Raw genomic sequence first — 144,179 nt, forward strand, 5'->3', positions numbered from 1 at the left:
TCAGGAGCAGCTGCATTATTCTTTTGAGAGAGGATTCATTTTAAGATTCTTGTAGGAGGTCTTGTGCTTGCTCTGGGGTTATTTTATGTGGGGATTGTGCTTTTTAAGTGGTTCACATCTGGCAACGCAGCCGGAAACATGAACTAGAGAGAGAGACTGGTAGTATCTGGGCCACAGATGAAGGGACATAAGGCAATTGGTGCTAGGGAGACAACATGCTTTGTGGTACGTAAAAGAGGTAAATTGGTTGAAGAGATAGTATTTGGGCTTCTAAGGACCCAGGGAAGGGATAGAGGGGACATGTAAGCAAAGATTAGGGGTGCATTTCAAGGGGACTGTCTATTCAGTCAGCTGCCAGCTCAATAAACACACTTATTCACATTATTCATCCAATAGGGTACGTTTAAAAAATAGATGCTTAGTGATCCCCATTCATGAGTTGCCCTTTAGCCACACTGGAATTTTCGTGACCTCCCCAGTGTGTCTTGTGAATGCTGTTTACTTTTTAGAATTCTAAGCAGTGTTATAAGTGGGATCGGTCCTGTCTCTGCTTGGCCCGAATTTTTGTCCTTGACAGCTTTGCTGGAGCAAAAGAACAGTGGAAGCCAAATAAAAACAAATACAAGTCTGAGTGACAGGCTTGGAGACTGTACCCAACTAAAGTCATTGTAGAGGAGACCTGAGGTAGGAAAGAAGAGGGATAGTAGGAGGAGGATCATAACAAGAAGGAAGGTAAAGTGTAGGACTTCAACCTCTAGGCGGGCTAGGACAACCAGAGCCAGGTGGACCAGGACAGGAAGGACCAGGGAGATCTACTCCACAAGTACGAGGGGGACCAAGGCCAGAGGGGGCCAGAAACAAACAGACTTGGAGGCACAGGTCCAAGAAAGGAATCAATATTTGTTCTGGGACTCAGGTGAGAATGACCAGGAGGCTCACAATTATGTGGATCAGGGGCAATCAGGACTCACAAGACCAGGGCCAGAAGGAACATGGGTAAGAGGAACATGAGGCACTGGACCAGTAAGACAATGAGAGCTGGGGGAGTTTGAAAGCCCTGAATAGGACTAGGGGAGGACGAGTATGACCTGGGCCAGAAGTAAGAGACCCATGTGTGCCAACCCTAAAGAACCATTGCTAGCAGAACAAGGAAAAGCAGAACCAGGGATAACAGAACCAGCAGCACAGAGATAATATCAAGGTGGACAAGGGTGCAGGAGCACAAGGGCTGGAACGACCACAAATGGGAAGGAGAAGTGCAAGAAGGACAAGGAGGTCCTAGATCAGCAGAGCTAGAAAGAATAGTAAGGACTCAGAAGACAAGGTTTAGCAGGACCAGGATTAGAAGATCCATGAAGGTCAGACTCTGGGTGACTCTAAACCAGAATGAAAAGAACTACATAGACCAGGGTGCTCACACCACTAACTAGGAGGGCCAGGGCCATGGGGACAAGGGCAAGAAAGACTAGACTCAGGAGGAGGGCGCAAAGCTTCCAGCTGGAAGATGGCCGCCTTGATCTAGTGCTCTGCCACACACCGCTACTAGCCATCAGAAATCCAACCTCCATCTAGCCCAGTCCGTCGCAGTGGTGACTGATCTGTATTCCTGAGATCTCGGTGTTTCGTAGGCTATGCCTGTTTTCAATGGATTCCTGCTGGGGACTTCAATCTGCGAGTGAGCGGTTGCAGCGTGGTGCGGCCTACTGCCTGTGCGGCTGTGGGAGGAGCCTGCCGTGTTTCCTGCTCTCTGGGCCGGGGCCACTGTGTCGGAGCCGGTGGGTGCCCTGGCTGCGACTGCTGCTGATGTCCTGGGCTGACTGGTGATCCCCGAGTGGAGCCTCCATGCTATGGCTGTTGCGGTGCCCCTGTTGCTGAGGCGCGGTCTCGGTCCGCGCAGGGGAATGCTGGATCTGTGCCTGTGAGGCGGTGTGGCTGACTTGAACATGGCGCGGTCAGAGGTGGCACTGCGGGCCCTGGACCTGATCACATATACCTCAGCCTGAGGACGACTTGAGCTGCTGCCTTGCAGGATTCCCTGAGGAGGTGAGACATTCCTAGACCGGGCTGCGGGGTTACCCTGGGCGCTGGGCGGGTTCCCTTGTGGCCGTCTTACATTTTTGCTCCTTGCTCTGTGCCCGGCCCGAGGTGTTCCCTGAGGTGCTATCTGTGTCCCCCGGGGGCGCAGCCCTGCAATGTGCTGGAAGTTGCCCGGTGTTATAAAACCTTGTGCACCGTAGGGGGCTCCTGATTTGGACTTTGGACTCGCGGCGCAGGCTGCTGGTCCTGGCTTGGGGTTCACTGCTGTATGGTGCTGCCTGGCCTATTCCAGAGGCTATCATTGCCTTTGTGCTGGCGCACATTCTGCGAGGCCCCCTCTCTCCTCGCTGGATCTACGGGCGGGTGTGTGGTGGCCATCTCCCCATTGCTATTGTGTCTGCCTCATACTTTTGTACTGTCTCTGTCAACTTAGCCCCTCCCTCATTCCCGGTGACAACCTTGCAGCCAGATCTGGCAAATTTGCTTCTGGGCTGCCTGCTGTGTGAAGGATTTGGCGATGGAGAAGCCCGACAAGTCCCAACCCAAGCTCAACTTTGAGCAGCACAAGTCTCGGCGCTGCAAAGAGGTGGCGGACAATGCCCTCTCCGAGTCGATCAAGTTGGCAACATCAAACAGATCATTGCATCCATGCAGAAGGGCCTCACTGCCATTGATTCGAAAATAGACATGCTGACAAACAGGATGGACAGGATGTCTGAGAGGGTCGATAAGCACTCAGAGCGCATAGACATGGCAGAGCACTGCATCACAGAAATAGAGGAGGCCCAATCTGACGCTGGTGGCACACAGAAGCGCTTTGAGCGCACATTGACCGCCTTACAGGATAGAGCTGAGTATCTGGAGGCCCGGTCAAGATGCAGTAACCTCCGTATCACGGGCCTGGCGGAGTCCACAGTGACGGGCAATATGTTGACATTTATGGAACAATTGCTGATTTCTCTTCTAGGTGCAGACACTTTTTCTCACGTATTTGTTGTAGAGAGGGTGCACCGCTTGCTTCGCCCTCGCCCCCAGCCTTGAGCCCCATCTTGGCCTATAATAGCGAAACACAAACTACTGGGACAGAGATGCTGCGCTGCGCAAGGCAAGAGAACTAGGAACTTTGCACTATGAGGGCGCTTCCATCTCTCTGTTCCTGGATTTCACCCTGAAGGTACGGGAGGCCAGATGGCAGTTCATTCCCCTAAAACGTAAACTGTGTGATCAGCAAATAGAGTACGCTATGTTATATCGGGCACGTCTCAAGGTCGTATTTGACGGTAAGCCCAGGATATACTCAGAGCCCCTGTCCCTACAGAAAGCATTCCTGGATTGGGAGAATGCTGTCTGGAAAAGGTCAGAATGACGCTCCTGGTCTGAATGATGTTCCCGGTAGCCACTATGAGAATGACTGAGAAGATGAAAAATTACCATCAGTGTAGTGCTGCTTCGTTGCAATTTTTTTAATGATACTGCAAAGTTATAAAGTTATATGTGCCTTGCTAGCCTGATTAGCGGGCCGGGTAACCTGTTTAGATGTTTAAGGTGTAGTGTGCTTGCACTGGGCCCGCTTCTCCTTCACTACACTACTCCGCCCTCTAGTTCTTCTTTAGATTGAGGTGGTACGGTTCTACATGACTCCTTATGGTGATAGACCCCTGGTGCTTTACTGGTATCAACATGGCACATATTTACTTGCTGTTTGTCACTGCTTTATCACTGCATGTCACTTCTAATGGAGCTTTATCATTAGCATGTGGTGTTGTGGCGATGGGTTGGATAAGTTCGTACTGCTGGGTAACATCTGCCCCCCTGCGTTAACCGCTGTATTACTTCTTGTTTCTGTTTTTTTTTTATTATTCATGATGTGATTGCATCATGGCTGTGTTTTTTGTGTGGTATGATGGTGGGTTGATGCTCACCTTTGCAAAGTTGGTTTGTGCAAGGAGTGGGGGGATGCCTATTTGGGTTGATTTTCGTTTTTTTTTTCTTTTATAGATCACATGTTCACCATTTTTATTCATGGTGGGAGGTTTGGAAGGGGGGGCCTTGAAGTGGGGATCAAATTTTGTGCATTTGTGGACTCCATGACAGAGTCTCAGGCTAGGGCTAGTCTGCTAAAACGATTGACATTCATGACATGGAATGTTCAAGGGTCAAACGACCACCGCAAGGTGTGGAAAATCATTGCATATCTGAAACGTAAAGAGATTGACGTGGCATTGCTTCAGGAGACGCATCTGCAGCCGGGGTGTGTGCTTATTGCAGGTAGCAGATTGGCGGGTGCATCTCATGCGGCTTGTTTCACTTCCCATTCGAGAGGTGTGTTAATGTGGCTCAACCCCAAGGCAGGTCTCAAGTTAGAACAATTGGCGACGGACCAGACAGGCAGATATGTTGTGTCTAGATGCTATAACCCGGAGTTGGAATTTTTGATTGTCAACTCCTACGGTCCGAACTATGACGATCCGGGATTCTATCGTTCCCTTTTTGTATTACTCAAGGAATTGCTGTTCACTTCCGGTATTATGGGGGGGATTTTAATTGTATAATGGATACAACTCTTGATCGCTCGAAGGGTCCCATGGGTCCACTTTCTGCTTCAGCGAAGGCAGTGGCGGATATTGCTTTACAACTACAGCTGGCTGATGTATGGAGAGCTCGTTCAAGCACCCGTGGAGGTTACACCCATTATTCGACGCAACACGATATACATATGTGCATTGACTTTTGGTTTATTTCACATCCTCTGATGCATAAGGTACTGGATTGCTCTATCCTGGCCCATTCCTTCTCGGACCATTCACCAGTCACGATCACTATTGGGATGCCCCCTCGCACCCCCTCTTTTTTGTGGCGCTTTCCTCCTTATTCATTATTAGATTCTGTTTTTCACTCCGACCTGAGCGACGCGATCTCTGAATTCTTCGATATCAATGTGGGCTTGGTTGGCTCATTCACTATTGTTTGGGAGGCTTTTAAGGTTTTTATTAGAGGTGTTGCCATTAGTAAGCATGCAGGTATTCTCTGGGCCATTCGCGGTCGCATTGCTTTGCTGGTGTCCCGTCTGTCAGACCTTGAGGCACGTCTGTTTCTCACTAATGATCCCGATCTGCGTGAGCAACGCAGGGCCCCACTGGCTGAATTCCATGAGGAGGCTGACAGAGAGGTCAAACATATGGGCAAGTATGCATCACCCAGAGCCTATGGTAAGTCTGATTGTCCGGGCTCAGTGCTGGCGGCAATAGCCCGCCACCATCTAGATTCTGGGGCATTGTTGAACTGGAGGGCAATGATGGGTCGATCCTGACGGAACACACTAAAATCAATGATCATTCCGCTCCTATTACCAGGAGCTCTATTGTTCTAAACTTACCCCTAGCGATGATGACATTTATCACTATTTAGAAAATACAGCTCCCTTGGCTACAGAACTGGCAGCATGAGTTTTTGATGCTCCCCATTGAGGCGGTTGAAGCCAGATAAAGACCCTCATAGGAGCCCCTCTTATCGTCCGCTCACACTACTTAACATGGACACCAAACTGTACACGAAAATTTTAGCTAATCGTCTGTCACTGCTACTCCCCCAGCTGATTGGCCCTGAACAGGCCGGGTTCATTCTGGGATGCATGCTATCACATAATCTCCGCACCGTTTCTGGGGCACTGCAGCAGGTTTGCCCCAAGTCAAGGCTGCTGCAGTCTTTTTAGATGCCAAAAAGGCGATGCCGAAAAGGCTTTTGATTCAAGTGAAGTTTATGCATGCTGTGTTGTAGCGATTGCGGGTCGGGGAGGTCTATCTGCAATTGGTCTCAGTAGTATATAATTCCCCAGTGGCTCGTGTGCGCACGGGCAATGTGGTCTCTGCCCCTTTTCGAATTTTGAAGGGTACGCAACAAGGGTGCCCGCTGTCAACGTTGTTATACCAGTTGCTGCTGAACCCCTGCTGCAGGCATTGCATGAATATCACAGGCACAGGGGGCTTTCTTTTTCCTCATTACAATATCATCACTTCTGCCTACGTCGTTGATACGCTCTTATATGTCCGCAATCCTGAGATCCATCTATCCCCTGTGATACGCGAGGTGCTGCACTTTGGTGATATCTCCGGCTCAAAGATTAATTGGGGGAAATCTATATTTTTCCCACTGACGCCTTCCACAGTGCAATTTCCGCTCGAATTCCCACTACAATGGACCACTGACCCGGTGCGCTATTTGGGCATTCAAGTTCATTCTGAAGCAGATGTGGTAATAAAAGCTAAAAACGGTAAAATGATTGATAAGCTCGGTGATGACATAGACAGATGGATATGCCTTCCGTTGTCTCTGGATGGCAGAGTCTCTTTGATGAAGATGGTTGTGCTTCCTCGCCTGCTCTTTCTCTTTGTTAATATTCCAAAAGTGGTGCCCCAGCATCTGTTTCCAGGACTCCGGTCTCTGATAACCAAATTAGCATGGGCTGGTAAGTCCCCTTGGACACTCTCATGCTTCTGTAATCAGCTGGGGGACTGAGTGTTCCGAATTTTGAACTGTATTAAAGGGCCGCGCAGGCCTCTCATGCATACAGTTGGGTGCACGGGCCCCATGATTTACCTCACCTTCAGATCAAGAGGTTTGCTGCTGCCCCGCACTCCCTGCCTTGCTTCCTAACACAGGCTCCAAGGAGACGCTGCGGTATACTGGACTCAATCAATTCTGTTGTTCATGCATGGAATGCTTTGCTTAGAATGTATGATGAGGCACAATTATATTCGCCCTAGATGCGTGTGGAGTAGTGCGAATGGTTTGTGCTCAGCTCAGAGAAGGGGACCCTGGACTCCCTCAACCAATTACACATACAGACCGTGGGCGATTTCTTTAACCATGGGCAGTTAGGTGCTTGGGAAGACTTAGCGGGCACTGATAATCCGCATTCGGTACTGACGAGATTCCACTTTTCCAGAACACGGCATGCCTTGCGGGCGATACTTGGGGAAGAGTTACTGGAACCCTTGGACATCCCTCCTTTGACTGCACTCTTGAGCGTGTAGACCCGCGCAAGTTAATCTCAAACTATATGCCTCGGCCTTGGCCATGAAGACTTCCTCTCTCAGCAGGGTCAGACAGGTCTGGCAGTTAGAAATTGGCATCCCTATTATGAATGAAGTATGGTCCTACTGTTGTGAAGTCACCTGAAAGATTTCTATTAATGGTCGTCATAGGCTTGCCCATTTTACATTTTTAAACAGAGTCAATCACTCCCCTTTGCGCCTTTTTGGGTATGGTTTGTGCGATACCGATAACTGTGAGCCCTGTCGTTTGCCACAAGCTGGGTTTTTTCATCTGGCCTGGCAGTGCCCACAGGTGGAACATTATTGGGGAAAGGATTTTCAGAAGCTGAATGACATAATTGGGCTCTCCCTTGCTCCGAATCCCTTGTTGGTGCTCTTAAGCTATACTAAACCCCTTAATAAAAATGTGTGTAAATTGGTGGCAATGGGTCTTTTCCTGGACAAGCGAAGGCTAGCGATGCGTTGGATGAGGGTCCATGTGCCCTCTGTGACAGAGTGGGAAAACAATATGGTTTATTGCAACATCCAATCAGATGTCTCTAACAAAATGCTTCCTGCTTGTAATCGCCTGAAGAGGTTTTGGGGTCTGTTCGCTCAATATCGTGATGCTCAGAGGGCCAAAGCAGATGCACCTGATGTCTAGAATATGATTGTGGTCATTCTATGTAAACTTTTTTTAAATTTTTTTTTATTTTATTGATATTCTCGAAAAAGTAAAACAGCCTACATTTACAGCACAACAAGCCAGCATGGTGTTACAGCAGCACAAGTAATATAGCAGTCATGGTCAATATATTTAAAAAAATATAGTTACTGACATTGAGCGACCCACTTATGCATCACTGCAAAAAATGTACTTCAGGCATCAATCTTTGACATTTAACACAACGTTACCGTACTTTCCATAGAGGGTGCATAACCTAAACGGTGCAAACAGGCCTAGCGTGTGGACATTGGAAGTGCAAGACAGTATAAATAACGAAGAAGAGCACGGGAAATACAACGGCTCATTCCACAACTGATGCCTCCTCCGTGTGTGCAAGCGTGGAAGACTCAAGCTGACCTTGAGCCCAGGTCAAAAGAAATTTCCCATATGTTATGGGGCCTCGAGATTGGGGGCATAAGTTCCAAAAATGTACTCAGTTGTGTATTATCCAACCCTTGATTGAAGGCACCTTCTTCCTTCCCCAGTGAATTGCAACCTGCCTTTTGGCAAAAAGTAGGAGAAGTGCATGTAATTTACGCTGCTTAGGCGGTGTGTCTTTAACATACCCTAGGAGGCCTAGGGCTGGGGACGGAACATCAGATCTTTCAATGATTTGGTTCACTGCTACAAAAATTGTGGACCAGAATTCCGCTATCTGTGGGCAGTCACATGCCACATGTAAAAATGAAGAGTGTATCCCTGAGCTTCATGCGACACAGACCCACCGGCATCCTATAGTATCTATGCAAATATTTAAAGTAGATCAAATGTAGCCTGTAGTTTGGGGAGCATTCAGTGAGTTGCCTGCAACAGAAATCCCACTGGGCTTCAGTCAGTGGAGTGGGGAGCTTGCCGTTTTCAGCACTGGAGGGACTTAGGTTTCACCAACGGGTCTGTGTTTTGCATTTGAGTATACATGCGTGTTATAAGTTTGCGGGGAGAAGTAGATTTCAACACATTCTCCAGTGCAGGCAACAATGGAGGAGCCACAAGGAAGCCGTCCCAGCAGAGGGCGCGGCATGCTGCACGCAGTTTGTGATATAAGAAGAGCTCAGCAAAGGGTACTGTCTGACCTACACCCGCCTTGGGAGTGGGCCTGAATATGTGTCCAGGATACAAGTCTGCAAATGTGTGTAGGTTCATGCTGTGAGCCAGAGTCTTACTGACCCCATCCTGAATACAAGGCAGCATGGGATTCTGTGCCAGTGGGATGGAAGGAGCGTACAACAACGGGATGTCAGCTCTTTTCCGCAGCTCTCCCTATGCCCACCCCAGAGTCCTGAATGTATCTATGTCTCCGTGGGGGCGCCGTGAAGCCTGGTAAAGCTCTACCTTAATTGGAACAGGGGCTACCACATCAATCTCGACCGCCACATGGGGTTGATAGGGCGTCGGATAGACCCAGTAGTGTAGGAATTGGGCCTGAGTGCATAGTGCATATAGATGCATATCTGGAGGCCCCAAACCCCCCGTCGTAATGTGAGAGTCAATAGGTCCCAGGAAACCTTGGCCTGACCACCCGCCCAGACCAGGGAAATCGGCTGCGACTTGAGGGTGTTAAAAAAATGTTGCGTACGAGGGATTGGAATATTAACAAATAGATATAAAAACTTTGGTAGGATAACCATTTTAGCTAATGCTATCTTCCCGGCCATTGCCAGTGGCATTTTGGACCCTATTTTAACCTTCTCCTCCAACCAAGTGACAGCCCTCCCAAAATTCAGATTTTACACCTCTTGTGTGTCCCGACTTAACCACACACCCAAATATTTAACTGCCTCGGCTTCCAATCTCAAAGGGAACTCAGATGTCACCTGGGGCGTGCCATCCGTCAGGGGAAACACCACAGACTTGGCCCAATTAACTGAGATACCAGCAAGGCCCCCAAAGCGAATAAATTCTTTAAGGACCAGGTCTAAATTTTCCTCTGGGTTAATGATGCATAAAGCGAAATGAGTAGGCTTCTGGTGCTAAAGCGAATGCCCCAAGCCATGTGATGTTGTCTGATGTGGACAGCCAGGGGTTCTATTACAATGGTAAAAAGCAAGGGAGAAAGTGGACACCCCTGCCTAGTACCACAAACTATTGGGAATGGATCTGAGAGTAGGCCGTTCACCCTAATTCGGGCAGCCGGCAAAGTGTATAATAGCCGGATGCGGTTTATGAAAAGCGGGCTGAACCCCATATGACTCAGTATGGCAAACAAACAAGGCTACTCAAGCGTATTAAACGCCTTTGTGGCGTCTAGAAAGATAGCGGCAGGATGCACCTCTGGGTGAAGGTAATGCAGCGCTGAGAAAATGGTTCTCAAATTAAGAGCTGTCGACCTCCCACGGATGAACACCTTTTGGTCGGGGAGCGCAACCATGGGAAGCAGAGGTTGCAGTCTATTTGCAATCAGCTTTGCGAGATTTTTAACATCCACTTTTATCTGTGATAGTGGCCTATAGGAATCTATCTCTGTTTCTGGCTTTCCGGGTTTCAGTAGTGTGATAATTATTGCTTCTCTCATGGACTGATCTAGGACACCTTCTAGACCTATAAAGCAAAAATGCACGTGCAGGACAACAAACACCAGTCAGCATGGGCTTTCTTGACGCCTCCGTTTTCCATATTACTCATAACCCAAGATGCATGACATCAGGGTGCAATGTAAGGATGAGGTGACCAATCTATATTGTGAAACTATCTAGATACTAATATCATACCTTCCAGACCTACAGAAGAAATCATGCACAGGCAGGTCAACATACACCAGTTAGCAAGGGCTTTCTTGACCCCTCGGTTTTCCATAATAATTATAACCCAAGAGGCACGACATCAGGGTGCAAATTAAGGATGAGGTGATCCATCTATATTTTTGAACAGTCAATTCACTTATAACCAACTTCTTTCCTCTATTGAACGGGTTATTCACACATACACAATCCTATGGCTGCATAACTCCTTCCGAATACACGATTAATTAAAATCATTTTCAGAAAAATTGTTGTTGGAAAACGCCCTGGATATTATGATAATTTAATTTATTGTGATTACATTTGGGGTGACCACACACTCGATCATACAGATTTTTTAAATGACTGAATCAGCGGAACCCACCCGCGTGTCCTTCCAACATGGCCGTCACTTTTGCCATCAATGGCGGCTATTTTCTAACGAACTTGTGCGGTCTAGCTCACAAACCACACTGTGCGAACGCAGAGGCATCAAAACTGGCTCCCCGCCGGAGACACGCTAAGATGTGGTTCGGCGGGGGAGAGTTCTGGTGCGATTTTGCGACGCTCCTTAAAATGAAGTAAGTGCCCGTTTTGCCTCCACAGGTATAGCTGATAATAGGCGGAGCCCTTCATGACCTTTGGTTATGAAAAGATCAACGGACATAATTCCTCTGACTATTAATTTATATGCTAAAGTTCCTCACCTCTAATTTTATCAGGTTTGGCTGTGACAACAACATGCCGGGCAAAAACGATAACGTCTCTAAAAAAAACCTTATCTCTCAGCCTTGCATACATGTTAACGTTCATTACTTTTAATTTTTGGCAGGATTGTTTCATAGGGAGACACCGCCCCCGAGTCCATGGAGCAAGAATTCTCAGCTCAAAAAGTAATGATTTGCACAACCTTGCTTATTTAGAAAGTGTGTTTTCTATGTGGCATGACTAAAGTTGTGAATGAATGTTTGTACCCGTGTATGAATACTCACGCTACGGGTCAGACAAGCATGCCTTTAAACCCTTCTACGCACAATCATGATTGCCTGGGACATCTATCAAGCATGTTTTTTGTAAATATTTTTAAACATTTCCAGGCACAGTCATGATGGCCTGGGAAGACTGCACGCACCATTATGGAGCAACTCACCCTTAAGGCGCACTGCAACATTGGAAGTAGATAAGTGTGTACCCCCACTCGAGTGCGAAGGGGGCTTTGTTTTCTCAGATATACAACGTCACTTAGGGAACGTATGTATCAATTGCGCATTCACACTATTTTCTTTCTTTTCTTTACTTAACTATTCTCTTATTTCCTATTTAGGTACATTAGGAGTGGCAAACACAGGGCTGGTCCCTGTGTGGTCCTGAAGAAGAGCTAGGGGAAGCTCAAAACATGCTGATCTTACACTGTGGTCCGACTCATTATAGTTAAGTTCCCCAGCGCACACCCCCTTTTTAGACATACCAACCTAGGAGCAAGAATAAAAGTTGTTTAAGCCCACTAGCAAGGTTTTTTTAATCACATTCCATCCACTCCCCCACAAACTGCACTACACATAGTCTTCCAAAAAGTGCTCCTACGTAACTCCGCAAGTCATAGCACGACCCAGTTCTTAGAGGACTGGGATGACCCCAATGATGAAGCATGTCACCGTGGGGGAACCCTTGTGAGTGAGGGGACTCAAGAAAGAAAAACACATTTTTCTTTCTTCAAGGCTTTTCCTTACCACATGAGCCATGATTCTCTGGACTAGGTCTCTAAACCCAATACTTTGTGTTTTTTGGATTCTATATGCTAGGAGGACCACCTAGTCCTTACTCCTCCACCTCCCCCCCACCTTGTGTTATGTCTAGGACACCCACCTCCAGAGCCTCATCATAAACCGCCAATAGCCTAGGCACCAACTCTTCCGCGTAAGTCTTGAAGAATGAAGTGGTCAGGCCATCTGGCCCCGGGGCTTTATCTAGCACAGGCTTTTTATAACCTGAGCAACGTCCTCCACTGTAATGGGGAGATCCATATACGTTCTATGGGTATGATTAAACCAGACTAGTGCAATGGAATCTGAAACTTCTTGCATCCCCTTGGGGCATGCTTGTTGGGTAGCAGTAAAGAGGTGAGAATAGAACGCAGAGAAGGCATCCAAGATTTCCGCCTGCCCCCTGGTGGCGCCACCTTGTGTGGTATGAAGTTTGTAAATGAACATGTCGGACCTAGAGGGGCGAATACTACCAGCCAGCATACGGCCCGGTCTTTCACCCTCGCCATATCTTCGTGCCTCTGCGTATTTACCTAGTAACTTGACCTCGCGTTGGGCCTCCTCAGCACAATCCAACAGTTTCGATTTCAGGAGGGCACGGTTTCAGGCTTGTTGGTGGAATAAAACTGGCTTTTAAGATCTTTTATCTGCGCTTCTAATGAAACAATCGTGCCTCTAATGGCCTTCAGTACTCCCGCCTGTCTGGCAATGCATTGACCCCTTCTAACAACCATAAAGGCCTCCCAGGCCTCAGTGTCTTCCGAACCCTCATTAAGGGTGAAATAATCAGTAATGTATTTCTTCTTTGAAAGCCTCATCAAGCAGGGCATGTGGAGGAAGACGCCAAGTGAAAGCACGGGGAGATGCACCTGAGATTTGAAACCTCAACAGGCAGGGGGCATGGTCCGATTAGGAGCGTGCCAGTTTTAAGACCTCCGAGGTCCAGGCACCTATATCTCGTGAAACCAACCAGCAAGTTCAACAGAGAGCAGGCACTATGGTGGCTAGAAATACACGTACCCTCCCTAATTAAGGGATGTTGCCTCCACCATATATCAATTAAATCACCGTCAGATATTATAGCATGTAGAGCGGCACTAGCAGTCTGCATTGGGGCCATATACTGCTACTATAAGTAGTGAAACGCCACCCAGAATCCCATGTATAAGAAGAAATCTACCTACGGGATCTACATAGATATTTCCGTCTCGCCAGTCCACTCCCCGCCTAATCAACACCGCCACCCCATGGGCGTAGTTGGAATAAATAGAGGAGTACACATTACTCCACCTGTTATGTTGAAGCCTCTGTGATGGTGTGACATTTAAATGTGTTTCCTGCAATAGACATACATCTATTTTGTGCCTGGATGTTAGAAATGGGATTTCTGGTTGGGTAAGGCTTGCGCCAAAGCCAGGCAGAAACCACCATTCTAAGTAAGGGCAAGTAAGTAACCCGCCAAGTTAACCCCTGCTCACCCTCTTGGTAGCTTGGCACGAGCAGTCAGGCTTATCTCAGAGGCGATGTGTAAAGCATTTGCGCACACACCCACCAGCAACAACCACCCTGGCCCCCCACAAAAGGAACTCCACACAAGGTTACATAAAAATAGCCTTTGTATTATCTGAACACATCAGAATCAGAATCACAGGATGTACCTTGTGCCATAGGCACGGGCAGATTTTACAGGGGATTAAGTACATATAGGACAGGGCCACATGGACCACTGTCAGGAATAAGCACTTTTAGAACTAGCCCTTAGAACATAGCAATTGTAGCACACAACCAGTAACCACTGGTAAAAGGTAAGTACCACCTGTGCAACCCTAACCACCTTAGGAAAATATCACGCAGGGAACCATGAACTCACTAGCATAAGTATACTAGGAAAAACAACAAATTCAGCATAAACATACATTTAGGGGTATGGGCCCGAAACTTCACACATGATGCATAAAAACACATTCAGAGGTTTCAGAACACAGGGTGCGCAAAACATACTACACACAGTACATTTCCTAAACCCCAAAAAGCAATAGCGCATGAATTCTAATAGCGCAAACATCACATTTAGCGCAGAATCACATTTAGTACATAAATAGAACTGAGGTTCAGGTTGCACCACTGCGCCAGAACCTAAACGTAACAGCTGCCCACTACTTGCTGGGCAGCTGGGGAACAATAGCAAGGGGCCTAAATGCTGCAGCTGGCACTAAGTGCTGCGCAGCTGGCGAAGGCCAAGGTAGGGCAGGGGGTAACGGAGTGTGTCTCACTCCTGGATTCCAAGTACATGTCTACCTAAAAGAGAAACCTAAACGGTGCAGCTGCCCACTACTTGCTGGGCAGCTGGTAATCAGCAAAACTGCGACAGGGCCCCCACTGGCCCTCGGATAAAACTGCTCCAACTGTGGGAGCCCTCTTGGCTCTGGACATCCATAGTGCGCAAAAACGTGGGAGCCCTGTAGGCCCTGGGGATACTGGGACTCGTGGGAGCCTCATGGGCTCTAATTACAACATCTGCGGGCCTTCGTTGGAGTCCCAATCGGGGGACTCGAAATACGCCAATGCCCCCGGAGCCTTTTGGGCTCTCAAGTAAAATATGCCCCTTGTTGGAGCCCCGCAGGCTCAGTAACAACGTTCGGGCGGCCCACTGCCATCCGGGGCCACCCTATACTGGGAATGGCACCGGCAATGTCCCCTGGGGTCAGAGCGGCCCTCTACCATCGGGGCCACTCTGGGGAACTTAGCCAGGGAGGTGGGCATTGGCCATGCGCCTCGCTATGGGCCCCCCTCCCTATCCGCATCACTCATCGGATGGCTCCTTCTCTGGACTGCTGCGGGGCTCTGTCTACGGGGGCTCCCTTCACTCCTGGGAGCCCCACTCTACCAGGTACACGGGCACGTCTTCACCCGGTCCCCCATCTCGGGACCGGGACTTGGGAGGCAGAGCCCTTACCGCTCCGGGCTGACTCCTCCTTTTGGCTGGCGGCCCGGGGCTCTCCCCACTTCCCGGGAGCCCCGGGCCGCAGGAGGACATTCCTGGTGCTCGAGGAGGCGGGGTGGGCTCTCGACCTCCTCGCTCTTTTTTTAACCCACTTCCGGCGGCATTCTTCGTCCAGCTTCTGTCCCACTGGCCCCGCCCACAACCAGGCGGGCTCCCTCGTAATTAAGAAATTAAAATGCGGGGTGGGCACCTGCGATTATAGAACAATGAGCAGTGTGGCACCCGCGATAACTCAATTCTCAATAAGGGCATAAGGCAGGGTGGGCTCCTGCATGGAAATAGCCCAAAATAAGCGGCATGAAAGCGCCGTCGCCGCTCACGGGCCGGCGGCGGGGATTAGGGCACGAGTCTCCCCAGTCTCTTCATGGCCACGAGTTGGGAGGCAGTCAGACAGTCCATTAACACTTCGCTTGCTGCAAACACCAGTGGGAGAAATAAAAAGAAAGGTAGCACAGCACTGTCAGGCTGTAAAAGGAACCAGGTGCTTTTAAAGCGAGGCAGCCTTCCCAGGGCCAAAGTAAATAAAATCCAAGGTTTTCTAGGGCTAGGAAAAGTCCATCAGGTGTCCAGGGGCTGGGCAGGACCCAGGGAGGCAAGCCTTCCCCTGGGGCCCAGCAGCAGCAGCACGCCTCTGGTAGATTCAAGTTGGAGAACAAGAACATTTGACAAGAGGTCACAGCCTCTATTTATACAGAGAAATCCTTTGTCTGTGTGCAGGGTGGGGGGAAAACAGTCACAGCTGGTTTTGGAGCACTTTGATATGCTCGGCCACCCTTCCTATTCACTAGTCAGGCTAGGGTTATCAGTCGCACCACAGGGGGTGGAGCCAGCATTGTGTGGGGAAAGCCCAGCCCTATTCAGGTCCCAGGTGCACTCCTCCCCAGCCATCACACATGCAGATCTCCTATTCACCACTGGGGAAGACCCATCCTGACTCCTGGAGCCTGGCACACCAGCCAGCCCCAGCCAATCACAAGCCAGCACATTCACTGCACAGACAGGCCAACTTCTAGAAGTGGCACTTCCACACTAGACACAATAACGCCGCACACATCATCGCGCAGCATTTAATCACACGAGTCGGCACATACCAAACTCGTATCTGCACTCCCCAGGCATCAGGAACTACCAGGGACATACACATTCCCCATGCATTCCTATGGGAGGGCAGGCCAATCTCACACAAACACTCATAGAGTGCACACACTTTACACTGCACCACAGTGCAAAAGTGAGCAAAGACCAGAAATCATTATAATTATGTAACACTAAAAGGCAAAAAGTTCAGGTGTGAACCTGCCAGAAGGGCCAAGTGCAACACTGGATAGATAGGCATGAACTAACCTAGCCTTCCTATTGTCATTCAGCCCTCTAATGTTCCATGTGAGAAAATGTATTGTATTACCGTGTAATCTTGCACAATAAGCTCACAGATATGACATGAGCAGTGACAACGTGACGTCCCCCAAATACTTGACCCACAATTTGCAAGCATACTGGCTATGAACAATAGAACTTCCCATACCCACCACTCACCTCCCACTCCACCCGCCCAATCAGGTTGCAGAGTATCCACCCCAAACTGTAAAAGCAAAGAACCACAAATCAATAAAGGGATATTTCCCATGAGGCAAACATCCCTGTTAGCACAGTGTGGCTGGGAGTACTGCAGAGAAACTGTCAGCCAGTCAGTCAGTCAGTCAAATTTTTTTATTTCGGTTAATAAAAACCATAAAAGCAATGCAAAATTCATTATTACACATGTTAAAATTATAAAATTATACACATGATTACAATTCAATGTTTACGAAATAAAACAAATAACATTTTTGATACAAGGACAAAGTAAAATCAGTATCATAAAACCATAGACTCACCACAATTTCAGACAGTCCACAGCGCATTATTAGATAAATAAGTTTGGTTTTTGGGCAATTTCACCCTACAAATGAATTTAGCTGGGGGAGTCTCGTTTTGTCAGGCGCGCTGCCGCTACCAGAAAGCTGGCTGCGCTATAGGTGACCAGGACAGAATCAAGCATTTGTAAGTGTAGAAGGGCAGGCCTCACCTGAACAAAGCTTAATTCCTTCAGGATTGGGTTTAAAAAAATGTTGCGGGCCGCCGAGTAATGCTCACAGAACATCACTAGATGGAGCGTGTCCTGTGTGGAAAAACTATCACAGATACATGGTGGGGTATCTTCTGGGGTTCCCCACTTTGGATAAAAGCCCAACGTAAGGTGAATGAGACTAAACCTAAATCTGACCAGAAGGAAGCGATGGTAGGGCTTAGTCACATACTTCAGGTACGGTTCCATAGCTGGGGAGGTTGCCAGACCATAAATGGATCTCACAGTGGGTTTCCTAAGTTCAACCTCCTCCCTCTCTAACTTCAACAAGTTGCGAAAGTTATGCTTAATCCACCCTACATCCTCATGCCTTAGGCCCTGTGGTGATAGATACATTTCCGGGCGCCCTAGCCTATCGCATGCCGCTCGAACATACGAGAGCCAGGGTATTCTATCCGCTCTGTCTAGGGCCACACAGTCCTTGAGTATTAGATGGTTTAATGTGATCTCCTCGTTCAACCAGGTTTTAACCCATCGTAGCAAAGGGGCCATTTTCTGGTGGTCAGAGACATGCCCCAAGCCCACTTCACAATGAATCGAAAATGTGGGGGATGATTGTGGGAGTGACAAGAGTGATCTGATGAACTTATTTTCTATGATTTGGATCCCGGGTGATGGCACATAGCCCCAGATATCAGACCCATATGAGGCAATTGCCATACACTTTGACTTATAGATCCTAATCATAGCCTCCATGGGTCTTGCTCCCAATCTCTTTGAGAAGTTCAAGAGAGCTGTGGTAGATCTGGCAACCACATTGCTCTTGAGCTTCAACTGGGGACCCCAGTTCTCCCTTTCATCAAATACAACTCCCAGGTAGCAAATAAAAGGCACCCTTGAAATTGCTGAACCTTTACATGTAAAGGTTTTAATCTTCATGTTCTTTCTGTGTATTCCGGTCACCATTACATGGGATTTTAAGGTATTAATTTTTAAGTCCAGGGCTTCCATAAAAGTACCAAAGTGATCTAACAATCTCTGCAGCCCCATGCCTGTACGTGCAAGTAGGACGTCATCGTCCGCGTACTGGAGGACCGGAATGCCCGACCCGCCCATACGCGGAACGTCCAGGGTGGCCAGGTCCAGGGATTTGCCCAAGGAATTGATATAGATCGTAAATAGAAGAGGGGCCAGAATGCAACCTTGTCTAACCCCCCTTCCCGATCTGAATTGCCCAGTACACCTGCCATCCCTTGTTACCATAGCAGAAGCCGACAGTTTCTGATGGAGATCACTTAAAAAATTAACCAAGGAGGCGTCTAGACCCATATCCCGCAAAATAAACCAAAGTTTTGAATGATTGACTAAATCAAATGCAGAAGATAGGTCCATAAAACCCAAACACAAAAGCCCCTCCTTCACCACTGTGTATTTACTAACAATAAAGTGCAGATTTAAGCATTGGTCCATAGTCCCCCTGTGAGTTCTAAAACCGTACTGGAGATTAGAGAGAACCCCACTCCCCTCAAGCCAATCCCCCATTCTCTGTAGGATGACTCTGCCTAGGATCTTGACGGCAGAGTTCAACACGGAGATCGGCCTATAGCAAGCGGGTCCCCTCTATTCCCCTTCTTAAAAATGGGAACAATAATGGAGAATGACCAGGAATATGGAAAACCTGCGGTGGGTATTGCATTAAAAACATTAGTTACAATTTTGGACCAAAATTGTGGGTACAGGATATACAAATCTGTGGAGACCCCATCAGGGCCTTATGTTTACTTGTGTCTTTTATCACCTTTTCCACCTCAGAGGTATTAAACTTAATGGGCATAATGTTTCGGACCACAACAGTGTCAGGGGGAGTTAGTACCCCAAACTCTGTGTCATAGATGTTTTTAAAGTGCTCAAGCCAGCTCTCATCAGCGATTACACAGTCCAAATCCGATTTCCCATCCTCTGTGAAAAACGACTGATTAATAATGGCCTAGAATTTATTGCTATCCCTCCACACATCTGTGGATTGCAGACGATCACAGGCCTCTTCCTAAATTTGGTGCTTGCGTGTAGCAAGCCCTACAAGAAAACTCAGGCTATGGAACTCCAGGACACACTACATCAAAAAGAGAAAAACTGTGTTGTCCCCCAGCTAGCGCCACAGCAGCACATTTTTACAATGAACAGTCACTCAGAAATCAAGGTCAGTCATTATCACTAAGACTGTCCACTAGAGATCTCTCTGCTGCACAGGTGTCTTTTACTTTTTTCCCACCGACATGCCTGGTGAACTTCAAGGCGGATATTGCACCAGTGAAATAATGGGCAGTATCAGGATATGAATCCATTAACTTGGCAGGATAGAGCAGGGAGTAAGGGCTCTGTGCCTGCATAAGAATACGCTTGACGGGAAGGAATTCCCGGCACGCCGCTTGATCAGCAGGAGTGAAGTCGGGATAAAATGAAATGATGTTGCCTTTATGCGAAATTTTGCCTTTTTCCCTGGCCAAGCGCAAAAGGAGATCCCTGTCGTGATAGTTCAACAACTTTGCCAGAATTGGTCTGGGCGACGCGCCAACAGGAGTTTCGGCCCCAGAGATCTATATGCCCTCTCCACCACGAAGACTGATGACAAATGAGGATCAAAGAGTTCATGCAGTAGGTCCGTCACAAAAGTCTCCATCTTAGATATGGCGGTAGTTTCAGGATTCCGATAATGCAAAGGTTATTTCTCCTTGACCTTGCCTCCAAATCGTCATTCTTAGCTCTGATGATTCCCAGCAATTTATCCATATGCAACATTTGCTCTATAGTGTCCACCTGGAATTCATGGATCTCCGTTTGCTGATTCTTTGGACATCTAGTCAGGTCTCATGTGTTGGCCACTTGTGTCTTGACAGAGTCTAGTTGTGTGTTCAGAGTATCCAACTTTGTGTCTATATTACGCAGGCTGGAGCGCATCTCCAGCATGAGGGTCCGCAGATCTTCCCCATGATTGTCCGCCAGCAGCTCATGTTGACCATCCCCCTGCGCATCTGAATCAGGCTCTGTATGTCGCGTGGCAGATTTAATCTCAAAAGTCAATTTCAGCTGCTTGGCATCCCGCTTGCCCATTTTGACAGCAGCTAGGGAGACGTGCAAATCACGATGGCGTCCACACCGCTGGTAGACCAGCACCGTGACTCACAACCTGACATTGAGCGATGAGTCTGACCCAGGAACCGGCACCCCCCCGGGCCACCAACGTATCTCCACACCTCACACCGCTCCCCAGTCTGGCGGGGTCCTCCAAGGCCAGGGTAGTACAAGTGCCCCTAATGGACCCGATCCAAGCCAAGCTTCACCACAGCCAGCAGAGGGGCAGCGCGGTATATGCAGCGATGAGGGCAGGGATCAAAGCTCCTAAGTGCGCAATGGTCTGGGAGCGCCGCTTCCCGGCATCTACAGAGCTCAGCAAAGTCAAGTTAGCCAAGCAGTAGCCTTTCCAGCACGTGCGTCGCCAGTCCCTCCAACCGCCCAGCTGTTAGCAGGGGTGATCTTCCGTATGGGCAGTGGGCAATCAAGGCTGCTGACAAAATGGAGGACTCACCGCTTTGGGCTCTTCCCGCCTCTCCAAGTGCCCCACACTGGTGCGCTCACCCACAGAGAATTTGCAGCGCCTGTGTAGTCAGCAGCGGTGGCAAGCGCGTCTCAAATGACCGGGCAGTCACAGCCGCATCCGAACTCTGGCTACAAGTATCGTGGCTCCAAAACGGCGGATGAACACAATAGTAGGGACAGCGGGTGCTCAGGGCCACTGTCAAAATGGCAGATTCCCCGCGTTTGGCTCTTCCCGCCTCTCCAAGCGCCCGGACTGGTGCACTCTCCCCCTGCGGGTCTGCAGTGCCTGTGTAATCAGCAGTGGGAGCCAGCGCATCTCAAATGACCCAGCAGTCCCAGCTGCATCTGATCTCTGGCTTCAAGTATCGCAGCCCCAAGATGGCGGCCACGGCCTCCAGGACAGCGCGTCTCAGGTCCCTGCACACACAGCCCACAGCGTCCAGGCACACCTCAGCTCTCCGCACCCCAGTAGGCTCCGGCTATACCTTAACCCCTTCCATGCTCATGACGGAACGGTTCCGTCATGAGCGTCGGTTGGCCTGTGCTTATGACAGAACCGTTCCGTCATGGTTCCATTGGTTCTTTAGAACCTTCAGCACCGCAGCGGAATTCGCGCAGCGCTGAAGGGGTTAAAGCCGCTGGTGCGATGCAGTCAGGGCTACCACAGCTTTATCTCAGGATTATGGTCCCAGGCCCAGTAGCAGCTGCGGGCTCGAGTTCCAGGACAGCCCAGCTGCGGCAGGTGGTTAGGATCATTAGACCTCCATTGGTACAGAAGCCGGCTGCACAGCTCAGTCCTGGACCACGCTTGTGCCGCCGGAGCACCAGGGTCCTCAGATGCTCCAACACCAGAGGAGCGTTAACAGGCATCTCAGCAGCTCTCCATTTAAAGGATTAGTAAAGCATTACATCCCGGCCGGCGGAGCTCACTCACAGAGTGGCCATTCTGCAGCATGGCAGACCACGCCCCCTTCTCTGTAAACTTAATGTCTTAGAGTACTATTGCAGAAAAATTAGCATTAACCTGTGTTGTACTTATGTCTATTTGCACTATCCATAATAGTATTATGCCTGCCATATAATTTAATTATGGATCTTTCTTATCTTGCTGTGATGTCACCCACACCTCATCTGCCCTCCTCCCGACTCGCCACCAGCTTCATATTTGCATTTGAATTATGTGATCTACATTTGTATCATTTCATTTTCCTTTGCATTATTGTACGCGTTTTTTTTGTTGATCTTAAATACAAAAAAATACAATAAGAAAAAAAAAAGACTAGACCCAGGAGGCCCAATATTAGAAGTACCAGGACAGAGAGGACCAGGGTCAGATGGCCAAGAACAAGGGCAACGAGGTAAACCACGGTCCCCCGGAGGACCAGTAGCATAAGATGATACAGGAGGCTGAGTTAATAGCAGACAAAATTCACTATTTACCAGGTAGCCAGTTAAATAGCCACAGCTTTTCAAAAAGTGTATGAAGCTTGTTGATGTGTCATTTTTATTTTTCTGCTGTAACTGCCTTATGTTCCTGCATGCACAGATCTTGAATTCCATGTACGTGGTTCCTTTCATTGAAGCATGTGAGAACAATATGCAAAACATGCAATTTTGATGTACAGCCAGCACCTTGACCTCAAGAAAGTTATCTATCTATCCGCATGGACCATGTTTTTGGACATCAAAACAGAATGCATTTTCTGGATTGTGCTTTGTGTGTCTGACTATGGTGTACCCCATCACACACCATGCATTCTGAGACTTGTGCAGCAACTAATAATACAACAGCATATTTTACATATCGGTTATTGCAGTGTTCTTCAGTGGCAATAGTTGTATCTCATAATATCTACCCATTAAATATCATCCTATAGATATTTCATTACCATAACATCAACTCCAAAAATATGGTCATGGTAAATGTCTGTAAATTATCATTGAATCTGCACTGAAAATATTTCAGGAGTCAATGGTATCCTCATGGAGGTTGATTCACCAAAATGCCAGGGGTAGTGGAAATGATATCACACAACTTTTGTCTTTAAAGACGGATCACTGACACAAAATCGACTCCTATAATATCGAGCTACAAAATGATCAAGTCACTAATATTGTATACAAAAATGTTGACACCCAATACAGAAAACTAAAATAATACAAACATTGATAGAAAAAATATATTAAGAAAAAATTTCGATGACAAAAATATCAACAACAAAAAAAGAACACAAAAATATTGATACATTTAAAATAACATATATCGCAACAAAAACTTTGATATGCATAATATCTACAACACAAACATCGATAAAATACATATAAAACGCACCAAAGATAACATTTAAACATCAAAATAAACTATTTTCAATAATATAAACAAATAACATATATCAAACATTTAAAACAAACATTAAAAAAACCACAAAATTAATACAACTAAAACACTAACAAATAAATGTAAAAATCCTATTCTAAAAAGCTTTATTCGACAATTCATGTCATAAAAGCAGATCACTATAAAACAAAGTAACTTCCAGCCATTATACGATAGTTAGAAAAATGTGTACAGCAAACATGATCTCAATTAAAACACATTATCAAATAAAAAAATAAAATGCATATTGTGATAGAGCTAAGGACAATAGTGCCTAAAAGTATCTATGGAAGCTTATTTACAGACATAACTTCAAAAGTTTCACTAGGGCTCTAAGTCAATTGGAGTTTAGAGGTATTTTCAAGTGACGAAGTAATGCGGGATCCAATTATCCACATCAAGCTCAGGAACTTGGCTACTGCTGTTGTAATACACAGCAATGTGTCAGTACACAATATTACCAGTGCAATGCTACTCATTCTAGTGCCCAGATTCCTGCAAATTGGCATCAGTCATGCTTTGCAGGGGCCAGCGTAGGCAGGGCAAACAAACAGGACGTGGGCATAGGACTCTTCCTGTACCTCACGAAAGGGGCATTTGCTGTTGCCGGATTTGATCCATTTTGCTGTGTATGTTCTTAAAGGCAAAGTTCCCAATTGGAAGTACATCTTCCGACCACAATGTTTGGATTTAGTATCCCAATACCGCTCCAGGCTTGGCCAAGGTTTGACTGTTAAAAAGGGCCCCGTTAGCCTGGAACTGTCACTATTTCTATGTCTATTGTGGTACACCAGTTCCCAGTATCTATCTTTTATGGTCTCTTTGGAGGGAAATTGGCAGCATGCTCGTTGGTCTTGTGGAAGCGATCTGCCGTGATTATGTCCTTAAGGCCTGCAGTGTATTTTGAGAATGTTGATGTGCAGTAGATTCTACGCCAGTACAAGATGGGGCCAAGCCTGGCAAGACCAGCCAAAGCTTTCATACCTAGATCTTGTAGCATTTGTAGGACCGGGGTACTTTGGGGGAGAATAGTGATGTTTTGCAGGAACCTATTTTCAGCGATCGTTAACTTACACAGGTTCTCAACCCCCCAGAGTTTAGCCCTGTATAACACAGAGCTCACTACTTTCATCTTATAGATTTGCAGGACCAGGCTGACTGGCTTGGTCAGGGAGGCATTAAACTCACTATATAAAGCACTTGATAATTACCGATGTTTCAGAGTGGCAGTATCAATCTGGCACCTCAATCTCATATCTTTTTAAAGGATAACCCCTAGGTAGATATATGCGCTGACTTGTTCTAGTGGCCGCCTGTCCAAGAGTATGCCTTCTTTGAAAGTTTTGTGTTGATTGAAGGTCATGAATTTTGCTTTTGCCACGTTAATTTCCAGGCCCGGTAGGGAGCAAATGTTTTCAAAAAGTATTAAAGCTCGCTGTAGTCCACTAGGGGTTTTGGAAATAATTAATGTCTCATTAGCAAACATTAAAATGGGGATTATGGAGCCTGCAAGACCAGGGCATCTGTAGGGGCGAATGTTAAAAACTTGGCAATCCCATTAAGAAAAAGGGAGACTAAAGTAGGGAGCCAGGACGCAGCCTTGGCACACACCCTTCTCTACAGTAATGGGACTAGTGACATTTCCACACCTACCCATCGTATTTGGGCAAAACAATCTTTATGTAAATGTGTGTGTCTTGTAAAGCGCACTGCAACCCGGAGGCATCCTGGCGCTATAGACCGCTGGGGAACCCGTCCTGGCTTTCCCTGTGAGATGTTCCCTCCTGGGTATCTCCAAGGTGAAACCATGCATCCCGGGCGTTTGTGGGGGCCGTTGTGGAGATGAGGCAAGCTAATGCCCAGAGTTGCCGAGTTTGATCCCTGGTTAGAGTAAGCACCGAGGCGAGAATTATCGAGTCCGCTGAACCTGGTTCATGACCCTGCTGCGTCGGGAATTGAACCCTGGTCTCGGGCCGTCCTCTACTTCCGGGGTCTGCCGCCTCTAACGAGTGAGCCACACCACTCCACCTTATGAAGGCTTGCTGTAAGGGAGAGTAATTCAGGAGGTATCCCTAGCGATTACAACACGATCCAAAGTTTGCTATGCAAGACCAGGTCAAATGCTGACTTACGGTCGACAAAGGCAGCTAAGTGCTACTCATGTCCAAGACCACGGTCCACCAGTGTATTAACCTAAACTGAAACACCTCGTTGACCGTGCTAATGTGATCTCAAAAACCCGCCTGTAATGGAGTGAGAATTTCCTATTCCTCTATCCAGTCTTGGACCTTGTCTAGCACCAATCGAGCTACCCTCTTTTGGATAAAGTCGATTCGGCTAATGGGCCTATAATTACCTGGGAGGACTTATCACCCTTTTTGTACACTAGAATAATCTCAGCCCCTCTCCAGGAATTGGGGACTAGGGCTCCACAAGCAATTGCATTTGCCAGTAACAGGATATACCTATTCCACTTAGTCTTGTCATGAAGAAAGATATCGGCCGGGATGCCATCTGTCTCCGGCACTCTACCCCCAGTAATTGCACTGAAAGCTGCGTTAACATCAGCTGTGACAAAGACATCATCAGAATAGTGTGTGTGAGGGAGCGCTTTAACATTAACTTAACCTCTTCAGCACCATTTGCATATTTGGATTCAAAATGGTTAGCGCTTTGATCCTGGACTACATGATTCTGTGGCTGTGGTTAGTGTCCGCCCCTACCCCATTTTCCAGGTTCCAGAATCATTGGGAATTATTTTTGGCACATGCCAATCTGAGGACCTGCCATCTATTGTTATCCCATTCCTATTTTGTTTTCGCCTAGGCCCTCCTATATTCTGTCATTGCAGTGCGTACACTACTTGGCTCTTTCAATCAAATCGCTTCTCCAAGATGTCAGCGGCCCATTTTACATGTGTCATTGAACCAATAAAACAGGTTCTTTTGTGGGGTGCTCTTGGTCCTACATTCTTTGATAAAATAGGAGTGTAATTTAACATAAAAATAATTATGCAGTGAAGTAATGGCTGAAAGAGAGTCAAGGCTAGTAGAGCGGACCTCTAGTTCGGCTAATATATACTTGGTTTACCTAGCAATGAATCTAGGATTTCTGGTTTCTCTAGGACCATTTCCCATTTGAGACTCCTTTAGTCATTAGTAGTAGCCAGGTCACGAAGGGATAAACTGATTATCAGCCTGTAAGGGTTCATATTAGGCCAATAGTTTAAATGTGGAACATAGTGGGTTGTGATGGCTTGCCAAGTGATCCCTCACCACCATGTCCAAAAGAGCGTGATATAGCTTTAGATTAATTAACTAATAGTCAATGCAACTCGCATTACGGCCATTGTTAAAGGTGTTTGCCCCGTGACTATCAGAGGGAGTTCAGCCATTAGCAACCCACAGGCCTTTTTCTAGGCAGATGGCTGTTATTTGGATTGCAACATCTGTCCACCGTTTGACGGTGCTAGTTCGAGGCTTGGAATTCCCCACTGAGCATCTTCCTTCCTTGCCAGTTCCTAGTCCTCACTACCAAGGGGCTCAAAGGTTGAGTTAAAGTTCCCTGCAACTATCACTAGAGAGTCCCAAGACAATTGGTCTAAAAGTTAATCAAGTGTTGTTAAAACTTCTGATCTCTTCCCCCCACTATGCCCCCTAACACAGACATTGTAGATGTCGATGTTTCCAAGGGGTCCCCCTAGCAGCCGAACGTCGAGAATGTAATTACACTGGTTCAGGAGCTCCTGGATCTTATACCTGATAGCCTACCTAACTCAGATTGTTAGCCCCCCTGATGGACGACCTATGCCCCTCTTATAGCCGGAATCTGATAGTCTAAATACCCTAGTTGATAAAAAAGGGTCTACCAGCCATGATTCTTGAAAAAGGTAAATTTTGTGCTGTTCTATAAAGATTTGCCACTCTGAGGATTTGACCCTGGACCTTAAGCCAGCTATGTTCCAATACATTAAATCTAATCTAGGCATTGTATGGTGCCACACAGTTTGCTCGTTACCCCTTGGGGCTGAGTTTTGTACAATATCCAGAGGGAAAGTTGTAGATATTTTAATCCATGCTGAATTTGGTAAAACTGGCACAGCTGAGGTAACACACTCACTGGTGGATAGCCTGGGATATTTGCCAGGGACACCAGTGAGTGAGGGCAACCTTCAATCTATCTCCCTAAGTGGAGATGAACTTGAGTGTGTAGTTAGTTCAGGGGGATTAAATTTGAATCGGATATTGAAACAAGTGAATTTTTGAGTTAAAATGTCGAAATGTACAAGATTCTTGGCCAAGTGGTGATGTGGAAGTGTCAGGCCAATATAATCATGGGGGACTTCAGGGGATGTATATCATTTGGCTCTGAGAATGTTATCCCAAATTAGGGACTGACAGCCCCTTACATGACAAATCCATTGGGTGCAGGCTTCAGTGTATTGGTCGCCCTCTCGTTTTGGGACATTTATCATGTACACAACGTTACATGTGCCTGATGTACAAGGGGCCCCATGTGACACTGGCGGTTCAGTATATCTAATATAACCAGGGGTAGTAGAATGGGGAGGTACCAGAGAGGGGTCCATTGGTTTCCAATTAGTAGTCAGGCTCTCTATCAGATTGGATACAACCCATACTTGTGCTAATTATTGATGGATTTGAAACTGAACTGCTTGTTCCATATGGGGCCTCAACGTTGCTATTGAGAGGGGGCAGTCTAACTTGACCCGTGCCCTGTGATGTACAAGAACTAATTATGGGAACGGCTCTTTGCGAGGATTTAACCTGCTGGACAACTGAGTGTACCTTACTTAGGGAATCAGTTAGATTGCGAACATAAGCTTTAAGGACATGGATTTCACTCTAGGCCGGCTCATTTCTAGTATGTTTATCTTTGTCAATATGTTTAGCCTCTCGTGTTATAGCTTGCTACTAAGCGGTGAAGTTAGAATTGCTCACTGCACTCACACTATGTTCCTGGGTCCCTGTACTTGTGGACCTGGCCGCAGGCACTAAGTGCTCTGACAGGGTAGCATATCTATTGCTGCAAGAGAAAAGAGCTAGGGCATTTTGGGAGTTATGTGAAGGGGCTGCTTCCTCTGCAGCAAAGCTCACTGGGGTACCTGGGGATTCAGGGTGTGGGACCCGACTGACTTTCTGGAATGCGCTTTTAAGAGTATTACTTTCTACAGCTTGCTTAGGGCTATTACTAATAATTAATGCAGTATCAGTGAGGTTAGGGTTGAGAAGACTCTTGCATTAATTAGATTATCTATTCTAGCCAGTACACCACCCCCTGCATCTTGATTTGTATATAGGCCTTTTCTTTTACCCTTCATTGCCTTATTTTTATGCCCATCACCCATACTTCCCTCACGAGCATTCCTCTTGCCCAATTGGTCCCAAACGACAATAAAAAACACTAAAAGAAGTGAATTAACAATTAGTCCACAGGACTTACACGAGTGCCAGATAGTCTGAGGTGCTTATACTACAAGTTCGAGACCTCTGAATCAAATCTTCGCTGTTCGCCTAGAAATGCAAAACAGTCCCAAATAATGTTGACCTGGGAAAGCACATGAATGTTCGTATGAGCAGAATGTCAGAGGGGATTCCCAGCCCGATCTCCTACGGTCTCTGACATTCACAGTCGGGCCTGCCCTTGGCCCAGACACACCGAGCGTGTCCCGCACTATGGGAGCCCGGCTCTGAATTTGAGCGCCTCCTACAAAGGGAAAGTGCGTTTGAGCCCCCTGGCGCTTTGGATTCTGGGGGGTGGAGTCCCCAGTGCATCAGGCAAAGGCAGCAAGCAGCAGGCAGCGGTAACAGTCTCCTGCGCTGCCGCAGCACAGCTCTGAATTTGAGCACCTCCTGGCGTGGTAACAGTCTCCTTGAAAATCAAAAACAAATAAATAAACAAACACTACAACATAAAAAAATCACAACTATAAAAAATAAAGACATATATAAATAACATATATAAAAAAAAGATATAATTAACATTAAACTAGATAAAATATAACTGCCCAAAAATATAAAAAGCTATCTCAACCAATACATTTAAACTACACCAACACAAACAAAAAAGAAAATTCTAACTAATTAAATAAAAACTAAAAAAGTGAAATGGACAAAAACTACAGAAGCACAAAACTTTACGAGACAAAAAAATTAACAAAAAATAACTGCACAAACAACTGATTATGAAAACTTTCATTAAAGGTAAGAACAAAACGTTTTAAATAAATAAATATAATTGCTTAAAATAACGAAAAATAAAAACAAATTAACTAAAACTATAATATGTTTTCTTTTATAATTCACAGATTAAACTTCACTCAAACTCCACCTAAATAATTCAAAACAACCATTTACTTCCAAAAAAACTACAAAATCAACATAAACGAAAAATATAAAACAAAGTATATATCTTAACAAACTAATAGAGTTAACTGAGGAAAACTAAAACAATTATTAAAAAAGCAAAACATAGCTAACAAATACTTTTATTTTAATAGCTTCTACAGACTTCATCAAAACAACATCCACAAAATGAACTACATCAACAAAAATAGTACGTTTTTTTAACAATTAAATCAAAATAGAGAACTAAATAAATGAAATAAACAAACTAAATGTAACACTTCAATAAAAAATTACATTTTTATTTAACCAACAGAAAAAAAGAAACCAGTGAATAAACCACGAACTTCTAAAAAGTATCCAACAGGAAAAGCAAAAGAAGATATATGTAAGTATATTTTGAAATGTAATAACTATATGAACATGTTTACTCTTTAATACTTAGGGGCCGATTAGGATGGCGGACGGATCGCCACCGCCATGCAGGCGGTGGCGATCCGTTCGCCATCCGTCACCATCCGCCATCAATTTACCCCCGCCATATTACAATGGCGGGGGGGACCGCGGTGGACATAAAGACCGTCCGCTGCTTTTCCGCCGCGGTCACCTTGCGACCGTGGCTGAAAAATTCTAATATGGTGGCGGTGTCTATCAGACACCGCCAGCCATATTAGGATGGGCTTGGGTGTATGCCTTTTCCATGGCGGCAATGCCGCGACGGAAAGGCATTTGGTCTTTGCTTTGGGGACCCGTTGCAGGCCCCCAGGGTGAAGGGGGTGTGGGGGGTGCACATGGGGGGTACCTATGGTACCCCCCAGCATTTCAATGTACAACATAACAGGCACCGCGCGGTGCCTGTCATGTTGTGCATTGAAATGTACAACGTGCATCTTTAGCATTGCGGCGGGCAGTGCTGAGAACACCACCCACCACAATGTTAAAAATGCTGGATGCGCCCGCCACTGTGGCGGGCGCATCATAATTGCTATGGCGGGACTGCCGCACACATGGCGGGCAGTCCATTTTCACCGGGATGGCGGACGGACAAAGTCCATCCGCCATCCTAATGGACCGCCATATAATTAATAAAAACATATATATGTATATATAGATATATTCACAGTAATACAAAGAAAATGAGGGGCAAAGTTCCTCTCCTCACAAAAGACTACTACTGAGCTACAGGGGCTATACTTACTCGCAAGAGAAAATAACAGGAAATAAAACCGTTTGGAAATGTAGTACATACTACTCCAACACTTGCTATGGGACAGTAGAAACAAATGTTAATAATGTCAGGGAATACAACCATCTCCTCAATGTCACAGAAATCGAGGTGAGAGATGCTTTAGAAACCATCAAAAAAGCAAGCACCAGCTCCTAACAATCCAGTACCAAATTTTAAAAAAACGTACTAACAAGGGTTCCTGAACAGGTAGCAGGACAATTCCCCACTCTAAAACGCCTTATAACCAGAACTAAAAGATCTACTGCTCAAACACCACCCCCAAACCTTTGCAGTAATCAATATTTTACAAGAATACACAGTCACACACAAAGAGGAAAAATTCATTCTTTATGACAGTGATAAAAAAGAATAAACATCTTTGCCACCAACACCATCATTCAAAGGTTAAAGCAATATGAAACATGAATGATAGATCGGACATTTAAAGTTTGCCCCTAGTTCTTTTATCAACTCTATATCAGAATTGGAGAATATGAAAAAACACACTTCATATACACACTACCCCATAACAAACAAATACTACCTACATAGAACTCCTTACAGTAATAAAACAACAGACAGAAAACTACTTCCCACAGAAAATAATAATAGATTTTGATTAAGCAATGATTCAGTCAATTTTAAAAATATGTCCACATACTGCAATACAAAGTTGCTATTATCATTTCAACCAAAGTATCTGGAGACATCTGCAAAAATTTACCTTAAGTATAGATTATGCCACAAACGGCAACTTTGTCTATCAAATCAGAAGTAGCCAACCACTATAATTTACTTATTGAAAGTCCTTTCTACCAAGCCAACCAAGCAAAACTAACACAATTCCTTGATTACTTTGAAGACACCTGGGTAGGAAGACTGCATTGGTCAGGGCACCGAAGATCGCCAAAGTTCCAAATCTACTGGTGGAACGTCTATGAAAGAACCCTAGCATAAAAAGCTAAAACAAATAATGCAGTGGAAGGATGGCATAATTCCTTGGAAGCCACAATAGCATGAGGACAACCAACTTTATGCAAACTAATAGAAGCCATAAAAAAACTACGTTTTCAAGAACTAAGGCTAGAACAATCAGTCACTAAAATAGGTCCTAAACTTAGTAAGCAAACAAAAACAATGTACGAATACTTATAACACAAAACTAGACTCTACCCAAACACCAAAGAACTAGAATACCTTGAGACAATAGCCAAATCTATACTTTAAACAAAAGACAACAGCAAGCAACATTTAAAAATTACAAAACATTTAAACAACATATTTCTACTCTTTTTTAAATTAATAATTATAATTATGCCATTTAAAAATTAAAAGCGTACATAAAAATATATGACATAATATAATTATTAAAATATAAAGAAACAAGCAAACAAAATGTTACCAAAAACATTTGCCACACATAATAATAAAAAAGAACTTGCAGATGGTCCTCAAAAATTAACAAATCCATACTAGATAAATTGAAACATGAATCAATTGAGAAAGAAATGCCCCCTCCAAAAAAAATGCAAAACTACAACTGTATAAAAAAGGCTTCCACCACACAATCCTCTTAATAACAAAATCCTTAAAAACCCATAAATTAGATTAAAAAAATGCTCCAACAAACGTGAAAAATAAAAGGAAATGTAAAAAAGTAATTTGTTTCAAAGAAACAAAATATATTTTCCTTTTTCTTTAAAAACACAGCTTTAGCACCATCCCTTAACAAAACAGGAAACCTGCAAAAAAAACAACACCTTCCCTAAATAACATATACAAACCAACACACATTAATTAAAACATTAAATGCAACATAATATAATTAAACATCCCATTACTAACACTATATAACACTCTAATACTACATCAAACACATGAAACACTGAACTACCAAAACAACACCAAACTAGACAAACAAATGAACATTTAACAAGTCTAACTACACTACTACTACCGCCCCTACCCTAAAATTACCTCAAAAGTAAATTATATCAAACTTACCTTATCCGAAGAAACACAGCTCCCAACCGCAAGATTCCGTGTTCTACAATAACCTAAAACCGAAACAGAGAAAAAAGTGAGCAAAGAGAAAAAAAATTGGCTGTGTAATAAAAATAAAAAAAACACTACCTACCCATAGACAAGAATAGAGAATTGACAAAAAATCCCAAAAATCTGATATGTATTTTTATATTTTGAAAAAATAATATACAAATATAGAATAAATGTACAAAATGTTTAAAATATATTAAACATATGATTGTTAAACATAAAATATAATATTTAATATATATTACAATGTATATGTCTTTAATGTGCTTACTTTCAACATATACAATTACAAGAAGACTATTGTAAATGTGCAAACAATATAACAATATTTAAGTAAAAAAATTATGATACAAAAATATATTTTCAAATATGTAATATATTAAATAATATTATATTTAAATAAGAATATTTAATATACTAAATAATGAAAAACAAAATATACAAACTATAAGTGTAAAATACATATATTATAATTTTATGACAAAAAATAAAATGAGCTAAAATGCATTAAAAACGTAAAAACAAATGTACTGAAATGTTTACTTTTCTTTAAAAGAAATTATAAATAACACAAATCAAAAAGTCTATAATCAAAGTACTGAAAATATACATACTTTACTACTACATGACTATGCTTGCATAAAAATTTACCAAAACGGTTTAATAAATACGTATGTAATAATATATTTCTAATGTTGGAAATATACATTAAAAATATGTTTAAATGATTCATGCTTTATAATGAATAAGATCAACATTTGTTAATTTTCCTCTTCAATATTTTTGAAAATTTTAAACAAAACTGAATAAAAAAATGTAATTGTGAATAACTAAAATAAATACATTTTTTGTGAATACAAACGTTAACAATAAAAACTGACATACTTCTCCTATCCTATTTTTAATTTACATATAAATTCTAAGAAAATACTATATATTAAACCATGAAAAATTACTATTTCATCTCCACTCCAACTAAACTTAAGGAAAGTGCTGGATAATAAACTATAACAAATTACTATTCCTACTCCAAATTCAACTAAACACAGAGAAAGTACTGGATAACATACAATAAAAAATTACTATTCCAACACCAAACCAACTAAACTCAAGGAAGGTGCTGGATAACAAACCATAAAAAATTACTATTCCAAACCAACTAAACTCAGGGAAATTGCTGAATAATAAACCATAAAACATTACTATTCCAACTCCAAAACCAACTAAACTCAGGGAAAGTGATGGATAATAAACCATAAAAAAAACACTATTTCTGACTCCACACTAACTAAACTCAGGGAAAGTGCTGGATAGTAAACCATAAAAATTACTAGTCCAGCCCCAAAACTAACTAAACTCAGGGAAAGTGCTGGATCATAAACCATACAAAATTACTATCCCAACTCCAATCCAACTAAACTCAGGGAAAGCACTGGATAATAAACCATGAAAAATTACTATCCCAACTCCAAACCAACTAAACTCTGGGGAAATGCTGGATAATAAACCATAAAAAATTACTATTCCAACTTCAAACCACCTAAACTCAGGGAAAGTGCTGGATAATAAAACTAAAATAAATTACTATTCAAATTTCAAAACAAATAAACTAAGGGAAAGGCTAAATAGTTCCCAAACTATAAATAAACATACATTTATAGAAACAATACAAAAAATTGAAATTTTAAAATTTAACACAAACATTTACAAAAAATGGTAAAAGCATTAAAAAAACAAACCACTTTTGTAAAAACTGGGCCCACGATGGTGTGCTGGGTGATGGCGGAGTACCACGCCTCCGCGTAGTCACCAGTGATCTCCCGCCCCGCACCGTGATGGCAGATTGCTTCCGGCGTGCAGGTCCGCTCACGTTCCTGCTCACACTCGCGTTCCTGCTTTGAGGCAACGAGTGACCCTGCTTTTCTGCTGGGCTATTGGGCATGAGAGTTAAGGGATTTTGAGGCACTTTTACGCGGCCGCAGCAGCGGCGGTTTTCCTACGCTCCGAGGCGCGAGCGTTTCTATCTCCAGTGTCCAGCATCCAGCGTCTGTGCTCGTTGGAAGCTCTCCCGGCGGGATAGGAGCCCGCAACAGGTGAGAGGGGAGGAACGGAGGGAGAGGCAGCACGAAGATTTCAAGCTGAGTCATTTTGTGACCATATGCTGGTGAATTAAAACGGAGGTGATAAATCCCTATATATATTTTACTGCACAGTATGCTGCATAGTATGCTGCTTCAAAGGAAAAATGAGGAGACCTGCTGACTAAACGGAATTTTGTGCACAGTGTTCTGCGTTTGGGACTGCAGACTGTTATGTGTTCTGGTGGCTTTTGCGAATTGGCCATAAGTCTGAGGCAGTTTCTAGAAGTCGTGGAGCGTCTCTGGAATGGACAGTATTTTTCATTTCTGAATAGGTTGGCTTTGAGCCGGAGCTTAAACTTGAGTTGGGGCAGCTCTGGAACAAAAACCTACTTACAGTTTGTCTAATTGGGGGGGGGAAAATAACTCTGGCACCCAGCGCTGAGGTTTATAAGGACATTCCCCCTGGTGGCACCTGTAGAACGAAGTCAGGATACCTGGCCGGGCCTGTTAAAGCAGGAATTAAGTTGAGTAGAGTACAGGGGCATAGGACAATATGGGCAAATTATTGAATGCACGAATTAAAGCAAGAACCTGCTGGCTTCAGGCAAAAGAACTAAAGGAGGCAGCTAAAATGATGGGCAAGGAATTCCCTGAGAAGCCGCCCAAGCTCAACTCTACATTCGAGAGCTCAGATGAACAAGAGTCACCTGTCATGAAATCTTTGAATCAAACTAGTCTCCCAGCAAATGTGACACTAGATGGTACAAATGGGATAATTGCTAGTCCATAAATAGCTCAGTTGGATAATACTGGCTCCAATGGCCCTAAAAAGGAAAACACTGCTGCTGTCAAGATGTCCAAGCAATTTCCTCTTTTTGTTAAAAAAATCAATGTGCAAACTCCTGTAAGCCCTGTTCGAACACTACAGGCAACAAGTAAAAACTTAGGGGCTGGTCAATCTGGGACTATTCCATCACAAGTAAAGCCGGTTATAATTGGCCGTGCTATGGTTGGCTCTGGGTTAAATACCGTACCATTGCTGTGCCCGATACTTCACCAAGACGAGAAGTCATCGCTGCTGATTGTGCAAAAGGACTCTGGTTCAGTGAACATTGAATCAACACAAGGATATAACCAGTCTAAGGGTAGCTTGAACATCTTCGATATTTCGAAATCAAAACCTCCGTTTGCTGAAACTAAGACACAACCTCAATCTGCATCACAGAAGGCTGACTCATCACCATTTAGGGAGGTTCATATAAATATTCAGCCATCTTGCACAATCGATCTTTTCAGTCCTACTCTCAGCCTGGACACTGAAGCAGTAAGCGAGGTCCAGAGGATTAAGTTCTGCTTATTACGCTCAAAGTTAAACTGCTTTTGAACAGTATTGTCAGAAGACATATGAGGAAAGCAATTTCACGGGCAGTCTCCTGGCGTGGCAGGCCAAGGAGAAGGCAGCGGCACATCAAATTAAAGCATTTACTTGCCCCTTGACCACCTCGTGTACAGAGGACCTGGTGAAAATAGGGGAAAAATGCTCAATCACTGTGAGTCTATTTATGGTAAGCTGCAGACGGTGGATGGGCCACTACTGGAAATATTTCTCTATGATAATCAACCATCAATGCTCTCGGAAATAAAGAAATTATCCATGGCCAATCCCTTTTCAATGAAAGAGTTGGAGGATGTCGTTAAGAATTTGTGGTCCGGATGGGCTCCCATCAGAATTTTATAAAGTTTTTTTTTGCTCATTTTCAGATTTTTTTCTTCAAATGGTAAATTCTATGTTAGAGGAAGGAGCAGTTCCAGAATCTTTTAGACAGGGGAACATAGTGAGCTTTGTGAAGAAGGGCAAGAACAGTAGGGATCCTAACTCATATCGCTCAATAACGCTACTAAATTCTGATTACAAAATTGTCACTAAGCTATTGTCACTCAGGTTTAATCAGCATGCGGCAAAATTGATCCATTCGGATCAAAATAGTTTTATCACTGGCAGACAATTAGTTACGAATACTCATTTTTTGATAGAGGCATTGGATTATTTTGACATGCAGAAGATACCAGCGTTAGTGCTATTGTTAGATGCAGAGAAGGCTTTTGACCTCGTGGTATGGGAGACATTGTTTACAATCTTGCAGCATTTTGGTATTCCAGGGCAGATTATATCCTTGATCCGTAATCTTTATGCTGATGCTGTAGCTAATGTAGTTATCAATACGTCTGTGGCAGGGATGCTTAAAATTAAATGAGGCACAAGGCAAGGGTGCCCGTTATCACCAGTTCTATTTGCCTTTTTTATCGAGCCCTTGGCGATAGCAATTGGGAACTGTGCTGATATTTGTCCCCCAATTCCATCAATGCCAAAATTGAAATTGTAGGCGGATGACATCATGCTTACATTAAACCAAAAATAGAGGTCCAAGCCAAAGTCTTCTAACTTTTTGTAGACTTTGAGGACTTAGGTGGCTATCGCATTAATAAAAGGAAGACCGAAGTTTTGCAATGTGGGAGGGTAGCTTTAGATCTGCACCCGGATATTCTTTCCTCGGTCAATACTAATCCAAAGAGACACCTTGGGGTTATCTTTACTGAGTCTGTTAGCGATCTATACCAATCGAATTTTGCTCCTCTTCTTAGGAAAGTTCAGGGTTTGTTCTCTCGGTGGTGCTTGCTGCCTCTTTCTATTTTGGGGCGAGTGGCCCTAATTAAAATGTCTGTGCTTCCGTTGTTTAATTTTCTTTTTTCTACTATTCCATGCACTTTAACTGGTTCTTTTTTTACTCAGGTAGAGTCTATGTTTTCCGCCTTCCTTTGGGCAAAATAAACCACCTCGTATAGCACTCAGCACTTGATATGGAGATCTGTATAAGGGAGGGTTAGCTCTCCCAAACCTTAGGGATTACTATTACTCTCAATCTGGGTTTCGCTCCAGTTACTGTATGGAGTCAGCCCTTATTAAATGGCTGACTCAATACGATGGGCTTAGACTTGTCTGCAGCATTCAACACTGTCTCCCATCCCATCCTCCTGAACCTCCTGAAGTCCATCGGAGTGCAGGGCACAGTATTGACTTGGTTATCTTCCTTCCTCTCAGACCGGAAACAGCATGTTCGAACCCATCCCTACACGTCCACTGTGAGACCCCTTAAATGGGGCGTCCCGCAGGGTTCAGCATTAAGTCCGCTTCTTTTTAATGTATACCTAATCCCGTTGGCCGAAATGATCTCGAAATCGGGGATCAAAATAACATCCTACGCTGATGATACACAGCTTTTATTCACCTATAATGATGTATCCGCTGCCACCTTTGACCCTCTCAAAAAATGTCTCAGGAATATTGCGGCCTGGATTGACTGCAATTTTCTAAAACTCAATGCGGACAAGACCGAGGTCTTATTCTTTCCCCAACCATCTCCCCTTGCCTCCAACTTATGGTGGCCGGAAGAATTGAGTGTTGCCCCTCTTCCCAAAGAGTCGCTCAGGAACTTGGGCGTCAGGTGGGACAACTGTCTGTCCTTTGCCACTCAGGTTCAGACCGTCTCTGCCGCCTGCTTTAGCAAAATTAAAATGATTAAAAAATTCATTGACTACCTGCCCAGCGATACTCACAAAACTGTGGTCCATGCACCTATTACATCGCACCTAGACTATGTGAATGGACTTTACCTGGGTCTGTCAGAGGGCCTGCGCCACAGACTCCAGACAGTCCAAAATGCTGCAGGCCGCCTGGTCTGTGGCGTCTCGCTCAGACAACATATATCCACCTTCCTGCGGAAGCTGCACTGGCTCCCCATAACCAAAAGAATCGAGTTCAAAGCACTGACATTGACCTTTCGGGTAGCTAAAGGTCTAGGACCAGCCTACCTTAGACAGAGACTCCGTCCCTACAATCACTCTAGAGCTTTACGATCTAACACCAAGCATCTGCTTGTCATCCCCAGATTTTAAAAAACTAGATCAGGAGGTAAATCTTTCCAGGTGGTTGCCACACAACGATGGAACAAACTTCTGCTTCACCTCCGCCTGATCCAGTCTGAACTTGAGTTTCATAAATCTCTCAAGACCTGGCTATTCTGTCGCCAGGAATAGGTGTGCCCTTGTCCTGCGCCAATTGCTGTCTGTCTACTAGCGCTGGGACACTCCGTTGGGATAGCTGCTCGCTTTATAAATACCGAAATAAAATAAATAAAATATTATTATGCATATTTTGCTCAATATTTGTCTAGATATAAACATTTTACCGCAACCCAACATATTTTGCAATAGTTTTATGAATTTAATGTGTAAAGACAGTCAAATTCATTCCCCCTTCTTGATTTTTAGATCCCCGAAACTTGTTCGGTATAAGTGCCTTCACTGTTTTTTTCAAAAACGGCAGGCTATGTTCAAAATATATTAAATGCCTGTAATTAATTCAGCTACATCGTTAGAAGGGATCCTGCCTTTGGATGGGATTAAAAAATCATTATATCTTGCGTCAAAATGGGCAGTGGCCAGATTTGCTAAAGTTCTGGATTTCTTGAGAAATGGGAAATGGGTCACTGTAGCGGAAATGTCGCAATTGATTCCCAAAGATTTTATTCTGTTAACAGCGTACTGTATACATTTTTTGCAGAAATAGATGTTTCCCTTTTGGTTGAACGGAACCAGCTGGTTGATGACCTACTAGTGAGGGCATTGAATAAAAAGCCAGGCACTTGGAAGAAATACCTAGCCTCAGTCAAGGGAGTGGATCTTGAGTTAAAGGCAATCAAAAAATGGTCAGATCATGAAAATTTAGAGATGTCATCTCATGTTTGGTCAACTAATAAACTCAATTTTACTACATTGAGAGGGACGAATTGGCAAAGGATGATGTTTTTTAGCAAATGGCTACTGTATCGAACTCCTTGCTCTCTATCAGAAATGTACGCCAACCAATATTCTCAATGTTTTCATTGTATGAATCATCCATTAGCTAATTTGCCTCATATTATGTTGAGTTGTCCCAAAATTCACAAGTTTTGGGTAGATTTATTTAGTTATTTGGAGTATGAATGTAATATCTAATTGTCTGTGAATGACAAATTAATTATTTTTGGATATGATCCTGATCTTTCGCTCATAGATTCAATGATAAGAATCTTACATATAGCAATGGCAGTAGCTAGGTCGTTTTTATTGCAAAAATGGCGAACAGATTTGATTCCCTCTGTTTTGGAATGGGGTCAAAAGATGAAATTTGTTAAGAAAAGTTAACGTATTTTTGCATTACGGGTGGGAGTTACTAAGAAATTCAACAAGGTATGGGGTATTTATTTCGATTAAAACAGGTTAAGAGACTGTCTTTTATATGCTTAAGTAGGTAGGGTTGTGGCTTTGGATTTTGTTATTGTGTAAATACATGTATTAATCCTTGCTTTGTCTATTACTAATGTATTATATACTTTTTATAAGCCCTAAGAGAGATGTATTAATGTTTTAATGATGCATATGTGTATGTTAAAAAAATGATGTTTTTTTGGCTTCAATAAAATAAAATGAATAGTAAAAGTTTTTGTAAAAACTATGTGTTAGAAATTACAATATTTAAAAAAATTTAAATTGTAATTACAATTTGGGGTTTTCTCTTCTCACAAAAAATGAATAAATTAAACTTTTGAAGTCAAAATTTCCCCAGATTGTTTTATAAAAAATGTAATTTCTAAATGTTTCCAAATTTAAAAAATATCTTCAGTAATATTTATGTAATTTACATGAAAATATTCACACCTCAAAAAAACCTTCACATTTTTTATTAATTTTTATTGTAGAATGTCAGGACCCTAGAGCCACAGGTGTCCCTGGTTCAGCACCAAGAGTATCCTTGCAGGGCATTCAAGTCCGTTTGGGGTTCCTGGTCTGAAAGAATTCGACAAAGGCACGCTAAGATGGCCGCCGCTGTAATTTCAGAGTCAACGGTCTAGTTTTTCGGGGCTCCAGGTGTGGCTGGGTCATGATGAGGCGCGCTCGAGAGAGAGACTGCGCACTTCACCAAGATTCGAACCGCAGAAGGTCTGTTTCTGAAAACCGGAGTATCATAGGAAAAAACAAATTCTTGTTGCGCAAGTTACTAAACTATAAGTCGCATGTTACGGGAGTTCAGTATGCCCAGAGAGAGCCCGTAATCCCCAGTTCCCCCGTAGACTCGTGGTAGCAGTCTTTAGGAGTACAAAGAAAGCAGAGAACTCACCGCGGCTGACAGGAGAGACTCCGTCATAGGAGTCGTCTCGCTTCTCACCTGTCAGCTAGAAGTCAGGTTCGGAGACCAACAGGAGAATGCCAAACACATGAAAAGAGAAGACGACAAGAGCTAAGTGGCACAAAGGAAAAAAGTAAGTGAATTATATTTTGAACCATAGGATGTACAGTAATGCATACTTACTGCATAAACGTGAAGAAGCCGTTTCCAGATAAGAGCTAATGATATATGTGCATAAAGCAATCTGTAGAGAAACGAAGAGAGAGGGAGAGCTGAATAGACAATAAACGACCAGTGGAGAAATATAAACAAAACAGTCTACCAGAAGAGTAGACGACATTATTAGAACACAGAGTAACCAATCAGTAAGTTGAGGAGCAAAGACAAATAATATTAGTAAGTTCCTTTAGAGAAAAAAGAACACCTTAATAATTAAATTGTACAATTAATTTATAGGAATAATTGGCAGCAGGAAAGATGAGAGACAAGAAGAATAAAGACAACAGGAGAGTGAAGCAAAGTGAGAAAAAACAGAATAGATTATAAAAGCGAGTTTAGGAGTTAGGAACTAATCACAGATAACCTTTATAATTGCAGGTGCACGCTGGAAATAATAAAATCTGGTACAGCGTCACACTCCTGAAAAGAATAGAAGAGAACGCCACACTCTTGGAAGTTTATGGTAGGTCAGAGAGTGGGCGAGAGTTTAGAGATAGAGTAGAGAGTCATAGGATTGTCTAATCATATATTTTCCCTTTAGGTTTCCAACAATCGTCAGTGGTCTGCAGGTCAGATAGACGGAAGGAGCCAGCCAAGAAAGTCTATTCTTGTTGTTTGTTATTTTATCTAATTTCCCCCTTCCCCTCTAGGTAGCAATCTAGAGACTTGTTTAAAATCGAGCTCTGGGTTGATGCTGGGGTGGATTTGGGAATAAGCATCTCTGTTCCTGTGCAGCTACAGTTGGAGTTTTCTCCGAGGTCCTGACAGAGTGAAGTGCCCAAGTTGCACCTTGCACCCGAACAGAGATGGCTGAAGGTCTAGACTTGCAAGGGTTAGGGTCGATATTAGATTCCATCCAAAAAGAGTTGAGTGCAGTTAGAGAGGAAAACCAACATCTCAAATTAGAAATAGTAAATTCAAGGAAAGAAACTGCGGAATTGGCACAAAGACTTAGGCAACCTTTTAGTTCTGGGCAGGAAGCTTCCAGTTCCTTACCAGAAAGCTCAAACCTAATAACCACACAAGCTATCCATTCCTTGTCCCCAGTTATACATTTAGCGGCCGCAGAGAGGTTCAGTGGGGATCCACAAAAGGCACAGATATTTATCACACAATGCTCACTTCATTACATGTGTCGCCCTTCCATTGTCTCGGATGCACAATCTAAGGTCGCATTTGCATTGTCGTATTTGAGTGGAGACGCTGCCTCCTGGTCCTTGCCTTTGATAACCAGATATGATCCGATTCTGAGAAATTATGAAGAGTTCAAGCGGGAATTTCTTCGAAAATTCAACCGTAGAAGAAATTCTCAAGTAGTGGATAACGAGTTACTTGATTTGAAGCAAGGAAATCGAGACCTAGTATCTTACTTGGTGCAATTTAATAAACTTGTGGTGGAAACCGATTGGCCAGAAAGCAAGCGGGCTGAAGTCTTCTATGGTGGGCTCAAGGATGAGTTAAAGGATGCGTTGGCTGGAATCCCTAACAGACCTACTGAGATCTCCGCCCTAGTGGATCGGGTCTTAGAAATCGATTTTCGCCAAGGAGAAAGGAAAGGTAAAAAAAGAAGAGAATTCAGGTCGCCGGTGCCAAGGTTTGATCGAGTAAGGTCAGAAACCAACCGAAGTAACGAAGGACAGTCAGGTGTTGAACCAATGCAAATAGGAACAATCCGCGGACCTTTGTCGAAAGAAGAAAAAGAGAAAAGGCGGACAAGTAACCTATGTATGTAATGTGGAGCTGGAGGACATTTTGTTAGAAATTGTCCCAAAAAACTCTAGACAAGTTTCAAGCCGAAGGAAAACTAATAGCACCATCTGTTGAGGGAGTTGAACAGATGGGTGCGAAATTAGAATAAACTCCAGAAGAGCACAGAGTTGCAAACACCTTACAGTCTGCGGCTCCTCACTTGGTCTTATCAATGGAAGTCAGATTCAGACATTTAACGCTGACCGAAGTCACAGTAATGATCGATTCAGGAGCCACAGGCAATTTCTGTGATTTGAAATTTGCTGACAAGGTTGGAATTCAAGCCATCAAGAAAAGTAGAAGCGAGCCTGTTAGAGCTGTAGACGGAACACATTTATCATCCGGTCCAATAACCAGTCATACTGAGGTAATTTCGTTAATTTCAAGCAATGGACATGAAGAAAAGATCCAATTTAATTTGATTGACGCACCCCAGTTTGAATTAATTCTTGGTCTTCCTTGGCTCACAGAGCACAATCCAATGATTGACTGGAGTAGCGGAACTATCAGTATGAATTCCAATTACTGTATGGAAAATTGCTTTGGAAGAAAGGAATACTTACCAGATTGCAATCCGGCTCACCCCCTGTGTCAAACTGGAGGCACCATTTGTGTGATCAATGCACAGGAAATACCAGAAGAAATCCAGGAATTCCAGGATGTATTTAACGAAGTGGAAGCCGAGCAGCTTCCTCCGCATAGAATTTATGACTGTAAAATCGAAATAGAACCAGGTTCCAACTTGCCCTGCAGGCGTGTGTATACGCCCTTACCGAAAAAGAACATCATCATCTAAAAGAATATTTGGATAAGTACCTTGCAAATGGATTCATACGACCTTCTCAATCTCCGGTCTCATCGCCCTTGTTTTTCGTGCCAAAGAAGGAAGGGGATTTGAGGTCTGTATCGACTATAGAGCAATCAACAGGAGCACAAAGAAAAACCTGTACCCGTTACCGTTGATATCGGTTTTAATTGATCAAGTAAAAGGAGCTCAAATATACACGAAACTTGACCTGCGTGGAGCCTACCATCTAGTCAGAATGCGAGAAGGCGACGGATGGAAGACGGCATTCAGGACCCGATTTGGGCTATTTGAATATCAGGTTATGCCCTATGGTCTTTGCAACGCCCCAGCGGCCTTTCAACACTTCATCAACGATGTGCTCAAAGAGTATTCAGACCAATGTGCCATTGTATACATTGATGACATTTTGATTTACTCTGCAGACTCCAGAAAACATCAGGAGCAGGTCTGGGGCGTCCTCCAAAAATTAAGAGAGAAAAATTGTTTCTGAAGTTAGAAAAATGTGCCTTCAATGTATCCCAAGGGGAGTTCCTAGGCTTTGTTATTTCCCCGAATGGAATACTTATGGACCAGAGGAAGATCGAAGCAGTGGTGAATTGGAAATCCCCGGTGAGTGTTAAGGAGGTACAAAGCTTCATAGGATTTGCTAACTTCTATCGAAGATTTATCAGCGAGTTCTCACAAAAGATCTTGCCCCTTAGTAAACTACTAAAGAAGGGTATTTAGTTCGAGTGGACAAAAGAAGCGGAAGAAGCTTTCAATTCGTTGAAGCAGGATTTTACCTCAGCCCCAATCCTTCAACATGCGGACCTAGCTGAACCCTTTTATGTTTATGTTGAGACCGATGCTTCAGATCAAGCGGTTGGAGGAGTGTTATCACAACAGAACAAACTCACGGGACAATTGCATCCAGTTGCCTACAGATCTAGGAAGTTGTCCCCGGCATAAATTAATTATACCATCACTGAGAAAGAACTGCTGGTGATAAAGGACGCTTTCAAGGAATGGCGTCGCCATCTCATGGGGACACGGCACCAGGTAACAGTATTTACTGACCATCGAAATCTGAAGTTCTTGAAAACAGCCAGAACCTTGACTCCAAGACAGTTACGATGGTCACTATACTTCGCCGATTATGATTTTGTAATCACCTACCGGCCTGGAACTCAAAATGGAAAAGCTGACGCCTTGTCCAGAATTGGCACTGAAAATCAAAAGACTCCTTTGAATGGTCAATCAATTATTCCGACGGAGAAGATAATCGGAGTAACGAGTTCAGTCAATCTAGAAACTAACATATCAGAAGTGATGAGCCCAGAGACCATGCAAGATTGGGCACAAGAAGAAAAAGACAGAAAGATAATTAATCGACTCCCTTACCATCAAGGGAATCTGTATATTCCCACCAAGAAATTGCAACAGTTGGTTATGCAAGAATGTCATGATACAAAGTTGGCAGGACATAAGGGAGAGGCTAAAACCAAGGAACTAATCAAGAGACATTATTGGTGGCCAGAAATGGCTAGAGACATAGAGGACTATGTTGAGACCTGTGAGATTTGTGCTGAGGGAAAACCAGAACGGCAGGCCCCCAAAGGATTGTTACAACCTTTACCAACTCCACCTTACCCATGGCAAAGGATAACCTTAGATCTCATCACAGATCTACCACTTAGTCAAGATTATAACACAATATTAGTAGTGGTAGATTCCTTTTCTAAAATGGCACACTTCACCGCTTTAAAAGGGGTCCCCACAGCAAGGCAGTCAACTACTCATTTGAACACGGAAATAGTGAAAAGTCATGGAATCCCTAAGGTTGTAATTTCAGATAGAGGAGCATCATTCCTTTTCCATTTTTGGAAATCATTTATGGAAGGCCTAGGTACAGAAGTGAGATTCTCCACTAGGTATCACCCTGAGTCAGATGGTCAGACAGAGAGAGTGAACCAGGAACTAGAGCAATATCTGAGACTGATTTTGTTAAACCAGGGCGGAAACTGGTCGGAGTATCTGTGGGCAGCCGAGTTCGCTCACAACAACGCCAAGAATGTGTCCATGGGTTATTCACCTTTCTATATGAATTATGGAAGACACCCAAACTTGACTTTTAGACAAACAGAAATAATGGTTCCAGCGGTAAAAGACTTAGTGTCGCACCTAGCTCAGGTTCATCAAGAAGCAGTGAAGAATCTAACAAAGGATAAGGAGAAGTATAAGTTCTATGCAGATAGGAAAAGACGAGAAGGCCCCCCCTTAGAAAAAGGGGATAGGATTTGGTTGAATACAAAACACCTAAGACTGAAAGGGAACCGAAAATTTCAACCAAGGTTTATTGCTCCTTACCCAATAGAGGCAAAGATTAATCAAGTAAATTATCGACTGACTATGCCATCAAAATTGAGAATTCACCCAGTGTTCCATGTTTCGCTTTTGAAAAAGGTTCCGACCGAATTGAGAAGAACTCTACCACCAAAAACCGTACAACTGGAAACTGGAACTGAGTATGAGGTTAAAGAAATCCTTGATTCAAAGATTGTGAATGGTCAACTGTTCTATTTGGTGGACTGGAAGGGGTATGGTCCTGAAGAGCGATCCTGGGAGCGGAACGAGGACGTTCATGCTCCAAGGTAGGTCAGGTTATTTCATCAAAGTTACCCTACGAAACCAGGACGGAAAGGAACTACCTTGTTGGGGGGTACTGTCAGGACCCTAGAGCCACAGGTATCCCTGGTTCAGCACCAAGAGTATCCTTGCAGGGCATTCAAGTCCGTTTGGGGTTCCTGGTCTGAAAATATTCAACAAAGGCACGCTAAGATGGCCGCCGCTGGAATTTCAGAGTCAGCGGTCTAGTGTGCGGGGAACCAGGTGCGGCTGGGTCATGATGAGGCACGCTCGAGAGAGAGACTGCGCACTTCACCAAGATTCGAACCGCAGAAAGTCAGTTTTTGAGAACCGGAGTATCGTAGGAAAAAACAAATTCTTGTTGCGCAAGTTACTAAACCATAAGTCGCATGTTACGAGAGTTCAGTTTTCCCAGAGAGAGCCCGTAATCCCCAGTTCCCCCGTAGACTCGTGGTAGCAGTCTTTAGGAGTATGAAGAATGCAGAGAACTAACCGCTGCTGACAGGAGAGACTCCGTCATAGGAATCGTCTCGCTTCTCGCCTGTCAGCTAGAAGTCAGGTTCGGAGAGAAACAGGAGAATGCCGAACACCTGAAAAGAGAAGACGACAAGAGCTAAGTGACAAAAAGGAAAAAACTCAGTGAATTATATTTTGAACCATAGGATGTACAGTAATACATACTTACCGCAGAGATAAACGTGAAGCAGCCGTTTCCAGATAAGAGCTAATGATATATGTGCATGAAGCAATCTGTAGAGAAACGAAGAGAGAGGGAGAGATAAATAGACAATAAACCACCAGTGGAGAAATATAAACAAAACAGTCTACCAGAAGAGTAGAAGACATTAATAGAACACAGAGTAACCAATTAGTAAGTTGAGGAGCAAAGACAAATAATATTAGTAAGTTCCTTTAGAGAAAAAAGATTGCCTTAATAATTAAATTGTACAATTAATTTATAGGAATAATTGGCAGCAGGAAAGATAAGAGACAGGAAGAATAAAGACAACAGGAGAGTGAAGCAAAGTGAGTAAAATCAGATAGATTATAAAAGCAAATCTAGGAGTTAGGAACTAATCACAGATAACCTTTATAATTGCAGGGGCACGCTGGAAATAATAAAATCTGGTACAGCGTCTCACTCCTGAAAAGAATAGAAGAGAACGCCACACTCTTGGAAGTTTATGGTAGGTCAGAGAGTGGGTGAGAGTTTAGAGATAGAGTAGAGTAGAGAGTCATAGGATTGTCTAATCATATATTTTCCCTTTAGGTTTCCAACAATCGTCAGTGGTCTGCAGGTCAGATAGACGGAAGGAGCCAGCCAACAAAAGTCTCTTCTTGTTGTTTGTTATTTTATCCAATTTCCCCCTTCCACTATAGGTAGCAATCTAGAGACTTGTTTAAAATCGAGCTCTGGGTTGATGCCGGGGTGGATTTGGGAATAAGCATCTCTGTTCCCGTGCAGCTACAGTTGAAGTTTTCTCCGAGGTCCTGACATAGAACTTTTAATTAAAAAAATATTTGAATTTTTCATTAATATATATTTTTTTACATTAAAAAATTATTTTAAACAAACATTTTTAAATTACTCCCCCTCCTTATTTACTATAAACCCATTGTCTTGCTTCTAAAAATGTACTTAAAATTAAAAAAATATTTAATACTTTAAACAAATATTTTTAAATTGCTCCCCCTCCTTATCCCCTCTAAACCCAACATCCCGCTCCTAAAAATAAATGAAAATATAATAAAAATATACATTTTAACATTAAAAAATAAATTTATACATATAAAATAACTACTACTAAAATATTTTAAAAAGAATTTAAACATTAAACAAAAACAAAAAAATACAAATAGTCGATATTATTTACAACAATATTTTGATATCGATATTTTAAAAAACAATATTTCTAAGTACACATAAATCGATATTTTTAACCACAAAAAGACTTACCTTAATATTTTACACCATCGATATTCTTGACTAGATATTCATGCAACTCGTTCGTTCTTTAGCTTTATTCGATTTTTGTTTAAAATCATAAAAGCGTACATTTAAAAACACTCATGACAAAAGTTACATACAAAAGCACAACATGGCAAAAAGATAAAACATTTGTCCATGCTGCATGAATAAGTTCCTTGGTTTCATAGGAGAATTCATGGTTTTCCATACCTATGGCCAATGTGCATTGTTACGGCGTGATTGAAGGCAGAAAAGCCATGGCCACACAATGGACGGGTGATTCTGCCCCTCGAGTAAGCTGACTCTGCCTTTGGTTTTAGTCGAGGGGTATATACCATGCTTGGATAAAAATCGCGTAGATCCCAGATGGATATAGGGCCAACACCTTCACGGGGGTACAAAGTTCGCAGGTAGGGAACGACTAGACTGCTTCTAAATTTTATTAGAACAAGGTCGCCGTCAATATCTTTTTGTAGGGGACCTAGCCAGCCCACCCTTCTAACAGACATGATTGTACCGTCAAAATCTAGGGGCAGGGGCTGTTTTTAGTTAACCAATATATGAATTTGTTTAGTAAGTCTTGTTCCCGCTCAGTTTATCCATGTTTGAGTGCTGGGACTCCCGCAAGAACACACACGAAGGGTGCAGCCTCCGGGGGTAGCTGTATATGAGTTGTATTATTAGGCTCTACTCTTGTAGCAGTATATTGTAAAGGGCCGGGGTTGGAGTTAGCTTTAGGGGCATTGGGGGGTGGTAAGATACAGACTAGGGGATGAGTTTGATTGTTACTATTTGTACCAGATGGGCTGGAACAGATTGGTGTTACAGATTTTTCAATGGGAGTTTGGTTGGCCTTAATACATTTCTTTATTCCCAGCAGCCTATCCTCTAGGGTGGTAATTTTGACAATCAGTGGAGAAATGAGTTGGAGTAACCATTTGCTCGACCTGGGACAAAAAATTCGAATTGAAGGAGGTTACCAGTTGGTCTATTTTTTCTTCCAAATTTAGAGGGGGGTTAGTTGCAGTCAGTGGGGAGCTAGAACACAATTTTTGTTGTTTTGGTTTATTCCCTGTGGGCTTGACCCCATCCCACTTCTTTTGCAAGATAAGGACTGGGGAAGAACTGTGTTTAGTGTATTTACATTTTTGGGTTAGTGAGGGGTGTTCCAGGGGGCTGGCGATTGGAGTTGAAATACTGGTTCGTTTAGCGGGGCAAGGGGAGGAACTTTTGATTTCATTTCTGACTTCCACAGTGGCATACCTTGTTTTGCAAAGGGAATTTAGCTCGTCCAACAGCGAGAGGTGTTGCGCTATACCATTCGTTGGGTCGGGAGATTGGTTGGTGGATATGCTATCTATAATCTTGGCAGGTTCATTCGTAATGGCGGTGGGCGGAGATGGCCTACAAAGAACTTGTGACCCAGAACGCAAGCCTCTCTGGCTGATAGATATATTGGTCACCCCCTTGCAAGTCATCATGGAGTGTGCAAATGTTAGAGTATAACAAGACCTCAAGGAAGTCTGAGGGTATTTGAGATGCGGGGCAGAGCGCAGTTTAAAGGCGCCTCCTGGCACTCTCGTGACTATCCATGGTAGTAAATGACTCCTGGCGGTGGCGGTTACAATGGGGGGCTTCCTCGCCTCCCCCCTCCGGTCCCGGTGAGTGTCCCCCCGCTCCGCCGGGCAGAGCACAGTTTAAAGGCGCCTCCTGGCGCTCTCGTGACGTGACACAGCAGCGCCGCCGCTGAGGAGGCCGGGAGATGTAGTCCCGGGTCGGCGGCGCTATCCACGGCAGTAAATGACTCCTGGCGGTGGCGGCTACAATGGGGGGCTTCCTCGCCTCCCCCCTCCGGTCCTGGTGAGTGTCATGCAACTCGATATTTCACCATTAATATTCTGTCTCTTCACCCTTAATACCATCAAAGCAAGGGAGATCATATGATCTTTAACCCTGAATATTTCCAGGAGGTGATACCACATGACTTCAACCCTTAAGCTATCACAATTATTGACATCACAGAAATTCGATAAATACTGCATTATTAATCTGACAAAATTACACAGACAAATGTCTGTTTCAAATACAAACTTAGGGGGTCATTATCCTATCGGTCTTTGGGACCGCCCGCCATAATGGTGGGGGACCCGCGGGGGGCATCAGGATGCGCCCGCCACTGTGGCGGGCGCATCCTGCATATTTGGCATTGTGGCGGGCGGGGCTCTCAGCACCACCTGCCTCAATGCTAAACATGCACGAATGCACTTGCATTAACAAAGCAGCAGGCCACGGGCGGTGCCTGCCGCTTTGTTAATGCAAATGTGTGCACCCCCACCTCTCATTCACTCCGGGGGCCCGCAGGGGGCCCCGAAGTGAAGACCGCATACCTTTTCATGGCGTCATCGCCGCCACGGAAAGGCATCTATCCTGGTCCATCCTAATATGGCTGGCGGTGTCAAATAGACACCGCCACCATGTTAGACCTTTTCCGCCCCGGTCGCAAGGCGACCGGGGCAGAAATGCGGCGGACGGTCTTTTCGTCCACCGCGGTCACCCCGCCATACTAATAGGGAGGGGGGCATTTAGCTGAGGATGGCGGATGGATTGCCCCCGCCAGGCCGGTGGTGACTACCGCCAGCCTGGCGGGGGCAATCCACCCGCCATCCTAATGGACCCCTTAGGGTGCTGACATGAGCTTTGAAAGTGGTAAGGTGTAATACTTGCCCTGAATTGTAGCACACAAACTGAGTGAGTCAGACCTCTTCCAGGAGATTCAGAGGAGATGGGCATTCTTCTTCTGAGACAATTCTGTAAGAATCGGGTCATATAGCACATTTTAATGCACAATTTTCATATATGTTTGCTAAATAGTCATATACTCCAAAATGACGCTCATTGAAATTCAAGTACTTACATGACGTATCAAGCAAATGAAACCCGGTGTTTCTTAGGAGTTTATGCCATGTTATTCAAAACGTGCTATGGTTCTTCCATATGTCAAAAAACACTCTTTTATTTGTTTTGCCAGGGCTAGGTTTTTGCCACAGTTTCCCCTTATGTAAATGCTCCATACAATGTGCCAGTGCCAGAATTTTGCCATCACTGCTATCCATATACCATGGATGACCATTATGTAAAAAATAAGTCTAGTATGACAGTTCCAACACTTTTCATGGTTCTCCCCATCCCAATTGCCAAGGATGTCTTCTCTTATGGCAACAAGTACCTCCAATGTGGTAGTGCTAGCTTTTCTGCAACAAGGAACTATGCGTGGCAAAATGCTGTCATTAGCACCTTGGGGTATGCACTATGGTATGCCAGTACCAGTATTTTACCATTGTAAAATGTTGGTGCTAGCATATTGGAGGTAATTTCTCCTGCATGCCAGTACCAGTATTTTACCATGGCTAATTGCTGGCACTAGCACATTGGAAGCAATTACTTCACATATGCCAGCATTGGTATTTTTCCCTGACAAAATGTTACCACTAGCACAATGTAGGTGATTAGTTCTTGTATGACAGTACCTTTTTTCCCTCTGGGGTCCATTATGCTAATAATTACCTTCAGAATGCCAGTATTTTGACACAGGCACCTGTTATGAATTGACTCCAATTTGCCAATCCTACCATTTTGCTATGGGTGTTTCTACAAGGCAAAAATGACCTTTAGTAGGCAAAGGCCAAAGACTAACTTACAAGTTTACATCATAATCTCAAACTCGCTTACATTCACTTTCTCATATTTATTCTCACTCACTCATGATCTCTCATTCTTTCTCAATCGCTCTTTTGAACTCACTCTTGCTGTCAGCTATTTTCAGTCATTCACAGTCACTGTCACTCACTCATACATTCTTGCTCAGACTTGCTGGTATTCACTCTTACTCTCACTCTCACTTATTCTCACTCACTGGCTCCCACAGTTTAGTAAATTTGTTCACACTCTCAATCACATTAACTCTCACTCATTCATACTTTTCATTCACTTGCACTCACTGTTACTCTCTCATTCACACTCACTCTCACTCTGATTCTCATGATTTTTATTAAAAATTCATGCTCACTCACAGTCACACTTACTTTCACTCATTCATACATTGTCACTTCCACCCACTTCCACTTACATTCACTCATTCTCACTCATTCTCACCCACTCTCAGTTGCATTCACTATTACATACTTACACTCATGTATTCACGCTTACCCACTCTCTGTCAGTCACTCCTAATCCAACCAACCAATTCTCACTTACTCATACTTACTTACTGACACTAAATCACACTCATTCTCCCTCATTATCTATCACTGACAGTCACTTTCACACACACACACATACTTCCACATACAAACACAAACTGTCTCTCTTACATACTCTCAATTGCAAACATTCAAAGAACATATATTTGAAAGCATATTTTACTTACCTGAGCCTCCAGTAAAGTTCTTGTTCTATGGGTTGAAATGTCAACTGCGATATCATGGTACAACACCATGGCAATGTTTACTACAGCAATATTTGCACAGTAGCTCTATCTGTTATGGCATAGCTGACAATGATTGTATGACATTTTATTTGCATCTGAGTCTAATTCACAGCTTCATTATCAATGCTTGTGCATGACCAGGGACTACGGTAATTACAAAGCACGAGTGATTAAGAAATATTGCAGCTGAAACAGGCAAAATTCCACCTGCATTTACACATATCAAACAACATAAAGTTATGACTGCACTGGCTAAACAGTAGAATAACAACATTCACAACAATTGAAAATTCCAACAAACATAGGAAAATATAAGTTCTATTCCTCCCTCTTCTCCAGAAATACTATTTTAAATAATCGTTTACTCTCTCCCTGTATTGGAACAATACTTAGGCCTTGATTACAAAATGGGGTGTGCTTAATTCCGAAGTAAAAAAATTGGAATAGGAGGTATTTACTGCACCCTATAATGTTGTCACCTTAGAATAATTATATTTAATGGATGCAGTTAATACTTATACCCTAAATGACCCGCTTGTAATCCACACTTTAAGGTGCAAATCTTTGTATGTGTGCAGTTTGCAAGTATCAGTTAAAGAAAACCAAGAGACAATTTACTACTAGGCTGAGATTGGTTCCATTGCACCTGTAATTGAGCAATGCTCTAGTGATAAACAGCCATTCTTGAACAGTTTTTCCCATGGCCGGTTAGTGAAAAATGTAATTCCTCTACAAAGCCTTTACATTGCACCAATCATAAATATAAAAATTCTAAAGCGAGTAAAAAATGGAACTTTGTATATTCTTAAAATAAGTTCTAGCAAGTCCGAAGCCTAATTGGTTTAAGCCCTAAAAGATTAGTTTCTCTGGTGATTCACAGATACAAAATTAGGATCGGATCCTTTCCTCGCATATTGGCACTTGAAATGAAAATGCCCTTCATTGCTGATGCATTATTGGTTTGATTCACCGACCCACAAGCTAGAAAGCACAACTGTGAAGCTTTAAAGACAGGTGGAGAAAATCAAAGAAATCGCTTGACAGATGTGACCTTATGAAGATGGGAAAGCAGTATCTGAAGGCAATCAGGCATGCCAAACATCAATTTCTATTAGCTGGAATATAAAAGCTTCAAGCAGCAAGCAGCTTTCTTAAACCTAGCAGGAGACATGGTAAACCGAGAGAAGCAGGCTCCAGGCAGGTGACCTGCACTCTGCAAATTGTTAAACTTTCATTTTCCACAAGGAGCACAGGATGTTTGCCATCTAGTTTCATTTGCAGCTCTAAATGCTGTTTTTTCCCTTGACGAATGGTTTAGTGCTGTGAGATCTGACTTGTTGTCTCCTAATTCCAGCAGGGATATTGACATTTATTGCCCATCGGTATACTTGCCAACAGCGTATCCACTAGTGACCTTCAACCCAAAATTGGTGATGTGCCATTCAAAACATTCAAAAGAATAAAACTGCAAATAGCTAGTGCCATAAACATTTCACATAAAACAGTTCCTCTTTGAAATGGTTACTTCTTTTATTGCTATTAACGTTATCATTTGCATTTTTATGAAGGTATTATCGAAACATAGGGCCCCGTTAGGATGACGGGCGGAAAACAACCCCGATCGCCATGGAGGCCGGAAACAACCGCCCCCCGGGACCATGGAGAAAACAGCGGTTAAATTAGGAACAGCCGCCAAAAAAGACCGGCCGAGGTGGTAGCGGGCTAACCAAAACCACCCGACGCAGGCGATGACTTCCAAAAACCAACCGCGGCGGTCGGAAACGCAGCAGAAAAGCTACAAACCGCCGCAAGCATAGCGGAGAGTCCGCACAGGAAATTAGTATATCCCCGATGGTCCCGCGGTACGAGCCATTGTTTCCGACCGCCGTGGTCGCATACAGGACTGAATATGAGAGACAGCGGAAGAGCTGCAGCATAGCTACCGCAGTGAACGATACAAGAAAAAAAAAGACTGCCGCAATGCCAAAAATTGCACAAACCAAAGTAGCCATGCCCCCCAAATACACAAAACACAAACTAATGAAAAGGAAAAATGCCAAACAGAAACATACAATTCCCAGGACAACCCCCACATTACACCTGACAGCACAATCCCATGTGGACACACCCACACAGCTGTGTATAAAACCAGCCCCTTCACTGACCACAATCCTTTGCAACACTCCAGGAGAGAAAGGCATATACCAGATCTGACAGGAGAGGCAAGAGAACATAGCGCACCCACCACCACCACCATCATACCAGCACCAACAATCCCCAGCACATAACACACCTCACACAAAAACACCACACCCACCACCCACACCCCTGCACCCACAAACACTTCAAACATCACACACCATGACATCACAGAAAATGCCCACATTCACAGAGAGTAAGTTGACAGTCATGGTAAATGAGATAGTCAGAGTGGAACCACAACTGTTTGGTAGCCTGGTCCAACAGACACTATTAGCCACAAGGACTCAAATGTGGGAAAGGATAGTACAAAGGATCAATGCAGTAGGGTCCACCCCGCGATCCAAGAAGGAGATCATGAAGCGGTGGCATGATCTCAAGAGGGTTGTCAAAGAGAGGAGGAGCAAGAACCGAAAGCTGGATAACAGTACTGGCAGTGACCCTCCCATCCCACAGAAAACATTTGCACCATGGGAGGAGAAGGTGCTTGCCATACTGCGTCCAGAGAGTCTCACAGGAATATCATGGGGAGTGGAGGCTGGTAAGTACAAACAAATGTCATTGTCAACCAACACACTGATTTGTACTGTTTTGCACATCCAAACACACACACCACACCAGAAAAATCACATCCATCTGCACCACACACCCACAAAAACCTGTCTCACAGATCCAGCAGACACACACTCCCATGTACCCTAAACATAGCTAGCAATATAACCATGGGAGCATGAGTATAGTCAGCCTGCACTACTATTCCCACCATGCCCACTGTCCCACACCCCAGCAGCATGAAGGACTCCCTCCCTCCCACAAGCACTTTTAAGCCATTGTATTGTTCACCAAACAAACTTACAGGTAGGTAGCCATCTTCTCTGGGAGGCCTGTATGTGGGTGGGAGGCCTGCATTACTACTCCCACCATGCCCCTGTCCCACACCCCAGCAAGATGGAGCCCTCCACACACCACCCAGGAGCACATGGAAGCCATTGCATTGTTCACCCTCACCTTACAGGTAGGTAGCCACCTTCTCTGGGAGGCCTGTATGTGAGTGGTAGGCCTGCACTACCACTCCCACCATGCCCCTGTCCGGGCCCAGCAAGATGGAGCCCTCCCCCCACACCACCCAGGAGCACATGAAAGTCATTGATTTATTCACCAAACAAACTAACAGGTAGGTAGCCATCTTCTCTGGGAGGCCTGTATGTGGGAGTGAGGCCTGCACTACTACTCCCACCATGCCCCTGGTCCTACACCCCAGCAAGATGGAGCCCTCCCTCCCACAAGCACTGTGAAGCCATTGCATTGTACACCAAACAAACTAACAGGGAGGTAGCCATCTTCTCTGGGACTCCTGTATGTGGGAGGGAGGCCTGCACTACTACTCCCACCATGCCCCCTGTCCCACACCCCAGCAAGATGGAGCCCTCCCCCCACACCACCCAGGAGCACCTGGAAGCCATTGCATTCTTCACCCTCACCTTACAGGTAGGTAGCCATCTTCACTGGGAGGCCTGTATGTGGGAGGGAGGCCTGCACTTCTACTCCTACCATGCCCCCTGTCCCACATCCCAGCAAGATGGAACCCTCCCCCACACCACCCAGGATCACCTGGAAGCCATTGCATTATACAAGTATCAGTTTACATTTATTCACCAAACTAACTGATAGGTAGCCTTCTTCTCTGGGTGTCCTGTATGTGGGAAGGAGGTCTACACTACTACTCCCACCATGCCGCCTGTCCCACACCCCAGCAAGATGGAGCCCTCCCTCCCTCCTACAAGCACCGTGAAGCCATTACATTGTACACCAAACAAACTAACAGGTAGGTAGCCATCTTCTCTGGGGGCCTGTATGTGGGAGGGAGGCCTGCACTACTACTCCCACCATGCCCCCTGTCCCACATCCCAGCAAGATGGAGCCCTTCCCCACACCACCCATGAGCACATAGAAGCCATTGCATTCATCGCCAAACAAGCTAACAGGTAGGTAGCCATCTTCTCTGAGAGTCCTGTATGTGGGAGGGAAGCCTGCACTACTACTCCCACCATGCCCCCTGTCCCACACCCCAGCAAGAAGGAGCCCTCCCACACACCACCCAGAAGCATCTTGAAGCCAATGCATTCTTCACCCTCACTTACAGGTAGGTAGCCATCTTCACTAGGAGGCCTGTATGTGGGAGGGAGGCTAGAACTGCTACTCCCACCATGCCCCTTGTCTCACACCACCCAGGAGCACCTGGAAGCCATTGCATTCTTTACCAAACAAACTAACAGGTAGGTAGCCATCTTCTCTGGGAGGCCTGTATGTGGGAGGGAGGCCTACACTACTACTCCCACCATGCCCCTGTCCCACACCCCAGCAAGATGGAGCCCTCCCTCCTTCCCACAAGCACTGTGAAACCATTGCATTTTACACCAAACAAACTAACAGGTAGGTAGCCATCTTCTCTGGGAGGCCTGTATATGGGAGGGAGGCCTGCACTACTACTCCAACCATGACCCCTGTCCTACACCCTAGCAAGATGGAGCCCTCCATCCACACCACCCAGGACCACATGGAAGCCATTGCATTCTTCACCAAACAAACTAACAGGTAGGCAGCCATCTTCTCTGGGAGGCCTGTATGTGGGAGGGAGACCTGCACTACTACTCCCACCATGCCCCCGTCCCACACCCCAGCAAGATGGAGCCCTCCCTCCCTCCCAAAAGCACCCTGTCCCACATCCCAGCAAGATGGAGCCCCCCCACACCACCCAGGAGCACCTGGAAGCCATTGCATTCTTCACCCTCACCTTACAGGTAGGTAGGCCTCTTCACTTGGAGGCCTGTATGTGGGAGGGAGGCCTGTACTACTACCCCCACCTTGCCCCCTGTCCCACACCCCAGCAAGATGGAGCCCTCCCCACACCACCCAAGAGCACATGGAAGCCATTGCATTCATCACCAAACAAGCTAACATGTAGATAGCCATCTTCTCTGAGAGGCCTGTATGTGGGGGGGTGGAGCCTGCACTACTACTTCCACCATGCCCCCTGTCCCACACCCCAGCAATATGGAGCCCCCACACCACCCAGGAGCACCTGGAAGCCATTGCATTCTTCACCCTCACCTTACAGGTAGGTAGCCATCTTCACTCGGAGGCCTGTATGTGGGAGGGAGGCCTGTACTACTACTCCCACCTTGCCCCCTGTCCCACACCCCAGCAAGATAGAGCCCTCCCCCCACACCACCCAGAAGTACCTGGAAGCCATTGCATTCTTCACCAAAAAAACTAACAGGTCAGTAGCCATCTTCTCTGGGAGGCCTGTATGTGGGAGGGAGGCCTGCATCACTACACACACCACCAATTGCATGCAATGCATCGATACCTGAGATGTAATTTATTTACCTCTGCATCATGTGATGATGTACAGTATTGCACTTACATAAAATAGTGATGAACTGTCAATTGTGTAGTGTACAGCCAGTGGATGACACACAGCTAACAGATTTCTTGCACAGTGCACAACACTGACCATTCCCCATCTAATCCACAGGTGACAAGAACTCACTGCTGAGGACGACAGCAATGACCCGCAGAGCCAGTCTCCAGCCTGGTACATGGACTCTCGGATGTAGACTCCCAGGATTCTCTGGACGATGAACTCCAGGCCGGCCCATCTGGTGTGCCAGGGAGCACCAGGTCCCAGGCCCTATCCTTCCCAACACCACGTCTGCTGCAACAACTGCACAGCAGACCCCTGAAGTTACAGACTGTACCTCCACCGCCGCCACCACCACCACCAGTGCCTCCTGCAGCACCCTCCCTGTCCCAGGGGATGACCAGCCCACACCAACAACTGTGGAGGACAGGAAGAGTGTGCGTGGACCCACAGTCGCGACACAACAGTTCAATGGCAGCAGGGCAGGTGGGAGGGCCAGGGTCACCCCCAGACCTCAGGAAGTTGGTACACCATCACTGGACCACTTCACCAGAGTCATCAGTGCCTATGAACAGGTACATGGACAAAGTGGCCAGTCTGAAGAACTATTACGAGAGCTCATCCTGCTGATGAGGTCCATCGACACACGCATGGGACAAATGGTGGACCTCATGGGCCAGCAAGTGGCGTTATTGAGGGACAGGCCTGCGTCCCAAACAACACCTCTGGCCCCCTCTGTTGTCCTGCAGGATGACAGTGCACAATCCTCCCCTGCGGCCACAGAGAGGGGTGAGTCCTCAGACGCAGCTGGCCATGCAGCAGGGCCCCCCTACCTAAGCAATCAAGGGGGCATCCAAAGAAGAGCCTGGGAGTCTCTGGAGGCAAAGCACCAGCCAAACGCCAGTCACGGAGCCTGCCCTGATGGCAACCCTCTTCCCCACTGCATTGACTGTTTGGACTGTTCTTCCCCACACTGCCTTGTGAATGACACCTGTCTGTTAGACTGGGTCACCACATCGATGTGGTGTCTACTCTTACATCTCATTTACCATTACTGTCAACTCACTACTACATCACCACCTTCATGTAAATTGCCCGCACCCCTCACATGTCAACTATGTAAATAAAATACCTTACACACTTCAATTGGTTCAGCTTCGTCTTTAGTTCAATATTTACAGTGGTCAAAATGTCCATAATGTATCCAAAAGATGTATAGTATGTAGGCATGGAAAATTTCAAGGCACCTAGGGAGACACAACAGAACAACAGTCACTGGTGTAAGTGTGGCATCACAGACAGTACACTATAACAACCATCTACATGAGTCAACAGGCAGATATCACAATGTGCAACAAGTGTCAACAAACTGAGTCTCGTATATGTTCACAGATGACATGTCACTGCCACATTTCCACACACAGGTGACTTTACATGTGCCTGTCTATACCATCCGCACATAGCCCTTCACGGCCACAGCAATCACACCATACATAGTACAAGTTATACCTCATCACTCACCTTCAAGTGAAGTAGCGAGTGATGAGCTGTTGACGCATGTCAACTCCTTCCTCCTCTTCACTGTCCGCATCACTGGACTCAAGTCCTTAGGCAGGTGGGGGCCTTGGGTCCTCATCATCATCCAGGAGCAGGGGAATCCCTTTTTGAATGGCCATGTTGTGAAGCATACAGCATGCCACAACAATCTTACAGACCTTCCCAGGCGAGTATGACAGTGCACCTCCAGTCCTGACAAGGCAGAGGAATCTTGACTTGAGCAGGCCAAAAGTCCGCCCAATGTCCCGACGGATCATGCCATGTGCCTCATTGTACCTCATATCAGCCGGGGTCCTGGGATTACGTAGTGGGCTCAGCAGCCATGGATGGCTGGGATATGCGGTGTCACCTAGGAATGACAAATACACATTGCAATGTTGCACAGGCAGAGGGCAGCAGGTCACACACACAGCACACCATATTACTAGGCGTATTCACCCACAATCCAAGCACGCTCTGGAAGCAGATTTTCCATCATCCGGGGCACAATGCTGCTCCTCAGGATGTACGAGTCATGGGCCGAGCTAGGGAATCTGGCACACACATGCAAAATGGTTATGTCTGCCAGGCACACCACCTGCACATTGATCGAGTGATAATGTTTTTGATTGTGAAAAATTTGCTCACTAGCCTGTGGTGGCACCAGACTGACATGTGTGCAATCAATGGCACCAACAACATGGGGGATGTTCCCAAGCGGATAGAAGTCTCCCTTCACAACGGCCAATTCTGCTCCCCTGGGGAAATGTATGTATCTGTCCTTATAGATCATCATGGCTGCAAGTACATACCTCAGCACCAAGCTGAACATGGGTTGAGACATCCCTGCAGCGCTGGCAACGGTCTCCTGGAAGCAACCAGTTGCAAAAAAATGGAGGGCTGCCATCACTTTTTACGTTGGTGTGAAAGCTGTTGGGTAATGGCGACAAGGCTGCAGGAGAGGCTCCAACAGATCACAAAGGGTCTTCAGGGTGGGTCTGTCGAGGCGGAATTTGCGGATGATCGCAACATCCTCCATGTCCTACAGCAGTGTCAAGTGGCATAGGAGATTAGGCCTCCTTCTATTTGAGATGAAAATGGACAGATGTCAATGACAACATCATGAGATGGCCACAGCACATCCTGTTAAGGATGTCACGGAAAAAAGACTGCCCTGAGAAATGCGTGACACACCAGGTTACATGGGTGGACGTTTGAGCCACACAGAGGGCACACCTCTCCATTTACCATACACAAGTGCCTCAAACTACACATGTGTCAATGTGAATGCACACATATTAAACCCCACATTTCACATATGCACACCTTGCAGCGTACCATCCAGCCAATGTGTGTAAAATGAACATGACTGTCCCATACTCATCTGCTGTACCTGTCACACCTCAATGCATCATGTAAACTTGGCACACATCCACAACACAATGATCGCAGTAGTCCGCAAACTGTTAATTGTGTGTATGAGCAGATATAGAAGCACAAGTAAGTAACAACATCATACAGTGAGACAAGCCTTGTCACGGTCATCACTGACCCACAACACATTGATTAGTGCACACATTGTTGAGTCCACTTCCAAACTGTCACGCACCATCAACCATCAAATGCACAATTGACATGGCAGGGACTACAGACCAATGTACATCACACATAACCAACCATGGCACGTGCGGGTACCTGTGGATTTAATGGAATAAAGGCATTGTGTGGACGATGATGTGCCCTTCACCATGTTGCCACTGTGTACGTATTCAACAGTTCCTGATGGACATTGCCATTGCATGCCACCCTACTCACTGTAGCTACCGCCTGGCTCCGGCGGTGTGTCACCAGCACCCCCCTTACACAACTGCGGTGCTCATTGGCATGGAGACATGGAAGGTGGCGATGGACATGCTCTATGCGTATCAAGAGAGAGAGAGAGGACCAGGTAGCTAGTCCGTATCCCCGTGGTTTATATATATTTAATCAAAAGGAGACTAGCTCATCAGCTACTACGTTAAAGGACTCAAATATGTTTTGTCAGGGGGTAGGAACACCTTGTAGGTGTGTTCATGAAGCCCTCACCCACCAACCTAGTTGGTGGCATGCTTCATCATCGGGCCCACCCAGTAGCACCTAGCGTGTCCCGGGTGTGCTTCAACGCCTGATTACAGCGGAGCAGGTATATTGCTGAGTGTGCAGTGTGAGGTGTAAGGTATAGTGATGTTAAAACGGCTTGGCAGGGATCCCCAGTACCCGAGGGTAAATTAAACTTTAATAACTGGGCCTCCGTCAGCGGTTAAAAATAAGGCTTTTTGGATGTAGGAGGCGAGTTACGACCTCTCACATCCAGTGGTGGGTCGACATGTTTCAGCCAGTGCCTTATAACTATGCCGGCTTTCTTCAGGACCAAGATAAAAGGGTGTAGGTGTGAATTAAAGGTAATGGGGGTGTAATCCAGACTATGTGTATACACGCCCTAAAGTGTTTATCTATGTGTGAGAGGGGGATTCCCTTCTCAAAAACACCTGTACATGTAACATATAGGGGATAGAGCCAAAACATACAAGGAAAAAAGAGTTACTAGAGTGTATAGTATCATACATATTCAGTTGCCAGCACTATAGCGGTAGAGGTGCTGACTATAGACGGCTACGGTGTAATGGTACTGGTGGTACCATTATGGTGAGGTTCGCATTAGTAATGCGGGTGTGGCGTGGCTGAAACACGGGTATCACATAAATGGTGCAAAAATGTGCTGAGGCGCAAGAGGACCTTCTTACGCTAGTTTTAGCTGTATATGACTTCAAGGTAGAGAAGTGGCAAGGGGATGACCCTGTGGGAGAAAGGTGGGCCACTTAGATTAGGAGACCTGTAAGGAAGGAAAAGATAGCGATTACCAGTGGTTGTAGGTGTAGTATCTCATACTCACAGCTTTTCTGGGCAGAGCCTGCCTGGGACCTGTTATGCCTCCTTCGCATACCGGTGGTTTGTGTCCGGTTTTGCAGCCTGTTATATACTGTAGAAAATTGGCTTATCGTGTCCACCTGAGTAAAGGGAGCAAGGATAGACAGACTCGAAACCGAGTGTTTCGCCGAGTCATTGGAGCTGGTAAAGCGCCTGAGTGCTGCGGTGCCGCTATTCCATTCAAATGCGCATGAGCATTGACTACGGAGCGTTCTGCGCATGCGTGACCATGTAGTATTACGCTGCGCGCATGTGCGGGGCTTCCTGGCATTTCTAATGAGCAAGCAACGCTGGAAACACTGCATGTGTGCTGGGCGCTCGTTAATGACAGCTATGTGTAAATAAAGGAAGGGGTTTCTCCTATGAAGAGCATACATTGACACACCTCGGTAAAAATAAATAAAAATAAAAGTATAGAAGTGAAGTTCCTTGACTATTCAGTGCCCAGAGGAATATTATAAGGAGGGGGGGGGGGTAATGGCACTGCAAGTGGAATCAAGGGGGATCCATGACCCCTATTACTCAGAACTATGGGGCTCTAATTACATATATGTCACCAAGGGGCTAATTTTGACGGTTTCAGTATTTGTTACATTCCAACCCAGGCCCATGAAGGGTGTGTGGGTGGCGGTTAGTTACAGTGAAGGTGATAGTTCACTGGTTCGTGGGTTCAAAGGCATGTCACAGGTTAGGCACAGTGATGATGATGAATCACTGGTAGGTGGGTTCATGGACATGTTAGGGAATTCCAGGGAATGGTATCGTTCAGCCCCTGTGTCGCCGTTGAAAGGCGATAGATTAAACACTGTTCTTTGCTTAGCAGCATTTTGTCGTTTTCACTGGCGCTCTCTGGGATTTGTTCGATGATGGTCCAGGTTAGGTCATTGGGTGTGTGACAGTGGGTAATGAAGTGGCTCGTGAGTCTGCTGATGTTTTTCTTACATCTGATTGTGCTTCTGTGCTCTGTTATTCTGGTCTTTATTTTGCGAGTTGTCATTCCGACGTATCTGAGTCCGCATGTACAAGTTAGTAGGAATATGACGTTGCGGGAGTTGCAATTGGTGTGGCTTCCATGGGTCCTGATCTTGTTGGGCTCCAATTCCAGGGTTTTGATGTGTGTGGTCAGGTGGCATACACTGCAGTCATTACACTAGAAATGTCCTGTGACCTTCGGTAAGCCCCATGCATTTAGAATGGTGTTCTCGGTTTGTCTGGTCTGTGGTCTTGGTCGGGTACTGACCAGTTGGTCAGTACCCAAACAAGATCTGGACCCAACGAAGCCACACCAATTGGAAATCCCGCAACGTCATATACCTACTAACTTGTACATGCGGACTCCGATACGTCGGAATGACAACTCGCAAAATAAAGACCAGAATAACAGAGCACAGAAGCACAATCAGATGTAAGAAAAACATCAGCAGACTCACTAGCAACTTCATTACCCACTGCCACACACCTAATGACCTAACCTGGACCATCATCGAACAAATCCCAGAGAGCGCCAGTGAAAACGACAAAATGCTGCTAAGCAAAGAACAGTGTTGGATCTATTGCCTTTCAATGGCGACACAGGAGCTGAACAATGCCATTCCCTGGAATTCCCTAACATGTCCATGAACCCACCTACCAGTGATTCATCATCATCACTGTGCCTAATCTGTGACATGCCTTTGAACCCATGAACCAGTGAACTATCACCTTCACTGTAACTAACCGCCACCCACACACCCTTCATGGGCCTGGGTTGGAATGTAACAAATACTGAAACCGTCAAAATTAGCACCCTGGTGACATATATTTAATTAGAGCCCCATAGGTCTGAGTAATAGGGGTCATGGATCCCCCTTGATTCAACTTGCAGTGCCATTACCCCCCCCCCCCCCCTCCTTATAATATTCCTCTGGGCACTGAATAGTCAAGGCACTTCACTTCTATACTTTTATTTTTATTTATTTTTACTGAGGTGTGTCAATGTATACTCTTCATAGGAGAAACCCCTTCCTTTATTTACACATAGCTGTCATTAACGAGCGCCCAGCACACATGCAGTGTTTCCAGCGTTGCTTGCTCATTAGAAATGCCAGGAAGCCCCGCACATGCGCGCAGCGTAATACTACATGGTTGCGCATGCGCAGAACGCTCCGTAGTCAATGCTCATGCGCATTTGAACGGAATAGCGACACCGCAGCACTCAGGCGCTTTACCAGCTCCAAAGACTCGGCGAAACACTCGGTTTCGAGTCTGTCTACCCTTGCTCCCTTTACTCAGGTGGACACGATCAGCCAAATTTCTACAGTATATAACAGGCTGCAAAACTGGACACAAACCACCGGTATGCGAAGGAGGCATAACAGGTCCCAGGCAGGCTCTGCCCAGAAAAGCTGTGAGAATGAGATACTAAACCTACAACCACTGGTAAGCGCTATCTTTTCCTTCCTTACAGGTCTCCTAATCTAAGTGGCCCACCTTTCTCCCACAGGGTCATCCCCTTGCCACTTCTCTACCTTGAAGTCATATACAGCTAAAACTAGCGTAAGGAGGTCCTCTTGCGCCTCAGCACATTTATGCACCATTTATGTGATACCCATGTTTTAGCCACGCCACACCCGCATTACTAATGCGAACCTCACCATAATGGTACCACCAGTACCACTACACCGTAGCCGTCTATAGTCAGCACCTCTACCGCTATAGTGCCAGCAACTTGATATGTATGATACTATACACTCTAGTGACTCTTTTTTCTTGTATGTTTTGTCTCTGTCCCCTATATGTTACATGTACAGGTGTTTTTGTGAAGGGAATCCCCCTTTCACACATAGATAAACACTTTAGGGCGTGTATACACATAGTCTGGATTACACACCCATTACCTTTAATTCACACCTACACCCTTTTATCTTGGTCCTGAAGAAAGCCAGCATAGTTATAAGGCACTGGCTGAAACATGTCGACCCACCACTGGATGTGAGAGGTCGTAACTCGCCTCCTACATCCAAAAAGCCTTATTTTTAACCGCTGACAGAGGCCCAGTTATTAAAGTTTAATTTACCCTCGGGTACTGGGACCCCCGCCAAGCCGTTTTAACATCACTATACCTTACACCTCACACTGCACACTCAGCAATATACCTGCTCCGCTGTAATCAGGCGTTGAAGCACACCCGGGACACGCTAGGTGTTACTGGGTGGGCCCGATGATGAAGCATGCCACCAACTAGGTTGGTAGGGGAGGGCTTCATGAACACACTGGGTGGACATGCTCTGCCACCCTACTCGTGGTGGCTACCGCCTGGTCCCTGTGGTGTGTCACCAGCACAACCCCTTACACAACTGCGGTGGTCATTGGCATGGAGACATGGGAAGATGGCGGGGGCATGCTTCGCCACCCTATTTGCGGTAGCTACCGCCTGGCCCCGACGGTGTGTCACCAGCACCACCCCTTACACAACTGTGGTGGTCATTGGCATGGAGACATGGGAAGATGGTGGTGGGCATGCTCCGCCACCCTACTTGGGGTAGCTACAGCCTGGCCCCAGCGGTGTGTCACCAGCACCACCTATTACACAACTGCGGTGGTCATTGGCATGGAGACATGGGAAGAGGGAGGTGGGCATGCTCCGCCACCCTACTTGTGGTAGCTACCGCCTGTCCCCAGCGGTGTGTCATCAGCACCACCCCTTACCCAACTGCGTTGGTCATTGGCATGGAGACATGGGAAGATGGCGGTGGACATTCTCCACCATCCTACTCACGGTAGCTACCTCCTGGCCACGACAGTGCATCACCTCCATGGAGCATTGCCTACAGCCAATGGGAGCGATGATGCGGTGGCATGATGCAGTTTTAAAATTCGCAAAAGGCATGCTCCGCCACCGAGGAGGCGGTCATTCTATGCTTTTGAACGACGCACCATCGCGGTAGTGCACCCTGGGCCCCTGCGGTGCATCACCGCCATAGAGCATTGCCTACAGCCAATGGGAGCAATGATTACGGTGGCATGATGTAATTTAGAAAATTGCGGAAGAAATGCTCCGCCACCGCGGATGCGGGCATTAGATACTTTTGAAAGAGGCAGATCTGACAACCAATTGCTATAGCTTGGCACCTAAGAAACAAACCCAGGGAGCTATAAATCTGTGGGAGTGAGCCTCACATTTCCACTGCTCACAGAGCCTGCTGCCTGGGACCCTCTCCTGCTGCTGCCTATAGAACCTGCTGCCTGGGACCCTCTCCTGCTGCTGCCTACAGAGCCTGCTGCCTTGGATTCCCCGCCACCCACTTCCACCACAGGTGTTCCATGTCCACAGGGATGGCAAGGACAGAGAAGATCTGTACCAGTCCATCACACTCGAGGAGCTGGAGGTCCTGGTGGACGAGGTGCTCGCACAGTACCCAAGGGTGTATGGTGCCCCCAATGTTGTGGTAAGTCATCCTAAAGGGAGGAGTAGGGCAGGGGGCATACACGTAGTTGTACTGCTGCAGTATATGCCTGAGGGTGTGGGGTTGTGTCATACACTGAGAAACATGGTGTCTCCAGGGCAAAGGAGTGTGTGTGTCCCAATGTCACAGTTTTCCCTGCCTGCAGTTGTATGTCTGAGTGGAGTGTGTCACATTGTCAGCCATACAGAGCCACAGGATGTTGGACATGCAGGTGCCAGGACAATAATTGCTCGGCTGATTGAGTCTGTGTGCCCCTGTTGTCCGACTCAGTGTGAACCCAGAGGCTATGCCCAGTGCCCGCACACCAAGACGAGATCACATCACTGCACTTACTATACCCTTACTCTTGTTCATTCACACTGAGATAGAAATATGCACCATCTTAGCCCTGTATGATTGCACACGACCACACTTGTGTAGATGGATATTTTGTTGGTGAGTCCATGTACCCCGATACCACACACATAACATACACATATGTACACAGCACATGCTCATTGAATGTTGCCCAGTCATGCAACCAGTCATTCTATGCACAGACACAGATCAATATGTGATGTATGTAGTGGCCAGACATGCATAGGACTGGAGATGTGTGCAAGCCACAGAGGGGGTTCAGTACAGTCATCCTGCATGTGTGTGAGATTATCAGGGACCCTGTACACCCTCATAAATGCATGCAATCAAATCTGCTTGGCCCATGCGGAGTGCCCCTGTGAGGTTTACCCCAGTTTGGGATGGAGGGAGAATACATTTGGTAATGAGTCTGTGTCTTGATACTGTACTGATAGATGTTGGTACATGACACTGTGTCACTGATGCTTTACCCTTCTTTTCTCCCATGCCTGCAACTCAAGGTATACAATCGTAAGGCCGTGTGGAGGGCCATTGCAGCAAAGGTGCAAGCCCTGGGGGTATCTAACCGATGACGCACCCACTGCCACAAGACATGGGACGACATCTGCCGGCTGGCAAAGAACGTGGCAGAGGTGACCTTGGAGCTGCTACCACCTACTGGGCGTTTGGCACGGCGCAGCATCACGCCACTGATGGGCCGCATCTTGGCAGTGACTCATCCTGAGCTGTATGCACGACTGAAGGAGCATCGGCAGCAAGGCAGGGCTGAATATTTGGGGAGGGTGACTTTGGCTGGCAGCAGATGCATGTCTACAGGGCATGTGGCAATGGTGGCCCAAGTGATGTTCGTGGGGTGGAGCTGTGCTGTGTCATGTGAGTGGCTGCTGAGATGGGTGCCAGTGCCATGCATTGGCCCAAAGGTGATCCTCCCTGCTGTGCATTACCATAGCCAGATGTGTTAGTATCTACATGGTCATTCAGCATTGAGATAGTGTGGGCAATCTATTAGGGGGTGAACAGCGGTGTCCACTATCTGAGTGTGACTTTATGTATGCCTACTTTTCATGCACCATGATCGTTGAGTCCCACACATCTGACAACAATGTGCCCCAGAGTACCACATGGTGTTTGTTATGGGCTACTTGCCATTGTGGACTTTCATGTCCTAATAGGTGTGTGTGTTGTCCCCTCCTGTTCCCTCAAGGTCTGTCAGTGATAATAATTGGTGTCCCCACATCATGGCCCTAGGTGTGGGCAGAGCAAGTTGTGTGTCTGCTACACTTCATCCACGGACAGGGTGTTGTGCTGTGTGGCCTTAACATGGCTCAGTCATGGCAGATATTCAGGGTTACAGGCACTGTTTTGGTCTATGTAGTGTGTTGCTGCAATGTGATTCCAGGGTGTGATGGTCACCATTTTTATTTGGGCATCTCTTGTACTGCATTGATTGAATTGCTTTGTCCTGCTGATGACACTAACACAACCCTGCATATCTCTCTCATGCAGAATCGCCAGTGGACACCGAAGAACAGGAGCCGGAAACAAGTGGTGGCGAGAGTAGCACTACAGTTGCACCGGAGCCTAGTGACACAGAGCTCACCAGCGCATCTGAGGGGGACTGGAGTATGCAGGAGGAATCCCTACCTGAGAAACAAAGTACTACATCATCTGTTGCCAGAAGTAATGCATCCATGTTGGCAGGCACAGGGAATGGGGACTCTGCATCATCTTCTACCACACAGCGGCCAGTGGCCAGCCTCCCATCCACTTCCTCTGGTGCTGCCCATGTCCGTGTCAATAAGAGGGGACAAGTTAGATTCACACCTAGCACCGCTGAGCCTGCACCTGTCCCCCCTGCTGCCCTCAATGATGAGTCTGTAGAACTCCTGTGCCAGCTTTGTGTGGGCCAGACAGCCCTGCTCAATGCCTTCAGTGACCATGACAAAAAATTAGGCCAGGTGGTTTCCTACATGCAGGGCATACACTCTGACGTGGGTGGGCTACACCTTTCAGTCCAGGCTTTGTTGTCCACAGTGACGTCTGCCCTTCAACAGGCACATACTCCCATTCCTGCTCCAGTGCCTTTCTCCAACCCCCAGTCAGTGGCCACATCGGATGATAGTGACCACGGTTCCCATGCATTACAGTCATGATACAGCACAAGAAGCACCCAGCAGAAACAACCCAAGCAGGCCCACTCACAGACACCATCCCCACAGAAGAGCAGAGCCACCCTAAATTGCAAAGACAAGAGCCCGTCAGGGAAGAGCAAGGCCGAAAAAGCAATGAAGCAGACATCAACCTCAAATGCCTCAGAGCATCACCAGCGAAGGACTCTCCTGTCCCTAAAACTTCACGCAGAGCTAGGCGTGCAGTGTCTATGCCCGCTGAGGTGGTGTTGTATGGCAAGGATAAACCTAGGAAGGGCTCAGGGCCACATTCCCCCACCACATCAACTCCAATTACAAGCCCAGTGAAGCAGGTGAAGAGGGCAATGTAGGGGCTACCCCTGGCAAACAGGCAGAGGAGGGCATTATAGGGGCTACACCTGGCAAACAGGCAAAGGAGGGCACTGTAAGGGGGGGCACCCGGCAAACAGGGGAAGGAAGGCACTTTAGGGGTTACACCTGTCAAACAGGGGAAGGTTGTCCAGAGGCGTAGCCAGACAAAGCATTCTACAGGATCCAGCACGTCACCAGAGGGAATGCCAGTGTCTCCACCTGATGTACTAAACAAGTGCCAAATACTGTTATTTCTAATTAACAAACCATGGGTTCTACACAAAAAGAGTCAAACTTAATGTGGGTTCTAGACTTAAGAATCAGTCTAAATGAATCACTTTATTTTTCATATATTTTTTGCAATTTTATGTTGGTTAAGATTCACCAAATTTCACAATTCATATTGAAGAAACAATACAAAAACACAATTTCATAAAAAGACATTTTCATAAAAAACACACTTCCTCATTTACTTTCATACATCGTTGATCAACTTAAACATTCCAATCTCACATTCTCACACATACCTAACACACATTTCCTTACTTACAATTGAATATAACAAAACACAGATTATTCACACCAAAGATAATTATTTGATTGATTTGAGAATTCTTATCACATGGGTGATTATTTTTTGAAGAATTTTATGGTGTAGAAGGGCTGTCTACGCGTTTCGAACCCCTAATTGGTGGGGGGTTCTCATCAGGACCACAAAGCTGAGGGGAAGAATTTAGATCTCTGTCACTGTGGGTGGGATCGTACCCTTCTGAACTAGCTACCCCTTGTTTTCGCTGCCTCTTATCTTGAGACTGGAGTGTGCCCTACTTTATGCCAAACCCGACGTGGACAACTGTAAGAAATAGAACAAAGGAGCACAGTCACTCATACCATTCCGAACGTTGGATCTAATCAAAGTTTAGCCTATTAATAGCACATGAGTAAAGACCAGTCCTACTTACATGACTGCTGAGTGCTCTTATATTGTGTAGGAAATCTGTGGAGACAATAAACTACATGAAGGTGTCCTGTCTAGAGAAAGAGGATGTCTTATCTGATATGCTAAAGTGTACTTACTTGGTAGTTATTTGTGTTCCTACGAAGATTCGAGGTGCCGAAAGTCAATTCTGGGGCCTGTCAACGAACAAATACGTATGTCAGAGAATGTCCATTTACATTTCCGAGGTTGTGTGCAGTTTCAGGCAAACCGCGCTTGAAGGATTCCTCTTACCTCCGTATTGGAATCGCTCTCTGTAACGCAGTTTCTCTTCTTTACCGGCGAGTTGAATGACTGCAGTACGCCGTTGTTTGTCTCCGGAGGATATCCCGGTTTAGCTTGAATTCTGGGAGTGGGACTGCTGGGAATTGCAGTTCACTTCTTGATTCCGAGCGTCATGGGGATCTGTCGCGTGAATCACTGACATTTTGAATAAAATACTCTCTGTGATGGCAATTGGTTGTACGGGCATAAACAACAATCTGCATGCAGTGAACCACTTGAATGCGTCATCAATATATGATGAACTATAAAAAAATGCCAGATCTGGGACCACATCTTTAGAAATGCATCTTGGGAGATGGGGTTGAAAATGGCCTGAATTCTGATGTCATATATCATACTTCGGGGAGAAAAATTGGCTAATGGAAAAAGCTGATATCGATCCTAGTTGTGAATTTCAATTGTGTCCACAGGTTATGGATGAAGGTGGACTGCGGTATACCAGTTAGACTTCATGAAATCGTACATGATTCCTGAAACATCCAGTTTTCTATCTGATCTTCTAATGTTGGAATAGTGCCGGGTTAGTTTAACTTGTATAATTCTGACAGTTCATTCAGGCCTTCTACCGCTGAATTGAATTTCAGGATGAGCATTGCTTCTCTTATTGATAATTTCGCATCCAGATCACCGCCTCTAAGATCTCGTTCTGCCTTTGAGATAACTGTCCATTTTATGTCTCTTTCATTATGATCCATGGTATACCAATGGTTAACCACTGGGGCGGTTAATACTTTCATCCTTATTCTCGATTTGTGCTGTGTAATTCGTGTTCTGACCTCCTGATTGGTTCTTGCTGATGTATAATCGATCACAAGGGCACTTGATACCATACACAACATACCGTGATCTGCAGTTTGTGAAAGAGTTATGTTTCTAAACAATGTTCTTGTGTCGGAAAATTGGCCCTTCTTCTGTAGTGGAACAACATAAGCAAGTCCCACATTTCTAATGTCCTACGATGGGTGGTAGGCCAACAAAGGATCTTACTGTGATTTCTTCTTTCGGTGGGAGAGCCGCTCTGGCCAATTTTCCGACAATCGTATTCGTTCGTTGACAGGTCCCAGAATTGACTTTCGGCACCTCGAATCTTCGTAGGAACACGAATAACTCCCAAGTAAGCACACTTTAGCATATCAGATAAGACGTCCTCTTTCTCTAGACAGGACACCTTCATGTAGTTTATTGTCTCCACAGATTTTCTACACAATACAAGAGCACTCAGAAGTCATGTAAGTAGAACTGGTCTTTACTCACGTGCTATTAATAGGCTAAACTTTGCTTAGATCCAACGTTGGGAATGGTATGAGTGACTGTGCTTGTTCATCCATTTCTTACAGTTGTCCACGTCGGGTTTTGCATAAAGTAGGGCACACTCCAGTCTCAAGGTAAGCGGCAGCGAAAATAAGGGGTAGTTAGTTCAGAAGGGTACCATCCCACCCACAGTGACAGAGATCTCATTTCTTCCCCAAAGCTTTGAGGTCCTGATGAGAACCCCCCACCAATTAGGGGTTCGAAACGCGTAGACCGCCCTTCTACACCATAAGATTCTTTAAAAAATAATCACCGATGTGATAAGAATTCTCAAATCAATCAAATAATTATCTTTGGTGTGAATAATCTGTGTTTTGTTATATTCAATTGTAAATAAGGAAATGTGTGTTAGGTATGTGTGAAAATGTGAGATTGGAATGTTTATGTTGATCAACGATGCATGAAAGTAAATGAGGAAGTGTGTTGTTTATGAAATTGTCTTTTTATAAAATTGTTTTTTTGTATTGTTTCTACTATATGAATTGTGAAATTTGGTGAATCTTAACCAACATAATATTGCAAAAAATATATGAAAAATAAAGTGATTCATTCAGATTGATTCTTAAGTCTAGAACCCACATTAAGTTTGACTCTTTTTGTGTAGAACCCAAGGTTTGTTAATTAGAAATAACAGTATTGGCACTTGTTTCGTTGTTTAGTTATCGAGAGGCTTGGCCTTACTGTGGGAAGCCCACACCCAGTGTTGTTTTTCCCCCCCCCCCCCCCCCCCCCCAGTACGGGAAGGCATTTCGAATTTCCAAGAAGTGGAAAGGCACCACTCAAACCTCTACCACCCACACTGTGTCACAGGTCTGCATGACTCCACCTCCATGTGCCACTACACCACCTGGTCCAAACAGCCCTCCAGCTTGCCAATCCACTGATAGCCCTACATCACCTGTGCCACTCTCTCCCCAGTCAAGTGGTCCTGCTTTCTCTGACAAACAGCCAACTCCAAGTCAGCTTGACAGCCAAGAGTGAGTGGTAGTTCCCCTCATACACCTGTCTCTCATACAGGTGTACTAGTCCTGCCCATTATTTACCACCTGGGTGTGTTGCTGGCCATGGCAGGGTACAGTCAAACACACTCACTGTGCAGCTTCTCATGTCCCGACTCTGCACTTTGCCATGCCCACTGACCTTCCTGTTCTGGCCTTGCCTGTGTGGCTTCTCATGTCCTGACTCTGCACTTTGCCATGCCCACTGACCTTCCTGTTCTGGCCTTGCTTGTACAGCTTCTCATGTCCTGACTATGCACTTTGCCATGCCCACTGGCCTTGTCATTCACTGCTGTTCTGGCCTTGCCTGTGCAGCTTCACATGTCCTGACTCTGCATTTTGCCATGCCTTCTGGCCTTGTCAATCACTGCTGTTCTGGCATTGCATGTGTAGCTTTTCATGTCCTCACTCTGCGCCTTGCCATGCCCACTGACCTTCCTGTTCTGGCCTTGCCTGTGAAGCTTTTCATGTCCTGACTCTGCACTATGCCATGTCCACTGGCCTTGTCATTCACTGCTGTTCTGGCCTTGACTGTGCAGCTTCTCATGTTCTTACTCTACATTTTACCATGCCCACTGACCTTCCTGTTCTGGTGTTGCCTGTGCAGCTTCTCCTGTCCTGACTCTGCACTTCGCCATGCCCACTTGCCTTGTCATTCACTGCTGTTCTGGCCTTGCCTGTGCAGCTTCTGATGTTCTGACTCTGCACTTTGCCATGCCCACTGACCTTCCTGTGCTGGCCTTGCCTGTGCAGCTTCTCATGTCCTGACTCTGCACTTTGCCATGCCCACTGACCTTCCTGTTCTGGCCTTGCCTGTGAAGCTTCTAATGTCCTGACTCTGCACTTTGCCATGCCCAATGGCCCTGTTGCTCTGCTGTGTTGTACTCTCACCTGTGCCATGGACACTGGCCCTGTTGCTCTGCTGTGTTGGAGTCTCCCCGTGCAGCTTCTCATGTACTTGCTGTGCCACCTGGCATGGACACTGGCCCTGTTGCTCCACTGTGTTGGAGTCTCCCCTGTGCAGCCTCTCATGTACTTGCAGGCGCCACCTGGCATGGACACTGGCCCTGTTGCTCGGCTGTGTTGTACTCTCACCTGTGCCATGGACACTGGCCCTGTTGCTCTGCTGTGTTGGAGTCTCATCTGTGCCATGGACACTGGCCCTGTTGCTCTGCTGTGTTGGAGTCTCCCCTGTGCAGCCTCTCATGTACTTGCTGTGCAACCTGGCATGGACATCGGCCCTGTTGCTCTGCTGAGTTGCAGTCTCCCCTGTGCAGCCTCTCATGTACTTGCTGTGCCACCTGGCATGGACACTGGCCCTGTTGCTCTGCTGTATTGGAGTCTACTCTGTGCAGCCTCTCATGTACTTGCTGTGCCACCTGGCATGGACACTGGCCCTGTTGCTCTGCTGTGTTGTTCTCTCACCTGTGACATGGACACTGGCCCTGTTGCTCTGCTGTGTTGTACTCTCACCTGTGCCTTGGACACTGGCCCTGTTGCTCTGCTGTGTTGGAGTCTCCCCAGTGCAGCCACTCATGTACTTGCTGTGCCACCTGACAAGGACACTGGCCCTGTTGCTCAGCTGTGTTGTACTCTCACCTGTGCCCTGGGCACTGGCCCTGTTGCTCTGCTGTGTTGGAGTCTCCATCCCCTGCGCAGCCTCTCATGTATTTGCTGTGCCACCTGGCATGGACACTGGCCTTCCTGTTTGCAGTTTGCCTGTGCAGATTATCTTGCATATGATCAGCAGTTTGTGCCTTGCTCTTGTCTACTGTTGTTCTATTGTCACATCTGTGCAATATGTGAATAAAGGCAGTTACTCCTGTTGTCTGTTTTGTCAGTATCCTTGCTGATGAAAGTTCTTTTGGTGTGTGCATTTGGTTGCAGGTGCCCCATGCTCTATGTGTCACTTAAACATTGCCAAGCTCTTTGGCTGCATCACATTTTTAAACAGGGGTGACAGGGTCTTCAGTCCATTCAGACACTGGTGCTAGTGTTATCTGCGATGGCTATTTTACATGTCATGCAGTTCTCTTTTTAGTGGTTTGCTATTGTTGGCTACATTGTTAACATGTCAGGTTGGGGGACACTGCCAACACAGGGTGTGGTGCTGTGCACAGGTTTGCATGCAGGCTGGGCAATATCTTCATGTATGTGTGTTATTCCTTTATGTGTGCCCAGTCGTGTATGTGTATGGTCATCTTGTGTTGGCCCTTAATCCTGGTCCCATGGCCTACATGAGATGTGTCCCTCTGGGTAGTCAAAAGGTTTTCAGGGTAAAGGGTGTGACTTTGTAGGGGGTGTGGATGTGTGTGTGCCCCTGGATTGTGAAAGACACACATGTGTCAGCCAGGAGTTATGTGCCTGTGGATATGGTTGTATGCATATGTGTGAGTTGTCTGTTGTGCACTGTGCAGTATGTTGGTGTGTCCGTGTTGTTCATTCTGACTCCTCCTTGTTGTTTTAGTCACTTATATGTGTGCAAAGTGTGTGACTTGCACATCAGTGTTGTGTTTGTTTGATCATTCATTTGTCTTGAGTGTGTTTGTGTAGACTATGTAGCCCTGCTGCTCCACACTGCCATTGTGGTTGTGTTTCTCATGTATTGCAGGCACATGGTGCCTTTTATCCTCCTGTATGGCATGGTGTGTGTGGTGTAATGCCATCCCCTATGTGTGCTACTTATGCCTACCCATTGTGGGGCTTCACTCCCTCTATTTGTGTATGGTACACCCCTTACAGGTCTACTACTGACATGCAAGTCAGTTAACTTTGATGTCAGCTGTCCCCTTGGTGTACCTGTGTGTGTGCCTCCCCATCACTTAATTTGCGACACTGTGCTTTGTGGTGCAGTTCTTGGGCCAAGAGTGATGTTCCACTTTGGACATTGCCCCAATAGTTTATGTGTGGTGTTCTTGTGCTATTGAACAGTGAGGATTGCTCATGTGCACTTCAGCTGTGTGCGCTGCCCAGTGCTCTGATCAAGATGGTTCTGCTCTTGTATCCCACAGAGTGGTGCATCTGTTGTTGTTGTGTTGGATGTATGTGTGTTGGTGTGGTATTGCTTCACTTCCTGGGTGTGCTGTTGTGTTTGTGCTGTCCTGATTTGTGTTGTGTGTGTTGATGTTGTGTCAGTCATATCGTGTGTGACTGTTCTGCTTGGTGTGCACACACTGCTTGTTGTGCATACAGTGCTGTGTGTATGTGGCCTTGGCATTGCCTGATGTGTATCCCCTGATGTCCTGTAGTGTTTGTTCAGTTTTTTCATGTGCATCTATGGTTGGTTTCATGTGGCAGTGTAGTTCTGTGATGGTGCACTTCTTATGTGATTTGTGATATGTTGCGTGTGTTTTGTTCCTGAGTGATGGAGTTGTGCACTCCTGGTGTATGTGTGCCCCCATTGCCTTTCCACAGTTTGGCTGACAGGGTATGTCTGTTTCTGATGGGGTTCTGTGTGTTTCTGTAGTGTTTGTGTGTTGCTATTGGGCAGGCATCTGTTCAGGCATCCCAGTGTGTGTTATGTTTGTGGCTACACCCAGGGTGTGTGTTTGTTTGTGTGTGTATGTACTGGTAAGTATTTGCAGCCTACAGTGTGTGTGGCACTGGTGTTGTGTGTTCCTGTGCAGCCACTCCTGCAGTGGCTGTCTCCCTGGTTGTTTGTTGTGTGGTGAAGGTTGTGGATTGTGCTTGTTTGTTGTTGTGCTTGTTGCTTGTTGCATGTGTTGACCGCTGCGGTGATGTGACCAGGATGTTGATGCAAGTTTGCGGTCGATGTGTGTCCAGAATGCAGTGGAGTGGGGGGCGTGGCTTTGCTGAGCCACCGGATGGCTGCTTGTTAGAACAGCTCCGCCGGCCGACACTGAAAATCCGTAAAAAATCCGGCAAAAGACATGCAAGACCGGGGTCCAGCACAGCGGGTGAGCTGAGGAGAATGGCCCGGAGGAACACGGTCAGTAGCCTGCCAAAATAGCTGTCCGAAACGTAGCAAGATACGTCAGTGTAAAAACAGGACCTACGGCCCAGAGTGCTTCGGTGATGCCGGGACCTCGAGTTTGGAGGACCTGAGGGGGACTAGCGGGCGCCCTTGAAATACTGGAGACTGCTAGCGTGTCAGAGGAGGCAACGAGTGGCCGCTGTGCTTCACCAGGACATTGCTGCGGGCTACGGAGGTGAGAGCCGGGGGCGAGAGCCGCCCCCATTAAGCGAGCGTGAATAGGCGGGCGGGATGGCCCTCCGGGGCTGCCATGAAGCACGGAAGCCGGAGGGTGCAGCGAGTCTGTGGCAAGGGAGATTGAGGAGCTGAGAGCCGATTCCGGAGCCGAGGGGGCAAGGTGCATTGACTCTGCTCTCCGAGTGCAGGTAGTGGTACGGGGCACCACCCGCTCCCCTGCGCTGAGACGAGGTAGGTTTGAGGCTGCCTCGGGCGGCAGCCATTTAGTGGCTGGGATCCGGAACCTTCCCCGTTGCTGAAGACAAAATTTCCACGCGCTGCGGGCACTTGTGACAAGAGCACTACGGCTTGGATGTAGAATTGGCAAACCAGAAGGACAGCCAAGTAACGGCCCACTGCATTGGCTAGCAATAAGGTGTGGAGGGCACAGTACATGACTTGAGGAGCTCACATGGCGCTAGTCCACCATTGGAAGTGACTCCTTTCCCCCCCTGAGCCTTTGATGTCCTGGGTGTAGAGCTGTAAGCCGCAGATTGGACATAAAGGGGCCACCACAGCTGAGATGAGGCGAGTGTAAACGCCTATTGCAGACATCATAACCATACTAGGTTATTACTCAGCCTAGCGATTGGAAGCCCGTAGTTATCAATGGCTGTCTGGATTGCGCACATTACTTTTCCGTGTGATATCGCGCACCATAGCGAACCAGGAACTGTCGCATCACTTTGTGCAGGTGACTGTTGTTTGGAGGGTATCTGGACTTGCTGGGACACACCCTGCTTCTGAGAGGATTGGGCGGAGCCCTATATCCTGGAAGAGGTACACGCTGTACTAATAAGCATCTGCTCGCTTGGTCGAGGAGGGCGCAGACTGACATAACAACGGGAAGCTCAGCAGGAACCGCTCAGATTAGCCATCTCTACTGGGTGGGCTCCGACTAGAGTCTAAGCTTGGCAAGTGGATCGTAGAGCCGGAGACTGGGGCAGTTGGCGATCGTTGACTGGCAGGAAGAGACGACCCGGTGACACCAGAATCGCAGCGAAAACCATTTGCTACAGAGCCGCATGGCACGGTACCCTTTGCTGCCGCCGTTCTACACACTACACAACATAAACGTAGTGCTACAATGAGGAAACCAGAAATACGCCAGCCAAAGATCAATTTTGACATGAAGGCAAACAAGGCCGGGGACGCTGACGGCGGACAGCAGGAACAGCCAGCGAGTTCGGCGGCAACTGCGCCACCAGAAGATGACATAAGGACAATGTTCCAAGAATTGAAAACCAGCCTTCAAGGAATAGATTACAAAATGGATATCCTGGCTGAGAGAATGGACAGAATCACTCAACGTATGGAGAAACAGGAAGGAAGAGTGAACGTGCTGGAAATGAGGATCACCGAAACTGAGGAAGGCCAGACGGAATTGGACAAGAAGTTGCAGGGGATGGATGGCGTGCTTCAACTCATAAAACAAAAACATGAGGATTTAGAAGCGAGATGAAGAAGAAACAGCATCCGCATTACAGGGATTGCGGAAACCATAGACATACAAAATATGGAGAAGTATATTTTGGAGATGATGCGGGACCTATTTGGACAAGATCTGTCAACGATGTTCTTGATAGAACGTCCACATCGTTCATTGGGAACGCGGCCGAAGCCGGGTGCTCCGGCACGACCGATACTGGCGAGAGTATTAAACTATAGGGACAGAGACACGATATTATGACTTTCCAGAGAGAGGGACGAAATCCAATATAAAGGTAACAACATAACCCTATATCCAGACTTTACGGGACAGGTCGCCCGTAGGGAGTTCCTCCCAGCGAAGAAAATCTTTCAACAGATTGGTACCTGCTACGCCCTAATATATCCTGCCAAATTGAGTGTGCAAGGCCTTGGAAACCCCTATTCTTCACGGATGCTAAAGCAGCACTCGCACACACAAAACTGATGGTGAAAGAACACAAACAGCATGCGACGATGTCGGACTCACAAACTGACAAGACTCTCAGTGATATTGAATGAGAAGACATGTACGCTGGACACCCAGATAAGTGTACACATGATTATGCAGGCTGTGGTCGGGGGAGGCCAGGGATGATTACAGGACTGAATGTGTCAGTAAATAAGCTAATGATCTGCATGTTAGGTCAGCGTAAAGGTATGCTATATCCGGGATGGCTGGGATGGGCTCACTTGCAAGCTACTGGGCCTGGGCCGCATGTCACACAGTCGGCCACCCTGCCAAAAGTGCAGGGGAGTACCGCCGGCAGACCTGCGTTTACCCGTAAGGGAAGATTCCCACACGTTCACAACAGTGGACCGATAGGTTCTGGGTAGTTGGAATGGGGAGGGTGAGAACACAACCTGTTTGGGGGGTTGGTGTGGGTGGGGGAGGAAGGGGAGTTAAGTTTTTCATGTTTGTACTGCCACATACTGCATCGAGGAGTTTACATCTAACAAGAACATGGGACACTGTTAAGGCCAAGCGAGTGTGCCGAAGAAAGGGTACAGATGCCTGATATAGTGGGTACGAGTGGACACACTGCCCGTATGACTTCACTCAAATGTATGTCCTGGAATATACGGGGCTTAAACGATCGAAGTAAAATGAGACTGGTCCAATCCTATCTCCTGAGGAAGGGTTGGACATATGCTTACTCCAAGAAACACATTTACTGGTTACAGCACCAGGCACCCTCAGAAATGCCAGATTGGGTGAGATAGTGACGGCGGGCTATTCATCATACTCTAGAGGTGTGGCTGTGCTTGTACGTAGAGGGCTTCAATCGAAGACACACCAGACGATCATAGATCGGGAGGGTAGGTTTATTCTACTACACGGTATGCTATACGGTACTCCAACACTGATAGTGAATGTATACGGTCCGAACACGGATAGCCCAGAATTCTTTCAAGATATTTGCCAGAAAATACAAACACTGGGACCAGTGGCGATTCTTTGAGGAGGGGATTTTAATGTAGTATTGTCCCCGCGCTTGACAGGGAGGGAGTGTCCCGGGATCATCACCCCAAGGCTGCGCAGACATTATTAGACATCAAACACGACCTCCACTTAATAGATTCATGGAGGACATTACATTCCACAGTGAGGGAAGGCACATGCGTCACACATCACAGAAGCTCGTGGTCGAGGTTGGATTACTGGTTGGTATCGAAAGATATACATATGGAGGTCACAGACGTGTCGCATTACGCACGCACATTCTCAGATCATGCGCCTGCAGTGGCTACATTGAGCATTCCTGAGCCATACGTACAACCATTCACTTGGAGGTTCCCGTCGGGAGCCTTGCTGGACCAGGTCTTCCGAGAAGGCCTGAGAGAAAAAGTGGAAGACTACTTTACGCTAAATGAAGGATCTGTTGACTCGCCTGGGGTGCTTTGGGAGGCCTTTAAGGTGGTCATAAGGGGAAATAGCATAGCCCTAAAATCTGGAGTGTTAAAAGATATACGTATACATTGGGGCAGCTAGAGAAGGGTATTGGTACACTGGAGAGAGACTTCCAGACACACCCCTCACCTGTTGCATTGATCAGGTAAAAACTGACGAAGTTTCAGGAGAAAGCAGAGAGAGAAACGGCTTATTTACACAAATATGCACAAGCGAGGCGCTATGGTGAAGGGGATAGGGCGGGGAAGACGCTAGATGGGCTGTTGCATGCACCAAGATGTGTTGAATTTATTACAGAGCTGCAGACAGTTGATGGAGAGATAGCTAGGTCACCCCAAGACATTTTGTCTACAATGACTTGATACTACCAATGTCTATATTCTTCTGCTATGTGCCCATCGGATGGGGAAATAACGGATTACTTAGACACAGTGGCACTAGTGCGGTTTAATGAGGGGGCACGAGGGTATATGAATCTACCGATTACGGTTGAACGTACGCCAAGTAATTAGTAGTATGCCGTCTGATAAAGCCACCGGGGCGGATGGCTTGACAGCTGCATTTTATAAAGAATAAGTAGAGTTATTGGCCCCTCGTTTGTTACAAGTCTATCAGGAAGCAATGGAAACAGGCGTGCTCCCCCCACTCTAAGAGAAGCTACGATCATATCACTGCTAAAACCAGACAGGGACCCGACTTCCCCTGACTCCTACCGACCTTTGTCATTAATAAATCTAGGCGCAAAAATATATGCGAAACTCTTGCCAAATAGGTTGCAACCAATGCTCCCACAAATAGCACTCCCGGACCAGTCCGGATTTATACCAGGAAGGGCGACGTCACATAATTTGTGTATGCTGTTTGGAGTCCTGCATTATTTGGCGTCTCACGTGCGGGCAGGGGCGGCACTTTTAGACGCCACCAAGGCCTTAGAATCATTATATTGGAAATGTTTATTTGTGTTATTGGCTCATATGGGCCTTAGCCCCACCTTCATCCAGCAAATCCAAATATTATACTCTAGCCCAGTGGCGAGAGTGAGGGCAAATGGGCAGGTGTCAGACTCCTTTGTCATAACACGAGGCACGAGACAGGGGTGCCCTCTGTCGTTGCTGCTTTTTGCCATACCTACCAAACCTTTAGTGGCGAGACTACGCCAACACCATACACACAGGAGCATTGGGTTCATATCCAGGGATCTATTGATCTCGATGTATGCGGACGACATGACTATCTACATGATTAACCCTGAGGATAATTTCAACGCACTCATGCGAGAAGTGATCAGATATGGAGGGCTAACTGGGATCCAAATTAATTGGTCTAAAACTTCGATAATTGCACTCACAGACGAGACTGTCCCATGCGACACAGACTACCCCATTTAATGGGTGGAGTCAGAGACACGATACTTGGGCATTGAGATAAGCAGATCCACGCAGGACCTGTGGTTGGCTAATCACAAAAATGGTTCTGCTTCCTAAACTGTTATACCTCTTTGTCAATATACCAATGCCACTGACGGTGCACTTCTTTAGACGACTCAGAACGACTGTTCTCGAGTTAGTATGGGCAGGTAGACAGCCCTGCATCTCCTGGAACTTGTTGACGCTCCCTTTTGAACAAGGTGGGTTGGGAGCCCCTGACTTTGAGTTATACGCATACAGCACGCAGGCGCAGTTCCTTCACTTTTGGCAACTCCCAATGCCATTCCAACCGCACGTAGCAATAGAAATAGATAAAACTGCACAGATTCCACTGAACACGGCAGTCTACCAGAACTATAAAAGACCCCATTGCAAAATAGACACAGTTGAGGCGACTAGATGGGCATGGCGTGGTATAGCAAGGCGAGCGGGAGTAAAGGAGCTGTACGTACTTATTGCCTCTGGACGGTAATCCGTTGTTGACCCCCCTGATGGATAAGGCTACTGCCTTGCGGGCGAAAACACACAGGTTGGTGACGGGCGGAGATCTTTACCCAGATTCTACATTCCTGACACTGCAGCACATGTGCAAGGAGCAGACGCCTTCGTCTTCAGACACCTCACTATTTTATCTACTTAGAGCAGCCTGCAAGGCCCGGTACACTGAATACCCTCAAGAACCACAAATCCTCCCTGCGTTGGAAAATGACCTATCCAACCTCTCATCCAAAAAACTGATTACACGCATATACAGTACAACGCAAAATACATCTCCCATAGCATCATACACGTCAAAGGAACACTGGGAAAGGGATATTGCCAAGCCAATTACAGAACAACGGTAGACATATTGCTCCTTGCAGCTGGAATACTTGTCACTGAACTACAGACTTCGGCTCATACATTTCAACTATTTGCATCGGGCATACCGCACACCAGTACAGCTGCACCATATGGGTCTTCACGCTGACACAAAATGATGGCTTTTGGACACCAAGACGCAACATTCCTGCATTTGGCATGGTCCTGCAGATTGATAGCTAATTTTTGGCTAGAAGTACTTAGACACATCTGAGACATTACTGCAGCTCAGATCTCACCCACACCACTTGTGGCACTGTTGGGGTATGTCCAAAAGATCCCAAGAGGTTCTCGCAAATTGGTATTGATGTTATTGCTTTTGGCTAAGCGTCAAGTGGCGGTACACTGGAAGAGAGAGAGGCCACCTGCAGTCGCTGGTTGGCTGCATTCTGTCACCTACTGTAAAGATCAACTGACTCGATACTGGGAATTACAACCGAGACGGTCCAAGCCAGTAGACATATGGGAGCCATATGTGACATGGTTGGAAGCGGGGGGCACAGATCACAGTGCTATCATGAATGTTTGAAACATACACTCTGCAGGAGGGCGGGTTGTCGGGAAGGTAGGGAAGGGGTAAAGAGGGTAAATTGGGGTGCCGATGCCGGACTCGGAAACTGCCCTGTTGTTATAGGCGCCGGAACATGCTGGAGATCCACTGGAGGTTATAGGATAAGGTATTACGAACAGATGCAGATGATTCGAGCAGATGTAGGCAGACGGGGTGGGGGGTGGGGATATTTATAAGAGTACTCAATTCGGGTAAGAAGACTTTATGAGAAAGAACTTGACATCCTTTGATCCAATTATCTGCTTGTTATTGTTGCAATAATTTCAATTTTGGGTTATGATTGCACTATGTCCGATGCTGAGCCCCTGGGAAGTCGGTAATCAAGCCGTGCATTTTATTATTGTTTATTAACATTATATGCTGCCGGCCCCAGGGTTGTAGGCGTGTCACAGCTGTGTATGGATGTTCAATAGCAATAAACATTGTTGAAAACTCAAAAAAATAAAATTAATGCAGTGGAGTGACTTGGTGGCAGGTGGGTCATGTGTGGGTGCCCTTGTGGATGTGGTGTTGTCCCCAGCAGGGGCTCTGTTGTGGAATTGTACCCTGTGTCAGCCCGTGTGTTGTGTGTTGTATTTGTGTAGTTGCATATCTTCGGCGGCATTCGGGGCGGCCCATTAGATGATAGTGCTGTAGCAGGAACAGCACCGGATACACATGTAGAGCTGGGTCCATGGCGGTCGTGACTGGATAGTGTGGACCGGGTCTCTGCTATCGCGCTCCGCTTTTGAGTTTCCGCCATTTCTGGTTGGGCGGTATCTCCGCTGAGGTGCGTCTGCTTGTTTGGGCCATCCTGATTTGTGGAGCGGGGCGGACGCCATTCCGCACGGCGGAGAGTCTCCATTGGCTCCCACCCACTTTGATGGTGGTGCGCGTTGCTCCGCCGCGGACGGGATTTGACCTATGTTTTGCTATACTAATATGGCGGACGTGTTTCCCGAAGCTCGCGGGCGGAAAAAGGCGTTTTTCTGCCACCCAGCACCGCAGTGGTGCCACCACCTGACACCCTAATGGACCCCATGGTGTGTTAATAGAAAAATAAGGTGGGATTTTTTACTAATAGCTACTTCATCATTTAAGGTGTTGCAGTAATTTAATAGATATGCTGGAGCAGGAATAAATCATAAGTATTACTTATTTACCATTACTAAATTCAAATTTAGCAAGCAAATTAAAGCGAGTGTGATACTGGTTCTTGTTGTTTGAGCATTCGCAATAAAATTACCTATAAAATACCAAGACCTAGATTTACTGTTGGTCACGCAATGGCGGGTTACATAAGAAATAACAGCACTGCAGTGCAAAAATAACGAAAAATGTGTGCAGAACCAACCTATAAAATGTTGAACCCTGAATATGCTATTTGTGGTGCTCATGGAAAAAGTCCAGTTTAGGACCATAGGAATATTATATGCTACATCCCAAAGTGATGTAATGGTGTCAGTCAGCTCTATGGGCTCATATTATCTCTTTTTGAGGGTCATGGCCCATTTTTTCACAAGGTATTTGACTGTCCCTATCAGGTATGGAGGTGAGGCCAACCCATCTTCTTTCTCTTTGAGATTCCTTATCTAAGATTGTCCTTTTGTTATCTGTTCTCTAAATCCCCACACTTATAAAGGATCAATTTTGTTTGAGTTCCCAGTTATTCTAGTGTCATGTGGAGAAGTGTGGCTCACTGGTTAGAGCAGGCAGACCCTGAAGCAGAGGTCAGACCCGGGACCAGGGTTCAATTCCCGACGCGGCAGGGTCTTGAGCTCAAATGTCCATGGACTCGATAATTCTCGCTTCGGTGCCTGACCTAATCATGGGTTCACACTCTGCAACTCTGGGCATTAAGCTTGCTTAATCTCCACAACAGCCCCCCTGCGGCGGGATGCCTGGCTTTCACCTTGGGGATGCCCTGTAGGGGCTATCTCACAGGGAAAAGCCAGGACGGGTTCCCAAGGCAAGCGTGGAGATACCCCTTCGGGGGTCGATTCAGGCGCTATATAAGAAACATAATAATAATAATAATAATGTGTAGACCTTGATCGTATACTGTGGCAGCATCTGTTCAAGTCTTTTCTGATTTCATACATTGTTGCAGGATTTGAATATCGGATCTCAGTTTACTATATTACTACTGATGTCTGCTCACATGGTGTTTATATTTGTCATAAAGGATAGTCCTAAATCTTGCTTCAGCACTGATAGGCATGCTTTTAAAATTATACTAAATCAGGGTCTAACTCAGTTTGGATTCTTTGTTGTACAAAGTTGGTAGTTGTGTTAAGTTGGAAATGGCCATCTTTTGCATGGTATTTCTCCAGATTTTTGCCCAAAATTATTTTGTTGGTGTTAGGTCTCTGTGGACTTTACTTCCATTAACCAGTAGTATTGTGCTGTGCTCTCCCTTAAAATGGCCAAAATTGGCACACCTACATCGCTTATAAGTCCCTAGTATATGGTACTACTTCTACCCAGGGCCTCTAAATTAAATGCCACTAGTGGCCTGCAGCCCTCATTGTGCCATCCACTACATTAGCATTGTAAAGAATGTCTCCAGGCATGACTCTGCAGCCTGGCTGTGCAGTATTTAAACTGCCCATTCGACCTACCAAAATTGTACTTTTGACAGGCATAAACCTTCCAGTTAAATAGTATTCGGTTGCCCCAATGGTAGGCCTTATCGTCATATAGCAGGGTGCATGTTATTTAAAAATAGGACAAGTAAAACGTAATGTTACACATGTCCTGACAGTGAAAAGTCCGAGCAAGCCCTTTTTACAGTGGCAAGGTTAACCACCTTATAGGAATACACTGGATTACTTTCTTTTTTTAGTGTCGTAATCCTTTATTGAGAGATTAAAGGTATATACATTCATAAAAAGTATACATTATAGTAGACCCATAAAAGTCTAGGACGGGACTTAGACCGACTAATACGCTCTTTGGGAGATCGAACACAGGCCCTTAAAACATACTCCACTTGGATTACTTTTTAACACTTTATAATAAAAGTTTCAGTTTGGCAGCAGCTAAAAATATAATTCATGGTCTCATTTTAATAGATATTCAAAATCCAATATATTGATGACATCAATTTTTACTAACTATGGGGTCCATTAGGATGGTGGTTGGAAATCCAGTCCGACCGCCATGGTAGCAGAAATTAACCATCCACATGTACTGCAGGATTAGGATGACCCACCAGAAAAATCCGACCGCTGCTGATGGATTCCACGAAACTCCGCCAGGTCCCTCTAGAAAAGCTGAAAATCCACCCTCGACAGTTGGATGTGCTGCGGAAAGACCAAAAACTGCACTTTGACCAGCGGAATGACCGCAAGTGAAATTACAATACGATGGCGGTGCCAGTGTACGATCAGTTGTTTATGACCTCCACGATCGCAACAAATGTTGAATGGGAGAGCCAAAGGAAGGACTGTTGCATTCTGATTGCCGTGGTCATACTTGAGGAGTAATGGCGGTCAAAAGCAAGCACACAACAAGGCTACCAGGTGTGGCTGTATATCTGGCTCAGCCTCAAAAACACCTAACACACCCCAATGACAAAGCCCCATGGCAAGTAAAAAATACAAACCTCAGGTCAACCCACACAACACACCTGACTTGACTACTCCATTTTGACCCACCCACATAGCAGACAATAAAGCCAGTTTCTTCCCTGCCCAGAATCGTTTGCACAACTCCAGAACTGAAGGGCCCAACCCCACAGCACAAAGGAGAGGCAAATCAGCACATGTCACAACTGTACACACATCACCACCACCTCTTTCACACCTGCACCTTTCAGCAGTATGCACATCACACACCATGTCACAGAAGAAGATGCCCAAATTCACTGACAATGAGTTGCCAGTGATGGTAGGTGAGATAATCAGAGTAGAACGACATTTGTTTGGAAGCATGGTACAACAGACACCCTTAGCCACACAAACTCAAATGTGGGAAAGGATAGTCAACAAAGTCAGTGCAGTAGGAACCACCCTGCACACCCTGAAGGACATCAAGAGGAGGTGGCACGACCTCAAGATCCGAGTGAAAGAGCGGGTCAACAAGTACCATGAGCTGGCTCAGAGGACTGGCGGTGGCCCTCCGATTCCACCACTAACATTCACAGAATAGGAGGAGAAGGTGCTTGCCATACTGCATCCAGAGAGTGTCACAGGAATACCTGGGGGAGTGGAGGCTCTTAAGTCTCAACAAATGTCTCCCATTACACTGCTATGTACTGTCTTACACAACTAGAAAGCTACACTTCCTAGACCTAAATGCACGTACGTACAACAAACTCTTCCCAACACATGTTTCACAAATCTAACATTCCCTTCCTCTGAATCACCTCAAAGGTAGCTAGCAATATTCCCATGGGGACATGTGTACAGGCAGCCAGCACTACAAAATCCACCAGGCCCCCTTGTCCCACAGCTGAGCAGAATGGAAACTCACCCACCCAGAACTATGTGGCAAACATTTTATTGTACTCCTCCAATTTACAGGTAGGTAGCCTTCTCATGCTCACCTGTCCCTCAGCTGAGCAGGATAGTGCACTCCCCCCACCCAGAACCATGTGGTTGATATTTCATTGCATTGATCAAACTTACAGGTAGGTAGCCATCTTAACAGGGAGGATTGTATATGGGTAGGAAGCCGGCACTCCAACTCCGACCAGACCCCCTTGTCCCACAGCTGAGCAAAATGGAGCACTCCCCCCATCCCGAACCAAGTGGCAGCCATTCCATTGCACTCATCAAACTTACAGGTAGGGAGCTATCTTAGCTGGGAGGAGTGTTTGTGGGTAGGAAGCCAGCACTCCAACTCCCACCAGGCACCCTTGTCCCACAGGTGAGCAGGATGGAGTACTCCCCCCACCCAGTACTATGTGGCAGACATTCCATTACACTCATCAAACTTACAGGTAGTTAGCCATCTTAATAGGAAGGCGGTGTGTGTAGGTAGGAAACCAGCACTCCAACTCCCATCAGGCACCTGTGTCCCACAGCCGAGAAGGATGGAGCACTCCCCCCACCCAGAACCATTTGGCAGCCATTCCATTGCACTCATCAAACCTACAGGTAGGTAGCCATCTTAACAGAGAGGGGTGTTTGTGGGTGGGTAGCCATCACTACAACTCCCACCAAGCATCCTTGTCCCACAGCTCAGCATAATGGAGCACTTCCCTATCCACAACCATGTGGCAGCTATTTACCTCCACTGTGTCACCGAACAGGTAGGTAGTTAGTGCATGTACCCTGCCATCCTTCTCAAACTGCATGGATCCATATGACCACACCAGCACTCACATGTCAGCCAACTTGGCACATATCCAAAAGCCGCATCCAGTGTGCAGACTGTTAAGCGTATGCAACTGTCACAGAAATTAAACTTTGACTCTTCAAGTCACAAGTGAAAGAAATTCAGGGCCCAATCATGCACAGCACAGAATGCAATGTGTAAGTGCCATGGTGTCAGAGCATGAAGGCACATATGAACACAAAACCTGCATGGTCAATCAGACAAACAAAGTAAAGTACATTATATGAAAAAGGTATGTAAAACAAGACAATGGTTAGTTCTTGCTTATCTAAAAGTGATTCCATGCTGAGCAAACCAAAAAGACGCATCACATAAAGTTGATGTGCCGCAAGACGTTAGATGGCGACATGTCCTTCTAAACACACAATCTGTATGTGGCATATGGTTTCTATTTACATGTCACACCATGGACAAGTAATGTATGTACCTCAACATCATGTCATGATGCTCAGTATCTTGCAGCCATACCAAGCGATTGAAATGTAAAGTGATTGGTGTATCACATGTGTCATCCAAAAGTCTAACACCAAGCTTTTGGAGGGCACTTCAATGACCATTTGACCTTTGTTCAACAGGAGATCCAAAAGCAACTGCAGTAGAAGACAACACCATCCCGCAGAGACAGTCTCCCCCCAGAACATGAACTCTCGGATACAGACTCCCTACATTTCTAGGATGAGGGGCAACAACCTGGCCCATGCGGACTGCCAGGGCACATAATGTCTCAGGCCCTCATTGTCCCCACCACCACCACCACAGCAACAACAACAGCACTAACCCCTGCTACAACGATCTGTGCGGCCTCCACCACCACCATCACCACTGCTACCTGCAACACTCTCCCTGCCTCAGTGGTTACGAATACCAATCCACAACACAATCAGAGGATGCCAGGGAGAGTGTGTGGGTAGGTCAAGTGCCAACTCCACAGGTCTGGGTCAGCAGCACAGGTGGGAGGGCAACTGGGGGACAAATACAGGAGGATACTGGGACCGAAGCCCTGGGCACCATCTCCAGAGTTCTTCGGGTATATGAGCAGAACCAGCGACAGATGGGCCAGGTTGTGGAAGAAGTGCATGAGCTACGCCTGCTGCGGAGGTCCAGGGACATGCATAGGGGCCAACTTGTGGGTCTCATGGGCCAGCTTGTGGGTGTCCCGAGGGACAGACATGTGGTCCAAATGAAAGCTCAACCCCTCTCCAGTAGCTCGATTGCTGACACTCCCACCACCTCAGCTGCGGCCACAGGGAGGGGTGAGCTGCAACAAAATGACTCCTCAGACACTGCTGAGCCTGCAGCCAAGGTCCCCCTGCCAAAAGCATGAGGGGCTTTCAGGGGAGGATCACGTGGCAAAACACCATCCAAACGCTAGTTGCTGAGCCAGTCATGATGGCACCTGTGTTCCCCTTGACACTTTGTTGACTATCCTTATCCACATTGCCATGTTGATGGCAGGAGTCTGTTGGACTGTTTGACTACATCAATGTGGTGCCTACTCGATTTGTCTCATTTATCATCACTGACAACTCATAAATTCACTTAGCACAATTTCGTATATAAATACTTATTGCAAATAAACACTCTTTACACACCTATGTCTTCGTGTCAGCTCTATGTTTATCACAGTATGTACAATGTCAACTCAGATTCCAATGTACCACAAGCTCTGATTGTGTTGAGGCATTGAGAGGGTGAAGGGACCTAGAAAGACACAAGCGAATGAGATTTACTTGTCAGGTGATGCCATTATAGCTACAGCACACCACTAGTCATCTACGTACACAAACCAGCACACATAACAATGAGCAACAACTTCAACCTAGACATGAGGTACCTGGATAAAAATATCCTGTGCCACACACATCAGCCATTTGCATAGAGCCAACAACAGGCAATAGTCAAAAAGAACATCTTGCCTTGCCACTACCATCAAAGACAACGGACAATGTCACTGTTGTTGTACAATGTCACTTACACTCAGGGGAAGTAGTTGTTGAGCTGTTGACGCAGGTCAACACCTTCCTCTTCTCCACCATCGTCGTAACTGGGCATGTGTGGGTTTGAAGGTGGGGCATCTGCTGCTCATCATTGTCCGGGAGCAGGGGTATCTCTTTGTGCACGGTCAGGTTGTGGAGCATGCAGCATGCAACTATGATCTGACACACCTTTTGGGGAGAATAGAGTAGTGCATCTCCGCTCTTTTTCCAGACACCGGAATCTAGACTTCAGAAGCCCAAAAGTACGCTCCACCACAGGAAGTGTCCTCCCATGTGCATCATTGTAACGAACTTCGCCCAGGGTACTTGGATTCCTCAGTGGACACAGCAACCAAGGCCGGTTGGGATACGCAGAGTCACCTAGGCGTGAGATACACGGAGCAATTTACTAATATTAACAGTAGATGAGAACAGCGTGTCACACATACAACACACTACTTGACTCTGCGTACTCACCAACAAGCCATGGACACTCCAGATTAGCCATCAATTATGGGATGATGGTGCTACGCAATATGTGGGAGTCATGTGCAGAACTGGGGAATTTGGCACAGACATGGGAGATCATCATATCTGCTTGGCATACCACTTGCACATTAATGGAATGGAAATATTTCCTGTTCCAGTAGATGTCCTCACATGCCTGTGGTGGTACAAGGCAAACATGTGTGCAGTCAATGGCACCAACAATAATTGGTATGTGTCCAATATCATAGAAATCACCCTTCACATCTGCCAATTTATGTCTCCATGGGAAGTGGATGTAGCAGTCCTTGTATGTCATCATTGCAGACAGGACATCTCATAGCACCATGCTGAACATAGCTTGAGACATCCCACTGGCGATGGCCACCATGGTCTGAAAGGAACCAGTTGCAAAGAAATGCAGGGTCGCCACCACCTTAACTGTTGGTGTCAAAGCAGTTGGATAGGTACTGTGAGGCCTTAGATGGGGCTACAACTGAGCACATAGGTCTTGAAGGAATTTCCTTATGATGTCCTACTCCTCCATATTCGCCAGCACTGGGAACAGACAATGCACTTTTGGCTTCCATTCCATCTCTTGTCCCTTCAGCAACCACCCTGCCAGTGGCACCACCTGACGAGAGTGCCTACATGCCAGAGCCCTCAGGCACCAAGTCCTCCCCACACAGCACACAACAGCAGCACTCTAAGTATACCAAACCACAGACACCATCTCCAGAACAGGAAAAGGGGCACACATGAGGCAAAACCAAAAGCCCATCACGTGACACTCAGGGGCATCAGGCCAAGAAGCAGGCCTCAACATCACATTAATCAAAATCACCACCAAACAAGGACAGTCCAATCCCCACACCTGCTCACTAAGACCCACAAACACTTGCCCTGTCTGCTATGAACACGGTGCCTGCCACAACCAATCCCAAACACATTTCAAAGGCAGAGTCACCCAAAACGTCTACTCCCACCCACACCCCAGTGAAGCAGAGACAAGAGAGAAAATTGGGGAGTTCACCTCGACAACAGGGGATGCAAGGGGAGAGGCAAGGCCACCCCAAGCATACCACCAGGTCAAGCAAATCCCCACAGAGAAAGCCACCTGCACTGATACACCTTTGATGGAGAGTGAGTCTGTTGTACCCTCCTCACTTCCCACTCCGACCAAGACACTAGTGGGCTATCGAATCCCCAAGCAGTTGAGACCCAGACCTCAACTTACACCCTCAACCACTGTCCCTCCACACAGCATGTCTCGACCTTCCTGTGGCACCACTACACCCTGTCCAAGCAGCCCTGAGGCTCCCACAGCCTAGGATGCCTCTACCTCAGCCGGATCTCTCTCTCCCTGGTCCAGTCCTCTAGCTGGCCCGATAATCAACCCCCTCCTAGTTCAACTTAAAGTCAAATATTTAAGCCAAGTCCAACTCCCAACACCATTTCCCCAACAGCGGTGCTTGGACTGCTCATATGTGCCCCTGAGCTGTGGTGATTCCCATGGCAGTGGACGGTGTTACCCATTTCCTGTGCAGTTTGTCATGCACACATGTGCCTATAAATATTTGGTACCGGCCAAGTGCCTTGCTGTTTGTTACTTTTGATGCCCATTTCCTGTGCAGTTTGTCATGCACACATGTGCCTATTAGAAATTTCTACTGGCCAATGGCCTTCAAGTTTGTTACTTTTGATGCCCATTTCCCGTGCAGTTTGTCATGCACACATGTGCAGACTAGAACTATGGACTGGCCAATGGCCTTGCATTTTTGTACTTTTGATGCCCATTTCCTATGCAGTTTCTCATGCCCACATGTGCGGACTAGAACTATGGACTGGCCATTGCCCTTGCAGTTTGTTACTTTTGTTGCCCATTTCCTGTGCAATTTCTCATGCACACATGTGCGGACTAGAACTGTGGACTGGCCAATGGCCTTGCAGTTTGGTACTTTTGATGCCCATATCCTGTGCAGTTCCTCATGCACACGTGTGGGCTAGAACTATGGACTGGCCAATGGCCTTGCAGTTTGTTACTTTTGATGCCCATTTCCTATGTAGTTTCTCATGCCCACATTTGCAGACTAGGAATTTGTAATGGCCAATGGCCTTGATGGTTTGCACTTTTGATGCCTATATGGATATTGTGTAATAACGACTGTTACTCCTGTTGTCTGCTTTGTCACTGCCCTTGCTAAATGAAAAGAGTTTTATGTATGGGTATATGTTCATGTGACACATGCTCTGTATGCCACTTCCACATTTACAATTACTTGGTTTACTTTTTCATAGGTTGCCAGAGGTCCCAGGCACTTTTGTTGGCTAAAATGTAACGAAGAGAAATCAGAGGTTTTCTTGTATGGTGTTTTTCCAGCTAACTTCTGAGAGGTTATGGCCTCCCGGCTTCCCCATGCCTAATGCAATGGGTATTGCTGCAAAAAACCTGGGGGTCTGGTACAATGAGAATCAGTCCTTCTCTACCCAGATCAAAAAGCTGGCAGGGACCTGCTTCGGTACATTAAAGGCCTTGAGGAAGTTTTTGCCTCTTCCCCCTAGACCTGCCAAAGAAACAGTTGGCCGTGCTTTGATTTTGTCTCGTCTGGACTATGCCAATGCACTTTATGTGGGCATCTCTGGCTACCTCTAGAACAAATTGCAGGTCATTCAGAACTCCGCCGCTAGACTCCTGCTGGGTATATCTTGCAGATGTAGTGTGCTTGCCCATTTGCGCTCTTTGCACTGGTTCTCGGTGGAGGCTCGAATAAAATTTAAAACCCTGGTTATTGCCCATGGGGCCCTAAATGGGCAGGGTCCTTCCTACCTCCAGAAGAGGTTTGCTTTTTATAATCCTGTGAGACAGCTGCGGTCATCCTCTCAACTTTTGATGCAGACCCCAAGATTTAAATGCCAGAGGCTAGGTGGGAGTTCCTTTGTGCGCAAAGCTGTCCTGGCATGGAATGCTCTACCCCTGGCACTACGCAGCATTCAAGATTTTCCTTATGATGTCCTACTCCTCCATATTCGCCAGCACTTAGAACGGACAATGCACATTTGGCTGTCTCCGGTACAAAAGGGGGTGGTGATGGACGGAGCATCTGAATCAATCAAACACTCACACCCAGTCAAAAGATCTGGGTTTAATCCATCACCGTTCTTTAGCCCACTCTGCCACCCCAGTTCAGACATGCTATATGCAAATCAGTATGACCCTGTGCCTCATGGGAACGGCTGGAATGCCAGAAACCAGTCCTCGGAAGCTTGTTTCCAGTCCAGGGAAGGCATGGCTTGGCAGTTCGGGCTGAACTGTTCCCATGAGGCACGGGGTCAGACTGATTTTCACATGGCCATGTCTGAACTGGGGTGGTATGGAGTGCAAAAAAACGATGGATTTAGGCCCAGATCTCTGTACTGGGGTGAATGTATGACATTGTTCTGCATTCTGTCCATCACCTGTGGCTTTTGCATTTGGTTGTCTCCTACATAAAATGAAAGGGGACATATGTCAATTTTATTCCCCTATGAGATGTGTCAAACATCTTTCAACTTGACTAATACAGCTGCAAAAAAACTAGACTGAAACAACAGCTTAATGCACAAGTCACATGCAGAGACGCCTTGATCTCATGTAGTTGTACATGTGGTCAGTATGTACATACTGACTACCTCCAAAACATAATCTGACTATGTGAATGGTAAATGGTACATTCCTACATCTTGTGTCCCCAGCCCTGTGAATAGTTGACACAGCACATGTTTGCAACAGCAACACTGCTGACTTATACGTAGCTGCTGTACCTACCACACCTCTTTGCTTAAGTTACACAGAGCACAACTTTTCTCCACAATGAGCACAGTGTGTGTACGCTGATCAACTATCAAAATGAATACAGCAATCTACTCATTGAAATAGACACATTATGTGGTCAGTCCATCATTACTGTGGGTTGATTAGCCATCTCACACATTGACATGTGCACAAATATGAGAATCCATTACACACCTAATATGTGTACATACACACAAATATCATATGTGACATGTTAGGAAGTTCATTCCAATGCATGTTATCATGTGCACTGACATGGCATGTGTAGGCATCAGTGATTTGAATGTCACACTAGCATTGGATTAAGCAATCAGGTGCTATAATACATTGTAAGGGTCTAGTGTTCTATGATGGGAATTGGCCATTGCCATTGCTAGAGCATAATGTGTCCATAGGCGCGGTAGGCATTCTAAGCCACTGCGATCAGAGTCATTGACCACAATTGAAAAATGGCAAACCGCGGTAGTGACCGCCTGGACCCCGTGGTGTGCCACCGCCAATACCAATGGCATTGCAGCGAATGGGAACTGTGATCGAGGTAGTGCAATACAAATATGAAACCCGTGGTAGGCGTGCTCCGCTACCGCTGGCCTGGTTATTGGGTACAATCGAAAGATACACGATTGCAGTAGCGACCGCCTGGATCCCGCGGTGTACCACCGCCAATGCAATTGCAGCCAATGGCAACCGTGATCAGGGTAATGCAATACAATTTTTAAACCCGCGGTAGGCGTGCTCCTCTACCGCGGGCCCAGTAATTGGATACAATTGAAACGATTGCGGTTGCAACTGCCTTTACCCGGTGGTGTGCCACCGCCTATGCCCGAGCTATTGCAGCCAATGGGGACCCTGATCAAAGTAGTGAAGTACAATTTTTAAACGCACGATAGGCATGCTCCGCTACGGCAGGTCCGGTTATTGAATACAATTGAAAGATGCACAATTGCACTAGCGCCCGCTGGGCCTCCACGGTGTGACACCGCCTATGCCAATGCCATTGCGGCCAATGGGAAACGTGATTGTGGTAGTGAAATACAATTTTTTTTTTTTTTTGGTTTAAGACTTTATTTAAATTTGCCATCATTACAGTGTTTGTACATCATAGCATAAGAAAACGTTTCGTAATCAACCTCACTTCTGTACTGGTACACAGCTATTCAGCCGACAACCTTCCGGTCCGGCAGCAAACGTTTGGCATAATACAAAAGGCAGTCAGGATACATTGATAGAGTATATGTCGTCTTACTTTTTTGTTTTTTATGTAACGAGAACCAAAATGTTAGACTCCTGCATAATGTATAGTCACAGTTAATCATCACAGTTATTCCTATTGTCAGTTGCCGGTTCCAGGTTCCCAGGCTCTTACCCCTCCCCCTCCGAACGCCAGACTAAGTGGTATCTCCAACACTCGATCCCTATCCTCCTCTGTTCATCTACACACTCCCCATTGTCTCATTCATCCAGCTCGTCGTCATCTTCTGAGCTGTCGTCCTCTTCCTCCGGCAGCGGTTCGCACAGATCCCCCCTGCATCTATTCCATGCCTCCCAGACCTTGTTCCATTTGCGAGGGTTGGCTCTCATTTTGTACACTGTACGTTCAGTCAGCATAAGTCTATCCATCGTCCTACACCACAGTGCTAGAGTAGGTGTTTCCGCCACTCCCCATCTCTGTGCAATGTCGTGTTTGGCCACCATAGTCCCAATAGTGGCCCACTGCTGTTTCCGGAGCGTCAGGTCAGTCCCCTCCCATACATTCAGTAGGCACATGCGTGGATCCGGTGTTAAGGAAGTGTTAAGGTTTTGGGAAATGGTGCGCATGACTTGCCGCCAATAGCTCAGGATGGCCGGGGAATCCCAAAACGTGTGTAGCAGTGTCCCCTCCTTCCCACATCCCCTAAGACAATACGGGGTTTCCGCCCTGTGCATTTTGTGCAGAGAGGTCCTGGTGTAGTATACTCTATGCAGCATTTTGAGTTGTATTAGCCTGAACCGGGCTGAAACACCCGCCTCCCGTGGTGATGCCAGTGCGGCATTCCAATCTGTCTCATCCATGGCACCTAACTCAGTTTCCCGCTTCTCCTTTAACCATTGCAAGGGATCCGGAAGGTTGCTCAGTAATTTGCGGTATGTGAGTGAGGTGGCGCGTGTTTGCATGAAGTCTGTGAGAAGTCAGTCCTCCAGAGGTGAGGACTCCGGGTCAGTGGACCCCGGCTCAATTACTGCCATTAGTGCATGCCTTATTTGTATATATCTATAAGTTTCAGTGGGGCCTAATGCATATTGTTGCTGCAGGTGTGGGAAAGGGATCATTCCAGTAGAGGTCCACAGGTCTCCCACCGTCGTGATTCCAATATTGTCCCCTTGGGTAAAACCTTTACTGGATCTAAGACAGCCTAGTTGTTTAGTGTCCCATAATGGAGTAAGTTTGGTTATGACCCCCTCCCACTTAAGCCGTGTCAGCGCCCTGTGCCATAGTGATACTGTGTGTTTGGTTGGACCGAGTAGTTTCTTCGTTAGGCCTGGATTATACAGCGGGCTAGTAAACTGTGTGTTCCCAATTGCGCTCTATCTGCTAGATATGCCGGGTCATCATGTGGGGCGTGGATCCATTGATTGATGACTTTGAGCTGTGACGCCCAGTAATAAAGCTGCATGTTCGGCAGAGCTATCCCTCCGTCGTACCACCCGCGATTGAGTTTAGTGTGCGCTATTCTGGGTGGATGCTCTCCCCATAATAGATCGGTCATCACCGCCATCACTTTTGGAAATAGGAAGGCGGAATCAGGACTGGGGTATTCTCCAGCATATATAAGAGGCGTGGCAGTGCCATCATTTTAAATAGTGCCGCGCGCCCCAGCAGTGTGAGGGGCAGGGCTTTCCAGTGTCGTACATCCGCCCTCAGACGAGTGAGCGGGGGTGTCAAGTTTTGATCGTAAAACGCATCCGCGTCACCAGTGACGTGTATGCCCAGATATTTAAATGAGGTATCGGCTATTACCAGCGGACAATTGTCGGGGAGGATTGGCGCAGGACCTTTCAGTATGTAAAGGACTGACTTTGTCCAGTTGATCATGTATCCGGAGTTCAGACCATGCATATCACAGATTGCCAATAGTGTTGGGATGCCCACCTCTGGGTTGGATAAGTAAATTAGCATGTCGTCAGCATACAGGGATACCCTATCCTCCCAGGCGTCTCCCCATGTTAGTCCTTTCAATAGTGGAGTAGTCCTAATGACAGTAGCCAGCGGTTCCAGCACAAGTTCGAATAGTAGGGGGGATAGTGGACATCCCTGCCGCGTCCCTCTGGCCAGGGGGATCGCTCGGGAGATGTGGCCATTGGCTGCTACATGCGCCACCGGCTTCGTGTACAATAGTTTAATCCAGGAAATAAATTTGGGACCAAAGCCCATATGGGCCAGGACTGCGAATAAGTATTGCCACTCTACCATATCAAAAGCCATTCTGGCATCTAGTGACAGAATGGCTGCCGGCTCCAACAGCAAATGGGCTTGCGCCAGTGTCCCGTGCACCCGCCGGAGGTTCAGTGCCATGCTTTTATGTGGCATGAAGCCCTACTGATCCGGGCGAATCAGATGTTTTAATTGTGAGGTCAATCTGTTCGCAATCAATTTTGCCAAAATATTTGCTTCTGCATTAAGCAGCGAGATTGGGCGGTACGACGCACAGTCCGTGGGCGATATACCTGGTTTGGGATGGTCACTATGGTCGCTATTCGTTGATCCAAGGGCATCTTGCATGCAAGATCTGGCAACCTGGATGTCCGCAAACTGTTTGAAGTTGAACGGTAGCAAGACCGAGGTGCTCGTGGTGGGGGGAGGGCCGTCTGCTTGGTCGTCGGCATGGTGGCCCCCTTGCCTGGGAGATGTCCCAGTCCCATGCCAGGAGGCAAGGAACCTCGGAGTATGGCTGGATGCGGATCTTGCCTTTGGCCCCCAGATCAGTCGGGTGGCACGGGTGTGCTTCGGCGTTCTGAGAACCTTAAGGAAAGTATTAGATCTCCTCCCTATCGCGGCTCGAAGGACGTTGGTGCACGCCCTGGTCACTTCGCGATTAGACTATGGGAATCTGTTGTATCTGGGGGCCATGGGCAAGGTCATGGGCGCCTACAAGTGCTGCAAAACGCCGCGGCGCGTTTAGTCCTTAGGCTCCCCAAGAGATCTCCCTCTAAAGCAGCACTCCAGGCTTTCCACTGGCTCCCTGTGGGGAAAAGGGTGGAGTTTAAAGCTCTTTCCACATGTCATCGCATTTTGAGCGGCAAAGCTCCGGCTCCGCTTCAGAGTCTGGTGACCTGGTATGAGCCCACCCGCAATCTTCGATCCTCCCGAACTGGGTTGCTAAAGGTTCCAAGAGTAAGGAAGGCTCGCATGGGAGGGAGATCCTTCAGATACCTCGCTCCCAGGTGTTGGAATGCTCTACCTTTAGAATTGCGCTTGGAACCGTCTGAGATCATGTTCAGAAAGAAACTTAAAACCCATTTATATTGTAGGTAGACTTCTTAAAGGGCAGGAGGGGCGGCTACTCCACATTATCATAGCGCGGGGACACGCCGGTGGCGTAACCAGGCGCTTTATAAATGTCCAATAATAATAATAATAATAAAGAACCCCCGTTTCTCGACACTCTGTGAACATGGCCAACAGTGGTGAGCTCAGGGTGTCTGGTACTGCCTGGAACCACTCAATCGGAATCCCGTTAGGGCCCAGTGCTTTACCCGTGTGCAAAGCACCAATTGCCGTTCGGAGCTCATCCTCCGTCAGGTCTGCCTCCAGGTCAGTCACTGCCTCCGGTGGTAGAGTTTCGACCTGTATATCCTGAAGCGCCGACATCGCCGCCTCAGCCGTAACCACATCTGTTGGGGTGTAGACTGCTTGGAAGTGGTCAGCTAAGATTTCCATAATCTCAGAGGGACGTGTATGATATGTCCCTTCTGGATCCTTCAGTTGTAAAATGTGTCTGCTGCCCTCACTTTTTTAATCTAGCCAAGCCAGTAGTTTGTTGGCTTTGTCCCCTACATCATAGACCCTATGCGCAGTCGTCTCAATGTTTTCTACTGTCCGTCGTCTGAGAAGATCGCCATGTAACTGTTGGCAAAGGTGGAGTGAGTGACGTGTATCTTCCGAGGGTGTGCCATATGGGCCTCATTAGCTTGCTCCAGTTTTAGTTCTAAAGCTAGCAGTTATTGTTTCTGTACACGTTTATGCCTCGTTATCGTCGCTATCGCCTGCCCCCTCAACACTGTTTTATATGCTTCCCACCAGGTCGTCGGGGAGGACACTGAGCCTGAATTTTCGGTAAAATAGTTCCTAGTCGCTTTCTTTAAGTCTTTACGGACGTGAGGAATCTTGAGATATCCGGGGTAGATTGGGTAGATTCTCTTACGTGCTATTGCTGTGCAGGACATGGTCATGGTCAAGGGGGAGTGATCCGATATACCTCGAGGTCTTATCTGTACATCATTTATCGTGAGTCGGCCATCCCCCAGTGTAAGGAAATAATCAATTCGGGACAGGCAATCGTGTGTGGCAGAATATTAAGAGTATTGCTGATCCTCGGGGTGTAGGTGCCGCCATATGTCTACCAATCCCTGTGCCTCCATGAACTCACTGAATCGGGACGGGCCTGGTGACTGCGCCCGGGTTGGGAACCTATCCTGTGTGACATGGGCCATCGCGTTAAAGTCTCCTCCCACCACTAGGTCTCCGTCCGGGAGCTCCAGGAGGAACTTTCCCAGGTCCGGAAGTGCAGTCGCATGCAATGCCGGTGGGATATATACAGACACCACATTGAAAGACACTCCTTCCCACTGCCCACACGCTGCTGCAAAGCAGCCATGACCATCAATCTTAGTAGTCTGTAAAATAAATCGTGATGTTTTCTTCACTAAGATGCCTGTCCCACGGGACGCCGTAGTGAAGTCTGAGTGTGTTATCATGCGGTATCCCCATCTATCTAGAGCCTTACCAGCTGCACCCACTAAATGTGTCTCTTGAAGGAGGACCAGATCGCAATTGAACCTTCTAATACTCTGGAGAACCAACCCTCTCTTTACCTTATCCCCCAGACTCCTGACATTCCACAACATTATTTGCAACGGCGGCACCGGCCCCACATCGGGACTGTCTATCACGTTACTTGACTGTGACAGTCCTGCCATTGTAAATTTGTAAACACAAACACAGATCCCATAGGATGTGGTAGCAGTGTATCTGGTGTATACCCATCCCCATGGACGCCCTCATTCGTATGCAGTGACGGGTCTAGCGTCCTCGGGTCAGTACCGGCTTGCCCGGTGTGTGGAGTCCGGCATAATGTGACTATTGTGGTTATCAGTGCAATCAGTAGAGTCAAACAATTCAAACCATCAAACCTTGTTAACCCCCCATACCCAAAACTCCCCCCCTCCCTGCTTCCCTGCCACACGGACTTAAAACTGCCCGCCACCCCAATTTAGCAGAGTGCTTGAACCCACCCAAGTAGAAATACAGAGTTACTTGCTCGTTGGGGGTGAGGAGTACTCCGGAGTCAGCGACCCCTCTTACCCTCTGCAGAGGCCCTCAGCCCAGTGTCCTTGGCAGCCCCGGCAGCAGTCCCTTATCAAGAATGTCTCATACCTGCCGGGCCATTAAATATCCACCTCTTGATCTGCACCAACATTGTCTCTCATCGGTGAGCTTCTTTCGTCCTCCAGTTCCTCCTCTCGGATGTCGTCACGATCCTTCATATGCTGGTCCTTTTTAGTTCGCCCCAGGCGGCGAGATTGAGAGGCTGGTCGCCAGCCGTCCAGCCAGTCCCGGGCAGTCTCTGGATTATCGAAAAACCACGTCCTGTTTTCTGCTACCACTCGTAGTTTAGCCAGAAATATCATGGAGTATTGGATCTCTCTCCTCCTGAGTTCTTTTTTTATGTCCAGAAACGTCTTTCGCTTCCTGGCCACCTCTGCTGTGTAGTCCGGGAAGAATGCCAATGTGGAGTTCTGAATCTTCACGGGTGGGGATACCCGCGCTGCTTGGAGGATGGCATCCCTATCACGGAAGTTGAACAGTCTTGCCAGGATTGGTCTAGGGGATGCCCCCGGTTTAGGCAGTCCGCCTGGTACTCTGTGCGCCCTTTCGACCGAAAAGAACGTTGATAGTCCTTTAGGTTGGAGTTGTGATTTGATGAGCTCTTCCACAAAAAGATCAGTTGCTCTAGTGCCTTCCGACTCCGGAACTCCAAGAATTCGTATATTATTCCTTCTGGAGCGTCCTTCTTGGTCAGCCAGCTTTTCCTTTAGCATTTTATTTTCTGCTACGACTGCCTCCATCGCCGTCTGAAGCTCCGACACATCCTCCACAAGTGATTTTGTGACCAGTTCCAGTGATCCCACTTTTTCGGCCATTTTGTGGAGATCCACCGTAGTCTGGACCTGCGTGAGTGCTCGCATCACGTCATCTAGGGTCGCCTTTTTCGTCCCCACGTTGTCCACCGTTTTCGTGGAGGTGTGCCGTCCTTCTGCTGGAGGGGACGCAGTTTTATCGCTTGTGTATCGTTCGATACGTGTTTGGGTCGTGCCGCCTTTGGAGCCCTTTCCCGCCATGATGACGACCTTGCAATGTCGCAGGCCTGCGGGAAGGAGGGATCGGGAGGGAGGGGAGCAGCCACGGATATGGTCCGGCCTGTAGTCCGGCCAAGGTAGGCAGTCGGATGTAGATGGGGGTCGCACCCAGCGCACCCCAGACAATACTGGAGTTGCAGCCACAATACTCTTGCCTTGCCTGGCGATCTGTCCTCTCTGGCCGCCCAGCAGGGTCACTGCTGCGACATAGTGTGAAGTCGTACTATGTCACCGAATTGCTCCGGGGGGGGGAGAGTCTTCCAGGCTTCCCACAGCCTCCGTGGACCTTTCTCGTTCCGCCGACTGCAACGGACGGCTCCTCACCCTCTCACCGCAGTTAGTACCGCGTGGCGCGCCAGTCTCGGATAGTCCCTCCGTCCCTCCAGCAGCATTTCAGCCTTCTGTTCGAGTCACCGCCGCATCCGGGGGATGATAATTAAAGTTCGCTGATCATTTCGCGGGGCCCTTTTCCAGTCCTGGTTACTTCCGGTCCGCCGTCGCCGGTCAGGTCGCACTTCCGGTCGGCACACCTTGCTACTGGTTTCCCCGGATTCTGGCCTGTGCTCCGGTCACACCGACACTCGACTGTAACTCAGCCGCCCGGCCTCTGATTTTCGTCCGGGTACTTGCCGCCGGCACCGCCCGGTCCCGGGCTTTCGGTTCCTACGTCTGAGGTCTGATTCAGCCACGGATCATGGTACGGATAATCTGAGAGGCCGCTTCTCTACCGAAGCTAGTCCTCTATGCTGCCGCCATGTTCGGCCGCTAGCCACGCCCCGTGAAATACAATTTTGAAACTCACGGTAGGTGTGCCCCGCTACTGTGGGCCTGGTTATTAGAAAAATGCAAACCAGGCAGACCAATTGCAGCAGCAGAGTACCACTGAAACATCTCCAGGGGCCTAAAAATGTCCGTGAGAGAGCCACACATTTCATTTGCATTCAGACACTGCCGCCTGCCATTTTTCACTATCAACTGCTGCTGTTCCTGTATTCTGGACCCAGTGATGACAAGAACTGAGAACATCAGGGCCTGTCCCTTCACCACAGAGGAGCTGGAGGTCCTGGTGGAAGAGATCCTTTCACAGTACGGGAGGCTATATGGTGCGACAGATGTACTGGTAAGTGTCTGAGTAAAAGTTTGAGAGTGCTCAGAATGCTCACATGATGTTGTTCTGCAGTAGTATGTGCCTGTGAGTGCAAGTGAATGTGCATGCATCCATATTTGTCCTATGGCATGCTACATACATGGCCTATTAAGAATTGTGATTGAGTATGTGGGGAGGATGACAACATGGACACTTCTATGCAAACAATGATGTGTAATTTGCACTCCTTACTTAAACAAATTTATGTCCCTTCTTTACAATATTTACAACTGGTGCTTACCCATATCTTGACTAGCCCCAGTCAAGTTCGTACTAAATAAACACAATTCACAGATAACCTGTGTTATGGGAAGCACTATTCACTGTCTCACTACACGTGATAATTTATTATTTCTTCTTCATATACCAATAGTCATATCTCAGCATATCAAATATATCTCAAAACAAGTTCATGTGAAGTTTTTATCAGCAGTCTTGTAGATCAGATTGCTGATGTAAACATCATGCACAATATGCAAAGCAAAAAATAAAATGAAATATGAATAACTCTCATCAAATCGATGTGTGTATTTCCTTCCTTCAAAATTGTTTTTATTCTTCTTGAATATCAGAAGTAGTATAAATCAGAATTCTTCAATCAACTTTCATCTTTACACAAGTGAAGTCATATCCCAATGCATTTCGGCATGCACCTTCGTCAGGGGAATGCACTACAAATAACAAACAAAGAATTCATCATATCGTATCCCCATGCGTAAATCACTATTTACAATCACAATTAAATTTAATGGAGTGATAAGCAGAAACCAAAAGATCTCACATTATATAAACCACATTCTGTGTGTGATAGCGCCTCATGCTCGCAAAAGTTCATCAAATATTCTCCATTAACCTTACAATCCAAAATGAAACTCAGTTTAAAATTGAAATCACCACCTCTTGCCAGGTGTCTACATGCAAACCCAAACCATAAAAATGTGCCTAATCTCCCTCGTATCAAGAGTTATCAAGGTCATGTCTGCTTACCTTCATAAACCACAACAGAGGCAACTTTGAGAAAAGATTCGTGTTCCTATTCTGTAACCACATATGAAACAAACACTAAAGTTACTGTTCTATTGGAATACTGGTCGTGATGGTATTTATCTCAGTAATTATCTCAACGTGACTCCACTTACTTATGTCCTGGTTCCCCTTTGCGTGAAACCTCTCTCGCGTTATTAATGACCAGTGCAACGAAGGAGATAACTCTCTTCCCCACGCGATCCCTTTATGCCATGTGAATCTATCTGAAAGACGAAAGAGGAAACCCCCTCAGTCTTCTTGTACTAGATAAACGCCAACCATTATACTTTGCAGCAGCAGTTCTTTCCTACCTTACTCGCGTTTGTTAAATGTTTCTCCTCTCGCGTCTCGCTCTCTTGCTATATCGCTCTATCGCTACACCGGCTCGTTTGCACGATGCCGGTATAAGGCGTCTGACGTCAACAATTCGTCAATGACAACGAAAACGGACCTCTACCTCGTGTGTCCCTATCCAAAATGGCGGGCGCAAATGGACCGCTAACCCACCTAATGTGCCATATAGCTCATATTGGTCAAGCTGACCTACTTAAAAAAGGGGAAGACCTTATCCTAATAGATATTTTATACTAAAAATGTGTGGAAAAATGTGTGAAAAAACGAAATGAAAATTATAACTGATGTGAGGTACAAGATTATTTCATGAGATTTTGGGAGCCTGGATGTCACAGCACTTACATGCTAAAAACATTATAGTACAATACCAGTAACCAGTCACTTATAGGTAACACATCATTTCAATCTTATCATTAAGACCATAGGGGGTCAGTGTCCTGAGGGACTTTATCCAGTAAGTCTCCCTTTGCGCTAGTAATCTAGTTGTGTCAACATGTGATCTTTCCACCAATCTTTCTAGTACAATGAATTTTAGTTGAGGTATTGTATGCCCTCTTTCATGCCAGTGTACAGCCAAACAAGATTTCATGTTCTTAGTGCGAATCATACTTTTGTGTTCGGTCATACGAACCTTCACCTTTCTTGTAGTGCGTCCAACATATACAAGTCCGCAAGGACATTTTATTGCATAAATTAGAAAACTTGAATTACAGTCTGATGTGTGTCTTAAGGTTATATGTTTACCTGTTTGGGGGTGGGCAAATGAATTACCCACTAATACGTTGCCACAGTGGCCACAGTTTTGGCACTTCATCATACCTTTCTTGCCCAAGTCTATGTTATCGTGTCTCTGACCTTTCAATATCTCCTTGATGTTTCTTGATCTTGAATGAGCAAATAGAGGTTTTCCTACATATACCTGTTGAAAATCAGGTTCCTGCTCAATGATTTCCCATCTTTTCTTTATGCATTTTTTTATAGCCGGTGCGGCTGTAGAAAATTTCAGTACAAAAACCTCCCTCCTGTTTACACTCCTTGCTCTCTTTTCCAACAAAGATTGTCTGGGCATGACTTTTGCTCTGTTTTCTGCTTCGTCTAGAACTGTGTCCGGGTACCCCCTCACCTTGTAGTCTTTTCGCTAGATTACTAGCGCAAAGGGAGACTTACTGGATAAAGTCCCTCAGGACACTGACCCCCTATGGTCTTAATGATAAGATTGAAATGATGTGTTACCTATAAGTGACTGGTTACTGGTATTGTACTATAATGTTTTTAGCATGTAAGTGCTGTGACATCCATGCTCCCAAAATCTCATGAAATAATCTTGTACCTCACATCAGTTATAATTTTCATTTCGTTTTTTCACACATTTTTCCACACATTTTTAGTATAAAATATCTATTAGGATAAGGTCTTCCCCTTTTTTAAGTAGGTCAGCTTGACCAATATGAGCTATATGGCACATTAGGTGGGTCAGCGGTCCATTTGCGCCCGCCATTTTGGATAGGGACACACGAGGTAGAGGTCCGTTTTCGTTGTCATTGACGAATTGTTGACGTCAGACGCCTTATACCGGCATCGTGCAAACGAGCCGGTGTAGCGATAGAGCGATATAGCAAGAGAGCGAGACGCGAGAGGAGAAACATTTAACAAACGCGAGTAAGGTAGGAAAGAACTGCTGCTGCAAAGTATAATGGTTGGCGTTTATCTAGTACAAGAAGACTGAGGGGGTTTCCTCTTTCGTCTTTCAGATAGATTCACATGGCATAAAGGGATCGCGTGGGGAAGAGAGTTATCTCCTTCGTTGCACTGGTCATTAATAACGCGAGAGAGGTTTCACGCAAAGGGGAACCAGGACATAAGTAAGTGGAGTCACGTTGAGATAATTACTGAGATAAATACCATCACGACCAGTATTCCAATAGAACAGTAACTTTAGTGTTTGTTTCATATGTGGTTACAGAATAGGAACACGAATCTTGTCTCAAAGTTGCCTCTGTTGTGGTTTATGAAGGTAAGCAGACATGACCTTGATAACTCTTGATACGAGGGAGATTAGGCACATTTTTATGGTTTGGGTTTGCATGTAGACACCTGGCAAGAGGTGGTGATTTCAATTTTAAACTGAGTTTCATTTTGGATTGTAAGGTTAATGGAGAATATTTGATGAACTTTTGCGAGCATGAGGCGCTATCACACACAGAATGTGGTTTATATAATGTGAGATCTTTTGGTTTCTGCTTATCACTCCATTAAATTTAATTGTGATTGTAAATAGTGATTTACGCATGGGGATACGATATGATGAATTCTTTGTTTGTTATTTGTAGTGCATTCCCCTGACGAAGGTGCATGCCGAAATGCATTGGGATATGACTTCACTTGTGTAAAGATGAAAGTTGATTGAAGAATTCTGATTTATACTACTTCTGATATTCAAGAAGAATAAAAACAATTTTGAAGGAAGGAAATACACACATCGATTTGATGAGAGTTATTCATATTTCATTTTATTTTTTGCTTTGCATATTGTGCATGATGTTTACATCAGCAATCTGATCTACAAGACTGCTGATAAAAACTTCACATGAACTTGTTTTGAGATATATTTGATATGCTGAGATATGACTATTGGTATATGAAGAAGAAATAATAAATTATCACGTGTAGTGAGACAGTGAATAGTGCTTCCCATAACACAGGTTATCTGTGAATTGTGTTTATTTAACATGGACACTTCTACCTCTCTCCTCAAGTAAAAATAAACACATGTTGGTCTGAGACTGGGTAATGTAAATGTGTGATACACTGCCTAGCATGCTGAGTTCATGTCAATGGGGTGTGCAGCCTTATTTCCACAGATCCATGACTGCAATGAAGGATGGGAGTGACATGCTGTGGCTTTGCTTCCATACAGATACACAGCTGGTTTGAGACAGTCAAAGTCTGAACAAACATTGCCTGTGCCATGTGATGTCATAGTCCATTAAGTCTTCATATGCTCATTTGTGACATTACAAATGTATTTTGTCGGGGCATGGCTTGACCGCCGAAGCAACATAGCAGATCCCGAGTGAGCTCCGTTATGATGCGGAACTCTGTGCAGTTTACGGAGCCTCTTTTGACCGTGTTTTATTCCTTCTGCTGTGTCTGCAGCTCTATGAAGGCGGGGTGAGTCCCTGGGAGTGTCTTGGCGGACGTTCCTTCATCCCGGTGCTGAGATATGCATCGTGGCAATTTCTCTTCAACGTAATGCCAGCGGCCTCCATTTTACATCACTGCGCTCGCGCTTGTTCATTTCTGCAGTTTTTTGTTATATACAGTGCTCTAATGTGAATTCCGCTGCATCCTCTTCAAATGATTTCCTCAGAGTTGGGATCCTGTACGCCTGAACATTGCCTGTTCATTAATATTACTGGTATTATGGCATTGCTCACCCGTTTTTTCTGCCAACTGTGTCTTGAATGAGAGCTCTTTTCCTCACAAAGGTGATAATATGGGCTTTTATGCCATTATGCATGCTTTATTTGCCTAATTTATGCATTGACCCTTAATTATTTTATCTCTGGGTCATTTTCCCATCATCTTTTTGTTTTTTATGTGGTGACAGTGCGGGTCTGTATTCTCTCTCAGATTAGTTTTGCCTGTACCTTTGCATAACCATAGTATATTTTGCACTATTGGTTATTTATGCAGTTTTGAAGTCCTCAAGTGCTGTTATATGTGGTAATTTTTGAATGTTCTTACTCTTTATTAACAAAAGAAGTGTTTTGATATGCAATTCTGACTGTTCTTAATATCGGTCTTTTATTACCACTGACTTTCTCTCAGTATTCAGCTATAGCCAACAACCTTCATTCAGCTAGATCCTCCTCCACTGGTACAAAACCTAAAAGGCATAAAAATTACCCTCCTTCACCTATTCTCTCCTCACAGAATCCAGTTTTAGACTCTATACTTCAAGAAGTTCGTTGTCTTCAACCATTTATGTCCACTACTAATGAAAAATTAAAACAGATTGAAGAAAGATGGATTGTCATGGAAGGGAAGGGGCTTGAACTTGAACAATGGGTTAGCGATATTCAAGATGTGTCGTTGATTATTCCATTACTTGAATTAGAAATCCACAAGTTAAAAGTCCACGCTGAGGATGTTGAAAATCGAGATCGCAGAAATAATCTCCGCCTTTACGGATTACCGGAAAATATTAAAGGTTCTAATCTGGTGGCTTTTTTACAGAAGTTTCTTCCTGAACTTTTGGAGCTGCAACCATCACCATCTCCTCTAAATATTCATAGAGCACATTGTTTGGGTTGTTTAAATCCTATGTCAAATAAACCAGGTAGGATCATAATGCTTTTTCTGGAATTTACTGAACTGATGCATGTCTTGAAGGCGGTGAGACTTAAACGTCGTCTTATCTGGTCTGGTCATAAGATTTTTATTTCACAAGATGTTTCTAATGCAACAAATGCTCGTCGCAAAGAGTTTCTTGCTCTCCGCCCTCAAATAAGACAACTGAATATCCAATTCGGAATTCTCCTCCCATGCCTCTGCAAAATCACAGATGATGGTCGGTCAAGATCTTTTGATGATCCTGATAAACTTAAACTCTTTCTCAATACCTTTTCCTCTCGCATTATGGAGACTAATGACTTACTTATTTGTCTTCTTCAGGATTGTTAATTTGTTTTTCAAACGGTTGATCTGAATAATACTTTCTTATTGATGGTTATCCCTTTTCTTTCTGAGGTTCTTGATCTTTTTCTCTTACGGGTGTCCTTGTTCTTCGTTGTCACCATGCTTCTCTCCACACGTGTTTCTCTCTTTTTTCAGGTCTGGATTTTCCTCCTTGATCTGTTTACTTATCTTCTTCTTCTATCTCCCTGTCCTTCCCCTCCTTTCTTTCTTTTATATTTTTCTTATTCTCTCTCTTTAGCAGTTCTACTGTTCATTACATGTCTTGTCCTTTGCAATGTTCTCTTTTCATCACAAAATAATTGGTGTCTTTCTTGTCTTTTTCATTGGTCACACAGTTTCATTTATGTTGAATATGCAGTCTCATGTTCATGTTTCCTTCCATATTCCCTAATCCAACTACATGGTTAATGTCGTCTCGTGGAATCTACGTGGCCTAGGTCATCCTGTCAGACGTCAAAAGGTATTGTCTCATTTAGCTAAACTTAATGCTCATGTTGCTTTTTTTGCAGGAAACCCACTGTAATGATGTTGAATCTCTAAAACTCAAATGCCATTGGGTTATTCAAATAGTTTTTTCAACAGCTATTGATCGTCCTGGTGGTGTTGCTATATTGTTTCAAAAGTCTATTCATGCTCAAATTGTGTCAACAGAATGTGATTCTAATGGTCGATGGGTGATAGTGGAAGCTACCATCAACAAAACGTTTATTACTTTTTTCAATGTTTATGGTCCGGTAAAACCAGACCTACATTTTTGGCATGCTATAAAAATGAAATTGATGTTTATCTCTAACCCTAATGTGATGGTTGGGGGCGATTTCAATAATTGGTTAGATCCTTTCTCTGACAGAATTTCAAATTATAAATTTAAACCTGACCCACAAAACATTCCAATCAGCTATTTCCTCTCGTCCTTTATTTGATTCTTGGAAAACATGTAATCCTGATGCCTCTAAATTTACCTTTTTCTCTCCTGTTCACCACACAAGGTCTCGTATTGATTATATTTTAATTTTCAAATCACTATTACCTTGTCTCCAATCATCTGAAATTGGTTCAATTTCTATCTCTGATCATGCTCCTGTTTCCACATATATTGCCACATCCCACCACTCAAACAAGATCGCTGGCGATTTTATCTAACCGTACCTTTCTTTCAGAAGCGACCACTTTTATTAAGGAATTTTTCGAACTCAATAACTCTTTAGATACATCAATACATAACAACTGGGATGCTTTTAAAGCATCATTCAGTGCCTTTACCATTGCTTACTCTTCTAAGAAGAAACAATTGTGAGTAAACAATATAAAGTAACACTTGGTCTAATTAAAACCTTGGAACATAAATACTACTCCTCTAAATCCTCCTCCTCATTACAAGAATTAATCAAAGCTAAATCCACTCAAAACAAACTCGCCACAGCAGATGCCTGCAATATTCTCCTTAAAATCAAATCCAAATATCATGGGAGCCAAAATAAAGCTGGGAGAATGTTGGCAAACTATTTAAAAATCAAATCTGAACACAAAAATATTGGCCATATCCATTCAGAAATAAACAATCAACTCCTCTTCTCTGATTCGGACATTATTGCTACTTTTCAACAATATTATAATAACTTATGCACAGAAACCACTAACCCAACTGAAGGAGATTTCACATATTTTTTTCCAAAATAATCCCAAACCTGCTTCCTCTCCTGATATTTTTACCTCTCTCGAGGAAGATATCTCTCTCCAAGAAATCTCTGATGCTCTTAAGTCCCTGAAAAAATCCAAAGGCCCTGGTCCTGATGGTTTTTCAGTAGAACTATTTTCAACTTTTCCTTCCATTTTTGCCCCAAAATTACTAGAACTTTTTAATTAATTTCTATTCAATTCTAAGGCTTCTGGCTCTTTTTAGAAGCCCTTATTATTGTTATTCTCAAACCCAATAAAGATCTTTCCTTCTGTAAGAATTTTCGCCCTATATCTTTAATCAACTATGATTGTAACATTTTTGCTAAGATTTGAGCCACAAGATTGGAGAATGCTATTCCCACTCTTATTAATCCAGATCAAACTGGCTTTGTCAAATGTCGTTTAGCCTCTGATAATACCAGAATGTTTTCTAATATTCTCACTCTCAGCAAAAATGACCCTTCCCCCTTTCAGTTCTATCATTAGATGCTGAAAAAGCTTTTGACCGGATTATTTGGGATTTTATGACTCATACTTTACAATGGTTTGGTTTAGGTCCCAATTTTATTTCATATGTTAAATTGCTCTACACATGCGAAAGCATGTGTATTTGTTATTGGTCTCTTCTCTCCTTATTTTTTTTGCATAGATATACACGCCAAGGTTGCCCCCTTTCCCCTTTACTCTTTTTAGTATGTCTGGAACCTTTCCTTCAACGACTCAGAAATAATTCTCAGAAATCCCATCGCATTAAACTATCTGCATATGCAGACGATATTCTTATTACATGCCTGACCCTGTGTCCTCTTTACCACATCTTCTAGAATAAATGTAATCATTCTCTCAAGTTTCCGGATACAAATTACATTTCTCCAAAATGGAGATTTTGCCATTAAATGATTCATGTTATTAACATATGTTTGATTCTACTAACTTTACATAGTGTCCCCAAAAAATAAAATATTTAGGACTTTGGTTTTCCTCTAATATCCGTGATACCTTATCCCATAATGTTACTGCCCTGAAACTCAAGGTCACCAATTTGCTGTCCTCTTGGTCTACCTTATTTTTGTCTTGGTGGGGCAGACTGGATACAATTAAAATGATGATTGGCCCTCAGGTATTATTTATTTTGTCAATGTTACCTTTTAAAATTCCTAATTATTATTTTTCCCAGATTAATTCTATTTGTACTAAGTTTCTTTGGAACAATAAACGTGCTTGTATTGCTCTATCCAATTTATCCCATCCCAAATCTGAAGGGGGTGTCCGATTCCCTGATTTTAGATTGTATCACAATGCATTTTTGATTTGCCAATGTTATGCTTTGTCTAAAGATTATCAAGATGTATCTAAACTTTCCTGGGTTTCTGTTGAAAGGTCACTGTTAAATGATTTTTCATTTCAGGATGTGATATTTATGTCCAATTGTACTTTTATTTCTCAATACCTCATTTTGAAATATTCTCATCACCTATTACTTACACTTTTCTTTAAACCTTTTGACGAATTTCAATCTTTCGTAGCTTCCTCATTATGGTTTAACAGACACTTTAAATTCTGTCACAAATCATTTTATTACAAACATTGGAAAGAAAAGGGCATTTTTACGTTGATCAAATGTTTGCTAATGATTTGACTCTGTCTTTCAATCAATTGCAAGAAAACTTTAATCTATCTGATTCATGTATTCCACAATATAATTTCCTAGTTACAACACTTCAAAATTGTCTACAGAAGTTCAACTCTCAGCCTTTCCCATTCTCATTTTCACCTGACACTCCTCTATATGATGTTTCTTCTAATATTATATATAGTGCCTCATTTATATATAAAGCCTTATCTAACGTATCATGCCCTCGCAATAAATCTAAGGTTGAAATGAATAGGAACAAGATTTATCCCAAACATTGTCTATACCTCAATGGGACAAATTTTGGCAGAAACTGTTTAAAACCTCCAAAGCTGCAAACATAACACAATCTCAATATTTTATCTATAATAGAGTTCTTATTACTCCTGCTCTTCTCCACAAATTCAATCACTCAAATTTGTCTTCTTGTTGGTCATGTCTTACTGCTGAAGGTTCGTTAATACTTTAACTTTACTATTGTCCTCAGGTTAATACTTTTTGGAAAAATATTTTTCTAAATGCTCATTGATTTTTTCATATAATCTTCCTTTTAATATCAATATTGTATTTTTAGGTACAATATCTCCAGATTTTTACCAGGTTATCGCCAAATCTATTTTATTTGACTAGTTTATTGCTGTCGCTTTTAAGGTTATATTAACGTGCTGGAAAGACAGCTCTAAGTTATCCTTCTTACATTGGTGGAATCTAATTTGTGATGAACACAGAATTGTTTCAGTTTCTTATGTCTCAACTCACTTACCATACGAAAGGAAGAGTTCTCCTAGTATATTTTTAGGTCCAGAGGGGGGGAGAGGAAAATAAACTAAGCAAAGAGAGTACCTCTGATTAGACCTATATTACTTTGTCACAAGAATCTATCAAAAAGATTGTAAAGTTGGATGCTATAGAAAAAGAGAAAGGACTTTAGTTACTTTAAAGACATTATTTTATTATTTTTCTTTTTATCATTTTGTTTTTCAATTTGACTGTTTATACATAAATACAATTTATTTTGTCACACGGAAACATAATCATAAATAACAAGCTTTCAAAAGAATTTTTGTAAATTTCATAAAGTGCAATTGAAGCGAAACACCCCTAACAGCTTATCATATCCTATTACCATTCATTCTCTCATACACACCTTACATACCTCTACATTCACTACTTTTTCTAAAAGAACAAACATAGACAAATGAACAAATCACCTTTTTCTTTCTTAATAAACAAACATAATTCAATGATGATTCAACAAATTTTAACTCACTATTTTTTAGCACTAGATTTTCTAACATTAATGCGAATCTAGTGGGTTACCTCCGGGTGGAGGTTAGCATACCAGAAAACAATACCCTATGATGATGCACTAGCGCAACGTAAACAGCAGAGAATCAAAATATACCTACGTGCGTGTATGAGGGGATTATATGAAGGTCATTGGGTACTACAAGAAACCCTGGCTACATAGTTACAAGTGGTCCATTCTCCCCCCAATTGATTTTTGGTCATCTTGTGTAGGCCTGTCTTCATGGTCACATGGGTACATTTGAATGTGCGCACTTGGGTAGGCATACAGTGTGATTGGCCTGTCATTGTCAGTAGTGTTGAGGTGTATGTGCCCCTGCACATGTCAACTACACATATGTATGATCCAGGTAACGAGTGCCTGTTTGGTTACATTATCAGACATGTGCTTCAGATTGTGAGCACATGTAGGAGTTGTAAGTTGAACACTGTGCAGTGTGTCGGTGTGTCTTCATACTCCTGGGGGACACCTACTTGCCACTGTCAGTTGTGAGTATGCAGAGAGTGTCACTGCAAAGTTTGTTTTGTGTTTTGCAGGTCAGCCATAGGCCTTGTTTAGGTTTGTGCTCACTGTGCTGACCTGCTCAGCCACACTGACATTATTTGTGAGTTTTCTCATGCATTGCTGACACTTGACACATTTATGGGACAAGTATAGTATGTGGTATGAAGAGTAATACCATCCTCTATATGTGCTTCTGATGCCTACATGTTGTAAGTAACTCCTCTATGTGTTTTTGCACTGTACCCTCCTCACCTGTCAAATACTGTTGTACACACCACTATAGTCTCATATCTTCCACAACATGCCATGCCAGTGTCTGACCCTCCCCGTCACTTCATAGTGTGACACTATAGTGTGGGAATATGATATGTGTACAGGATCAATGTGCCACTCAGGACCGTTTCACAATTAGTTATGTTGTAAATTCTTCTAGTTTATTGCTGTCATGGTTGCTCATGTGCAGTGCATATGTTTGGGCAGCACAGTCCTCTAGTCATGTTGTATGCATCTGGGTTTTCCTGAGTTGTGCAGCTGTGGGTGATGACTGAGGTGTATGTGTGTTTGCTGAGGTACCACCCTGTGATGATTTGTGGTGTTGAAGTCCATGTTGGAGTGCACAATTGCTCTATTTCCTCCTATATTTGACCTGTCGTTTGACAGAATTGTCATGTGCATGCTTGTGGCACACATTGACACCATGCTCACTTGATAACTGGTGTGGTGTCTATGTCTGTGTTAGATGATTTGTCCCAGTGATCCTAGTGAGTGTTCATGATTTCCATTTGTTGATGCAATTCTTGTTTGGGTTGGGGCATGGTGTCTGTGCATTTGTCCAGAGTGAAAATGTTGTGTATTCCTGTTCTGTCTGGGGTCATATTGCCTAGCCACTGTTTGCCTGCACATGGCTGGGCTTGTTGGACTTCTTTGGATGTTGTTTGTGAGATTTGTGTTTGGCTATTGGTTTTTGGTCAGCATTGGTACAGACATCCCTGAGTGTGAGTCTGACATTTGAAGATACACACCAGGGTGTGTCATTGGTTGTCTGGTAAATCACAGGACCTTATTTGTACCTTTATATGTGTTTCTCACAGTTTTTGAGTGTTGCAGGTGTGAGATGGATAGATGAGGGGTATGTGTGAAGGCCCTACTTGGGTTTGACAGTCAGGGACTGTGACAATGAGCCAAGTCTGTTTTGCTGGTAGCATACACATGTCAAGGTAGTTGACGCAGATGTGGGACTGGTCACTGTATGGCTTCTGATGATCCTATCATTCCTGTGCCTATGCATAGGTTGGATTGCTGAATCCCAGAGACTTGTAGCACATTACTGCTGACCTATGGTATGTGTATGTGGCAGAGTGTCAGTGTGTGATCTTTCTGAGGGACTTGACATGCAGTGTGAACAGTTCAGTGGTTGTTAATATGCAGTGTGAGTCTTCACTTCTTGATTTACTCAGCTTGATTCACATGAGTAGTAGGCAGGTGTGAGGAAAAGGATTGTACAGCCCCTGAACTTCTGTGCAGGGTGCTCATCTTCACCCCAACTGTTCCAGTCAGTCTACCTTGCCCTTTGAAGTGTGAGGTCGAGCCACACCTCGCTGCTAAATGGTGTATTGAGGGGGAGGGGGCGCAAGAGGGGCACACAGCATGTGCAGAAATGGATGTGGGAAGCGTGCTGTGGCCAACTGATGCAGCCCACCTTGTGGGAAGGCGGAGCCCTGGGAAGCTGTGCTACAAGAGGTGTGCACTTCCTAAGGGCGGTGGGGAGAGACAGGTCTTTTAGAAGACTTAGATTAAAAATGTTTTTGAATAGAACTGAACCAGACTTATTTTAATATCCATTTCCTGTGCACTACACTATCCTTGCCCTCTTACCCGCACGCACCCCAAGGCTTCTTCTAAAAGATCTCCGGCAAAGAGCCCTGTTTACGGTGAGCCCTTCGGGCATTGCTGCGCCAGCCCGACGTAGAGCAACTCCCTACGATGAAGCAAGACATCCTTCGGGTGTGTGAGGGCATCACGAAGAAAGACCTGTGTCTCCCCTGCCCCCCTTAGGAACTGCACACTTCTTGTAGCACAATTCACTAGGAGTCTTGTGTGCAGGACCTGTTTAAACAACGGCTCCCGGTCCCACCCATTCTCTCTTAAATACCCTGGGAAGCTGCCCAGACTGCCCATGCCTGGCACCAGCCCTGCCTACTACATTCTGGCAGGTTTTCCAGCGTCTTCACCACTACGGTGACATGACCGGGACATTGCAGTGATTTTGCTGTTGATGGGTGACTCCGATGCGGAGGTGTGGATTTCTAGCAGCTGGGACATGTGTGAGTACACTGGGGGATATTTTCCTGTCTCCACCAGAGTGTCTGATGTGGACAGGAACCGTATTTCAGCACAGGAGTTGTGTGTTGTGGTTCTGTGTGAAGATGTGTTATTTACGTACCTGCGGTGTTGACCGCGGCAACATATTATCTGCTGGTAGTGGGTGAAGTACAGCAGCAGAAGGGCTTGAAGAGCTGGATCCATAGTGGTCGGGAACGTAGTTTTGCTCTCCATAGTAGTGCTTCCACCGTCTTTGATTGGCTGGTTTCTCCGCTGCTTTCTGATGGGCCGTTTGAAGCATCGTGATTTGTCTGGCGGTTGGGACTTCATTTCATACAAGGGTCTTTCATTATTGGCTCCCTCCGCCACCGTTGCAGAACGAAAATCCTGGTGGATCCCAAAACTCCACAGAGGACGAGAAATGAGCTATCTTTGCCCATTGTAATATGGCAGATGCAAGGACCGCAGCTGGAGTGCAGGAAAGGATGTTTTCCACCAGCACCGCGGATGTGCCAAATTCCACCCTCCTAATGAGACCATATGTTGGAAAAGGTACTTTTTTAGTAAAAGTTATCTTTCCCTGCCTTAACCCCTAGAGAACTTTTTTCCAATATTCAGCTGTCACCTGACTGCTGATGGCTCCACTTTGGTGAGATATGGCTTGCTCCCAGACAAGGAGAAAGGACTTGGTTTTGGAAAGGTGTTGACCTTCCCTTGACAGGATGGCCCGGAGGCTGTGTCCAAGGACTAGTTACACTTCGTCAACAGCTTCACCAGATTCAACACCAAGCAGCACCTGATTGGTAGCGTTACCTGCTGATGCAGAGCAGTATCCAAGCAATCCCAAACATCTTTGTCAATGGCTTGCCTTGGCTCAATGCCATGCAGCCTGATTAACTCCATAACCTTGAGCAACGGTTTCCCTTCAACGTCAATCCCTCCCTCTGATCCAGTTGTCAGTCTAGCCCTGCTGAAAACATTTAGCCTCCATCAAATTTTCTATGTGAGAAGGTAAATGTGTGACTAGGGCAAACCTGGTACTTGTATCCGACCCGTGCTCCTTTACAGTCAGCCATAAAGCATACCCTTGCTCCAGTTCAGGGCAACTAGTTGCCCATTATTAGTACTTTGGGCTTTCAGTGCTTTTTTTGAATAACTAAAAAATCAATACCTCCAGTTCTCCTAATTGGATTTCTGTCATTTTTGTGCCATTTCATTTAGTAACCTCTTCGCCCCGGTGGACATTCCGCCGGGGTGCTGAAAAAAATTATGCGTACGCATTTCAGATGGCTCTCGGCCATCCTCCGCAAACCCCCACTGTGACATCGAACAGCCAGGGGCCATTCAGCGCATCGAAGAGCTTAAAATAGTCTCTATTATTTTAATTTGGTTTAGGATGTTTTTCATGTTCTGTTTTCACTTTCTTACTATTTGAGTACTGCATGTATAGTTTACACATAGCCTCTTAGTTAAGCCTGTGTTGGACTTGGCCCTTTTTGCAGGGTCATCCCAGAACTTTTTGCCTTCCTCCGCTATTTTTTCTAACCTGTTGTTGGCTGTTCTATGACTCCGGGCACTTTACCTCTGCTGATTAGTGCTAAAGTGCACATGCTCTCCCTATTGTAAATTGCCTGGTTCGGTATACTTGTCAGACCCTAGTACAGTGCACTGAGTGTGCCCAGGGCTTGCGAACCACAGGCTGCTAGTGGGACTGCAGCACTGGTTGAGCCACCCACAGATACAGCCTGTAAAAATGTGTCTAAGGCCTGCCATTGCAGAGCCTGTGTGCAGTCTGGTACTGCCATGTTGACTGGGCACGTGCAGCCACTTGCCAGTCCCTAAACCTTCCCTTTTCTTCATATCAGACACCCCAGTGGTAGGCACAAGGACAGGGTGCATTGTAAGTATAAGGTAGGACCTGCCCTGGTATGTGTGGTTTTGGCGCGCAGAGTTACCTGCTCAATTTACCATACTCACCTGGGCCCATAACATACACACCTTGAACAGGTAATCCGGCCCTTTACCACTTGCCAATCAGGATTTTATTTTACTTTAAGCCTTGTACCTATACACATTTGACTTACCAATCCTTGTCACCTGTATTTATGTCCTAAGGAATCAAGGGTGTTAGAATAATAGGTAGAAAAATACCATTTACCTTCATAAAATAACCGCAGACTCAGGAAAAGTTTAAGCACTTTATCTATGTAAAGTCTTAAATGTCAGAGTTCATACAGTAACAATTAAAGCCTTTTCAATGAGGAAGATAATACCTAATGTAATAATATGTAGAAATTTCATGAGACTTCTTTTAGGCATTGAAACATAGGAAGGGTGGAAAAAGGAAACAGTACAATGACATAGCCACACAGATTTATATTTACCTAGAATGGTGTGAAGACCAACCCTGTTATCCCTAAAATCAGTAGGGCTACTCCCCTTATTGTCATCAGTATTCTACCCACAATACTTTTTCCTACGTTACAAAACCAACTACCTACAGAGGAGAGACCATCAGTTAGCCTTTTCAATGCACTATCAACTTCCAGTGGTTTCAATTCTTCTTTCAAATGTGTAATATTTTTAGCATACTTCCCAATTTCAATGCTTTCATCAGGAATGTACGTGCAACAATGTTGCATTTTCAGCATTCTACAGACTCTGCCCTCTTTTGCCAATAATATAGCAAGAGCAAGTCGATTTTGTAAAACCATTGATCTTACCGCAACTAATTCAGCATTGATCCTCAGAAATACTCCAGCAGTATCAGTCGATAAGTGATCCACCACTGTTGACAATTTGCAAATTCTTTGAGTATTCTGAACCACTCCCACTGAAGGTATCAATGCACTAAATATATAACTTACAAATTCAGGAAAACTACCTCTTTTATTACGTGTTAGTCCATTATTTTCTTCATTGCTTCTAGTGATTCGTTTTATATGATATACCTTTGGGAATGTTATTCTGAAATAGCAACTTCCTTATCAATGATCAGGCAGTTTAAAATACCCCTTGTACCCACAAATATAATAATTACCAGGAAAAACTGGTTCATTTCTATCTTTGAAACCCCAACCCCCACTTACCTTAACATTGTGTGCACATTCACTAGAACCAATGAATATATTATTATAATAATCTGTTTTCTCTCTATGGAGAAAGAGTTTCCCTTTCTTTTTTAAATCCAGCAACATAGCAGCCCGAGTCTTGCCAATTGTGGTAGACTCAATAATTTCAGACCATTCGGGAATTTTACGTTTCTGTCCTGTGGCTTTACTAGAGAAATCCTGTCTCCTTTTCTCTACTAAATTCAAAAATACCTTTTCTTTCTCGTGTAGTGTACATGTTAGATTATCTTTGTGTGCTGAGTCTCTAGTACTAAGGACAGGGTTTAGATTTCTACGTAAAGGGATTTCAGAGAAAACAACAAAATTAGAATAGTACTACTGCAATTTTCCAGTTCTGTCAAATAAACTAGCAAAAATGCTGCATGAGATACCATATGTCAGGGTTAAATGATGATATGTAACCCCTTCTGCTTCTGATGTGGGCAATTTCATGCACACGTAACAATTACTAATTTCCATAGCTTCTACCTACTGTACTAGCAATTAAGCAAATACATTCAAATCAGTTCTGTTTTTAGCTCTACTATAGTGTAATTCTACCTCTTCTGGTGCTTCTAAATCTACTCTGTTTTTTGTTTAAAGCTATCTACCTGTTCATGTGTATCTACTTCTTCATGTGAACTAGTGTCATTTTGTCTATTCTCACTCATTATATATGGTATAGCTACTGTGAGTCCTAACCATGCGATGAGTACTATTAATATACTATATGTGCATATTCTACAGCATCTTTTTACACAATTTCTTTCTGGTTTTCCAACAGCATTATAATCAGCCATTTCTGACTAAGGAGATTGAACCCCACTTTGTAACTTTCAAACAGACTTTTAACCCATGAAATTTTCCTCAGGTTGGTCTCACTTCTTCGTCAATCTGATCAACAATTAATTCGTCATCACTTTCATCACTTATTCCTAAGTTTTTGAAATCTTCAAGGATGATATAGGTCCATTCAGGGTCTTTGAATTTATTATTCAGTCTTTTCAATCGTGGACTCCTCCTTCTTGGGTTCTCTGTGGATGGTCCAGCCTGACTCGATATTTCATTTACTTGCTCTGGTTCTTCATTGATTATTTTAAGGTGAAATTTCAGTCTTTTGATAAACCCAGGCGACGCTTCTCCCTTTCTGAGACTTTTAGCTGCACTGTGCTTTGATTTTCTGCAGATGCTCTTTTATTTTAATTCAGTTGTGGCACATCTTGTTCAATGTCGTCTTCTGAATTCATCTCTATCTGACCTTGTCCAGGACTTTTTTTGGTCAATTCTGCCTGGATACGTTCTTCAAGACTAATCTGACCTTGTTCAGAGGTTTGCTGAATTTGACTTTGATTTTTATTTGCTTCACCTTCTTCCTGAACACGTTTTCTATACCTATCTGGTCCTGCTCAGGTCTTTTAATCTCTTAATTGTCGTCCGCCTGAGCTTTCGCCCTAATACCGATCTGTCCCTCCTCAGACTCAGGAGTTCTGTTTGGTGATTCGGTTGTGCATTCTTCTATTCCTGACTCATCCTCACTATCACTCTGTCTATCTAGATAGGTTTGACTTCTGGTTCTTATGATCTCTTCAGGTATATCGACTACTGGAATCCATTCATCCTAACTGGTACTCGGTTGTTCCTCATCAGCAACTTCAGGATTAACCCTGGGCAAAGCACTACGCTACGCTCGCGTAGTTAGCAAAGTTTGCACAACTTCACACTACGCGAACTGCATGTAGCACAGTGCAAACATGCATGGCGTAGCGTAGTGCAGCGGTCATTTTTTGCTTGCTCACGGTCCTCAACATCAAGTTGGCGACCGTGAGCAAGCAAAATGACATGCTCGCGAGACTTTTTCCTTGTTCGCGATCGCGAGCATGGAAAATAAACCTCCCATTGAGAGTGGTCGCGCATGTTTGCGACCGCTCGCGATGAGAAACTACCAATCCACGTTGAAAAAGCTGCAGCTCGAGTTAAAATCTACTCGAGTGGCAGAAAAGTACAGCTTGCACTGTGCAAGATGCCGTTTTCAATGATTACACAGTGCCGGATGCTTGTCCGCACTGTGCAATCATTGAAAACGACATCTTGCACAGTGCGAACATACTACTATGAGTTCGCGAAGTGCTACGCGTAGCTCCCGTAGTGCGAAGTCCCCTTTGCGTAGCTACGCGTAGCAATACTTCGCGAACTACGCCCACCCCTATTCAGGATCGATTTCTTGGGACACTTTAGCTGGACAACCTTCAGCTTCTACTTCATCAGGTTCTGTCACTCTTTTAGTATGACCGGCATGGATCCAGTTTGGAATTCCCTTGCACTTTACAGCTGTGGTGGTAACCAATATTACTTGATGTGGCTTTCCCCACCGTGGTGCTAGGCAAGATTCTCGGGTGTGTTCGTTTATCACTACACAGTCACCTGGATTCAGATCATGTGCTGGAGTTGATTGTCTGGCAACAGCGTCTTCCCCAACCTAGTGAGAGATAGAAAGCTCTTGATCAGCCAGTTCTTTGCAGTATTCTAGCACTAAATCATCAATTATATTTATCAGCTTGTGTCCTGGTACCCTTGCTTGCCTCATTGCTCTTCCCATGAGTATCTCATTGGGACTCAAGCCTGTGTTCTTGTCTGGAATGCTTCTGAGTCCCATCAGAACAAGAGGTAAATCATTAGGACACTCCAATTGGGTAGATTCATACATCTTTCCCAATCTTGACTTGATTGTGCCAATCAGTTGTTCTACCACTCCAAAAGCCTCTGGGTGGTATGCACAGTGCAGCTTTTGCTAAATTTTGAATGCTTCACAGTTTAGACAAATTATTTCATTATTAAAATGAGACCCTCCGTCTGATTCAATCGTTACTGGAAAACCGAACCTAGGAATGAGCTCTCTTCATAACAGTTTGGCTACAGTTATGCTATCGTTCCGCTGGGTAGGGTAGGCTTCCACCCATTTTGAAAATAGGCAGACAATGACAAAGACATATTTCAATCCTCAACAAGGGGGCAGTTGAATGAAATCAAGTTGTAGTTGTATAAATGGGCCTTCTGTCTTTCCAGTTTTCCCAGGGCAAAATACATTTTTTTACCAGGATTCATTTGTCGACAAATTAAGCACCTCTGGCAAAGGCTCTCTGCTATGTTCCTGAACCTTGCATTAAACCAAGTTTGCCTGAACAATCGGATCATTGCGCCTCCACCTATGTGGGTGTCTCCGTGGTACATCCTAGCCATAGGAGCAAGCATACAGCCTGGTAACACAGGTCTACCATCCAAGTAAACAATGACACCATCTCCAACCCTCCTCTGACAGCCTGTTCTTTCCCACTCTTCCTTTTTGTTCTGCTTCATTTTGTAAGTCTCTCACCTCCTCCCACGTTATCACACCTTCAAGCAACATAAGTTGGCAACTGTTTCCACATGCATCGATTTTCTTGTTTATAGCCATTATGTGTTTGGCACAATGTTGGGCTACTTTGTCGGCATAACGATTACCTGCTGTCACTCTGTCTTTTCCAGATTGGTGAGCAGCACACTTGACCACAGCCACTGCTTTTGGCAATTGAATCGCTTCAAGTACTACTTCCACATAATGTCCATTTTTAATAGGAGTACCTGAAGAAGTCATGAACTCCCTTTGCATCCACAGTTGACCAAAGTCATGTACAGCCCCGTAACCATACTGCCTATCAGTGTATATGGTTACTATCCAGTTATTCCCAATTTTGCAAGCTTTTATTAAAGCAATCAATTCGGCTACTTGTGCAGACTTGACTCCAGGTAAATAGGATGCTTCGACTATGCCACCCAATGTGCACACAGAAGCAGTACTCAATCCTCCTTCCTCGTGTCTCATGCATGAGCCATCTACAAATAGCTCATACTCTGAATTTAAAAGTTAGTCTTCCTGTATGTCTGGGCGTGGTTTAGTACTGTATTCTGGGAGGCTGATACAATCATGAACGACTTCTTTCTTTACCTCTTCAAAATGTGAATCTGGTAAAAGTGTTGCTGGATTCAGGACAGTACATCTGGCAACTGTCACATTTTCCGCACCTGGAATGATTTGTTCATACTTAGTCAGCGGACTAGGAGTCAGATACTAAGTGTGTGTTCTTGTCAATATTGTAATTGTAATTGTAAATAAATTTGTTAAGCGCGGTTGCTGCCCACGGGCGTCCAAGCGCTGAGTAGTAACAGAGATGGGGCGGAGCAGGAGAGTTAGAGCTCGGAGGATTTGGCAAACAGTAAGGTTTTCAACTTTTTACGGAATGAGAGCAGATTTGGGTTGGACCGGAGTGGTAGGGGAAGAGCGTTCCAAAGTTTAGCGGTGTTCAAGGAAAACATCCTACCACCGGTCCTGGCTCTCTTTACCCTGGGAATAACTGCCAATAAAATCACAACTGCATGTGGAACATACACAGCTACAGGATGTCCCATAACTCATGCAAGTTGTGGCTACCGCTTTCAGACATCTCGGCAACGCAGATGCCACGGGTTCCAGTGTAGCAGAAAATATGCCACAGGGCGTCGCATCAGATAATGTGTCTGGGTCAAAACAGGCAATGCACAATTGTCTCGTTCATCACAAAACAGTGCAAATTCTTTTGAATAATCAGGCATTCCTAATGCTGGAGCAGAACACAAACAATTTTGTAATTTTAGGAAAGCAGTTATGCTCCCTTGATCTCATTCTACTGGGTCTCTCGCTCATTTCTTTGTCATCTGTATCAATGGTTTTGCTACGACTACAAATCCCACAATCCACTGCCTGCAGTATCCTACCACTCCGAGAAACATCCTGATCTCTTTTTGTGTTTGAGGCAGAATCATGTTTCTAATTATTTTGATTCTTTCTGATGTTACTCTTCTTACCCCTCTTTCTATCTGGTGCCCCAGATATTTTACTGAAGTGGAACAATAGTGACACTTTATGTTCACCTCCGGCAAATGATTCAGTAATGCAATTATGTCAACAACACAGTCATTTCAAGGCTTTGATGCCACTAACTGTTCGTCTATATACTGCACCAGGGCAGATTGTTAGGGCAGCACCAGAGATTCAAGGCATTTTTTTAAAATCTGATTAAAAATCGATGGACTTTCAGTGTATGCCTGAGGAACATGATTCCAAACATAAACATGCTTGTCAAACTTGAACGATAATAAAAATGTACTGTCTGGGTGCAATGGAATGGAGAAAAAGGCATGGCATAAATCAATTACAGTGAACCATCCAGCTCCCCAGGGTATCTAATACAGAATCACTGCAGGATATGGCACTACCGGACAACATGGGACAACAATTTTATTTATTTTATGAAGGTCTTGCACGACCCTGTACTTTCCGCTCGATTTGTTTATACCAATTATAGGTTAATTACATGGACTGCTCATTATTTCTTTTAAAATGCCTTGCTCAACCAAACATTTTATTTCTGCTAAAACACCTGCTTTTATTTCTGGACTAATTTTGTACTGTCGAATATTTGGATAAACTGCACCTTCTTTCACTGTCACTTTTATGGGATTGACATTTGTCAATAATCCTACTTCTTTGCCGGTAAAATCCCACACATCAGGATTTACGTTATTCTGCAGCTCTTCTGGTAAACCTTATAAGGTTATCTTTTTAATTTCAGCTTCGCTAACATTAATTTATAGATTCCATCTTCGTCTGGGGTTTGTATTTCAATATCATTTGGGCTGCAAAAGATCATGCAGTTAATTTTGCACAGTAAGTCCCTACCTAACAGGTTTACTGGACTGAAGTAGCAAACAACAAACGTATGCATTTCTTTAAAGTTGCCGATTCTCACTTCCATGGATTTCGTAACAGGGGTCTTAATTTGCTTATTAGAAACGCCCACTACTTGGATCGCTTCTCCCGAGAGGGGTAGGTTTTGGACGTCTGGCGTTCTCACAGTAGAATGGGTAGCACCGGTGCCCAATAAAAAGGAAACATCATTTCTCTCAACGTTTCCCTTAATGTATGGACCTGTCTGATCTACCGGCAAGGATTCGCCAAGTACGCATTCCTCTTCCTCCCCTCTCAGGCACCGTCAGAAACTATCTTCTTCAAAAAATGTATCTTGCAATAGATACTGTGGTGTCCCTACATTTTTCCTACCACTCCCCTCTCAATTTGTGGTATCCACACTGTATTTTGATTGACTCTCAGAATCTGGCATAGGGGTAACTGGTTTTGTATTACCTGTTGCTGCTGTTTCCTTGACACCTCATTCTGCGTCTGTGGATTTAAGTGTTCATTTTGAACATTATTACTTTGTACAGCCTTACATTTGTTCTTCCAATGCCCCGATTTTCCGCTCCCATGACAGGGAAACTTTTTCTTTGCCTCTTCTCTGTTCATTCTTCCCCTTGGTTTACCCCCACTTCCTTCTCCTGTTGCTCTGCTAATTTTACTTGTGCCCACATTACTTTTTCTTCTAAATTATTTTGTCTATTGTCAGTTTCATCCCCACAATATTTTTCATATTTGAGAATTCCAGGTTTTGCCTGCCAGCATATTTTATGATCTTTCATCATTTGTGAGATTTCTGACCTTAATCCTGACACAAAACGATGAATAAAATGTGTCATGTCCTTCGTATCAATGTTTTCCAACCTACTGTACTGCCTAGCTGCTCAGCCCATCTCTATCTGCCAACACTCATACACCCAGACACCCAGGCATTCCACACATCACAGGCACACCAACATTCTATGACCAACTCACACTATGGCTGAGCAGATAGAGGCAGAAGATCTGGAATACATGTTATACAACTAAGAAGGGTATAACATTTATCTCTCGTCTCTCTCGGAAATCTGGGATAGAATTTACTCCGATTATAGTCACTTCTGGGTCTGTCTCTCTCAAAAGCTTCTGTTTCCCATTCCTCTAATCCTTCATACTGGGTAAATCTAGGTCTGGGATCTAACTCATTCATGCGAGTTCTTAAATTGTACAAAATTCTACCATTAAAAGTACCATTTTCTGGAAATGCCAAAATACCGTCTTCCTTAGTGTACTCCATCCAATCCTCTAACCACACACAGGTATGGTAGACCCTTTCTACCATCATGTATGATGCAGGCGTATTCGGTGGTGGAATAATAATCCCTTCTCTTGTCTTAATGTTTTTATTAAGCATGGGCGGAAAATCCGTTCCGCTCGCGGATTTTGCGGATTTTCTGTAAATTCGCAATCCGCGAACTCCCGCGAATTTACCGCAAATCCGCAAATCCGCGAGCGGCGGATTTTTCCGGGGGCAAAAGTTCAAGCCTGGCCTGTTGGAACTATTTTAGGATGGCGCCGGCAAGCTGCCAGCGCCATCCTAAAATAGTTACTAAGTTAGCTTCAACAGGAAGCTCTAATAGATAAAATAAAGCAGGTGCTCGCCCACAGACTCTGGAAATGTTTAAACACTTTATCTATGCAAAGTCTTAAATGTCAGAGTCCATACAGAAGCAATTAAAGCCTTTTCAATTAGGAAGATAATAACTAATGTAATGATATGTAGAAATATCACAAGACTTCTTTTAGGCATTGAAACATAGGAAGGGTGGAAAAAGGAAACAGTATAATGACATACCCACACAGATGTATATTTACCTAGAATGGTGTGAAGACCAACCCTGGCCACGGACTGGGATAAAGGACAGGTCTCCCGATAATTCAGGTGCCTACAGGACAGGACAGGTGCAGATCAGGACAAGAAAGATGTGGACCAATGCGGATTCAGGACAGACAAGGTGCAGGTCAGAGCAGGTACCCTCAGCTAAGTGTAACTCCAGCATCACACCCCTCTCTGCGGCTAACAGTCGGAATCCGATTGGGTTATTGATTCTTTTCCCACAGCAATTTGTCGATTCTTTTGACAGAGTGCTCCACCAGCACCTCTGCTCTCGATCTCCTATAGAGTGCGTTGGGTCAGGGACAGGTCAGCTATTCGGACAAGTCGGACAATCTAACTAGCTAAGACTACCTTAGTTATACAGTTTTCCAGGGTGATGTACCACCACCCAGTGTTGCAAATTTGTGTATTCCCTTGATTTGATTGGTAAAAAATGGAGGAGAAGTCATCACACCATACAAGTATGAGAGCATTTCTTTCACTAATAACGATCACGTTCCCGCCCATAATTTACTTTCCCATGATTTTATTCCACCCAGCATTACTGTAGCCAAAGATATACAATTTATAACATTTTATATTCTTCTGTTCCTCTGGAGAGTTCATGGGGTGAGGTTCCCAGATGCTTCGCAGGCAAGACTGTCACTGGCATGGTTTCAAGGCCACTGCTTGAGAAGTCTTGAACTTCTGACACATGCGTATTGATGGTTTCAATATGGAGTTATATTCACTCTCCAGGCCCAAACACGAGCTAGCAGCAAAGTCAAAGAGAAACGAATTTAGAACAAAGAATAAATGAATGCACTGCATACCACTTTTCTCTACCCTATTCCCATAATTTTTTTTAACTACAGCATTAATAGTTAAGCAGAACGAACAAAGTTTAGTTAGAGCACCAGCAGATGCTTTAGTATGTAAAACATGAAGCGGCCATCTTAATTCTGGTGCGCAGCTTCAAAGAAATTTCCCCCCCAAGCACAGATAAGTCACACCACGTGAGTGTGGCAGACGCATGCGCAAACAGTTTCCCGCATTTTTGGCAGCCATATTAAGTCACTCGGATTACTGTTAGTAAAAGCACATAGGCAAGCTTCCCCTTGATACTAAAATGTTGTGTGGTGCAATTATTAGTATGACAAACATGTTGATTAATACATTACTTGTTATTTCGAGAAGGCTGAGTCCGAGAAAGTCTCTTTACATATGAAACCTTGCTCCATCATCCATAATAGTGAATTACAGCCCTTTTCGTTTTTCACTATTGCAAGGCTACCCGTTCTCCATATGCCAAAATGAGCAGTCAGATTATTACATTTTATTACCCTAACTGACCCAGGGAACATGGTAGAAATTCGAGTTTAGTGTGACTGAACTCAGAAGGACAAAATACATATTTTAGTAAAGTTGGTTTTAATATTCTGTGTTTGAAAATACCACTTTTAGAAAGTAGGTATTTTCTTGTCAAACCATCCAAACCTGCCTCTTCTAGGTTGTGTATTCCTTGTCTGGAGGTTGAGTGACAGGGCTGGGGGATTCCAGGAAACAGGGTGAGTCCACCCAGTGGTGAATAGAGAGATCTGCATCTAGATGGGAGGGAGGAGTTGCACCTGGGACCTGAATAGGACTGTGCCTGCCCCAAACAGTGCTGGCTCCACCCCCTGTGGTGCGTCTGATATCTCTGCCCTGTACTGAGAAAAGAGAGAAGCAATCATGTAAACAGAGTGCTCCAGAACTTGTTTGGACTGGGCAAAGGCACCTCTGCCCTCAGAGGACAAAGGATTATGGGATATAAATATTGGGACCCTGATCCCAAGAAATTAGATCACTTTTGGACAAGCATGAAGAAACCTTTGCTGAGGAGTGGAACCAGAAGAAACTGATGATACACTATCCCTAAGCTGAAGTTCTGGTTGGGGGATTGGCCTGCAGTGGTTGCCTGCCCACCAGAGAGAGGAGAAAGGGACTTTGTGTGCTTTCATCAACTTGTAAGGATCTCCAAGGGCTTGGAAAAGAGCTTGCCTCCTGCTGAAGTCTCAGGGACAACAGACTTCAACCCCCAGCTCACCTGAGTTCTTTGGAAGTGCCTGCTGCTGTTTTGGGCCTTCTGAGGGACTGCGTGTCTCAAGGAGCTGGAAGCGCTACTCAAGAGGAAGAAGCGTGTTGCCGTCACTGCGGTTGCCGTGCCATCGTGGATGTCGCCACTGTAGCTGTCATATTGCACTGCATCGAGAGAAGCGTCTTGCAACGAAGAGTAAGCGTGTTGCAGTCGCTGTTTCTGCCGTCGCATCTTGGATGTTGCCGCTGTAGCTGTCATATTGTACCGCATCGAGAGAAGCACCTTGCATCCATGGAGAAGCATGCTGCAGTGGGAGCAGCTGCCGTCGCATCTTGAATGTCGCCGCTGTAGTTGTCGCATTGTGCGGATGTGTCTCTCAGCGTCAGAGAAGAGTGTCACAGCCGAAGTTGTTGTCGTCGCATCGCCGCTCTAGCTGACACATTGAATCGAGACTTCTCGCATCATCAGAGAACCGTGCCGCATCTGGAAGATATTCACGTCTTTATATCTTTGCACCGGAACTTTGTCACATTTCTATTGCTGCAACACTTTTGTTGTGGAAGCGCAACACATTGTAAGGTACATTGACTCAAAGTGTTGCATTTTAAGAATTGAATAGAACTAAGCTAAAACTACAATTTTAAGTACAATATTGTGGATTCTTGTTGTTTATGGCCTTGTGTTAAGTCCATATAAAGAATACTTATTTTTAATATACAAATTATGTGGTGTCCATCTGTAGTGTTGTCACTTGATTACTGTATGTGTTCACAAATGCTTTACACACTGCCTCTGAGATAAGCCTGTCTGCTCAAGCCAAACTACCAAGGGGGTGAACAGGGTTTATTTTGGGAGTGTACCCCCTTACCCTGGCTAGAGGCAAGGGTCCCTATTTGACACAAGTACCTACCTGTGCCAACTAGAGACCCCCAAATCTAACAGTGTGCCTGTCTGGTAACCAATCCCCATCCAACAAAGTTCTAGTGCATTGCTAATGCTTAACAGGACTTGCATGAGTACTGCAAATCAATTATCACACATAACCCATATGGGAAGCCACAACCAGGTGCTTTTCTGCATCTCAACAGCATGTGAGTCATCATTCACCCCTTCATCGTGAGTGAGAAAATATGACTTGAGTGGTCCCCATATATCTCAAGGTCAATAGGTATCTGGGAGCAGGTCAGAGTAAAGCTCAAGCTGCTCATTACAATAAATTATCCCACGTGACCAACAATTAAATTTAGGGGCTCTGTCTCTGCCCCAGAACATGCCACTTATCGCTTTGGCAATAAGAAGACCAGTGCTAGGAACCCTGCATGTTGGGAGTTCATATCCCTGATATATCCAAACAGCACAACTAGTGAATCCATTTCTATCCCGTAATCCACCATGCCTTACAGCGCAGTAGTCACCTCTATTCAATATCCATAAACAGTCCCACATGACCAGGTCAAATGAAGGAACCCCACTTCTGGACACTTATACCTGGCACAGCTTGCACCCTGAGACCAAATCTGTGCAGTGAGACGAGACTGGCATACAGTATGCTCTTTGCAGTATTTTATAGTATATCATATGGAGTTAGCTGCCAGACAACACCATGGTTGTCTGCTGAAAGGAATGCACCGATATTTTATCACTAATCTCCCATTCCAGCCCTCCCAGCCCGCCCGTGGCCCCGCAGGAAAGAAATGTATTGAGGGGGGCACAGGGGAGATCTCCCCTATTCTTCTCCAATGTGAGGAAAGAGCCATTCTTATATAAATCTTCCCAGGTGAGCAGTCCCTGGCGCAAAGTCTCAATCGAGCGTGTGCTTCATGAGTGATTGCCAGTAAGGGTGATACTCTTGTAACATACGAGGCGAGTATATGTAGCCCGGGCCCACCCTCAGCCTGTCCCCTGCTCTGGTTGTGCACACTGCTTTCGAGATATCCCTCCACGCACTGAACACTGGTCTAACCCAAAATGAAGTTGGAGGAATAGGGGACATACTATCAACTTCTACAGACAGATGCAGTAGAAAAGGGACAGTGGCTTATACCAGTAGTGAGCTAAATGGGCCTGTGCGCATGAATAGTAAAGCTCAAGATTTGGAGCCACAAACCTGCTCAAACTAAAGGGTAATGTGAGGGTCTCTCAACCCCCCTCTGCTGTCATCCAGCCCACGCCAGTGTAATCAATTGTGTTTAAAGAGAGCCCTATTGAGTGGCAGCAGTATATTCAAAAGTATGTACAGCACCTGGGGTAGAATCATGATTTTCATCTGACCCACCAGGCCAGCCATAGAGAGTGGAAGAGATATCCAGTGAGTTATCTGCTCCGCAATGCATTCAATGGCGACTCCATAGTTTCTTTACCTAATTATCATCTCTGGGTCCCATGTATTTAGGAGTGTCATCTCACCACTTCAATGGACATTCAGGTGTTAAACGTGATGTTTTGGATGTGAGAGGCAGGATCTGAGTTTCCTCCAATTAATGGTGACTCACAACAGCAGGCCGAACCAGACATACTCTTGAATAATGACACTACAACTTAACTGTGGATCCCTAATATATGATTTCATGTCATCTCCGTATAAGGACATCCAAGTAGGCCGGCTTAAATATCATATGTATCCAACTCAGAAAACCCTGTGGTATGCTCATCAAGTCCAATACCACAAAAAGATAGGCTCACTTGAGGTCATCAAACATTTTGGAGGCATCTAAAAATATTGCGCTGCATTCTGGTTAGGGTTGATGTCCTGCAGGAATAAAGGGCACAGGTTAAAGGCAGTGGAGTGACCCACCAAAAAAAACAGACTGATCCAGTCGCACAAGTTCGGGTAGGAGAAGGATGATTCGATCGTCCACAAGTTTAACTAAGATCTTTGTATCACAATTAATGAATGACAGGGGCCCATATGAATTACATTTGTGTTGTGGTTTGTCCGCTTGCGCAACATGACAATCTCTGCCTCCTACATAGAGCGAGGAAGAGTCTGAGCCATCCAATGCCTTCTCAAAGACTGCTAGTAGCTTAAGAGCTAGAAGATCCACATATCTCTTATAACATTAGGCAGGCAAGCTGTCTGAACCTGATATTCTCCACCTGGGGAGCATGCCTATAATCTCGCTCAACTCCTCCACGGTAAAAGGCTGTGCAAGGAAGAGGCGCTTAGCATCGCTGAACCATCCCAAGGCTGTGTCTTCCAGATTGTGCCCACCTGTGAGGCAGATGGTATCCCCCCCAAAGTAGCATAGAAGCCCTGAATATATAGTGAGAAAACAGACATTATCTGTGAAACATCGCAGCACATCTGCCCATGCTCATTTTCAACCTCCACAATGTAGTCAGTGGCCCAATGTCACCTTATCAGAGCAGTTCACACTGGCATACTTGCCTCTAAATTTACATTTCCTAGCGGCCACTTCATTACACTCAGTGAGGTAGTCGCTGAGATGTTCCCCCCCACCGATGCATCTGACGCACGTCTCAGGGCACTCTCTTTCACCCTAAACTCCACTTCCGACCTGGCCAAGTTTTTTCAGAGCAACTGCAGCATGCCACTAAGGTTGGCCATACACATGCCATGGATAGTAAGCTTGAGAGCATACAACTCAGCGTCCCTAGAGGTAGCCAAACCATCTCTGTACAGAGTACAGTGTTCCTCTGCAAAGATGCAAAGAGCCTGTCCAATATGCCTTCAGTGTGCAACCTCCAATAACAACCTGACCTAGGTGTCCCCGGAATGCTCACAGTTAGCAAAAAATGAGCATAATCTGAGAGGGTATGAGCTAGATGTGTTACTTCAGGCACCCAGGGTACCATATCCTTAAACAATGTGCAATAGTCATGACCACCCCCCAAATACATGAGAATAGTAAGTGCCCTCTATAATCTGCGGGAACCTATGCCGCCAGATATCAAGTAGGTCGTGATCCTGCATGATAGTTCTGTACAGCAGCAGGGGTTCCAGTGCCAGGTGGCACACAGGTCCTATCTAAATGGGGTTGCAAGACACAATTAAATTCTCTTTTCTATATCAAAGCCTGAGGCTCAATACAGATAATCCTCCCCCATCGAAGAATCTGGGGATCATCTACATTGGACCCGTAACAATGGTTAGTGTTTTATGACCCAGACTTCCCTACAGAAAAGCAAACCTGCCCTGCGCATCTGTGAGTGACCCACCCATTGTAAAAGGAACACCATACCTCACTAAGATGGACACCTCCTGCGCTTATGAGGAATGTGAGGAGGTAACCTGACAGGAGAACCAGCGCCTACTCATGATATCCTCTGAGCATGCTGAAAGATGCGCCTCCTTTAGGAGTGAAATGTTCACCTTGTGCCTGTCGAGATAGGCAAATACCGGCCTCGTTTTCCTGGGGTTGTTGAGACACCTAATATTCAAGTCAAGCATTGGCAGGACTCATCCCTCCATTCTCAAATGCATTCAAATATGAATATATTCTCCATGCACTGCTATGCCATCCTAAAACACTGTATCTCCTCTAGACTGCAATGCAAGCACATAACATAACATACAATAGCAAACATCCTCCAGCCCTACCCTCAGAGCTACCCACTCTAATGGGCCAAACCCACCAGGAATATCACCCCCATAAAAATATATAAGCAAATCCGCAGTAGAACAAACCAAATCAGAAGTCGTGGCATATATCGCCCATAGGAAATTCATGGGGTTGTCCCTTGGGCTCTGCCATGAGAGACAGTGATTCCACCCCAGTTTAACCTGAGTGTGTCCGGACTACCAGATACATGCATGCTGTAACACATGAGTGTGCGAGGTGAATGGTGTGAAACCACCTGCCCAGGCAAAGATAGCATACCAGATGTGTGTGCTCATCAGTCTGGCAGTCCAGTGGCAGGGGAAGCAATCAGACCAATGCCCCCCTCTCAGGGGTGGCTTGATGAGAGATGCATCTCGCCTCACAGAGGGTTCTGCTAGTGTATCATCAACCAGTTGCCTATCGTCAGTCTGAGTAGTTGTGTGAGGCTTGAGACCTCACATGTGAGCATTATTCCAATCCCGGGCTATGCTCTATCCGTAGCGCAGATATTCCATGACCCGCTGCAGGGAATGAAAAATATGTTGTTTTCCCCTCATTCACAGGAGTGGCGGGTACAAAACTGCATACTGGAGTCCAGCCTGTACAAGTCTCTGTTTCCCTGGGATAAACTTACAGCTTGCTTCCTGGACCCCCTATCATAAAGTGTGGAAACAGCGACACCCCAATGCCATCATATTTCTCCCATGTCATCCTGATTGCTTTATCCCTGTCCTGAATGTTTAACAGGCGCACTATGATAGGTCATGTCGGAGCCCCCAGCTGCAGTCTGGCACCTGAGAATCAGTGGGCTCTCTCCACCACTAACAGTCAAGAGAAGGCATCAGCGTTTGTGGTCTCCGACACTGCCTAGATACAAAAATTATTATGGTGTGACCTAGCCTCAAGGTCCTCATTCTCTGCTGCAGTTACCTTAAGAATCTTCTTCATTCTGAGCAGCTTTTCTCCTTTAGCCACCAAATCGTCTTCCACTGTATATATTCGTTGTTCTGCCTTATTCAATTGGCTGTCAGGTATATCGATCTCATTCGTAACGGCATCCAGATGTGCTGTTACGGCATCCAATTTGTGATCAATGGAGGTTAGACTTCCTTGAATTTTCTTCAGGAGCACTTTCATGTCAGTATCCTGCATGCCCATGTCCAAAGCCACCCAGAGGCCTCCTCCTGGGCAATCTCTGGTGCAGCAAGGCACACACTCCTACAACGTCAAACTACAGCTTGATTTGCTTTACATCTGGTTTCACCATAATGAAAATTCAGCACCCCCTCTGCTCCCACACCTCACCACACAGTAAAATAGCGGACCACTTCAACCAAGGTGTAAGGGGGGCCATCATCAGGTCCAGGAAAGTCCCAGTTAGTATAGGGACACAAGGAGAGGCTTTAACGCCATGAGGGGTCCTCCATTCAAGCTATTATCATCCTTAACAGCCCTTGATGCCACCCATGGGTTGCATGGCCAGGTTCCCATCCCAAGGCTTAATGACAACAAGGGGCCATGAGCAGACACAAGGTGAGAGGTAGTGTGCCAAAAACAAGGAGGAGGGTCAGTGCCTACTAGGATGTTGAGATACTGCCTCTGAGTATATTATCCCACAGCTGCAGCAAATTAGGCCCTCAACTCCTTTGTCACCTGAAGCTGAGGCCCACCACTTAATCCACTGGCTCCAGGTCCAAGTGTTCTGCAACTTCAGATTCCCCCAGTCATGAGAGTTTCAGCAAGAGTTCTGCGGATTAAGAGAAGGGCGTCCCCTGCCCTCTGTATCCTGCACTCCTGGGCTAGGCCTGTGGGACATCCTGGGGGCTGCTGCTGCAGATTAAGCATGGGCGAATTTTGTGAATCTGGCGTTCGCGAATTTTGCGAATTTGCGAACTTGCAATCCGCAAAATCCGCGAATTCTCGTGAATTCGCGGATTTTTTTGTGTGTTCGCAAGGGTTTCTGCCAGTTCGCGAGGATTTGGTACTAGTTAGCAATTGCGAACTTACTTGTCGGCTCGCAACGGTCGCGACTATGTTGTTTCTACGTCTGGTTCATCATCACAGCCTCCCAGCACCCTCTGTTTCACCACTGCCACCCTCTCTTTGACCCATGCCACCCTCTGTTACATCAATGCCACCCTCTGGTTCATCATCACTGTAGATGATGGGGGGAAAAGCAAGCACACCTGCCCTGCTTCAACTGACATGAATTAATTTGGGGTTAGTTTATTAATGTGTCACTGTTTTAGAATTCCAGGTCTGGCACCTGCTTCCTTATCAGTAATTTGCTTTCTGTTGCAGTGCAATTTTTTTTTCCAGGACCTTTGTGGCCTACTTGTAGCTATTCTATGAGGCTGCTGTGAGGGTCAGAGCAGGGTCATACAATTGTTGCAGCTAGCAACTGAACTCTGGAGGGGCCCCAGTCAGGAAGCACTACAGTGAATTGTTACTAATGATGAGTTTGAACTCTTGCACCTGCCGATTGCTTTCAGTTTTGCAAAACTCGTTTTTCTGCAATTTAGCGTGATTCGCGGGGCGCGAACACGCGCAAGATCGGATTTGGAAGCCGCAAATTCGTGCGAATATGCGATTTCTTTTTTTGCGGCGTGTTAGTTCGCAAGGTTTTGTGCGTTTTCGCGAGCCGCTTGTAGCGCAAGGCGCGAAGTTACCCTCGCGGTCGTTCAAGGGCGCGGCCATCTTGTTTGCATGACGTATTTCCGTTTCCGGGCGCGAAGTGTAATCTCGCAAAGTATGCGGCTCGCAAGTACAATTTCGCGAGTGTTCGCGAGGAACATCTCGTGCGAACTTACCCGCGCGGTCGTGAGCTATGGTTCTGGGCATGCTTCTTGTATCCTCTCTAAATCTGTGCCATCCTTTGCTTGTTTGAAGTTTTTTTTTAATCTATTTTACTTATTCTCTACCCCTCTATTTTTCTAGCCCTATATTTTTGTGTTTACTGCTACTTCTTGTTAATTTTAAACTACTTTTTTAAACTCTTTTCTTTTCTTTTCTTCTCTTCCCTATTCTATTTTCTTTATTCCTTTCCGCCCAGACCATGGTGAAGGGAGCCGGGAAGCATCCCGAGAAGGGGAAGGGGAAGGGTCCCGCACCCCGGGCCCGGCTCCCGTGCGGGCGTTTGAGGGGGGAGACAGTCGCACCCCGGGAGATTTTCAGCCCGGAGGAGGTGGGCGCACTACTGTTCTATGTACAGCGCCACCTCCCCAGGACCATAATGGCAGGCGGCAAGATCGGAGGCGGGTACGGGATGCGGGAGCGCCGGAAGCGGTGGGATAAGGTGTGCCGGGCCATGTACCACCACTCTCGGGTCCGGCGCACCTACAACCAGGCCACCCACCGCTGGACGGATGTCCTGACCCGTGAACGAGATCTGCTCAACCTGCTTGGCCTCGAGATCCCCGGGCTTGGTGAGTAGTAGTAGTAGCTATTTCTTTACTACTCTGTTTTCTCCTGCTGTGTTATTATATTGCAATTTTTTTTTTTTACCAAGAGCAATAATGCTGCTCATTACATTGTAGGTATATTATATTTCAAAATCTTCTGTGCATTTCAGGTGCACTGCTCTCCTTCTCAGTAGTGTTGCTACTATGCTTATTTGTTTCCGAGTTTGTGTTCATTTCATTGGCCTGTGAAATTATGTATGAGTGTAGTTTAAAGAACTGCGTAATGCTACACACTAAGGTTCAGATGTTTAATTACCGGCGCATCCCTGCAAAGTAGCAGGGATGCGCCAGTAATTGTGCGCCACGTCACTATCACCCATGGTGCGCCGTATTTACAATGCGGTGCACCATGGGCCCAAAACGTCCCCAAAGCGTTACGCATCTGTGCCGTAAGGGCGGCACATTGCTGGAGTTGCGTCGCAACGATGGCGCAGCTCCATCAATGCTCTGGGGTGCCCTATCTCCCCAAAGCTGCGTCAAGCCGTACGTCTGCTTCAAGCAGGCGCAGGGTTTGAGTCACGCATCATTGTCGTTAAAGTGAGTGATTGAAATCTTGTAGATTTCCCTCAGCCACTTTTAGGATGCGTTCCTGCGCAGGAACGCCCTCCCTTGCGCCGGAATGCCCCCTGATGGCGCAGGGCTTTACAACGTGATGCATCTCCCATATGCGTCACGTTGTAAATATACGCCGCACCATTGCGCCTCTTTTGTGCTGCCGCTGCATCACAAAAGTCACGCAACAATGGAGCAAAAGAGCCGCAAGGGGCTTCTAAATCAGCCCCTACAGACTCAAGTCCAGTCCTTCCTTTGTACACATGGCGATAAGAAGAAATAGTGGTGGTGGATTGACAGTTTGAGTATTTTAATGACTGGTTAATGTAGTAGGAAACTTTAGTGTTGTCACTGATCTGCAATCACGGTGGACTTTGGCTGTCACTTCGGGTGCTGCGGACTGCTGCCTGCCAATCCTAGGCAAACCTTTTTAGTACTTTGTGTAGTGAGTTACATAAGAAGTTTACAATTCGACGGTCCGCAAATCAAGCAATACTAATAACGTAGTAGACCACATGAGATTGGTCAATAATATATCCCGTTGAATAGTTGTCTATTTGCTATTTCGCCAAAATATTTTGTTAGTTCTTTTGAAATGTTTGATTTGGTTGACAAATATCATCCATGTTTTCTGTTTTTCTTTCTTTCATGTTGTACATCAGCTTCCCCCAGGGGCAGGAGGAGGACACAGGAGGAGGAGGAGGAGGGTGCTGTTGAGGATGCAGGCCAGGATCGGGCAGGCGAGGGCTCCTTTGCTGGCCCCAGTAAGTTTTATTTTAATATAGAGTACTTATTTTTTCCCAGCGTTCCTCATTCGATTTTTTCTAAATCGTCTTTGATATTCTTGTAGACTGGATCTAAATTCTTATCCTGCCTCGACTATGACTCCGTGTGGTATTACTAGATTATTTTTATTAGTCTGTCTGTGTAGCTAACTAAGATTGCACATTTGGCAATTCCATTGGACTCCAATTCTAGTCAGCAATAGCTCTATGCACAGAGTGCAGTCCTCTGGGATTGTCCATAATGTCTTTTCAAGTCTTCTAAATGTTTATGCTTTGACAATTGCCAACAATAAAAAGGTGAATGACCACCAAGAAAGAATAAGATACTACTTTACTTTTGGTTTGGATAGGAGGACAATCCATTGTACTACTGTTGCAGGGACAAATCTGCACAAACAGAACTATGGACACTAAATAATGCATTGCTTAGCTTATCAATTATAATAGGTGCTGTTATACTTTCCACATACCTCAGTGATAACAGACTTTGTAGTTGAACCCCCAAGAAGTTTGGAGAAGTGTGGCTCACGGTGTAGAGCAGGCAGACCCGGAAGCTGAGGTCAGACCCGGGACCAGGGTTCAATTCCCGACGCGGCAGGGTCTTGAGCTCAAATGTCCAAGGACTCGATAATTCTCGCTTCGGTGCCTGCTCTAATCATGGGTTGTCACTCTGCAACTCTGGGCATTAAGCTTGCTTAATCTCCACAACGGCCCCCCTGCGGCGGGATGCCTGGCTTTCACCTTGGGGATGCCCTGTAGGGGCTATCTCACAGGGAAAAGCCAGGACGGGTTCCCAAGGCAAGCGCCAGGAAACCTCCGGGTAGCTGTGCGCTCAATAAATGCAATAATAATAATAATAAATCTCCTTACTGACTAGATAGTGTGGCAGAGTCATTTAGCTCCCAAAGTCACCGATGATTATGATTATTCCCCAATGATGTCAGAGGTACGGACTCATGCTTGCAAAAATTGCAAAACCTTTAGCTCATCCACTCTAGTCTGGAGGACCAAAAACCACAGAGTCTATTTAAGTTTAAAAGCTTTATTAAAAGTAAACACATTTATTAAAATCAAGTTTGTCATAAAAGTAAACGTTTAACTGAAAATGGAAAAGTGCTTAGTGCTGACGATTAATTGGACACATTTCTTGTGGTCGAGCCGAGCTCTCACCTGGTTTGAACTTGATCCTGCTCGTGTTCTTAGAAGTCAAGCTTCTGTCTGTTAAGTGGTTCGTGTTAAAAATAAAAAGCAAGCATTCATCAGTTGTGCCAAAAAGTGCAGCAAGACAACAGCCTTCCCTGGAAAAAGGGACATTTTTACTTTATAGTAGACAGTCACAAATTATTAAATTATGTACTGTTTTCTTCACATTTCTTTCTTCCTCCTAGACCAAATATTATATAGTAGTGAGTGGTGTATTCTAACATTATTAAATGTACTTTGTAGGTGGAACATCTGGAGGCGGGGCCAGCGCGGAGTTGGTGGTGGCATTGGAGGAGGAGGAGGCGGTGGAAGTGCCGGACAATTCTGTGGGGGATGACACGGTGGTGGCGGGCAGAGGTAAGCTATATATTCCTTACTCATTGAGATTGAAGACTGCAGAGTGTGCTTTCTGCACGGGTGTATTATAAATCAACCAGGTAGTAGCCTCCTCTAAATGTACTTCGACTTAGCTGTGAAGTTTTTGCCGAGAAGAATCCCAATCAGATCTGAGATGAACTTGATGAATGGGATGAACGAAAAGCGAAAGAAGGGTGTAAGTAAGTGTGGAAGGACGAGAAATGTAATGATGACTGGCAAAGAAGAATGATATGTGTTTGCTTGGTCCCCGAGGTGGCTGGGAAGGAAAGAATATGGTATGGTGCATGGCTGGGTGAATGATGAAGCAAGGATGGGTGGAAGGAGAACAGCCTGGGTGGGTGAAACAGAAACTGTATGTGTGCATATACTTTGAATGGATGGATGCCTGGATCATTCATGGTACTATCTTAGATAGCATATGTGTATCTAGAGAGAGTTGATGGTCACTGGATGAACTAAGTGTTACTTTGAAGAGCATGTAACACCGCACCCGCACTTCCGTTCCAGTGTAGGAAAGGCAAGGAAAAGAAGTTGTAATTTTGTCCAAATACTACCACGAATAGTAGCAGTAGTTTGTATTGCAACTGCAAGCACAGCATATATCCGGTTATTACGGTGGACACTCCCTACCTCTCTTAATAACTTTAGTTTAGTAGTAGTACGTCATTCATGTGTGGGTTTATCACTGTTCACTCAATAATAAGCAAAGCACCTAAAGTCATCCCATATGCCATCAAATACATCCCATGTGAAGTGATAGATAATCAGATTATTTAGCTTCTTCATTTTCCTTTTCTAATACTCATTTGCACTGTAGGGTGAAAGCTAAATTAATTAAGCAGTAGCCCTTTTAACAGAGTATTCTCAGTGCCACCCGTAATAGAAAAGTAAGTGGCTTCACCACCTGCATGTACTGGACCGGTACAGTAACGCAAGTCTGTCTCAATCACCATGGTGTGCGTCTGTTTTTCTCGGGTGGAAGTTCACTGCGCTGGCATTATGCCGGCTTGCATAAGATAACGTACCAATTTTCCCAAAAAAGAGAGAAGAAGAAGAATAAGACTGGTGTACTGTCATAGTCGACTGTAATGGAAGTCCTAGTGCTCGTAGAATTTGTTCCTTAAACTCCCACTAATGTTAGAGCAAGGATGAAGAAGTCGGAGGTTACATAGATACTGTCCTCAATAGTTATGTACTGTGCTTTCAATTTGCTACTTGTACTGTGACAACTTTCTGCTCAATCATTTTGTGTTAATCTTAAGGAGCATTGGTAACAGACTATGTCTTTCTTTCTTCATGTAGTTGCTCCTTCCAAATCCAAGAGACCATCAAGGAGGAAGGAGCTGGCTCGAATGGCCCGGCAACAGAGGCTGGATGCCACTGTTGCTGAATATCGGCGGCTGGTGGCCCTGGAGGAGGAGGAGACGCAGTCTGGTAATACAACAACGTCCACTGGGACAGCTGCATCCTCCTCCGTGCGGGGTGCCAGCCAGCGCAGTGCTCCAGCGGTAGGGAGCCAGGCTACCAAAGCCAAACGCCACCGCAGAGCAGCAAAGACAGCAGCTGCCCCCCACAGGATTTGCAAGGCACGCCGGCGCCGCTTATCCCTCAGACTGTCCTACCTGGAGCAGGAGGTCCTGAACTATAAGAACTTGGTGGAGGGCCTCCGCTTCGAACTTGCCACCCTCCGCAAGGAGCATGATGCCCTGGCTGCCAAAGTCAACAGCACCCTGCCATAGTGTCCCTTGCCCCTTTTTTAGAGACTTTTGGGGGGTGGGAATTGGGAGTTGGGTTTTTGGGGACTTTTGAAGGACAATCGTTGGGGTTAGGGAGGGTCTTGCGGGAGATTATTTTGTTAGGGCTATAAAGATATACTTTTTGAAACTTTATTTGACCATACCTGTTTTTTACTGCTTTT

This window comes from Lissotriton vulgaris, chromosome 7, assembly GCF_964263255.1.
Source record: "Lissotriton vulgaris chromosome 7, aLisVul1.2, whole genome shotgun sequence".
NCBI lineage: Eukaryota > Metazoa > Chordata > Amphibia > Caudata > Salamandridae > Lissotriton > Lissotriton vulgaris.